The sequence below is a fragment of the Dreissena polymorpha genome, chromosome 2, assembly GCF_020536995.1.
Source record: "Dreissena polymorpha isolate Duluth1 chromosome 2, UMN_Dpol_1.0, whole genome shotgun sequence".
Taxonomy (NCBI): domain Eukaryota; kingdom Metazoa; phylum Mollusca; class Bivalvia; order Myida; family Dreissenidae; genus Dreissena; species Dreissena polymorpha.
Genome location: NC_068356.1, coordinates 124,377,307 through 124,512,296, shown reverse-complemented (window position 1 = coordinate 124,512,296; position 134,990 = coordinate 124,377,307). Strand labels below are relative to the sequence as shown.

The 134,990-nt window shown below is 35.8% G+C and overlaps 3 protein-coding genes and 1 long non-coding RNA gene across 52 annotated transcripts in view; 2 read left to right on the top strand and 2 right to left on the bottom strand.

Moving 5' to 3' along the window:
• Nucleotides 1–8,009, top strand: part of LOC127868868 (uncharacterized) — a 9,298-nt gene extending 1,289 nt beyond the window's left edge. Inside the window, exons 3-4 of the long non-coding RNA XR_008044281.1 lie at nt 2,386–2,497; nt 3,875–8,009. This is a non-coding gene — a long non-coding RNA (uncharacterized LOC127868868). The remainder of the gene's footprint in view (nt 1–2,385; nt 2,498–3,874) is intronic.
• Nucleotides 8,010–10,890: 2,881 nt separating this feature from the next.
• On the bottom strand, nt 10,891–20,604 carry LOC127868854 (peptidase inhibitor 15-A-like). The gene is made up of 6 exons (XM_052411003.1): nt 20,574–20,604; nt 19,733–19,909; nt 17,973–18,194; nt 13,586–13,704; nt 12,371–12,462; nt 10,891–11,208 (listed from the first exon to the last, which is right to left on the bottom strand). The coding sequence occupies exons 2-6, from the start codon at nt 19,889–19,891 to the stop codon at nt 11,114–11,116; spliced, it is 687 nt and encodes a 228-aa protein (XP_052266963.1). The 5' UTR covers nt 19,892–19,909; nt 20,574–20,604; the 3' UTR covers nt 10,891–11,113.
• A 5,924-nt stretch (nt 20,605–26,528) lies between these two features.
• On the bottom strand, nt 26,529–90,577 carry LOC127868847 (alpha-N-acetylglucosaminidase-like). 49 transcript variants are annotated; one of them, XM_052410963.1, is made up of 26 exons: nt 90,045–90,198; nt 86,067–86,135; nt 85,588–85,739; nt 84,745–84,929; nt 80,372–80,519; nt 79,605–79,675; nt 75,316–75,477; nt 72,396–72,461; nt 68,687–68,750; nt 65,348–65,418; nt 51,705–51,779; nt 51,109–51,187; nt 50,257–50,406; nt 49,796–49,938; nt 48,192–48,264; nt 46,071–46,181; nt 43,300–43,392; nt 36,858–36,943; nt 36,224–36,328; nt 35,169–35,352; nt 33,768–33,811; nt 32,628–33,120; nt 32,310–32,569; nt 32,194–32,251; nt 29,248–32,077; nt 26,529–28,779 (listed from the first exon to the last, which is right to left on the bottom strand). In XM_052410963.1, exons 1-22 carry the CDS (start codon nt 90,073–90,075, stop codon nt 33,030–33,032), a joined length of 2,253 nt encoding a protein of 750 aa, XP_052266923.1. In that variant the 5' UTR covers nt 90,076–90,198; the 3' UTR covers nt 26,529–28,779; nt 29,248–32,077; nt 32,194–32,251; nt 32,310–32,569; nt 32,628–33,029. The 49 variants fall into 49 exon arrangements, with proteins under 49 accessions (XP_052266923.1, XP_052266903.1, XP_052266908.1 ...); XM_052410943.1 differs by having other exon boundaries at nt 29,248–32,396; nt 32,454–32,511; nt 32,570–33,120; XM_052410948.1 differs by having other exon boundaries at nt 29,248–32,338; nt 32,454–32,511; nt 32,570–33,120.
• A 266-nt stretch (nt 90,578–90,843) lies between these two features.
• On the top strand, nt 90,844–97,912 carry LOC127868855 (uncharacterized). The gene is made up of 7 exons (XM_052411004.1): nt 90,844–90,977; nt 93,598–93,844; nt 94,819–94,949; nt 95,545–95,642; nt 95,967–96,106; nt 96,746–96,914; nt 97,184–97,912. The coding sequence occupies exons 2-7, from the start codon at nt 93,731–93,733 to the stop codon at nt 97,198–97,200; spliced, it is 669 nt and encodes a 222-aa protein (XP_052266964.1). The 5' UTR covers nt 90,844–90,977; nt 93,598–93,730; the 3' UTR covers nt 97,201–97,912.
• Nucleotides 97,913–134,990: the final 37,078 nt, after the last annotated feature.

Sequence of the window (134,990 nt, the reverse complement as noted above, 5' to 3'; positions counted from 1 at the left end):
GACACCACATTCATGTATTGCTCACTATTCATGATATTTATCATCATGATTAATAGAGTCGTCAGAATAATAACAATTGCGTTGACTAAAATCAATAGGGAATAATAATTTGTTTATGTAAATTATTAGTTGTAATTCGCCAGTGACCATATCAAATAATGACGCAGTTTGCCAAATGTTGAACCCGGCATAGTTGGTGCTCTCTTTAAAACTTGGAACCTTACCGATAATTTTCACTGGTTTGAACCTCATGAAAGTTAAAAACGAAAACATTTATACGCTAATCTGTGAATAACCACAAAAAAATCCTTCATGCACTTATACCAGCTTACACTACTACTAATCTACGGTTGTGTAAGTACATATATAAATATCAAATCACATTTATAATCTCGCGAAATGTACACTTGTATCGGCTGAAGAGCTTAGTCCATGGGCACTCAAACAATACCATTAATACTTTAAAGCTGAACCCCCTTTTCACAGAGCACGGCCCATTTAGTTCAGGCTCCGGATTCCTTCGAGAAGAAAAGAGCAGCGACGTAGTGCGAATTACGGTAGAATAGAGGGGACATTCACTTCTCTTTTTTAAATTGCTCTCCTCTTTTTTCTATCTTGTGGCCACGAGTTAGCTATGTCGTGGCCAAGAGATAGAAAAAAAGAGGAGTGCAAAACTAAATAAAAGCGGCGTACAATTAAAAAAAGAGCGGTGCATTAAACTAAGGCAGAGTGCATTAAACAAAATGCTACTACTACTACTACTACTACTACTACTACTACTACTACTACTACTACTATTACTACTACTACTACTACTACTACTACTACTACTACTACTACTACTACTACTATTACTACTACTACTACTACTACTATACTACTACTACTACTACTACTACTACTACTACTACTACTACTACTACTACTACTACTACTACTACTATTACTACTACTACTACTACTACTACTACTACTACTATTACTTTTTTGTAGTAGTAGAAGTAGTAGTAGTAGTAGTAGTAGTAGTAGCAGTAGTGAATGTCACCTCTATGCCACCGTAGCGAATTGATAGAATGCCGTCATTGTCGCATTTACCAATACATAAATTGCTTTGCGTGGATAATCTTCTGGCTGTTATTTGGTCAGCAGAGTAAGCACAGTTTATTATATGCAAATGCTATGAAATTTTGACGCATGTACAGGCACACCATCGGATCAATAGGTTTGGTAAATGCTACAGAAAATTGTTGTGAACAATGCGGTAGCAAACTTTTTATCATTATTGCAAACTTACGAACACGACAAACGCATATAAATAAATGAAAAAATTTATTGAAGAAAAAGCGTAGTGAATGTTTACTATAGTTAAAACTATGTATATTAAAACACAAGTTGTTTTCAAATGATTCAATTAACGTTGTTATTCTTTACGCAAGGATAGAGGCGAGTGTGTATACAGCATTAAAATGTTGAAATCAGCACACTGCTAGACGACCATATGAGCCGCGCTCTTTGAAAATGGGGTTTAATGCATGTACGTAAAATGTCGTCCCAGATAAGCCTGTGAAGTCCTCACAGGCTTATCAGGGAGAAACTTTCCGCTACTATGGTATTTTTCGTTAACAGAAAGTCTTTTCTTAGAAAAAATCCTGTTTATGCGGAAAGTGTCGTCATTGATTAGCCTGTGCGGACTGCAAAGGCTAATCAGGGACGACACTTTGCGCACATGCGCTAAACCCCCTTTTTCACAGAGCACGGACCAATTTTTATTAAAAGTCTTTGAAGTATCATGTTTTATGGATGCATAAAAATGAGTAATTTTGACTGGAATTTGCATATATAATAATAAATTATTGTGCTAATATATTACACAACGGTCAAACTGATTTAACAGTGGGTAGTATTACAGGGTGCAGAATCAACGGGGTTACACACCGGCTGGAGTGAGTGTTAACACGCCGTAAATAACTTTTTTTTTTGCAAATAACTCAAGTTTTGAAATACATTTGCTTAATCTTCAGTGCATAAAGACAGTTTTTCTTGCAGTTAATGCCGATATTTTAAGGTATCAGAATAAATGTCACGTTGTGTAAAGCATAACCGTGTACAAGGAATGCAGTAATGCATTTTTTAACAAGGACACGTGCTTATTTAGTAAAATAATTGTGATGCATTTCACATTGCCATACGCAGCATACAAATATGCATTGCATGCACTAATTAAAAGTCTCATCAAAACATGTGCTTAAACGTAATTTGAAAATAGCACCAATTACCTGCGTGTTTACACCCATTTACGTTTTATTGGAAACACCACAAAGTCACGTGATCCTGCACACTGGTTATATATCAAACGTTTAAATGGTTTTGATTACACTTCTTAAGTTCCCCAGCCAAGACACGGCCCTGAGGACAAATCTTTTCCGACCTGGTTGATAGGAGTCATCATTCTGTCATGTCTGGGAATGATCGTTGTTGTGGCCACCATTACACAGAGGTAGGCTGGTACTCAATGTGTGAGCCTCGTTCTGGGAAAACTGGGTTGTAAGCATGTGCGTAAAGAGTTGTCCCTTATTACTCTGTACAGTCCGCACAGGCTAATAAAGGACGACACTTTCCGCGTGTATTGTCTTTTCTTCGTTTATAGGAAGTCTCTTCTAATCAAAATTACAGTTTAGGCGGAAACTATCGTCCCTGGTTAGCCTGTGTGGACTGCTTAGGCTAATTTACGGTGACTTTTTACGCACATGCATTACAGCCAGATTTTCAAGAACAAGATTCATTTAAGTAACTACGAGGGATGATCAAGAAATAACAGGTATGCCACCGCATACACATTTTCGTGTTGTTGTTTTTTTCATTTAAAAGATTTGTATTTGACCTAAAGGGACATCTTCCTGCTAACAACAGTGATAGTTTAAACGAATAATATGAACGGGCTAACACAAACAATTGCGGTTAACAAAGAAATGTACGCTCATTATTGCAATGACAATGCTTTTGATATCTATAAAACAAGGTTTCGCATAAATTTTCGATATTGTTTTCACCAAATAAAATATTGTCGTTGCGCAAAGTAGTGTTTTGTCAGAATTGAATCGCTGGTCTAATTGTTGGCATGACCTGACGTCATCGTATTTAAATAGTAGCGTTCTCACTATCTTCGATTAGTTTGCAATTTTGAAAGATTGAAATACTCGTTTTTCTGTAAAACATAATCAAGACTGAGATTATTATTCGATTCCCTTTGCTGATTTGTTATCGAATTGACGGAAATACAGCCAACCTCCCGAGAAAAAAACACGTGTCAAAATTGTGCGAAAGTATAATAGATAACTCACTGTTTAAAGCTAGAAAACAGCGTTGTTTTAAATTTGAAATATTAATGCCGTAAATTCAACATACTAATGTTTATATTAAACTATTCCAACGAAGTTAAAATAAGTAAATTCGTTTGAAAAGGGATATAGCATTTGTGCGGCATACAAAGTTTATTATAGGTGTATATAAACATGTAAGATTTCATGTTGACATGTTAATAAAATAATGTTTCCATTTTACTTCATGAGCAGTTTTGCATGAAGGTGATATTCGCAAAAAAAATAAATCTAAAAAAAGACCAATAGGCTATAGTTCATATTTGAATACGTTTATGCTTTCCCTCATCGATCGATGTATTTCTGATCAAATTAAATGATTCAGTTAATTGGGATATACACGTCATCATTCAGCTGTTAGTAATTCCAAAAAATATCCGGGAAAAACACACACCGAAATGATTATCAGTTGCATTTAACGCGTATTCCGGTGCATATATTTCTTGATTTTGTCCGCATATTTGGAGGTTTATTGCTAAAGAGTTTATGTTTTTCAGGGTGATTCGTCGAAGAAATAACCGAATGGAACAATATAGGCTGGGGAGTTAGTTAATTACATTTGTACAGCTGTAGTGCATCTCGAGTTTTTACATCCTAGTTGTAGTATATGTATCTGCATTAATGTTGATGACATACATGAACATGCAAAAAGGATGACGTGCTACGAAGGTGTTAACGATATTTTACTAATCGAGTTTGCTGTTTGAGGTATCAACCTCTAGTGTGATGCTTCTTAACACGGTGACAACCAACGATACAGATACAAGTTATCGCGACACCATGTCATATTAGCGTAAATTCTATACACACCAAAGGAAAATCCGCAAATATTTTATATCGAGTAAAAAGGGTTCGTTGTATAACGATTATTGTTTAAGCCGGTGGAACATCTTTCTTTTAATTTGTCCGACAAATACTGTGACACGGTAACATAAGGCACCAGTAGCGAATACCTTTTCTCATATTTGAATTTAAATGCATTTTGTATTGATATCATCAAAATGAATGCTACATGTACATAATATATGCAAATCATGCGCTCGCTGTACTACGGTAATAATGTTACACAGGATTGCTCGTGTTTAAAAAATGTTAAAACGTAATAGACTTGTACATGTGCTTCAGTGAACTATAGCTAGCCACACTGTACTTTTAATGTGTTTAGCCGAAGAACATACAAGGATATACCAAACGAGTCCATAGACATTTGCAAAAGAATAAGGCAGCTGATCGCAAGAGCATTGGATTAATGCACAAACAATTAATTGCCAAGCTTCGAAATTGCAAATGTCGTTATAAACGGACAGAAGAGGTGGAAGAAAGGTTAAGAAAATCTTGTTGAAGAAGCTATACATGCATATGAATGGAACCTACTGCAATGCATAACGACAGATGTTTACGAAGTTATGCAGTTGAAACAAAGCTGACGGTTGCTTTATGTCGCAACCTCCGCGCAGAGATTAAACGGTAACCAGCATAGCTGAATTGTATGGGCGTGCAAGGAAAGACATATCTGCGTGCGGATTGTTAATGTGGCCGATCAAAATATGGCTTTTGCGACAATAATTTGTGTAAATGGCAAAGAAGTGCTACAAGATAAATAATGTTTGTGTAAAACAGCGAGAAACACTAAAGCAAGTGTAAGAAACAAACTTAACATTCTTTGGAATTATTTGATTTAGAAACAATTGCCATGGGGAAGCAATTTAAACCACACACGTCTGAGCTCTTTGGCTAAACAGAAAAAAAAAACAAATATGTACAATTTTAGACATCCCGCTTAACTTCGAATGACAGGAACAAAATCGTACCGAACAGTATTGATACATATTGTTATAAATATTTGTTCCAAACGTAATTGCAATGCGATTTTTGTGCTCAACAAATCTAACGCAAATAAACAACTCAGTAGTGACTCAGTACCAGGAACTGAGGGGCGACGGATTTTGGAGTCCTATATAATTTCCAAGTACAAACGCACGGCAAAGACAGAGATATACGAGATCATCCAATGTATCGATTATGTGCCATACGATACGAATAAATATTGCTGATAGGAATAGGAACTGCGTAGTGTTGGCGGACTGATGGCTTTCCTAGATATCATAATGTATGTGCTTCTTGCAATACTAGTTCGGACAATAAACATTTGAGTCGTGTTCTGAGAAAACTGTGCATAATGCATGTGCGTAAAGTGTCGTCCCAGATAAGCCTGTGCAGTCTGCACAGGCTAATCAGGGACGACACTTTCCGCCTAAATTGGAATTTTGCTAAGAAGAGACTTGTGGTCTGACAAATTAGACTTTTCATAACGCAAAAAACAAACATTGATTTAATGCTGGGTAAAATGTTTAAGGTTTAATATAACGCCATAGCTAGAGATTAACAAAGATTAATTAGAAGTCAGCAAAAAATATTTCAGATGGAATATTTATACTTCGATCGTTTTCACAAAAACCTGAAGTACTCAACGAAGTCAGTTTATCGATGAAATTAGTCTTGTTTTAATGGGATTGAAATTAATAAGTGCAAGCCACTCAAAAAATCTTAATTTATGAAAATTTCATACAATTTTAAAATAAATATCACTATATTTATAATATGTATATAATAGTCGAGCTCACCGTTAGAAATTTAGGTACTTACATGCCATTTATGAAATAATTATGGCTGAGGTATTATGTTAATACATGCTGAACAATATAATAAAGATTTAACTAAACCTATTCATGTTGAGACTATGATATATATATAATTAAACTATACGTAAATGACAAAAATTGTTACTTAAACTAAACGGCAATAAAGCATGCATAATGATGTTGAATGTATACATTCGTACGATCATCTGTTCATACAGTTATCTTAGTGTGCTCGTATGTGTAAGTCAACTTAAAACATGCATTTGTTATCGTTATATATTTTCAAGTTGTTATTAATAATATGCTTTCTTTCTACTGTTGTTTTGGTCTCGTTATCCAAACGTGTAAAACAGTTTGAGTCTTTCATTTGTTGTTATCGTTGCAGTATTATTTCTCGTATTTGATCATTCCGTGTAGATGACTGTACAATTTTATTCAATTGTTTAAGTCGGTATTCTGTGTATTTATATAGCATAACAATATTGCAATACTTTTACAGTTGCTTTTTTCAACCATCATTTCCTTTTATAGGAAAATTTCCATTTTCTGTTTTAGTAAATTATGTTGAACTCTGCTGACATGTTGCCTTTGGTATGTCAGGTATAATTATAATGCAGACAATATTACTTATTATAGCGTATGGATACTCGCTCTATAAGCGAAGTTATTTTAGTTTCTTTCGCTCGATATCCGTACATCCATACCCCGACATTCCTGTTCTTCAATGTAATCGACCAATAAAAAAGCTTCTTTGTTTCTAGTTACTTTACGGAATAAAATCAACATTTGCTTCAGTTTTAAGTTATGTATGTGAATTCAAGGCTTATAAATTACTGCCTTATGTTAGAGTACATGTTATTTATTATCTAAAATGTGTGCAATATTTCGTCTGACGCCAACGCAGTTAAGTATACGTCTTTTTCTTTTTAAGAATTTACGCTTTTTTTATGTGTATGAAATAGTTGACATTAAATCCATGCTTTAATTCGGAAATGTGAAATAAGTGTATTAAATCCTGACTAAAAATCCGCAGTGCTTACCCATGTGTGTTCTTTACAAGAAACTAACATTCTATTACAATGTCACTATTCCCTATTCAAAATTAGTGCGTCTTATCATAGACAATAGCCGTATAACGACTTATGAAGAAACGTGCACTTTCATAGCAATAAAAAACGTAATTAAGGCATTCTGACAGCCCAAGAGTAATTGTATTAAAGGGATTTCTTCACTGATGGACACAACAGTTTTGTTTGGTTACATATTTACAAGCGATTAAACCACTGCACGCCAGTGGGCGATATAACACTAAGGAAAGATACATATAGTGAAAATGCTTGTTCGTTTCAGAGCAATTATCATTTGATTTTCATACAATTATAAATCATTGAAAACAATTAAATAAATTTGAGTTTTTTTTTAAATTATTACAACAAAATGCATGATGCAAATTGACAGTCCGGATATCCGACTTCATGAAACAGCATTTCCATGTTGGTCCGAAGGACGCCCGTTCGAATCCCCGTTTGGCTAACCTTTGTCTCTCTTATATAGATCTTTATTGATATACTTCAGAAACCCGTTATGGTTTTAATCTACAAATTAATATTTTTTTGATCTGTCAGCACATTTCCTTTAAGCGTGTATTCGAAACTACGATCTTAAAAGCATGCTCATAATCTTTAAGACCAATGTCCCAAATATTTTTTTTAAATTGAATTTTGCTTAATTTATTTTAACACAAAAGAAACCACGTTGATATCGGTTAAATACAATTTCTGTATGCACATTAACCTGTCCAGTAAATCAAGTAAGTTAATTGTGTTTGTTCAAAACCATCAACGTCGATGTTTAATATTCCAGATGCAATTTGTGAATTTATTTATTCTTATTAAAACCATGTCTTGCCTACACAGGGGATTTCATGAAACTTAAATGTCTAGAGTTTCATAAGAACTGATATTATATAAGAATAAATAGTAGTATCTTTGTTTGGCTTAATTTACACAACTACAAATGGAAGCTGTCATGTTTTCTGTTTACGGTATTGCTGTAATCGACCGTTAGAGCAACCCTCATATCATCTTATATATGGACCGTGCTCTGGGATAAGGGGGTTAAATGCATGTGCGTAAAGTGTCGTCTCAGAATAGCCTGTGTATTCTGCACAGGCTAATCAGGGACGTCACTTTCCGCCTGTACTGGAATTTGGAAGAAACTTTCTTGAAGCGAAAATTATCATGAAAGCGGAAAGTGTCGTCCCTGATAAGCCTGTGCGGAATGCACAGGCTGATCTTGGACGACACTTTACGCACAAGTGTTTAACCCCATTTTCTCAGAGTGCGACTTTCCTATGACTTTTGAAACATTGTCTGAAGAAATCTCAGAAAGGCATTGTTGTTCCTACAAATGTTGTTCACATTAGCTCACCTGACCATTGATACCAGAAAATCATCATGCTTAGTTTGTATACAATTTAAAATAACAAATGTATTCGAGTCAAACGTCCATTCTTGTACATAAAACTTGTACAAATATTGGAAACACTGTTGTATTCCGTGCTACTGTACATGCATTTATACCCCCTCAAGGAAGAAGTTGGTGTTAAACTGGCATGATCATTGGCGTCTTTCTGTTAGTGGACACAAACTTCTCAGACTATGAACTCCTACGTTTTTCAAAAGCACATTTGAAACCTGTATGCATAATGCAAAATGTTACGAAGTTGTGAATGTTTGAGTTGTATTGTTCTAACTTAAATAATGCTGAAGTTTCGACCATTTGCAACATTTTGTAATATGTTTTACAAACTTTTTTTTTCATGTAACAAAAGGGGGCGTTGAGTGATATTTGTCACAACTATGACTTATCGGCATTGATATATCTCAGAACAAAGTCGCAATTTGCACTGATGACGCCAGAAGGTAGCAAGATAGTTATTTAACTTATTGCATATGTAACATTTATAAGTTTCATTTCACTATCTCGTTGTTAGTATGAAACAATTTAAAATGTTACTTTGAAATTATATGTACCCACTGCCAATAGAAGGTATTTACATTTTTCAGATTCAATTACTATTTACTTATTCAGAATTCGTAAACATGGAGATTGCCTAAAATAACCCCATATATAAAGCTAGTATATGTATACAAGGCATAAAACGGTTGCAGATGAAAAAATCTCGGAATTTACCCTGTCGTTAATTTTCGGAATTGTGACAAAAATGTTCTATTGAACAAATAAAAAAAAGCAAAATCTTCCGTTTCTAAATCATTTCCCAGTAAAGTTATGCGTGACTATATATATTTAAAAGCTACTTTTGGATAATGACTGTACGCGTTTAGTAGGTTTAGGTACGTTATCACCACTTTTTCCGTGATGAATAAAGAAGAAATATGTTTCATGAATTTATTTACAACGCTTCACCGTATTGATTTACTGCTATGTAAATTCAGCAAACCGTATCATCGTTCGTATATAAAATATTTTTTTTTAATCAAATTATGCCACGAGCTTTATAAACAGGCATGTTCTTACCTGTACAGTATGTGTACCATTATCGTTAGGACCGTGCTCTGTTTAATGGGGGTTTAATGCATGTGCGTAAAGTGTCGTCCTAGATTCGCATGTGCTGTCCGCACAGACTAATCAGGGACGACACTTTCCACCTTGATTTTTTTTTTGTTAAAATAAAGTATCTTCTTAGTAAAAATGCAGTTTAGACGGAAAGTGTCGTCCCTGATTAGCCTGTGCTTTATGCATTAAACACCATTTTCACGGAGCACATTAAAACGAACTGTATTATCGATGCAAATAAAACGCTGGTCCAGAGAAGCTATTTAATCCTTTAAAACCATACTCGATTTATACTACTTTATAGACATATTTGATTGAAATATTTTGGTATTTGACAACCGAAAAGATCGACGCTACAGCGATGCTAACAAAGTTTGCACGTGCATTCATTCAAAATGGGATAAAGGTCTACAACTCAGGAAACCGATAATTTGATTGTGCCCGGAGTAGTCGCTCTTGATTTTTGTCTTTGCAAACAATTAGCGTGTGTACTGAATATATATATTTATGAAAGTATGAAAATAATATCATCTATTAATGAAGAGCTGCAGTTGTTCGTTGTGTTTGAATTTCCAGTCTTAATTTGGACACGACAATATTAAAAGAATAAATGTAACTAAAATTTTAAAATAAGGATAATCAAACATTTGTCAATATATGTATCACGGAAAAGCGACCTATTGGAAAACCTCATTAACCTGCTGGTAAAAATAAAGATGATCCATTTGTAATCCTTTCAATCACACACCATTTCAACCAATTTTACTTTAAAAATATGCTATTATTGGTTGATATTAAGGATCAGCGTTCTTTGTACAGATGGGTTTTCTAAACTCTTGCGAATTCCGGGATAAATCTACTGTTTTAAGGGAAATACAGACGCTGAATGTAGTTTTTTAATTAAAGAAAATCTTTCAAAAATCAAAGCAACCCTAACAGCAGATTGCAGTAAGTTTATGACGCCCGTTTCTCTATTTAATTTGATATAGTTTGGTGCAACGTCTATACTGGATCGTATCATTATTAGTTCAAGTCTGTTATTGAACTAACCAAAATGATATTCGGGTATGCTCAAGTATTGGTATTATGACATAGTATAAATACACATTTGTATCGCTTTTGATTTGTACGTACTTTTCAGTCCCGTAAAGTGTTGAACTGTAAACAGCATTCAATCTATGTAGTGCTATAGCAAACCAGGTATATGAAGTTTTCGTTAAACGGCGATTTTGAACAGAGCTGTGTAGTTCTTATTCAGGCAGGTATCGAATACAAAAAACAACAATTAAAGCAACTCTTCGACAAATATATTTGTGCAGGTTGAATAATACAGTCTAGTTTAAAGCACACACAAAATCGCACAATAAATCGAGTTTTTACTCTTAAAAATTGAAAACACTTGACAAATGTTACCAACCAAGAACAAGCAACGATTAATCGGAAATTTTCATATTTTGATGCTCGTACTCGAAAAAGACAATTTGCTACACTGTCCGCATTAAGCCAGTTCACGTTTTAAACCCCGTCCGATCTTTCACGAACTATTCCGAGGAACTCCGACTTTGCTGACAGTTTAGCCGAGCGCCTTCGTCGGAATGCAAACGGCATTGCTGTTAAGACATTAAATAATCGAAAGTGTAAATAAAAATAAATATGTAAGCCTATAAAAACACGAGAATTAATTGATAAAAAAGGAGAAAAACGTGAAGTTGTAGATTAACACATATATTAAAAGGTATATTTTCGAAGGTCATTACGAGAACAGTTTGTTTACTGCTGTAATATTGCATTCGATAAAGAGTTCGATCAGTAAATGCTTTAAAGCATTTGTCTGAAATTAAAACCAATCATCTTATATGTTTGCAACAAACTAGCTTTAAATATTGCCAAAACATTGAGTCTATGCAAAGTTCCGAGATACATGATTTGTTTTAGACATTTTTACACAATAAGGCAACGATGATTGTAATTTCTCACGATTATCTCCATTCAAATTAAACGTGTAGCAGCAATGTTAGCAAAACTAAATTGGGATACCTACGAGTACACAGTGCGCATTGATTGCAGCAATACAATCTCGGGATACTAACGAGAACGCAGTCCTCGGTTGAAAGAATTACAATGTCGGAATACTTGCGAGTACACTGTGCTTATCGATGGTAATACAATCTTGTGAAACCTACGAGTACACAGTCATCCTTGATAGCAATACAATATCGCGATACTTACGTACACAGTTCTCGGTTGATAGCAATACAGTCATGCAATACTTACGAGTACACAGTCATCATTGATAGCAATTCAATCTCGCGATACTTACGTACACAGTTCTCGGTTGATAGCAATACAGTCATGTTATACTTACGAGTACGCAGTCATCATTGATAGCAATACACTCTCGCTATTCTTTAAAGTACATATTCCTCGGACACTATACATTCTCGCGACACTAAGGAGTACACAGCAACACAATCTCGGGATACTTTCGAGTACACAAAAATACAATCTCGCGATAACTACGGGTATACAGCAATACAATCTCGCGATACTTACGAGTTTACAGCAATATAAGCTCGCGATACTTACGAGTTTACAGCAATATAATCTCGCGATACTTATGAGTTCACAGCAATACAATCTCGCGATACTTACGAGTTCACAGCAATACAATCTCGCGATACTTACGAGTACACAGTCGCCAGTAGCAATACAATTTCGCGATATGAGTACACATCGCGCAATACTTACAATTACACATCTCGCGATACTTACGAGAGCACAGTCCTCGGACGCAGGCCATGCCACGCTCACAGAGGGAACATCTCGGACCCGGGATGAAGGGTAGTTGGCCGATGATGTTACCGCTGAGAAGCACATAGGTTAAAACTAATAGTTGAGCCTCTTTCTATTTGAACTTGACTTTAATGGTATGTGAGAAAAGTGTCGTCCCTCATTAGCGTGTGCATTCCGCACAGGCAAATAATCGACGACATTTCCCATGGTATTTTTAGTTTAAAAAAACACGAATATTCAGTGAAGCGGAAAGTGTCGATCTCCCAGATCGAGTCTCTAATGCTGGCTGATGTAAGTTTACTAGCGAAACCATGGTGTAGTGGTTACACGTCGGCTAAACAGATCTTGGTTGTTTATCTACTTATGCACTTGAAAATATTCCCCTCGAAATTGTTTCGATGCAAGATGCAGATTTAAAAAAAAATAATTTAATGTGTTGTTATTAGGTATATTATGTCGAAAACAGTTGTTAAAGAATCTTTCCAGGGAAGAAAGCAGACTCGCTCGCTCTTCAGTATATATCTATGCAAGGGAAATTAAACACGCGTCTGCGTTTATGAAGCGTAAGGTAACTTATAAATTACTGGAAATTATTGTGCAAATGTACAATTTAGTTTGTGTTGCTAAAAGAAAACATGTTCATTTAACCCATGTATGCTTAGCGTCTAGAAAAAAGGCCTTGGCAAACAGCGTAGACCCATGATGCGGCGTCTCATAAGGGTCTGCGCTGTTTGCTTAAAGGAATTTCTGTAAGAAGTATTCTAAATATAGAAATATACTAGACATCCCTAATTTTGGAAATAAATTGATGCAATTGAGAAGGATGGGAGAGTCCACTAGGCATAAATGGGTTAAGTATCGAACACAGGTTCGCTTATTATCTTATAAATGTTTCGTACTATACTGGCGTGTTTTAACCTATTTATGCCTTGTGGAAACTACCATCCTTCTAAATTGTATCAATTTATTTCCAAAATTAGGGATGTCTAGTATATTTATTTCTATATTTAGAGTATTTCTTACAGAAATTCCTTTAAGCAAACAAAAGCATGATGCGGCGTCTCATCTGGGTCTACGCTGTTTGCCAAGGATTTTTTTCTAGAACAGAAATTCCTTTGCGCAAACAGCGTAGACCCAGATGAGACGCCGCATCATTCATATGAATCGGAACGATACAAAAATGGCCTCACTTACGGTGGCGAGTAAAAGCAGGCAAAGTACATCGCGTTCCTTTGCATCTGGCTCATGCCTACCAGCAGCAAGGGGCAATAACTCAGCGCGCACCCTACCCGGGTCGTGGTTGCCCAGATCAGCTGAAAGAGTTCCACATGTCTTAACGATGCAAGAAACACGAAGTATAAGTTTGCTTATTACATCCGGCGCGGAAGGACCTCAACATAAAAGGAAAATCATGTGCAACCAAATCTAGCATGATATGCTCTAAGTATGCTTGGGATATATTTATATGTACTTATATTGGATTCAAGGTTTAACAATGAGGGTGTAAACTCGAAGTCCATTTTCTGTTGTATTTAAAGGAAGAGGGCGGAAAGGTATAAGACGCGTTTAAGGGACTTGTTCATAGATTTTGAAATGTCGCGAAGTTCGTTTTCAAATGCCTTAAATGCAGTATAAAACAAGTAATAGATTTAAGAAAGAAAGTTATTGACCTTTGGCTTTAAAAGTGTTTACCTTTTACTATTCGGCCATCTTGACTGCTACAATTTAACCCATTTACGCCTAGCGTCTAGAAAAAAGGCTTTGGCAAACAGCGTAGACCCAGATGAGACGCCGCATCATGCGGCATCTCATCTGGGTCTGCGCTGTTTGCTTAAAGGAATTTCTGAAAGAAATATTCTAAATATAGAAATAAATATACTAGACATTCATAATTTTGGAAATAAATTGATCCAATTTAGAAGGATGGGAGAGTCCACTAGGCTTAAACGGGTTAAGACGCACTTTTTACTTTGTATTAGCAATGCACGTATCGCCACAAAATACAAAGAAGAAAACAACAGAAGCATTCGAAATTATTCAATCGTTTCACGTGTGTAACGCATTATAATTAAAAAAGTGCCCATTGATGATTATTCTAAAACGAAATTTCAATTTCTGTATGAGTCTACGTCATTAGTGATATCTCTCCACATGATGTACTTTCTGTATGAGTCTACGTCATTAGTGATATCTCTCCTCCTGATGTACTTTCTGTATGAGTCTACGTCATTAGTGATATCTCTACCCCTGATGTACTTTCTGTATGAGTCTACGTCATTAGTGATATCTCTTCCCCTGATGTACTTTCTGTATGAGTCTACGTCATTAGTGATATCTCTCCCCCTGATGTACTTTCTGTATGAGTCTACGTCATTAGTGATATCTCTTCCCCTGATGTACTTTCTGTATGAGTCTACGTCATTAGTGATATCTCTCCCCCTGATGTACTTTCTGTATGAGTCTACGTCATTAGTGATATCTCTCCCCCTGATGTACTTTCTGTATGAGTCTACGTCATTAGTGGTATCTCTTCCCCTGATGTACTTTCTGTATGAGTCTACGTCATTAGTGATATCTCTTCCCCTGATGTACTTTCTATATAAGTCTACGTCATTAGTGATATCTCTCCCCCTGATGTACTTTCTGTATGAGTCTACGTCATTAGTGATATCTCTCCCCCTGATGTACTTTCTGTATGAGTCTACGTCATTAGTGATATCTCTTCCCCTGATGTACTTTCTATATAAGTCTACGTCATTAGTGATATCTCTCCCCCTGATGTACTTTCTGTATGAGTCAACGTCATTAGTAATATCTCTCTCCCTGAATTACTTTCTGTATGAGTCTTCGTCATTAGTGATATCTCCTCCCCTGATGTACTTTCTGTATAAGTCTACGTCATTAGTGGTATATCTTCCCCTGATGTACTTTCTGTATAAGTCTACGTCATTAGTGATATCTCTCCACCTGATGTACTTTCTGTATGAGTCTACGTCATTAGTGATATCTCTTCCCCTGATGTACTTTCTGTATAAGTCTACGTCATTAGTGATATCTCTCTCTCTGATATACTTTCTGTATGAGTCTACGTCATTAGTGATATCTCTCTCCCTGAATTACTTTCTGTATGAGTCTACGTCATTAGTGATATCTCTTCCCCTGATGTACTTTCTGTATAAGTCTACGTCATTAGCGATATCTCTCCACCTGATGTACTTTCTGTATGAGTCTACGTCATTAGTGATATCTCTTCCCCTGATGTACTTTCTGTATAAGTCTACGTCATTAGTGATATCTCTCTCCCTGATATACTTTCTGTATGAGTCAACGTCATTAGTGATATCTCTCTCCCTGAATTACTTTCTGTATGAGTCTACGTCATTAGTGATATCTCTTCCCCTGATGTACTTTCTGTTTAAGTCTACGTCATTAGCGATATCTCTCTCTCTGATGTACTTTCTGTATGAGTCTACGTCATTAGTGATATCTCTTCACCTGATGTTCTTTCTGTAAGAGTCTACGTCATTAGTGATATCTCTCCCCCTAATGTACTTTCTGTATGAGTCTACGTCAATAGTGATATCTCTCCTCCTGATGTACTTTCTGTATGAGTCTACGTCATTAGTGATATCTCTTCCCTTGATGTACTTTCTGTATGAGTCTACGTCATTAGTGATATCTCTTCCCCTGATGTACTTTCTGCATGAGTCTACGTCATTAGTGATATCTCTCCCACTAATGTACTTTCTGTATGAGTCTACGTCATAAGTGATATCTCTTCACCTGATGTACTTTCTGTATGAGTCTACGTCATTAGTGATATCTCTTCCCCTGATGTACTTTCTGCATGAGTCTACGTCATTAGTGATATCTCTCCCACTAATGTACTTTCTGTATGAGTCTACGTCATTAGTGATATCTCTCCCACTAATGTACTTTCTGTATGAGTCTACGTCATAAGTGATATCTCTTCCCTTGATGTACTTTCTGTATGAGTCTACGTCATTAGTGATATCTCTTCCCCTGATGTACTTTCTGCATGAGTCTACGTCATTAGTGATATCTCTCCCACTAATGTACTTTCTGTATGAGTCTACGTCATTAGTGATATCTCTCCCACTGATATACTTTCTGAATGAGTCTATGTCATAAGTTATATCTCTTCCCCTGATGTACTTTCTGTATGAGTCTACGTCATTAGTGATATCTCTCCCCCTGATGAACATTCTGTATGAGTCTACGTCATTAGTGATATCTCTCCCCCTGATGTACTTTCTGTATGAGTCTACGTCATTAGTGATATCTCTCCCCCTGATGTACTTTCTGTATGAGTCTACGTCATAAGTGATATCTCTTTCCCTGATGTACTTTCTGTATGAGTCTACGTCATTAGTGATATCTCTTCCCCTGATGTACTTTCTGTATGAGTCTACGTCATTAGGGATATCTCTTCCCCTGATGTACTTTCTGTATGAGTCTACGTCATTAGTGATATCTCTTCCCCTGATGTACTTTCTGTATGAGTCTACGTCATTAGTGAAATCTCTTCCCCTGATGTACTTTCTGTATGAGTCAACGTCATTAGTGATATCTCTACCCCTGATGTACTTTCTGTATGAGTCTACGTCATTAGTGATATCTCTCCCCCTGATGCACTTTCTGTATGAGTCTACGTCATTAGTGATATCTCTTTCCCTGATGTACTTTCTGTATGAGTCTACGTCATTAGTGAAATCTCTCCTCATGATGTACACTGTTCTCTTTTTTTTAATCCTGGACAAAAAGTTGGAAATATGGTAATTTCGACAATCTGTAAACAAGTCCCGCTCTAAAAGATAGTGTGTTTAACAAACACACGTGAAGATGGCGAAGACAAAAGTTCGGTTGGGGGAAAAGGGAAGACTCGAGTTTCGTGCTATATTTTGATTATCGTAGAAGATCTATACCAGTAAAAAACAATCAGCCGTTTTGTACTATAGTTAGGTAAATGATCTACCTTGTCAAGTAAGTTGAACAAGTTATAGGCCAGTCTGGATAAGGAAGTACATAATAACTATTGTGTTTTTATGTTACATTCAACGTGGACATTAGTGCCGTTGATAATTAGCGTTCACAAAGTAGAACATAATGACGTCATAAATAGCATTTAACAGATTGATATATGCTTGACTTTAGCCACTAGTTTAAACACTAAGCTTTCAGCTACATTAATGTCGATATCATAAAAATATGTTTATTGTATTATTTCGCTCATGAAATGTCGAGCGAAAATATCGAATTGAAGGAAACGCATTTATTTATGAGCGATCGTCAACTGAAATCGATAAACTACAACGCGAAAACATCACATAACCTTAGAGCGGTTGCTTTTCAGCTGAAATAGTATACGTTAGCTCATACACATGCGTAGTATAGGGTATAAAAACGTCAATGAATAGATGGTTAGTAAATTCTTCCCTTGTAATACTAAAGTTCATCACTTTAATTTCTTTAGCGCCCGTAGTTGTGTACAGCAGTTCAATATATCAAAACATTAAACACGACTTTAAACAATAATCACATTTTCCGCCGAAATTCGTACCTGGGTATAATGGCAAGCGGCCCCGCATTGTGGACCCCGACCCCAAAGAGGTCTCTCGGCCGCCCAGAGGCCGATGGAGCGCTGCACAACCGTACGTGGCGGAAGTGACGGCCCGGTGCTTGTGAAGTAGGATAGGTTTTCTCCGAAGCCTCGCCGCTGATGTTCGAAGAAACACGTTTCGGTCCACTGCGCTGCTCGGAAAGCGAGGTTGTTGTCCCAAATCTGTTTAGAAGATTATCTAAATCAATGATTAGAATACGAGTTTTTGTACTATAAATATTATATAGATAATGCAAATGTATATCTAGATAATACAATCGTGCGTGCAATTCTGAACTTTTAAAAACTATTTTACTTTAGATTTTTAACTACTGCATAAAAACAGTTTTTATGCGACTTGTGACAATGTAAAAAACATCAGAATTACTTTATTTAATAAGTCTGTGTTATAGGCCAGAAATTCAATGTTTTCAGCCACTTTTATACACGGTTATGCTGCACGCAACGTAAAATGTCTGCACCGATTTCAGTTTAATTTAGGTTAAAAATATTTTATTGTATATACACATTCATTTACTAACAATTGCATATAATAGACAGTTTGAAGTACATGTATACAAATGGATTGGGCCTAGAATTATACCAATATCACCGAAGGGCCCTCCCCATGATGACAGTTTATTGTAAAGGTTAACAAGATGGGTATGCCAAGATACAGGTAATTAGGTAGTCCAATGCTGTGTTTGCAGACTTAATAAGGCAAAGTTTTGGAAGGTAGAAGTAAAATACATCAGCCTAATAAAATAACAAAATTGTTTATACAGAGTAAATGGCTAATAGTAAGTTTCAGTATACTTAATATTGGACGAATGAGACAAAAAGAAAAAAATAGGAACACAATAACAACATAATTATAAACAAAGGTACACATGCTTACAAAAACCGTGACCAGCTCGACCATATTCTTCTTTTCAATTTGATATTGAAAAGCTTAAAGCACCGATTTTAAAGTTAAATAAAGTTATAAACGGTTTGTTTTCATTCTGTAAAGCCCGTGTGTAAACCCCGTTGATCCTGCACCCTGAATATGCAAAATAACTCAAACCAGCCTATTATCAAAGAAAAAAATATAAATATTATAATTGTACTTGTATCTATCCATTACCATGGCACGAAGACCTAATCATATTTAAAATGCGAACACCGACACATTACCAATAACACTCAAATCTTCCGATTTCTAATGCAATCAGTTCTCAACGGTAAAAATAATAAATCACAATAGCAAAAAAACTGGCGAAACATACCAAACGTGCGCAGAGTAGCACATAACCAAAGAATGCAAATCGATTCATAAACAAATTTAAACATTACCAAACTACTTAGCAGTCTTTATCTCCGTCTTGTACGCAGACCTACACATTACCAGAGACTTCAAATTTACACATTACCAGATACTTCAAATTTACACATTACGAGATACTTCAAATTTATAAAATTAACATTACCAGAGACTTCAAATTTACATATTACCAGAGCACTCAAATTTACACATTACCAGAGCACTCAAATTTACACATTACCAGACCACTCAAATTTACACATTACAATAGAACTCAAATTTACACATTACCAGAGCACTCAAATTTACACATTACCAACACACTAAAATCTTCACATAACCGAAGCGCTCAAATTAAAAAATAACCAAAGCACGCATACATTGGCAGAAAAACAAAGTTATGTAAAATGTACTTTACCAAAGCACGCATGTTAGCGGCGGGTTCTTGGCTTCTGTAGAAATTGTGCGCCTGTAGAATAGCCCTCTGGAACGGCCGGATGTCGACTAGTACACATGCGAAACACTGGAGGAGAGCTGCTACAATGTAGCTGCGTAAGAACAGGTCTGCGGTATTCATGGCTTGCTTTTTGAAATTCTGAAAAAGTGGAGGGTAGAGGAATAACATTCTTCCGCAATTAAAGCTAGTATTCTTAAAAAAAGGCGTTACTATTAAATATTACGGAGGATTTTTTTTTCATTTTCAATATTTTTAATGTAAATAATGTTTACATTATTTAAAATGCAGTTAAATAAATCTAAATGACAATAACGATTATAATATGTGTTTATTATTATTGTTATTATTATTGTTTTTATTATTATTATTATTATTATTATTATTATTATTATTATATTAATTATTATTATTATTATTATTATTATTATTGTATATGTATTTTTAATATTATTCTAAACATTTTTATAGAAAAAAATCAGTAGTAGTTTTTTCCTGTTTTGGTAAATCATTCATTAGTGAATAAGTCAATGACAATCTCACGGAAACAAAAATAGTTATGTTTACATGAGGTTAACATGGTATTTCTTATGAATGAAAGTGTATCTTTAGTTACAGTGAGCATGCATTATAATTGTGGTTGGTTTCATGTACGAAAGTTATTGAAAATGGTTTATACAGTATTCTTTACAGTACATGCGTTTTAAGTCAAATAAATAAACAATACTCCAACACACTAAAATCCATAAACAACTGACACCAAATCACATATAAAACGCAAACATTATATATTGAAATAGCTCACAATTATCAGAACCGACTCGAGCACAACAATGTTACCTTAAATATACCACTGTCATTGACGGACCTGCGTTCCTTTTATAATCTCATCTCAGCCCGTCCCTCTATGTCCTCGTAATTTTTCACGAATCGCGATTGTGTTCATGCGCGCGTCTTTTTTGTGACCCGACACTAAAACTTGGTCGGTAGTTCGGGAGTGTTTGCCGATTGTTTTCCTTGTACACGCGTCTTGTTTATTTGTGACCTCGGCGTTGAAAGTGACGTTTCATAATAAAACACCTGATCGATGAAGAAATAAAACGATTCTTAGTAATTGGCCACCGTGAAATTGAAAACAAACTTTGTATATGATAACTTATTTTGCGGTCAATTAATGGTGCCAGTTACAACCCAAGAAAAATGATTAAATCAATCAATGTTTATTTTTATGCGATTGCAACTATTAAAGGGGCCATTTTGGTAAATTGACAAAATTAATCAAAATGTTTCAGATTCGCAATTTTTTTTGTAGTTATGATATATGTGAGGAAACGGTAATTCTGAACATTTACCGTGCTCTAAAATATCCATTATATGCATCTTTTGACGATTTAAAAACCTGGAAAATATACAGCGTAACGATTTAAGAATTTGGAAAGTTATGTTGTTGTCGTTATATTTTGTAACACTACGAGGATTGCTTATATAGAGTATAAAATACATCACTCATTGTATAAGCACGGATGGCCGAGTGGTCTTTGCGTTAGACTTTTACTGCAGGGGTCAGTGATTCGAGCCCAGTTGAGAGTTACTTTTTCCTTTCGTTAATTGTATTCTTCTCGCTGTTTGCCAAGGCCTTTTTTCTAGACGCTAGGCATAAATGGGATAATACATGCCAACATTTGTGAAAAGGTAACTTTAAAATAAAGAGTCCATTCGTCTTCATAGTGATGCACATGCAATAATTACATACATGTGTATGTTTGTATTGTGAATAAATATCCTATTTTTATTTATTATAATGTTTTATGTTTAAATTGAACAGCCGCTTCCTGAAACAATCGCCGAAATATGCCAAAAAGTACACATGTAATCACAAACTTGTCTCATGTTTTGCAATATATTTACACGTGTATTGCAAACATATATATTCCTGTAAAATATATAACTGTTCAAACAATGTAAACATTCCGCATGCATTATGATTGATGTTGACGATCAAGGAAATAATTACGAAACGTTCAAAGCGGAAGGCAGACATATACATAGAGGTTATGTAATGCAAACCATTGCTAATGATGTTATATAATGTACATGCATACATTTTGTGTTTAATTTGCGGTTTGTGATTGGTCACTTGATAGATTTACTGTCTGTTTATATTGCCCTTTAACATTAAAACGTTAATTAAAATGGATATCGTTATAGATTGATATATTCTTTGGTTCGTTGTCATCTGTCAAAGAGAAGTAAATAATGGTTCATCGATCATGTCTAGTTCCCTGACCTCAAAAAACAATCAAATTCTAGCAGTGGGCTTTGTAATTTCCCAAAGTTCGATCAAATACAGAGCACATTTGCGTAATCATTTATCAATTTACAATTTGATCTTCGAAATTAAATTTTTTTCTCAGTGTAAGGGCAATCTAAGGAGTAATACTGTGACTATCTGATCATTTTAATGAGTCGAGCTCTGAGAAAACTTAACTTAATGCATGTGCGTAAAGTGTCGTTCCAGATTAGCATGCGCCGTCCGCACAGGCTAATCAGTGCCGATACTTTCGACTTTGTGTAGTTTTTCGTTTAAACGAAGACTATTCTCAACGAAAATCCAAACTAGGCGAAAAGTGTGATCCCTCATCAGTCTGGGTGGACTTCTCAGGCTTACCTTGGACGACACTTAAAGGATATGCATTAAGCCCGGTTTTCCCAGAATGAGGCTAATATATGTGTCGTGTTCTGTGAAACCTGGTCATAATGCATGTGCGTAAAGTGTCGTCCCAGATTAGCCTGTGTAGTCCACACAGGCTAATCAGGGACGACACTTTCCGCCTAAACTTGATTTTCGGTAAGGAGGGACTTCCTTGAAACTAAAAATACCATTAAAGCGGAAAGTGTCGTCCCTGATTAGCATGTGCAGACTGCACAGGCTAATCTGGGACGACACTTTACGCACATGAATTAAGCCCTGTTTTCTCAGAACACGACACATATGTTCAAACACTCAGACCTTATTTAGTCCCCATTCCAGTTTCACCAGTTGATAGGTTTACCCGCCGTCCGTCATATCTGTCTTTGTGTGTGTCAGTCCGTCTGCAAAACTCGATACGGAGATACCTCCATAACACATGAAGACACTAGAATGAAACTTGGAAGGCTGTACTTGTAGATTAAAGTCAATTTGAAGTTTACGAATGCCGAATTTATGTTCAATTAAAGTTTTTGTATAGCAAACGAAGTCCTGTTTTAATCTTCAATAAAGACATTAAGAGGCAGAACACATTCAAATGTCTTGGCAAGATTCCTTTTTAATTTGAGAAATAATTTATCGAGATAATGATTCTGTGTAGCAAGCATAATCGAGAATCGAGTCTTCACTGCACAAATCTTGAGGATCGGCTTAACAATTTTGAGTTGATCGGGCTAGTAAAATCCCTTCAAAAATGGCAGGCACATTTTGACTTGATAGTAGGTTCACACATGCATAACCAACACATTGGCCAATAGGAGGTAAACTTAGAAGATTTTTCTTTAAACACGGTTAGATCCGATTTCGTTGAATTGCATTTTTTTAAACAAAACAAAAACGAAAATCTCAAGCAGGTATTTTCTAGTAACACTGCTATATTAATGAATTTGTGAATCGTTAAGAAAAAATCAAACGATGCACAAAATAATACTATTTTCATTGACGACTCTGGTGGGATTCAAACTAACGCCTTAAAAAACAGCCTACTTCAAAGGAAATTTTAATTCACGTAAGTGCTATCGATACAAGCATATAGGGTTGCTAATTTCATTCATAACGATTTTACGACTACAACAGATTTTTAAGTGCTCGATAGTCACGTTAATGGTGTCCGATAGAAAAAAGTTCTAACAAGAGCTTGTCACAGCAGTGCCAAATTCTCGCCGAAATGTGTTTGCTTGTATGACAACATTTGTTTTAGAGAGTAGAATAATATTTGTAAAACATGGCAGCTGTGTCCTATATTTATATTTCAAGGAGCAATTAGTTATATAGTGTTGGAAATATGCTGTAGATTTCTAGTTTCAAGTAAATCCCTTCAGTAGATTTAGAGTTATGCTCCCGACAACAATTTACTTTGAAATTAACTAAAGGGAGATAATTAAAAAACTAAAGTAGATATAGTTATGGTTCTTAGTCACTGCACTTTGCCTACTTGCCATCTGTTTATATTCCATGTTTCAAGTAAATCCCTTCAGTAGATTTAGAGTTATGCTCCGGACAACAATTTACTTTGAAATTAACTAAAAGGATATAATTCAAAAACTAAGGTAGATAGGGTTATGGTTCTTAGTCACTGCACTTCGCCTACTTGCCAGTTGTATATATTCCAGGTTTCAAGTAAATCCCTTCAGTAGATTTAGAGTTATGTTCCGGACAAAAATTTACTTTGAAATTAAATAAAGGAAGATAATTCAAAAACTGAGGTAGATAGAGTTATGGTACCTGGTCATTGCACTTCTCCTAGTTGCCATCTGTTTATATTCTAAGTTTAAAGTAAAGCCATTGAATAGATTTGGAGTTATGCTCTGGACAAATTTTCGGACGGACGCACAGACAGGACCAATTACTATATCCCCTCCGATTTTTTTTTCGCGGGGATAAAAAATGAGAAATGGTTGTCAAGCGTAAATTAAAAACAGACATGTGTGCCAAGAAGCCTTTTGATAATACTACTTTGTAAAGATGATGATTCCTGTTGACAGTATAATGCCGAATTAACAGTCAACAAATACTTATGAAGGTAAACAGTACATAAATAGTTTTTTTAAAGAAACCTTATCGACCGAAAACAGAACACCTCCTTGTCATCTGTCATATAATTAATTAGGTCAATATTTATTAATTCAATTCTTTACACACGAGACCGTAAACGTATCAAGACTAATCGACTAAGTAAACAACTAGTCGCCGTGGCGTAGTTGATATGGTGTCCGTCTAGCGACCGAGAGTTCACGAGTGCGATTCCCTGTGAGAGCCTTCTTTCAATCTCCCCAAAAGACATCAAGAACTGGTTCTACCCAGAATACGGACTCGAGAGTTTTTCAATAAGCATTAGGCTTTACATGTAATCGAGCTAAATTATATAGGTTCAAATTTAACTACGTCGACACAAAATGTAGTGTAAAAGAGTACATGCCATCGCATTTGGTTTCAAACATAGCATAATTAACATGTATAACAATGATTGAAATATACGCGTAAGACAGCTGAGAAATACAAACCATTTTTTAGACTGTTAAAAATCATTTTAGTAGAGCACTCTTTAGTGAACAAAGTGTGCCGAGTGAACGTCAAATGCTGTACGACACGTGATGTACATTTACCTGGAGATGTCGTCCATGTACATGAGACGCTTCTTGACAAGTCACATAGGAAAGCAAATATGATGAATTATAAATATATTTGAATGCGTTTATTTCCTTGTTAGGTTGATGCACGCATGTCAAGGTCGTTACACACCCCACCAAAGTAACAGTGTTTCTTTCACAATGCAAGTTTAACAGTTTTGATCTCACGTGGGTGCAAATCGAATGTGATTACAATGTTGAAAAACTAAATGAATTTGCAAGGGGCATTTCCAAAGGGGGTAATCACGTGATAGTAAAGATGGCGACGTCCATGCCGAGACAGTTATTTTTCGCCGTTTCATACCTTTTATAAGACATCAAAATGGCCAATTGATCTTCAAAAAGTTACTGTCGGCATAACGTTCTATTCAAATACTAAATAGCCATCTGATTTTAATTCGTGGTTTCCTTTCCTTTTTAGATGAGTGATTATAACTACTTGTCGATTAACTCTAACAAGTTAATTGGATTGTTCTCATTCTCTTATATCAATCAACATGAAATGAGGACATAGCAAAAAGTAAAGCAGATGCACTTTTATCACTTATCACTGTTGGCTTCAGTGTCTTTTTATATGGCGTGGTTCTTGAACGCATTATCGTATCGTATTCAAATCTATAGTTTAACCCCGTCAAATGTTTTCTGGATAAAAATAAATGATGATCACAAACCCAATCTCTGTACTTTACTTTGGCGATGTAAACAAGACTAGCCCTTATTGATTGAATCATAAAATTGATAGCGTTAACGCGTTATCTACGTCTCTGGTTAAAACAATCTTAATTAAAATGTTCTGTTATGTAAACGGTTTATCATGATTAATTACAATCATTTAAATAGATATGCTCTTCCAGAATGAATTACGGAAAAACAATGGTGATGAAGCAAGTATTTCATGGTTCAACGGTATTCTTTATCAATATTACGTTAATTATTATTCACATGTTGTCCGTATGTCGGCAACTAACGGGAAGTCATTAGAGCACGCTCAACAAAATAAAGAACGGTATTCCAATGTCTACACACGCGTCCATCCTTTGCATTTGTGGACTGCCGATGACTATGACAAATAACTGACATTGTTATTTCCTATGTTGACATCGTTGTATTCTATGGTAAAATTCGCATATCAACATACAAACCCACTCGTACCGTGAAATCTTTGACACAAATTGAGCGCGTTTTGTGGCGCATTGCACGCAGGTCAATAACAAATCATTGACAAGCTCATGCAATGTAATGCATTAATCATCCTCAAACGTATCAGTATTTAACCATCTTAAACTAAATTCGTCACAAAAACAAGCCCGGTCAGCACAACATTGCCTCACAAAGGTAAAATTAAAGTCACGAGGAAATAATACAAGCCACACAAAACAAGAACGGTTTTCATTTGTTTATATAGGTGCATTTTTAATATTGTACAAATATTGCACGTGGAATGTAAAATATATGTCATGAGGCGAGAAGTATGGAAAGATGGATTTCACATCTTGAAGCAACCTACAACGCAGTCTTAGGATGGGAGCCACTTATTTTCGCCATAGATTAAAAAACTTTAAACGAAGCAAACAGGCTCAGACTTAAATGCAACCAAATAGCACTATATTTAAGCAAAAAGTATTCCAATAAAACATATTGTAACCAGGCAGCTTTATAAATCCCCGCTAATGTGTATGCATATAAGTTTCTTTATTAAACAAAAACCACTGCGTATATAAACCATTATTCATAAAACCCACTATTTATGAAACCAACTATTTAGCTTCTAGTGAATGCCCATAATATAATAAGCTCTTCTGCATATAGAAAACCCACTATCTTTTTTTAAAGAAAATATCAAAACCAAAAGTAACAGATAACAAGATGTGTATGTGAAACACTATGTCCCCCACATATATTTGACCTTTGACCTTGAAGGATGACCTTGACCACTCAAAATGTGCAGCTCCATGAGATACACATGCATGTCAAATATAAAATTGCTAGCTTCAATATTGCAGAAGTGACATTACATGAGCAATTTTGACCTATATATTTGACCTTGAAGGATGATCTTGACCTTTCACCACTCAAAATGTGCAGCTCCACGAGATACACATGCATGCCAAATATCAAGTTGCTATCTTCAATATTGCAAAAGTACTCATAAAATGAGCGATTTCGGCCACATATATATGACCTCTGACCTTGAAGGATGACCTTGACCTTAACCTTTCACCACTCAAAATGTGCAGCTCCATGAGATACACATGCATGCCAAATATCAAGTTGCTATCTTGATATTGAAATATTGCAAAAGTGTACATTAAATGAGCGATTTTGACCCATATATTTGACCTTTGACCTTGAAGGATGACCTTGACCTTTCACCACTCAAAATGTGCAGCTCCATGAGATACATATGCATGCCAAATATCAAATTGCTATCTCCAATATTGCAAAAGTTATTGCAAATGTTAAAGTTGGTGCAAACCAACAGACCAACCAACCAACAGACCAACAGACAGGGCAAAAACAATATGTCCCCCAATACTTTAGTGGGGGGCATAAAAATAATGTATGCAAACAACATCAAATATTAACAGCCTTTTTTTAAATCTTATAAATGACTTTTAAAGAAAACAAGGCCATTCAATCCTTTTATCATAAGATATTTATAAAGGTTAAGAATACATTCATACCTCTATATGTATGCTCCCAAAACCTTCCATCATACAAATATATATATATAAACACATTTCAAACAAACATAATAAAGATGAGAATAAAAATTCCTATTAACCACCAATTTCACATAGGTGACTATTGGAAGTGACTGTTCCCTCAAAAGGTATGGAAGTGAGGGACTTTCAAACAACTACAACAGCCAAGGTATTGGTAGCAAATTTTCAAGCAAAAAATAGTTTTGTAAACATTGTGTAAAACTGTTAATTTATTCACATTAAATGTAAAATACAAACCAGAAATAGTGGGTAACATCAAATTTCTGCTTTGCAGCAACAACTGATAAATGTTATTTCATTTGAAACCTGAAACCCTATACCACTAAGAGCATATGTTACCATGTTTCCCACTTATTGAGAAACATTCAAACAAAGCCCCCCCCCCCCCCTTATAATTTGGTACAAATGTTATGTTTGAAAACCTGCTATTATGTACCTATGATGACTCTCAATCTATGTTATGAATGGACACCTGTATCCCTATGATTCCTAAATGATTCACAAAATAAGGTCACATGCCTCCCCCACCCCAGTTAATTGTTTTGTAATATTTAAAGTTGGTCTAATGTACTGATGTGTCCCGTTATTATTTTTGTATCCAATCTGTACATCATTTATTGAATCCCTCATGTGTCCGATTTATTGTTTTGTATCTATGTTTGAAGTTGGTCTGGAGAAGCACTGAGTCCCACTACATGTATTCCCATTTTTTTTTATTCTTGCTATACTTGACCGAATATACTCATCCCCATGTGCCCCTCCCCTAATTATTATACATCCAGCTGATGGCCTGTTTTAGCCCACTCTCCCCCTGTGCGGCCCAGACTGGTAGCTTGCTATGGAAATCTGATTTCATGTCGGGCAGATATTTCTGGTAGAGAGCTGCTGATATTTCCACACTGTCTCCTGGAAAGTAGAGTTACAATGCCTGTACATGTCTTAAATTGTTAAGATTATTAGTTTAAACCTGTTAATTTTAGCTTGAACACATCATATTTTAAGATGACCTTTATATTGTCAAGTAAAACATTCAAGTAAAAGTTTCATCAAGATTGAGTCATAAATGTTGCCTTTAAGGAGGACACAAGGTCGTTTTAAGATTTGATCTTGTGATTTAGTTTCTGGACGCACGTGACCCATATTCAAACTCAGTTTAGATATGGTCTTAGTGAACTTTCTGACTAAGTTTTCACAAGATTGGACGCAGAATGTGACCTTTAGAGTGGTAACAAGCTAAAGGTTTAGGATACACAACACAACACCAGTTGCCAGACATAGGTTGATAACAATAGCTAATCTTGAGAATTTTGTGCTCAGGTGAGCTAAAAAACAATTGTGTTCCATGAACAGATAGACATTGGTTGTTAAGCTCACCAGTTGGATTCACAGGTACTTGAGTAGTGTCTGCGCAGAATGGCTCCTCTATTGTCTCTAGAACAACCTCATTGTATTCTGTCTGGCTGAACTGGGTCCCCTGAAAACAATCATTGCAATCACAAAAAATGAACCTAGACCTGGGAAATCTGGGTTTAATGCATGTGCGTAGAGGGTCATCCCAGATTAGCCTGTGCAGTCTTCACAGGCTAATAAGGGATAACGCTTTCCTCCAAAACTTGATTTTTGTGTTACAAATAGACTTTCTTCAAACGAAAAATACAATAAAAGATGAAAGTGTCCTCCCTGATAAGCTGGTTCAAGCTGTAATTAGGCTAATCTGGAATGAGACTTTACCCACATGCATTAAGGTCAGATATTCCAGAACAAGGGTCAAATATTATAATATAATTGAGTCGCATATTATGTGCATCTATTTAAGGGTAAAAAACTGTTAATAATTATTTTAAAAAATGTATTGATCACTTTTAACAGCAAATATAAAATTATTAAAGCAAGTTAGTATTTCAATTTTTTTAGTACTAAGATCACTTCAAGTAATTATACATCAATAAGCATTACAGGTTCATTATTTAACCCTTTACCCTTTAGATACGTATTTAACCCTTTACCCTTTAGATACGTATTTAACCCTTTACCCTTTAGATACGTATTTAACCCTTTACCCTTTAGATACGTATTTAACCCTTTTCCCTTTAGATACGTATTTAACCCTTTACCCTTTAGATACGTATTTAACCCTTTACCCTTTAGATACGTATTTAACCCTTTACCCTTTAGATACGTATTTAACCCTTTACCCTTTAGATACGTATTTAACCCTTTACCCTTTAGATACGTATTTAACCCTTTACCCTTTAGATACGTATTTAACCCTTTACCCTTTAGATACGTATTTAACCCTTTACCCTTTAGATACGTATTTAACCCTTAACCCTTTAGATACGTATTTAACCCTTTACCCTTTAGATACGTATTTAACCCTTTACCCTTTAGATACGTATTTAACCCTTTACCCTTTAGATACGTATTTTGACGCATTTGTTGTCCTTAAGAAAGCTAAATTTAATTAAAAACCTTTCTAACTAGATTCAAGATTTTAAGACTTTAGTCCAACCTTTAGATACTGATGAGCAGCAAACAGCATAAAACCTGAACAGACTGCAAGTTACAAACACGTCAAAATTCGTTTCTAAGTGGTAACGGGTTAAATACGTATCTGAGTGGTAAAGTATAACGTTAAAGTAATAGGAACATGAGGTTTGGCACAGACAAAACATTAGCCCCTTACCTGATTGATGTTTTCAGTGTAGGAAAATTAATTTATCATGTATTTACCTAGCCTAAGTACTTTTAAGTAATGTCAGCTGCAGATTTTAGTATTTAGTTATTCCTGAAATCACCTCTACATTCCCCATATAGCTCTTTATTCACCTATACTGGTATTGAGTTTCAGCAAAGAGTATTTATTGGTGTTGCAGGACCCAAATTTTTGTTTTTAATTAATTTATCTAACCATAACAACCACAATTTTTGTCTGACAAACAATTGCAATGATCTGTATATTCCCCATATGGCAATCTATTTACATTCTGAGTTTCCTCAATGTAACTAAAGTACAAATTCAGATATAGCTGATGGATCCAGATTTTTTAAACAATGACGGATGAAAAGATGGTTATTTAGACAAATCTGAAACATACTATAATATCCCCCATATGGCTCTCTAACTACATACATAGTTTCATCAACCTGGCTTCACTAATTTTTGTGTTTTTTGTTTTTAGTTTTAAATAATTTCTGAAACCAAATGCAACCATAATATTTGTTGTACAAAAAAGACACTTTGAAATAATGTGCATAGTCAAGATATGGCCCTCTATCCACATACCTAGCTTAAACACTTTTTGAGTTATTGCAGGATCCAGAGTGAGAAGAACTAACTGACAAAGGGACTTCCTCCAATACTTAACTACTACGATCTAGAAAAACTGGTAGCTGATAGACAGTCGATGTGGCATAGTAGATATTGTGTCTGCCTATCGACATTGAGGTCACTGGTTCAGGCTCAATCCCCACTATGGCAGGGTTCTTTAGATCTCCCCCATAGACACCAAGTACTGGTTCTAGTACCAAATGGACTAGAGAGCGTTTGAAATAAGTAGTAAGTACTTTAGATGCAATCAATCTAAAATGAACAGGTTTAAACTAAGCCGATGGTCAGCAAAGAAATACCAGCCCTACTTTATGCATATGCCTAAAGCGTCATTCAAGATTATCCTGTGCAGCCTGCGCAGGCTAATCATGGACAACACTTTCCCTCTGGACTGGATTTTCTGTATATTGACTTCCTTTAACCGAAAAAAATGCAAACAAGCAGACATTCTCATTCAAGATTAGCCCATGCAGGCTGCACAGGCTATTCTATTCTGAGTTTTCTAAGACGGTACCTAATGCAAATTAAACCAGACTCAGAGTTTTTACTCAGAGCAAGGCTAATGTATTAGTTTATAACATTACCTGGATAACATACAGTGCCATAACATTACCTGGATAACACACAGTGCCATAACATTACCTGGATAACACACAGTACCATAACATTACCGGATAACACACAGTGCCATAACATTACCTGGATAACACACAGTGCCATAACATTACCTGGATAACACACAGTGCCATAACATTACCTGGATAACACACAGTGCCATAACATTACCTGGACAACACACAGTGCCATAACATTACCTGGATAACACACAGTACCATAACATTACCTGGATAACACACAGTGCCATAACATTACCTGGACAACACACAGTGCCATAACATTACCTGGATAACACACAGTGCCATAACATTACCTGGACAACACACAGTGCCATAACATTACCTGGATAACACACAGTGCCATAACATTACCTGGATAACACACAGTGCCATAACATTACCTGGATAACACACAGTGCCATAACATTACCTGGATAACATACAGTGCCATAACATTACCTGGATAACACACAGTGCCATAACATTACCTGGATAACACACAGTGCCATAACATTACCTGGATAACATACAGTGCCATAACATTACCTGGATAACACACAGTGCCATAACATTACCTGGATAACACACAGTACCATAACATTACCGGATAACACACAGTGCCATAACATTACCTGGATAACACACAGTGCCATAACATTACCTGGATAACACACAGTGCCATAACATTACCTGGATAACACACAGTGCCATAACATTACCTGGACAACACACAGTGCCATAACATTACCTGGATAACACACAGTACCATAACATTACCTGGATAACACACAGTGCCATAACATTACCTGGATAACACACAGTGCCATAACATTACCTGGATAACACACAGTGCCATAACATTACCTGGACAACACACAGTGCCATAACATTACCTGGATAACACACAGTGCCATAACATTACCTGGATAACACACAGTGCCATAACATTACCTGGATAACACACAGTGCCATAACATTACCTGGATAACATACAGTGCCATAACATTACCTGGATAACACACAGTGCCATAACATTACCTGGATAACACACAGTGCCATAACATTACCTGGATAACATAAAGTTCCATAACATTACCTGAATAACACACAGTGCCATAACATTACCTGAATAACACACAGCCCCATAACATTACCTGGATAACACACAGCCCCATAACATTACCTTGATAACACACAGCGCCATAACATTACCTGGATAACATACAGCGCCATAACATTACCTGGCTAACACACAGCGCCAACATGCCAATAAATTTGCCCCATCTTGGTGCATAATACCTGAAAACATACAAACATATACATGTTCAACTTATACCACCACATAGGGGATGAACTCAATGTTGCAATTTATTCATACAAAATATTTATTTAATTTTAGAAAACAAATGAAAACATGAAACTGGTAATTTTACGAATTAATTTGGGAAAAATATGTACTAAATTTTGACAAAGGAAATGGGGCAAAATTTGTCAAAAACAAGAGATGTGTTTGTCAGAAGCAAAATGCCCCCTTTTGCGCCGCTTTGAAATAAAATTTCAATATATCATTTGGTAGGTTTAGAAATTATCTCCCTTTTAAAGCTTATTCCTTCCGTTGGATTGTATTTTTTTACTTTTGACGTTGAAAGATGACCTTGACCTTTCACCACTCAAAATGTGCAGCTTCACGAGATACACCTGCATGCCAAATATCAAGTTGCTATATTCAATATTGCAATAGTTATCGCAAAACCTTAACCAAGGTTAACGGTTTGGGTCAGAATAACAGACAGACAGATCAAAAACAATATGCCCCCGATCATTCGATCCGGGGGCATAAAAAACAATGAAAACTCATCTATTACCATCAGATAATAAGAAACTAACACGATATTTATCTTCAAAGACAACGATCCATATCTTTTAAATAAACAAAACACAATTACCCAGAAATCAAGCCTGCCCACTGCTTCGCTGCATAGTCTCGAATCTGAAATAAGTGTTAGAATTGATACCCCAGTTGTATGTGTGTGTATTTTTAAGTTCATAAGGTCCTTCCAATGTCCAAGGCTGCATTATGTGAGGACATGGTTCACAGCACAGCAATCCAATCAAGTCACCTACTAGACTCACAAATTTTGAATAATAGCAGCAATTTCCATCTTTGTTTATTTTTACTGAAAACTTTTTGTTGTTGAGTTCTTGTGCTGGATGAGGATGAAGCCAGAGTACCCTTGTCTGGTATGCTGATCACAAACCAAAATCTCACGCGACAGGTTTGGTTGCAAATTGACATTTCTGAAAAAAGAAGTCGTTTAAAAGAAAACGATTAGGTGAGTTTTAAAAAGAACATATTGAGGTAAAGGAAAAAGTGGGAAATGAAGAGGAGAAAAGGATACGAAAATAGGAAAGATGGAAAAAGTCGTAAAAGAGAAGAGTTGTGAAAAGAGAAGGAAACTGTGGAATAACAGGGAGAAGAGATGGAAAAGAGAATGATGCAGGGAAGAAGAGAAGGAAGACGTGGTTAAAACGGCAAAATAAAGAATAACAAACAAATCCGTTGAATTGATATTCCCCGCCAATATGCTTTTGGACACAAAAGTGTTATATTTGACACAAAAAAAGCATTTTTTTAAGATACAAAGGGCCACAACTCCGTTATTAACAGATGGTGTACAATGCCATTTGGTGTGCATCATCCTCTTACCCATATAAATACTCATACCGAGTTTCAATGAAATCCGCCAAAGCACTTTCAAGATATTACTCCGGACACACAAGTGCCGGACGGCCGGACAGACAGACAACGCCAAAACAATATCCCTCCGCCTATGGCAGGGGATAACAAGCAAATTCGTTGAATTGATATCCCCTGCCAATATGCTTCTGGACACAAAATTGTTATATTTGGCACTTAGCTAAAAATGCATTTTTTTAAGATACAAAGGGCATAACTCCATTATTAACAGATGGTGTACAATTCCATTTGGCGTGCATCATCCTTTGATCTATATATATACTCATACCAAGTTTCAATGAAATCTGTCAAAGCAGTTCCAAAATACGGCTCGGGACACAAAAATGCCAGGACGGAAAGACGGAAGGACAACGCCAAAACAATATCCCTCCGCCTATGGCGGGGGATAATGAAAAAAGGAGAGGGCAGAATTGGGAACAAACAAGAAAAAAAGATGGGAAATGAGGAGAAAAGCAGTGTGGAGAAAAGAGAAGGATGGAAATAGATGGAAGAGGTGAAAAAAAGGAAGGGAAGGAACAAGTGGAAAAATTGTTTAAGTCATATAAAAGAGTGGAAGCAATTCAATATATTAAATCATTCAGTATTGTACCTCTCCGGTTGGCCCCCACAGTGTGACCTGGTTCCTGGCGTTGTACTCCATCAAGTCAGCTTCACTCGCTGTCACGCCCCACGAGCGTGCGTCACGGATCCATGGACCCAGAAGGAAGTGAGGATCAGACCCCAGCAGCAGCTCTAGGTCAGACAGTATGTTCATCATGGCACCACCCGCTTTACTGTAGTGTCAATAGTGGGAAGTATTGGACATATAAAAATGCACTAGATGCTGCATCCTTTGAAATCAATAACAGTGCTCAAGCTAGGAATTGAGAAGGACAGTCTGCTTATTTGTCAAAATCACGCTTGTTCAGTTTCTCCCTGAAGAATATTTGCAATATAGCATTTGCTTCATATGTATACACTTCATTTTATATGTATTTTCATTTAAAACATGTTTCTATTATTCATAAAACAATTTTCACATCGAAAATTTATGTTTAATAGAAACATCAATTAAAATGTCATGTATGATAATGGATTTGCCCACTTTACTGAAGTGTCAGGAGTTGGAAGATCTCAGAAAGGCCTGTTGATTCGCTTGATTTTTAAAAAATAAAACAAATGCCAGAATATTGAAGGGTTATTTTGATTTGAATCTATATAATTTAGACTTATTAAATCAAAAGCTTTATTGAGGCTTATTCAAATCCTCTTGAGTCTATTTCCTGGGTAGCACCAGTACTCAGTGTTTTAGGGGATCATAAAAAGATTAAACGTCAGGATTAAACCCAAGACCTTCTGGCCACTAGGCAGATACCATATCATAAGCCACAAATATCTAAAGATCTATAAATAGCTAAGGCTATGATATTGCTTATTTCTCAGAGCAGTCTGGTTGCAGTACAAAGCCACTATGATAACATTGTCCAACTATTTTTGTTAAGGATATATTAAAGAGCTCTAATAGATTTTTTAAATATATAAACTGCACCAGATGCTGACATTATCTGAAAATAATTATGAACACAAAAGTTGTAAAGAGCTAGGCTCCTCATTTAGGGATTATTATTACGTAAATTTATTGCATGTTATCAAACAAGATCTTACTCGAGTGCATCTATGCTCTGGTTCTGATAAGCAGCCAGTATTGCAGTATAATACTGGATGGACAACATCTGAAGCGAGTTGCGACCAATGTCTACCAGATCATACCTGTCAATAGACAACATGACAAAGTCCATGGAGTACAGATGCCCTAAAATTTTACGATTGTCTCAAATTTCATTTACGTCAAAAACAAGCTGTTTAGGCCAAATTTGACTTTAGATCCCTGAACTTGACCTTTAATACATGGGACGTTCATTCTCCTCATGGTGGTACTTAAAAATAACACATAATGAATGAAAGTTACAGGCAGGACAAGCTGTTTTATGGCCTTATTTGACCTTCGAAAGCTTAGTGTAACCTTGACCTTTGAGATAGGGAGAGGTGTTTCACTAAACATGCTGGCCTATGATGGTTTGCACTTGTGTCAAGTCATTAAAATATGCCAATATATGGTAAAGTTATGGGTGAAACTGGGTTTTTTCTAATATTCATAATTGAATTTGATAGTTTTATAACAGTTTAAATTTGAGTTTGTTTTACTTGGTTAGGTGTTAAAAGTTGAAATGAATAATCACAAATCTGGTTACTATGTCATAACATTAGTGTTGTAGCTTCCATACAATAGGTCTCTTACCTGAACAAAGAGTTATTGCTGAATTTAGGAGCTGCATTGAGCATGTGCTTCCACGCCATGTAGAGAAGCTTTGTATCATACCACACCTGAACAGAGAAGTACATCCATGTGTGCCTCCTTCTGGGAAAACTGGGCTTAATGCATTTGTGTTAACTGTAATCCCAGTTTAGCCTGTGCAGTCCAGTCTGGGCGGAAAGTAAAGTCCCTTATTAGCATGTGTGGGCTGCACATGCATTAAGCCCAATTTCCCCATATCTAGGCACATGTATACATATTAGAAAAAAAGTTTTATGTACTTAAAACTGCAATGAACATGGTACATTTTATAGATTTTTATTAAATTTAAGAATATCAAGCTTAAAAACAAGAGGGCCTGAAATGCCCAAAGTCGCTCACCTGAGAGAAAAAGAACTGACCTGTTCTGTGCAGCCCAAGATGTCATTAGAACAAAATGTTCTTACCAACTTTCATGACTAGTGAACACCCTGGCAGCCACGTTTTTTAACAGACCAGAACCATTTTTATATACATCCAAGATATCATTTAAACAAATATTCTGACAAAGTTTCATGAAGATTCATGAAGCAATATAAGGAAAAATGACCCACCCCCTGGTGGCCATGTTTTTCAAGCAACTGGAACTATTTTCAAACTTGTCCAAGATATCATTGGGACAAATCTTCTGACAAAGTTTCATGATCGGAAAATTAATATGGCTTCTAGAGTGTTCACAAGGTTTTACTATAGCTATATTAGGAAAAATGTCAAGCCCCCTTGGCGGCCATGTTTTTCCACCAACCAGAACCATTCTCGAACTCATTCAACATATCATTGGTACAAATCTTGTGACCAAGTTTCATGATGATTGGACAATAAAATTTAATGTGGCCTCTAGAGTGTTAATAAGGTTTTACTAATGCAATATATATAGCCATATTATGAAAAATGCCCCACCCCCTGGTGGCCATGTTTTTAAAGCAACTGAAACCATTTTCAAACTCATCCAAGATATCATTGGGACAAATCTTCTGACCAAGTTTCATGAAGATCAGAAATTAAAAGTGTTAACAAGGTTTTACTAAAGCCATATAAGGAAAAATGCCCCGTCCCCTGGCAGCAATGTTTTTCAACCAACCGGCATCATTGTTTAACTCGTCCAAGATATTATTGGGATGAATCTTCTGACCAAGTTTCATAAAGATCAGACAATAAATGTGGTCTCTACAGTGTTAACAAAATTTTACTATAGCGATATAAGGAAAAATGCCCTGCCCCCTGGTGGCCATGTTTTTAAAGCAACCAAAACCATTTTCGAACTCATCCAAAATATCATTGGGACAAATTTTCTGACCAAGTTTCATGAATATCGGACAAACAATGTGGCCTCTAGAGTGTTAACAAGATTTACTATAGCCATATATAGCCATTTAAGGAAAAATGCCCCGCCTCTTGGCAGCCATGTTTTTCAAGCAAACGAATCCATTTTCGAATTCATCCAAGATATCATTGAGACCAATCTTCTAACCGAATTTCATGAAGATTGGACAATAAATGTGGCCTCTAGAGAGTTAACAAGACAAATGTTGACGCCTCACAACGCACGACGGACAAAAGGCGATCACAAAAGTTCACTATGAGCAAATTGTGCTCAGGTGAGCTAAAAATTGTGTGGTAAATGCAAACTCTGATATCATTATCTCTAATTGTCACATGAACATATACATGAAAACAAACATACTTTGAGTGCATGAGAGTTTAGTCACAAAGGAGTGGAGATGGGCTCAAAACTATAGCATGTTTAACAATTAAGGTGGACACAATATTGTTGCTATAACATTGAGGTATTTGGTTGTAAGAGTGGCTAGGGGGTAATTTAAACTATTGGTTTCCTGCTCTTAAATTTGAAACAAGAGATATCCACTCTTTCCACAATCCCAAGATACTTGGTATCTATGTATGATTTGGCACTACAATAGCTCAAATAATTTTTAAGAGGATTTTATTTCTGTTTTTAGTAACAGTGACCTCACACACTTCAAAACCAATTTAACAATCAGTCTAAATAAAAGATATTTATGTAGGAAATTTCCGTATTATTGGTTTCTTAAGTAATTGGGCAGAAGCTTTTATACATTTTTTATTTAAAATCGTAGATATCAAAAAGTGACGCAACTTTAAAATGGACAAGATGTTCAATAAACGTATATGCTCCTACTGTAAGCCTTGTCAGTATTAATTCAAAGGCCCATTAATAAATCACAGTCCAAAAAAATGTTCCATATCAAGGTTAAATTGAGGTCAAGTGATATGGGTATGTTCAGAGTGTTCAATTATAACATCCATACAAGGTATCAAAGCTTTTAGAGCATGCCTTATTCTACAAAACACATCATTTTGGAATCAACAAGATTTAAGTCCAAAAATAGGTAAAATGTTAAGGTCAAAATGAGGTCAGATGATGTGGGCGTGTTGATTAATTTCAAAGACAGCATCCACTCAAGTTCAGCAACAAAAATTGGTACAAAGCATAATTGATCTTATATAAAATGTGTCTTTTTGTGTGCTTTTAGTTTGAACAGAAGAACAAATAATCATGCCAATCACATGCCTTTCGGCATTTGTAGATGCTGGGGGTCAGTAAATTATTAAATAGCAAGAACTCCAGATAGTCAAGTTCTGAGTAATAGATTTTGTTCACAACATTTGTAAATAGATCAATTTGTCTATAACGTTTTAATTCAATGTTTTGCTCCATGAAAAACAATGTTTGACAAATAAACAGCAAAAAGAGGAGTTAAATTCACAAACTTCACATACAAACATACACATTGACAAGTCACAAGTGCAATGCTTAATGCCTCTCACTTTGTGATGAGATATCAATGTTGGGCCGATAAAATGACAGACAATCAGCTTATTTGCCCCCTGGGTGAAAAAAGGTACCATGTGACATTGAAATTGGAAGGCACATGATACCTTTATGCACCAACTGGCAATATTGTATTTCATTTGTTTAGTGTAAATTTAAGCCCGCATTTATATTTTAATGTTTTATATAACATGCATATTTCTTGATTCTGGAACAATTTATAAAAAATATTTTAAACACATTTAATTCCCATAACAAAATAGTTTGAAAAAAAAACAACCCTTAAAAACTGTTTGTACAGTGCCAAAGCAAACAGCAGAAAATGCTTTGTATAGCATAGAGGCAAAAAACTTGTGGCTTTAAAGATCTGTCAATAATGAAACAACAAGAGGGCCTGAAAGGCCCAAAGTCGCTCACCTGAGATAACAAGATATTATTGGGACAAATCTTCTGACCAAGTTTCACGAAGATCGGAAAATAAATGTGGCCTCTAGAGTGTTAACAAGGTTTTACTATAGCCATATAAAAAAACTGCCCCGCCCCCTGGCAGCCATGTTTTTCAAGCAAACAAAATTATTTTTGAACTCATCCAAGATATCATTGAGACCAAACTTCTGACCAAATTGTGTAAAGATTGGACAATAAATGTGGCCTCTAGAGTGTTAACAAGGATTTAATATAGCCATATATAGCCATATAAGGAAAAATGCCCCGCCCCTGGTGGCCATGTTTTTAAAGCAACCAAAACCATTTTCGAACTCAGGCAACTCCAAACGATTTTGATGCTGAATACGAATGCTAGTGTTTTGTAACCCTTTTATTCGATAACTGCAGACGTTAAAAATTCGATCGAGATGATCAGTATATGTTTTGCTGTCGTGACCTTTTTAACAAATTGCTGTGAAAAGTAGCTGCAGCCAATCATTACAAATATAAACATATCTTCTTTGTTCTGTGACTAATTTAAATGTGTTTGTTTACGTTTGAACATGCAACTATCAGCAGATACCGTTGAAGCGTTTTCAATTTCAAACATCGGGAAACATGACGTAAGATTTAAAAAAATACTTTTTCTTCATTAAATGGGCATATGAACAGTATTCAAGTGAACGAAAAATAAACATAAAATCATTAAATGCTGGTTCTAAAAGTTTCGCAGGGACAATGTTTTATATCTTTTTAAATACATGGTTGACAGAACATGTTTAACAGCTAGGTCCGTGTATTTCAGAAAAATCAAATAAGTTCTTTGTAATGTATAAATTTATTTAAGAAAAAATACAATACTGTACTAGCCATCGATATGCCCCTTTTTAAATAAGGTAGCGACAATGGATTATATGCATGGCCTTTGTCCGACTGTCTGTTATTATCATTTTGATGATTGTCCCTCTTCAAGTGCTATTGCAACATGGTATACCTTATTAAAGCTTGCAACATGGTATACCTTTTCACAGCTTTCACTGTTTAAAACTTCAAACAAATATAAGCAGCAGTAGGTAGATATGTGTCCCTCACTTCGATGATATGGTTTCACGTATATTTCGTGGTCAAAGGTCATATGCAACTTACTCCTATAAATATGAGGTCGATATATTTTCTTTATACAAGATTTGATTTGAATGTAAAATATAGCTGTTTAAACCTGTATCTCTTGATAATGCAACATTTTTTCATTGAAATGTGATTTTTTTTTTACTCTTCGCTCGCTCGAGAATTTTCCTGTTTTCAAAAAAAAGTTTGTTTTTTTTTCGCTCGCCTCTTCAACTTTTTTTCAAAAAAATCCGTAGACCAACTGATCAATTTGGAGTGGCCTCATCCAAGATATCAATGGGACAAATCCTCTGACCAAGTTTCATGATGATCGGAAAATAAATGTGACCTCTAGAGTGTTAACAAGGTTTTACTATAGCCTTATAAGGAAAATAGCCCCGCCCCTGTGGTGGCCATGTTTTTCAACCAACCGGCATCATTTTTGAACTCGTCCAAGATATTATTGAGATGAATCTTCTGACCGAGTTTCATGAAGATCGGACTATAAATATTGCCTCTAGAGTGTTAACAAGATTTTACTATAGCCTTATATAGCCATATAAGGAAAAATGCCCCACCCCTTGGCGGCCATGTTTTTCAAGCAAAGGTTACCATTTTTTAACTCATCAAAGTATCAGTGGGACAAATATTCTGACCAAGTTTCAAGAAGATTGGAAAATAAATGTGGCCTCTAGAGTGTTAACAAGGTTTTACTATAGCCATATAAGGAAAAATGCCCCGCCCCCTGGCGGCCATGTTTTTCAACCAACCGGCATCATTTTCGAACTCATCCAAGATATTATTGGGATGAATCTTCTGACCAAGTTTCATGAAGATCAGACAATAAATGTGGCCTAACAAGGTTTAAGTGTTAACAAGATTTTACTATAGCCATATAGCCATTTAAGGAAAAATGCCCCGCCCCTTGGCAGCCATGTTTTTCAAGCAAACGTACCCATTTTCAAACTCATTCATGATATCATTGAAACCAATCTTCTGACCAAATTTCATGAAGATTGGACAATAAATGTGGCCTCTAGAGAGTGAACAAGGCAAATGTTGACGTCGCACAACGGACAACAGACGACGGACAACGTACAACGGACGATGGACAAAAGGCGTTCACAAAAGCTCACCATGAGCACAACGTATAATATCATACAAAGAGCAGTTTAGTATATAAGAAAAAATACCTGAACATTATGTCGAGCCAACAATAAGTGCTATCAAATAAAGGAACTAAGTTAAGGCCTTTAATGTGCTGTGAAGAACAGCAAACAAGGTAAAGCATACATATGCTGTCGAGCAAAGCAACAAAATTATAACCTCAAAAGGGCTGTTAGACAAATAAGCAGTGATAAGGTTGTTAAAGTGCTGTGAAATAGAATTGAAAACCAACAGCTTTAAATATGAGCAAGTTTAACAAGAAGCAAAATATAAAAAATAATTAATTGAACAAGTGGCAAAGATAAGATTGAAAAGATGGTGTCAAGCAAACAAGAAATGACAAGGATTCAAAATGATTTCAAACAAGGTAGCTAAGGTAAGGTTTAACGAATTTATGTCAAGAAAACTTAAGGCAATCACATGTGTTGGAAAGCAAATAAACAATAGAATGATTGAAATTGTGCAAAGACCAATTATTACTGTTTCTACCCAGGAAAAGACTCAAGATTATTTAGATACAGAGCAAAAGAGAGTGGTATTTTGGTCTTTGTAAGGATTCCTCGCCTCATAATTCAACATTCACTACTTGAAAGAAATTAAGCCTAGCTCTGAGAAAATGGGGCTCAATGCATGTATGTGAAGTGTTGTCTCAGATTAGCCTGTGTAGTCTGTAGTCAGGACTTTCCACTTTAATGGGGAATTTGTTTAAAGGAAGTCACTTCCCAGCAAAAATTATGTTTATGCAGACAAGTGTTGTCCCTGATAAGCCTGTGCCGACTGCACAGACTAATTAGGGACAACACTTAACGCCCACTAATTAAACCCCATTTTTTCCGAGGGAGACTTAATTACAAAGCGTTATCTGGGTCTTACATCAGGAAGGTGCTGCTTGAGACTGGGCCGGGATGTAGGTATCACCCCCCTACTGTGGTCACGTAGGCCATCCTTGTTGTTTAGGGCACTTGACTGGACCAAAATAGTGGCATTCATGTGTATTATAGGCAAGCCTGATTTAGTATGAGCCCTGCTGCTCTTGGAAAACTTGGCTTAATGCATGTGCATAAAAAGTTGGTCTAGATTTGCCCGTCAGCACAGGCTAAACATGGACAACACTTTTGGCTTCTTTTTTTTTGTTAAAAAAGAAGATTCTTCGTAATGAAGATCTAATCTAAGCAAAAAGAGTGGTCCCTAATAAGCCTGTCCATATTGCACAGGCTAATCTGGTACAACATTTAATGCACAAACTTAAAGCCCAGTTATTTAAAAGCAATCATAAAATTGTTGAGTATGTTATGAAGTTGTAATGAAACAGCACATCACAGCAGTGAAAATAGTATCAGGCGGTATGTATTAGATGCTTAACTTTGGGATGAATAGCTCAGAAAGATATAGAAACACAAAGCAAATCTACGTGAAATATAAATGACCCTGAGATACGTTTGCAGATCTTTATTGATTTAAATCCACTCCAACAGCACAACAAATGGGATTGGGTTGGAACCACCTGGAAAAAAAGTTGGTTTCTTCTTCTTTTCACTAAACACTAATTTGAACAACAATCTATTACAGAATCTGGCCCTCTATAATCAACCTTGCAGGAAGGAATTTGACGAATGGTCGTATGCGTGCATATACACACACAGCATGCACAGAGGAAATGATGCCTTACATTTCTACATCACTATGCCTTTTGGTCTAGGATTATAAAGAATACCACTAATAACATTATTTTCCTTTTGAGGCAAATAGTGAGACAGTATGGCTGTATACAAACAGAATGAATCGTGCAAGTGGGTTAAAGAGAGAAGCGTTCTGTTGTGATAGATCAGTTGTACACTTCACCAAAGCTGATTATGTATGGGAAAAAACGTATACAATGACCATATGTTTCACAAAATATATTTTCCACACATGTGAGAACAAGGATCTCTTTTTGTTCATTGTGCGAAAACTGAAGTTGTATTCAGCACACATCATATTCTTTTTCTTAAAATTGTCTGTTAAGTTAGTGATGAACTACAGCATTGTATGGTTTTATGATGTTTAAATGGACGGATCAAAAATTTGAAAGATGTATTTCACTCTTAAGGTAGCGCACCTCTAATGGGCACATATCCAAATATAATTTAATTAATTATTTTCCTAATCAGCATCATTTCACTGAACTACATGCAAATTTGTAGGTAGGCTTTCCATGCTTTAAAAAAATATATACCTATTTTTTCAAAACCACCCTCACGCTCGGCTTTTGTCCAGTTTATTTTCACCCCTGGGGTATATAAAAGTTCCATTATTCATTCAAATTTCCAAATATGGGCATGCAGTTGGTGTGTACAGATGCAGTAAAGGTGTTTAAAGTTTAAACAAGATGAAATAAGTATTATATTACAGACATTTATTTTTTACAAATTTTAATCTATGGAATAGCGCCATGAAATGTAAGTGATTTCAGCCAAGTAAAAATTGGGTCGGTTAAAAACAAAGTGTCATAAAATTCAAAATAGTATCATTCAATTTATATTTTAAACTTAGGTTTTATAGAAACACTATATTCAGCAAAAATACCAAAATAATAGACAGATTTACTGTTTACTTTTTGAAATAAAAATAAAAATGCAACATGCATAATTCGTATTTTCAGCAGTAAATTAATCAATTTAGCAATAACGTTGTTTTAATTTTAAAATTGAAGGATGTGCATACAATTTTCAACATATTTATCAATAAACATAGGTTATGTGCTATATTAAATCAAATTACGTTAGAAAAGAAATAAAACGCGTCGCAGAAAGTATGCGATGTCGGCAGGAATCGAACCTGCGCGGGAAGATCCCAAAAGATTTCAAGTCCATCGCCTTAACCACACGGCCACGACAACTTCACATCAGTGCAATCTTAAATTAGATATCCATAAGTAAACAGGTAAAAAGGCTCGCTCGATCTTTGAAGAAATCGCGAAATCGTATTTTTCAGATGATAATTGGATCAAAGTCAATATTTATAGTGAAAATAATGTATTCTAAATGAATGAGTTAAACATATATCAAAATTCAAGTTTGAAAAAAATAAAATGCATCTCTCGGAAATAAGCGATGATTGAAGATCGGCAATGATCGTAAAATAAATCGCGGGAAATCATTAGAGGTGCGCTACCTTAAACAGTAAAGAATTAAACAGTGAAAATATCACTACTTTGGATTAGAATGACATCATGACATAATTTCTGCGGCATAATTCTTCTGTTTAGCACATGTTTTTAATATAAACATAAATGAGTGATGGACAATAATATTATAGCAAGAACATTGTAAATTTCACTTAATCATTGATTTTCATCTACTAGTGACAATATTTAATTCTTTGATAACTTATGAATTAAAATTGATTATAAACTGAAACCAACAGGTCTACTATATTTTCTTATCTTTTCCTCACACACCCTGTACCATATAGGTAAACCACAATGACATTAAAAACGGGAAAATACGATCCTTATTTACATTGTGAAATCAACCAGCAGAAAATATACATTGTGAAAAAACACATAGAAAAATATACATTGTGAAAAATAACACAGAAAAATAAACATTGCAAGAAATAACACCAAAAAATATATTTTGTGAAAACGACCAATGCTATCTTACAGGCGGGTATCTGGCAGGCAACTGAGGTCTAAGTGTGGGCACAGAGGTGGCTGAGCCCCGGAGTTGTGCTAGACCCATTGTAGACCTCACACTTCCTCTATAGACGGTTTGCTACAACAACTGGCAAGCATTAGCATTGTAAAATAATAGTTATCTCCTTACCGGGTAAATTAATCTTTATTTCATTGAACAATTCAAAAATTCATTCCAACTGTAAATAAATTGTTTTGTTTTTTTAAATATCTTTATTAAGTATGCAATGTTTTTACATGATTACTATCCATCGCGTAGAATTTAACTCGGAACTCTAAGGAAACTGATAGTTTTAGTTTAAAGCTTGACTGCATCAAAAGCCTCAGGCTCTCAAGTCCGTTTCCTGGGCCTAGAACCAGTACTTGATTTCTTTGGGGAAGAAAGAACGCTCCAACCGTGGTGATTACCTCAAGGTTGCTAGGCAGACACCATATCCATTACATCACAGGGCGACCTTTAAGGAAACTGTTACACGGATAAATGATGAAATAACAAGAGCTGTTTGTAAAACATGCATGCCCCCCATATGGGCTGTCAGTTGTAGTGGCAGCCATTGTCAGTATACATTTTTTGTCACTGTGACCTTGACCTTTGACCTAGTGACCTGAAAATCAATAGGGGTCATCTGCCAGTCATGATCAATGTACCTATGAAGTTTCAAGATCCTAGGCCTAATTATTCTTGAGTTATCATCAGGAAACCATTTTACTGTTTTGAGTCACTGTGACCTTGACCTTTCACCTAGTGACCTGAAAATTGATATAGGGGTCATTTGCCAGTCATGATCAATGTACCTATGAAGTTTCATGATCCTAGGCCTAAGCATTCTTGAGTTATCATCCGGAAACCATTTTACTATTTGGAGTCATTGTGACCTTGACCTTTGACCTAGTGACCTGAAAATCAATAGGGGTCATCTGCCAGTCATGATCAATGTACCTATGATGTTTCATGATCCTAGGCCTAAGGGTTCTTGAGTTATCATCCGGAAACCATCTGGTGGACAGACTGACCGACGGACTGACATGTACAAAACAGTATACCCCCTCTTCTTCGAAGGGGGGCATAAAATATGAGCCAACAAAAACAGTTCAGGAAAACAGTGCTTTATGCATGTGCCTTAAATATCATCCCAGAGCAGTATGTGCAGTTTGCATAGGCTTATCAGGGACAACATTTTCTACCTAGACTGAATTTTCCTTAAGACGAAACTACCTTTCATTTAAAAAATTCCATACAAGCACATAGTGTTGTTCCTAAATTAACTGTGGAGAGACTGCACAGGTTAATCTAGGCCGACACTTTAAAAACATGCATAAAGCCCAGTATTCACAGAGCATGGCTATATAAAATGAATAGACGAATTTGACAACCTCAGAATTCTCGTAATTTGTTATGGAATTTTCTAAATATACATGACATTTATGTCCCACTGAAAGATAATGTTATGCACATATACAATAGGAAATTTCCACACTTTTTTCAGTTTTCGGAACACTGTAAATACAAATTCATCCCAAAGTTAAGCATGTAAAACATTCATATTGATACTAAAAACATTTTTAACAGTACTTGTTTAATTGTCTGGTTTTTATTCCAAACAGTGAAACTAACATACAACATATAACTTTATGTTGAATCTAATTGAATTAAATAATAACAAGAAACAAACATAAATATGATGTTCTCTGAAACTTGTAATCAAAATATTTGAGACGCATTATTCATTTGTAATTACCTCCCTTAGACTGTAGTATAATCAAAGTGTAAAACTCTTACAAATGAGCCTTATTCTGGGAAAACAGAGGCTTAATTCATGTGCAGTCTGCGCAGGCTTATCAGTGATGACACTTTTTGCTTTAATGTTATTTTTCTTTTCAAGGAGGTTCCTTTTTAAACAAAAATCCAGTCTAGGCTGAAAGTGTCATCCCTCTTAAGCCTGTACGGACTGCAAAGGGTAACCTGGGACAACACTTGACACTAAACACTTAACACACATGTATTAAGTACTGTTTTCCCAGAGCGAGGCTAAAATAAATGCAAAACTTAATAAACTGCAACAAAAGGAGCTTAAACTTTGTTGTTTACCCTCAACAGCTGCCATGCCTGGTCTGCGTCGCTATGGTAACCTCCGTACCTCTGAACAGTGTAATTGGTGAACCTTAAAACAATTTATTTGTGTCTCTATTTAATATGTGAAGATAATGATTGGTCATTTCACAAGCGAGATTTGAAAAACATGTATGCACTTAAAAGACTATTGTACCTATTTACTTCCGTACCTACTTACAGTGTTATTTGTAAACCTAAAAAGCAATGAGCATTTCTATCAAATATGTGGAAATGATTGTTCATGAAACAAGAGATGTTTGTAAAGCATGTGTCTTCTTAAATAGACTGTTGAGCCAATTTAATTTAATGTTATAAGCCCCTGAGTGCTTGATGTGTAATCTGCTGTCCTCAAAATAGATAAATGTCTTCTATCCTCCAAAGTAAACATCAACCAATTTTGTAATGTTCGCAGGTAAAAGTGTTTTGTAGCTATTATGTGAAAAAGAATGGTCTAAAGACCAACTGACGATGGACAGCTGCAAAGCAAAATACCCGCACTTCTTTAATGAAAATATTTTTTCTCTACAGCTTTTCTCCCCCTACCTCTAGTTTAAGAAGGGGAGTTGTCAGTAAACAGCAAAAGTCTGAGCACTTTGCACTGGTAAACTAGGTTACTAAGTAAAAATTTTAGTAGGCTAACTGACCATCATGATATTATTACAGAAATATTGTTAAAACAATTAAATAAAAATAAAACAAGATGTGTAAGTGAAACACTATGTCCCCCACATATATTTGACCTTTGACCTTGAAGGATGACCTTGACCTTTCACTATTCAAATGTGCAGCTCCATGAGATACAAATGCATGCCAAATATCCAGTTGCTATCTTCAATATTGAACAACTTATGGCCATTGTTAAAGTTTGATGCAAACAAACCAACAAACAGACAGGGCAAAAACAATATGTCCCCCAGTAAAGACTGGGGGACATAAAAAATAAATAAAAACATACATATGATACTCTAAAACAACCCATGCGAAAGACATCTGACCTCAGACATTTCCGATAAAATTTGCTGAGGTCAGGAAGTATTCCCTTAAATGGCGGTCCTTAAGTCTGACAGAAAAACTAACAAAAATGTGTCAAACTTTGTTTTGGTTGAAAATGCAAACACAACTAGGAATGTGTAAAAAAAAATACAGACTGGTTTATTTCTATTTTACTTTTATAGATCAATAGGATAAAATAAATTGGTTTTGCCAACCAGTCAAACTTGCTATCTGTTCTAATCATGTAATAAACTCAAAGAGTAATTCTTATCAAATGTATTTTGTCTTGTTTGGATGAAGGTCTGGAAAATTCTGGGGAGGTCTATTTCATTTTAAGTTATCATAACTTATGTTCTGTAAGATTTTTTGGATTATTGGATGCTACCCTAGCTGATAATAAAGTTCCTCTTTTTTTTACTATGAATAGGGTGTGAGGTTATAAACAGATATTTAATGTGAGACAATGTTATCAATATTTAGTTAAGGATCTAAATATATTTGAAATGAAGGTAATGCAACATGTATTCATAAATACAACACAATGTTTAAGGTCACTTTTACACACAAATAAAGCAATCAATATTTACCACTCTGTAAGATTGCGAGGGGACTTTGCATAAGCATTCTCGTTCATGAACTCATAGATGGCCTCATTCTGGAAAATTCCCTCGGGCGTCAGTCCAATGCCAACCATGGTGCTGCCAGTAAACTGTCTACCTTTGAATGGGCCCTGAAAACAAATATATACAAAATTATATATATACAAATATGAGGTTCGCTATTGAAATCATATGCATTTAAACAGATTTTTCAAACACCAATATCTGTGATAAATTTGATTGTAATTTCAAAATTCGCACTTCTTAGTTAACCTATTGCTGCGGCAATATACTGAAATCCTTGTTTTATTTTCATTAGAAAATCTGTTTTTACTTGTTACCATAGTTTGAATTTGAATACTCTGTGTTCAAGGAATGTAATGAAACTCTTTTTAAATCAATAAACAATAACAAATTATTTCTTAATTGTATATATAATACAATAGTACATTGTTTATTGCATCTATGTTTCCAAACAGCTCCATAGTGCCTCCAAAATTGTGCAGCATACACCAGATAAAGGGCTGACCATAAAAGGACTGGGTCCTCACGTATATTGGGCTGCCCTCGGCTATCAGGTCCAACACTATCATCTTGCCCTTATTTAAAAAAAAGATGGATGACATCATGAGATCAAATTTAAAATCAAATTAAATCAATACTAAAGAAATTTTTATTGTATTGATGAATATCAGCACTAAATGGATGTTATTATAATTATGTCGCAAAAATACAAATCATGTAGAAATGTTGTTGAAAAATATGTTGCAATTAAATAGTCTAGTTTTAGAAATTTTGTCAAAAAATAGGCATCTCTTGAGCAATTGTTAACTTTTAATTTGTTTCAACAATTAAATTATGGATTTACTGAATTGAAAGCCTTGGGCTTATAGGAAACCTTTGAGTCTGTTTCCTGGGCAAAACCAGTACTCCTGAGTGAGGATTAACCTGCGACATCATGTCTGAAAGGTGCATAACCCATAAATACATCAATGATAAATGGTATAAACCTGGTTCTGGGAAAACTGGACTTAATGCAAGTGTGTAAAGTGTCATCAAAGATTAGCCTGTGCAGTCTGCAGTCAGGATGACACTTTCCGCTTTATGTAAATTTTCGTTTAAAGGAGGTGTCTTCCAAACGAAAATCGAGTGGATTCAGAAAGGGTTTTCTTAATAAGCCTGTGCCATCTGCATGACATTTTTCTGGGATGACACTTTACCCACATGCTTAAGGCCCAGTTTTTCAAGATCGAGGTATAAATATATTGTTTATAGACAACATAAGCTTAAGTTCTACTTACAATAGGCACTGATGTAAGATAGGCCTTCGTTGGTTCAGGAGTCCAGAACGGACTCTGAAATAGCCAGCCCTGCATCAGCCTGCACAAATATACAGTATTGTTGGTTTCAATATATCATTTCATTGAGTTCATTACTTTTGATAAGAGAAATACATATTTCACAAGCCTTTTCAGTTTCATACATTTTGAAAGGGATTTCCTGAAGAATTAAGCTGGAAAAATAAGATGATTATACTTACGAATTTATCCAAACATCACTTTTCTAGATACTAATTTTGTCATTTGATAAATAACAGCTCTTTCCAGAAAGTGTTCTCAGAGATGTGTTTGCAAATGGATATTTATGTTTCTCATTTAACCCTGTCCAGCTCAGAACTAAAGTGAAATTGCTGTGTGCAACCAGCATAAAACCAGATTAGCCTGTGAGTAACTCGCAGGTTGTTTAGGTTTTATGCTGTTTGCTGCGTATCATGATGTTTGGGTTTGGAAATGATGCCTTAATTTGAATCAAGAAATAAAGGTCTTGAATTAAATTTGTTTTCATAATGGACTACAAAAGCATCAAAATGTGTATCTGAGTGGTAAAGGGTCTATACCATATAGCTTGTGGGTCAGCCGTTGCCATGGCATTATACACTGCACTGCCTGCAGTCTTCAAGTAAGAGGGGGAGCTGAAACAAACACAACTAGAAAGTATATTTTAAGAGATAAGTGCATACTATAGGAGGCTAAATCTGGTAAAACTGGACTTAATGCGTGTGAGTAAAGTGTTGTCCCAGATTAGCCTGGAAGAGACCTCAGTCAAACAAAAAAAACCATAAAACTGGAAAGTTTTAACATCGAACGAGGGGTTCGACAAGGATGTCCACTCTCATCATCGCTGTTTATTATCTGCATCGAGTATCTATCACATCACATCCAATCAAATAAACACATAAAAGGCATATCACTAGAACCTGACGAAGAAATCAAACAGTCCCTATTTGCTGACGATGCAACTTATTTTTTAAACGACAATTACGATTCTTTCCATAACCTAATAGAATCGCTAACCCTTTACGGAATGACATCGGGTCTGAAACTAAACAAAAGTAAATGTACTGTGCTACGAGTAGGTAAATTAAAACAAAATAATGTCCAATATAAAAAAGAAATGAAATTTAATTGGACATCCGATGAAGCCACAACGTTAGGAATTACTTTCACAAATAATGAAAAAGATACAGTTCTTAAAAACATACTACCTAAATTACAGAATTTTAAAAACTGCTTAAAATCATGGCATCACCGTAAACTTACACTTATCGGAAAAAACACAGTATTGAAAACGTTTGCACTTCCTAAATTAATTTATGTATTAACAGTCCTCCCAAATCCACCAAATGATATTATTAACGATATAAAATCAGCAATATTTAATTTCATATGGGACGGTAAGCCTGATAAAATAAAACGAACTCAGTTAATTCAATCTGTAGAAAATGGAGGTATCCAATTAACGAACATTGACTCATTCTTGAATGCAATCAAATGCAGCTGGGTTAAAAGATACCTAGATAATGCCAATACAAGTAAATGGAAATTATTCTATCAGAAAATTCTAAAAAAATATGGTGACTCCTTACTCTTTGAATGTAACATCAGCAATACTATCTTACATGAAATTGCAAACGAAAACATATTTCTGTCTGATGTTCTATCAGCATGGAGTGATGTCACTCAAAACCTAGAAACCCAAACAAGCAGTAAAACTATTCTATGGAACAATAAAGACATAACTTCAAACAATAAGACGTTTTTCTATAAAGATTGGTTTGAACGAAGCATTAAATATGTCGACCAATTATATGACTACAGAATTAAGGATTTCTACTCTTTTAACGATATATGCTACATATACGGAATACCTTCAAATAATTTTCTGAAGTACTACACATTAATCAAAAGCATACCCATACATATTAAATCTGAAATCAATACAAATAATACACCATGTACTCAAACAACATTCGTAGAAAATATACTTGGAAGAAAAAACAAAACAAATAAAATATTTTACACACTACAAATTAAAAACCCTACAGAAAACTCAAAAACCCAAATTAAATGGCAAGTCCTTTTCGGAGTACATGAACTTAATTGGAAACACATATTTACCATGCCATATAAAGCAACTATTGAAAGCACTCTGAGAAATTTTCAATATAAATACATCCATAGAATTATAGCTACAAATAAATATCTCTTTAAATGCAAATTATCTAACTCAAATCTGTGTGACTTCTGCAGTGAAAACATCGAAACTATAGAACACCTGTTTTGGGAGTGCAAACACATCCAGCCTATTTGGAATCAATTAACATCTTTTCTTGAACAACAGCAACTAAACGTTAAACTATCTTTCTTAAATGTAAGTTTCGGAATATACTCATTGAAATCAAAAGATTGTAATAATATTGTGAATTTTATTCTTATAATGATGAAATTGTTCATCTTTCACATGAAGTTCAAAAAACAAGTACCAAATTTTAATTGTTTTATCCATAGTCTTAAACTTAAAGTCCAGATTGAGAAAGAAATAGCCCTCAGTAATGACACATTACAAAACTTTGAACAAAAATGGAATCGGATTAAATTCTCATGATGTTTGTCCACGTATATACATTTCACTCTAATGTAAGTTTATCTTTCTAAAATATTTTTGTATGTTTTTTTTTTCAATCTTATAAGATCATTTTGAATATACAACGAAACACACAAGTCCAGTATGCTTTCTTCCGACTTTATACAACTCATCATTTTTCATAACAATTCTTCTATATTTTTTTTTCTTTTCTCTTTAAAAAAAAATACATATTAGCATATCTTGTATAACATGTCTGAACTTTATTGCTTTGTACAATCACTATGTTGTATATATTCATGTATACATTGTATGTATTATATTGAATAAAAAAAAAAAAAAAAATAAAACTGGAAAGTGTTGTCCCTCACTTTCATATTCAGACTGGAAAGTGTTGTCCCTCACTATCATATGAAACTGGAAAGTGTTGTCCCGTCACTATCATATGCAGACTGGAAAGTGTTGTCCCTCACTATCATATGCAGACTGGAAAGTGTTGTCCCTCACTATCATATGCAGACTGGAAAGTGTTGTCCCTCACTATCATATGAAACTGGAAAGTGTTGTCCCTCACTATCATATGCAGACTGGAAAGTGTTTTCCCTCACTATCATATGCAGACTGGAAAGTGTTGTCCCTCACTATCATATGAAACTGGAAAGTGTTGTCCCTCACTATCATATGCAGACTGAAAAGTGTTGTCCCTCACTATCCTATGCAGACTGGAAAGTGTTGTCCCTCACTATCATATGCAGACTGAAGTGTTGTCCCTCACTATCCTATGCAGACTGGAAAGTGTTGTCCCTCACTATCCTATGCAGACTGGAAAGTGTTGTCCCTCACTATACTATTCAGACTGCACTGGCTAATCTGGAGCAACGCTTTATGCACATTCTTTAAGCCAAGTTTTCTCAGAACAAGGCTCTATTGTACTTGATAGAGAAATGTCATTTAGATAAATTTGTATAACCCTAAAACATTGAGTTGACAATTTAAGTGAATGAACCAGTCATTGGAAAAATACTTTCATGAGCTGGGTAAGTCGCACTTATCATAACAGTTAATATATTGAATATGACAAGTTCTCAGTTACCTTCAGTATAATAGTCAGGTTTTGGTTATATGTATATTTAATAATGTCATCACCTTCTGTTTATTGTACAAAATGGAATGGTTATTGCCATTTCAATACTAAACTAGAGCTTTGTCACAGGCATGACAAATACCCCCACATGCCGCATTGACACATAATATTGTGCATGCCGTCTTCACAAAAAAAGCGGACACCATGCTCAATTTTTAAAACGCACTAAGTGACCCCGTGACCTAGTTTTTTACCCAGAAAGGCCCATGTTCTAACTTGGCCTTAAGATCATCTCCATAAAACTTCTGACCAAGTTTGGTGAAGATCGGATGTAAACTACTTGAATTAGAGAGCGGACACCATGCTGAATGTTAAATAACACACTAAGTGACCCCGTGACCTAGTTTTAGGCCCCGAATGGCCCATGTTCAAACTTGTCCTAGAGATCATTTAGATAAAACTTGTGACCAAGTTTCGTGAGGTTTGGATGAAAACTACTTGAATTAGAGAGCGGACAACATGGTGAGGTTTAAAACGCACTAAGATACCCCCTGACCTAGTTTTTTACCCGGTATGACCCATATTCAAACTTGAACTAGACATCATCTAGATACAACTTCTGACCAAGTTTGGTGAAGATTGGATGAAAACTACTTGAATTAGAGAGCGGACAACATTGTGATGTTTAAAACGCACTAAGTGACCCTGTGACCTTGTTTTTGACCCGGCATGACCCATATTCAAACTTGCCCTAGACATTATCAAGATACAACTTCTGACCAATTTTGGTGAAGATTGGATGAAAACTACTTGAATTAGAGAGCAGACAACATGCTGAATGTTCAAAACGCACTTAGTGACCCCATGACCTAGTTTTTGACCTGGCAAGGCCCATGTTCGAACTTGGCCTAGACATCATCTAGATACAACTTCTGACCAGGTTTGGTGAAGATCGGATGAAAACTACTTGAATTAGAGAGCAGACAACATGCTGAATGTTCAAAACGCACTAAGTGACCCCATGACCTAGTTTTTGACCTGGCAAGGCCCATGTTCGAACTTGGCCTGGACATCATTTAGATACACATTCTGACCAAGTTTGGTGAAGATCGGATGAAAACTACTTGAATTAGAGAGCGGACACTTAATACAGACCAACAGACATACAGACTGACCGACAAGTTCACTCCTTTATACCCCCCCTAAACTTGGTTTGTGGGGGTATAATAAGGTATATACAGAGATTGTTGGAAAATCAGGCTACACAGCCCACTTTCTTGTACCCCCAATTTTCTAAAGTGGTTTTTGCTATGTTTCAAACATTCCGTTACTTATAACTAGTTAAGTCAGGAAATTTATAAATAGGTTATAATGCCCAACTTACAGTAAGTGAACGTAATTTGTTTATGTATAACACTTCTTCACTCTAACAAATGACTCATAGGAATAAGATAATAAACAATGTTTTTGTCGTGCAGTGAATCTATTACCATAGCAACAGATTTATTCAAATGATACCATTGTTTTGTTTATACATTTTGAACACACCCTTGCAAAAAGTTAACCCACTTTCATACCAAAACACACTTAAACCAACATAAAACTGTGTTTTTTCTAAGTTTTTCTGAGCGGAAGTTGGTTTTTGCTAATAAAAGCGAGTTTTATGTGAGCTAAACTGTGCTTAACTGAGTTTAAAGTTGTTTTTTTAAAGTAGATGTGTGTTAAAGCGAGTTTTTTTGCTGTAAGAAGTTGGTTTTTTATGTGTCAAAAGTGAGTCTTTTTATTTATGAGTTGGTTTATGTGTGTTTAAGTGTGTCTTTTTGTTTTTAAAGAGAGTCTTTTACAACAGAAGTGGGTCTTTTTATAAACAGAAGTGGGTTTAAGCGAGTTTAAGTTGGTCTTTTTATAAATAATTTGAAAGCCGCAACAAGGTTAAAAGACTCACTTTAACACACTTTTCAATAAGTTGGTCTTTTGTTTATTAACATAACTCAACAATAAAACAATAATTCTTCAACTAGGTCTTTGTTTCATGTTTATAGCCATATATTATCAAGGTGAATTGTTAAGGGGCTTTTTTACAGCTTGTTTGCCATTGCACCTTTTGTACATTTGTGGGTTCCCTATAATTTTAAGGAAATATTGGATAAAAATTGCTCTTTCAGAACATCACAGGTTCACAGATACTGTAAAAATGTTAAAATGTTCAAACTTAGTTTTATACCTGAATATGAAATTGTTTGTCTTTCACTTTGAATCAATACATAAATATTAAATATATTATAAGAACAATCACACATCTATAAAAATGTGAATACTTCCATTTAATTCATGTTCTTTGGAGAATTCAATAGACTAACAGTGTGTTTTTTTATTCATTTTTTTTGAGGGGGAGGGTGACACTGTTTCTATAATAAATAAAACTAGTTTCAGTGTGAAAGTGTTGATTAATATATGGAAACTTATGTTGGCTTGCCAGCATCAATTATATCTCATCAACATAAAAACAATAACTATTTTAACTTTCTTATACTGATATTTAACCCCAATACAATAAATGTCTACCACATTGACCTTTAACATACAATTTAAAAGGCAATAAAAATAAATAATATTTATAATATTATTATTTGCTAACACCATTCAGCATGTTATATTGAAATATTCACAATTGAATATAATATGCTAAGGGTGCTGTGTATTATTCAATAAATACATATATGTTGGTGTTGAAATCAGTAGATATTTCTCAGATTTAGTAATTGGCTGACACACATAAGAGATTAGCCCCCCCCCCCCAATTAAATCATAAACATTAATTCTTATCACAGTATCAGTGCTCCATCTATAGGCCTAACAAAGGGGTGTTGATAGACTTTTGATTGGCTGAGCCACCATCTATTTGAAAACAAGCGACTTTGATTGGCTGGAGACAGGAAATTATGTTTTGAAAACAAAGGGGGTTTTCATCAACTGGCTTTGAGCTTTAAGGTATAATTGAGTAACATTAAGACTTATAATTCTAGTTTAAAATGTCTTGAATAACTTTCAGCATGAAGTATTGTGTGGTGAAAACAATGTGTATTTACTACAATGTGTAAATCAACAATAAGTTTGTTGCAAAGGAGATTCAAAGTGGATGGTTAAAGTGATATGGTCTCATGGTTTACTAACGACTCGCCCCCTTAACGACTCGCCCCATAACGACTCGCCCCACTTTTTATAACGACTCGCCCCACTTTTATAACGACTCGCCCCACATAGATAACGACTCGCCCCATCATTACTTATATGGTAGGATTTTTATTTAATTTCGATTTTATTGTGTTTTAAGTCGGTAAAAACTGGTGGGGTATTGAAAAAATATCTTAAGATTTGGCAAATTAGAAGTTTGATGAAATTTGTTAAACAATCACCTTTTTCAGGAACTTTCAACAGAAACTGGAATACTGTATCGCATCCTGCATGATATGTTCAAGATTTCTACACCTGGAATTTTATCAACTCTTGCAATTAATATTATGCGTTACCACAGTAACATAACTATGTTTTTACGTATATAATATATAACGACTCGTCCCATCATTTTTATTGTTACATTTTTAGCATCTATGTTAAATGTAAACAGTACAGATGAATAGAAAGAGAAATATATAAGAAAAACTTTTTTTGTGTTGATGGTTTATTAGATACTTATGTACTTATATACAACAACAACAACAACTTATAAAAAAAAGAAAGTTACGCAGTGTGTATAATAATATCAATACATTGATATAATAAGAAAAATTTACAAAAAGACAGTAATACATCAGTACCGGGTAATCAATATAATTATATCTTAATATTATCAACATTGAATTTATGAAAATGAATTTTTTCAAACGTTTTATTCATAACAAATTTAAACACTATTTACACAAACAACAACAACTATTTGCACAGGTCCGTACATGGCTGAACACAAGTCCAGCAGCTGCGCTGCAAATACAGAGTGCAAAGCGCAGGCATGGTGTTAGTCGAATTATCAATTTAAAATAATGGTATACTATAATCATGTATACATCTTTAAATACTAAACTCCGCAGTGGCACGTATTACTCAATTAAAGTTATAACCATTTAAGTAATTAAATAAATCGTGGAATTAATTGATTTATCACAAATGGTTTCTTGTTTATTTGAAACCATTGCAAATTTTCCGCGGTAATTGTTCACACCTACAAATTAAAAGAACCGCCATTTAATTAGCGTTAAATGTTAATTTAAAACCATTGAAAACTTTCCGCGCTAATTGTTCACACCAACATTTAAAAGAAACGCCATTTGATTAGCATTTTAAAGTAAAGTTTGTGTGAAAAACACAAAAGGACTGATACGCATTTTTATAGTATGAAAAAAGATTTTTAAAACGTGTGTTGTGTATTCAGATCAACAGGTTATAAATAGGTAGATTTAAGATTATAATGGTAATTTTAAAATTATAAATAAAAAATTATCTTACAGATGAATTGTGTCCGTAAAATTTCTGCAAAAAATAAATTTCGGCAAAGACCTTTTTTCATTTTTCTTACCTTTCAATACCCGTATATATGAAAATATCTTTACCACGAAGCAAGGTATTCACGCTTTCGCGATTATGACACATGTATTGTTGATTGTCATCATCCGCCCGCGGTAATGTACCTGTCAATTATGTTGTTAATTCATCGGTCTCTTTATAACGATAATCCCTAAATTCTTGAGTAATTTAACCTGGGAATCTTTAATTGTCGATATGATCTTAGCCTTTGCTTCTTTTTATAAATATAAAGGAAAGTATAACATGAGACAAATGTACCGATACCCAATAGTCTTGCCTTATGGTAATATTGTCACTGAACAAAGATGTAAAAAAATCATAAAATAAAAATTATTACTTTTCAGAATATGCCTGCAATAGACGTCATTTAGGTCAGGTATATGGCAAAAAACCGCTGAACGATGGTTATCAAACAATGCCGAACCTTAAATTCATATTATGAATTGATTTCATTTATATTACCGTATATATTATAACATTTTATTTTGATAGGGCGAGTCGTTATATATGTGGGGCGAGTCGTTATACATGTGGGGCGAGTCGTTATAAAAAGTGGGGCGAGTCGTTATGGGGCGAGTCGTTAAGGGGGCGAGTCGTTACATTACCGGTCTCATAATTCATCAACTGCCTGTTATCTTGGAATACTGAAGAACAGTTGTTTTAGGTTTGTATCTTCATTTTTACATCACTTTTTTATTTAGTTTTATATTGAATTAATTATGATCATTATCATATTTATGTATTGTCACTGGGAAATGTAAATGGATAAGTATAAATGTAATGCAATTATAAGGAAAAACAACACCATTTGAATAATTATGGCTGTATTTTATGATTATTGTCATCTTAAATGTTATTTATACCTATATCTGGTCATTAATGAACAGATTTCTTTCCCACATATTCAATGAAAACTTTTATATTTTAAATTTGAAGGTTAAACTCGCAAGGTGAAATTTACATTTATTGGAAGATTCTTTGGATAGAATATTCCTGCCAAAAGACAGCAGAAGGGGGACTAACTGATGTATGGATTTTGACACCAGATTTTACCCTGCACGAGCAGGCCAACTTGAGGAGATCAGGAGTGGGAAAACCGAGCCCTGTCCTTGACCAAGAAAAGTTGGATTTGTTGAGAGGTAAAACTATACAGGTTTTAGCATTTGAAAGGCGTCACACTTCCGACCAGTCCACACAGCCAAATGAGACCACATAAATTGGTACATTTTCAAACAGTATTTTCTACCACACGTAATTTCTTTTAATTATTTATGACAAGCGTTAAGTCACATGTGATCACAGGATTTAAATTGCAAAAATAAACAAACAAAAACAACAAGCAAACAAACTTGTTTTGATTTAAATTAATAATATTTATAGTAACAAGATATACCATAACAGCAATATTTATCACTTACATTATAAAATATCTTTCAGGACCTGATCTCAAATGAGATCATGCACAAGACGCACCTCGCAAAGGCCATGACAGTATAGTTTTCAGACCTGATCAGCTGGTGACTGCTCTATGAAGTGTTGTTCAACCTATCCTAAGGGGGAGATTCGAGAGGGTCTCCTGATTGCTGAACACTACGCCATGGTTGGTATGATTCTTTTTTTTAGGGAAAAAGGGGATTTAAATATATAGGTGTTCTACTGCCTCCATATTCATTTTGAAACAAACAGAATGCAATTAATTCAAATTTGACTCCAGCACATAATCTGTCTTGCGTTAATTTAATACTACTGCTCAAATTTAAGAGTTACTAAAAATTGTGTTTGTGTATAAAAAAGTTTTGAGAATTTAACACATAGGCAGACAAAAATAACCTCAGTATAAAGTTAACGATCAAGCTCTCATTTTGAACGATATAAAAAATTCAAGCAACAGTAATTTGCCTCCTTGTTTCAAAAACCTCTTTTGAAATCCTTCTAATGTAGATGATGTTAAAATGGGATATCTGAACTGATGATATTGATGTAAAAGTTTATTCCACCAAAATCAAGTTATTCAGATCAGACTTGATTTGGGTGGAAGAAATTCTACGTTTTTTTAATAATGTAATGTACAGTAAAATCCTGCATTGAGTGTTCATATACATTTCAGATGTCATCTCCAAAAAGTTTGCCCTGCCCATATCAACAGTGGAAAAGAACATGAGATGGGCCTTGAGGAGGCTTCGTGTCATGTACTGCGGGGAGAATATATAAACTGTGTAGTGCTGAGCAATATGTTCCTTTGTTCATAGGTGTAAATATGTGTAAAGGGCTATTTCAGGAAAAGATAGGATGAAGGATTCCTTAAAGGCGTCATTTTATTAATCCTGTACCACCAATACAGTTAAAAACAATTATTATTATTTTATCCTCTGTATCACCCCTCACTAACTGAAACTGTATATATCATGATTCATACCTTTCCTCCCATTTTTACCTGTGGTAGCCCTAAGAGGAGAATGTTAATTATTTTAATTTATTATGTTAAATGTGCTCGCATATTGTGATAATGTATCTTGGGTAGATGTTTTCCTGGTTTTGTTAAAAATGCACTGTAAAAATGTTCACATTATTTGTTTTTTTAATATAAACATATTTTTTTGCAAATTGTGTGTGTCTTTTCTTTTTAATCACATGGGGCTTGTAATGATCTGTTGTGATTTTATCTCAAATACCCTTTTTACCATAAAGGTGTAAATATATTTTTTTACAAAGGTTACAGGTCAGACAAGCAAAATTTTATGATCCCTTAAGCAAACAAAAGACTCACAAAAACCAACTTAAACACACTTTTGTAGACAGAAGTGTGTTTAAGTTGGTTTTTTGTGAGTTTTGGTATGTTGGTTTTTTGTGAGTTTTGGTATGTTGGTTTTTTATGAGTTTTGGTATGTTGGTTTTTTGTGGGTTTTGGTATGTTGGTTTTTTGTGAGTTTTGGTATGTTGGTTTTTGTGAGTCTTTGTAACACACAAAAAACCAACATACCGAAACTCACAAAAAACCAACTTACCAAAACTCACAAAAAAACAACTTACCAAAACTTCACATATGTGTAACAAGTGAGTTTTTTCTGTGTTTAACTCAGTTTTAACCAAGTTGGTAAAAATACCCACTTTAAACACAGAAAAAACCAACTTACCAAAACCCACAAAAAACCAACATACCGAAACTCACAAAAAACCAACATACCAAAACTCACAAAAAACCAACTTACCAAAACCCACATATGTGTAACAAGTGAGTTTTTTCTGTGTTTAACTCAGTTTTAACCCAGTTGGTAAAAATACCCACTTTAAACACAGAAAAAACCAACTTACCAAAACTCACAAAAAACCAACATACCGAAACTCACAAAAGCCAACATACCAAAACTCACAAAAAACCAACTTACCAAAACCCACATATGTGTAACAAGTGAGTTTTGTCTGTGTTTAACTCAGTTTTAACCAAGTTGGTAAAAATACCCACTTTAAACACAGAAAAAACCAACTTACCAAAACTCACAAAAATCAACATACCAAAACCCACTAAAAACCAACTGCCAATACCGCTTGGTTTAACACGGATAAAACCCGTGTTAAACTCGAGTTTTACACACTTATTTGGGAAGGGCCATATTCACTCAAAACATTCACATCAATATATTTGTCAGTTTAGACAAAAATTGTATAAAAATATAAATAAATATGATTTTGCTTCTATCATACTCTAGCTTTTTTAAGAAAAATTATGGAAACAGAGCAAATCAATGAATCCAAAATTTAAACACTTGAATGTAACATGAGCATCGTGGTTGGAGATACTGTGAAACCATTTATTTTCGACAGCACAAAATTTCGTCATTTTTATAAAAATGAGGATTTCGTCAGCACTTAAATTCGCCGATTTCTGATTTTGAATTTAAAAAAAATGCGTCAGTCAATATCCGATTTGTGTGTAATACATATTCGCGATCAATCGCAGTTGCGAAAAATCGTGGTACGAATGCGGGAACACACTTGAGAATCACTGCAGGAGGTGGGGCCTGTTTGTCACATGCCAATTAACTAGTCTTTTGTTATCAAGGGGCAGTAATGGACCCTCTTAATGTATGCCATTCACACGTTCATTGTTATGATTAGCGGACAAGTGGGATCGAATAACCGTTAACGAGTGTTTGTAACAACGAAGCCAATTGCCAATTAGTCTTATTCTATAATTATAATTGCCATACTGATAACAATCGTACCTTTTTGTCAATACCGTTTTAAAACTGTTTGTGTTATACGAAAGAGGTTCCAGTTTGTTAAGTGTTTTTTTTAAATAAAATGCTTTTTTATTCTAATATCAACATTAAAATTATAAACTCTATATGTGTGTTTGTTCTTAAAAAGTAAACTACCGGTATATAAATCAATAATGTCAATAATTAAAATATAAATATATTGATACATATAAAATAGTAATAAGTGTGGTTAAACGCAAAGAATCAAACAACAAACAGCAATTAAAATATTCTTTATTAATTTGTGATAAATACGCATGTTAATCACACATCGTCATCTTTTCATTTGGTTTATTGTCTTTCATCGGCATTCGCTGCGTGATGGTTAATATGCAACACCCCTGAAAAACACAATGCACCTAATGGGTAATAAAGTTAAAAACAATTAGCGCTAATTCATTACCATTATACATAAACGAAGTCAACGCATTCGATACAGCTGTACTGCACACGCGTTTTAAAGAAGTGTAACGTGTCAGTTAAGTACCTTGTGTAATCTACATCCCTTTGTGTAAAAAACGGATTAATCTTGAAACAGCAGTGAATGTGTGCATGGATTATGTTGGAATTTAATGCCTCATGTTTATGGTAAAGTTTTAAAATATTGTTCAACTTAGTGTTTGTTTTTGTTCAAACATAGAGCATGATTGTTCGTTAGGATCTTAAATTCGCCAATCGGTCGACTGACGAAATTTATGAAAATTAATGCCTGAAGATTAATAATGGTTTCACAGTAGATGCCCCCCCCCCCACCAGATTTTTTGCAACAAAACTGACTATAAGAGTTAATCTTATCATATTTGTGTGACTAAGCCACTTATATAAGTTTTTAGTTGACACAGAATTATGCAGTCAATTAGGAAGTATCAAGCAAATCGGTGAAACAGTTGATGAGTTATTAATTGGAAACCATTTCACAAGTATTGTGACAGTGACCTTGACCTTTGACCTAGTGACCCCAATTTCTATAGGGGGTCATCTACTGTCCAAGGCCTATGCACATGGGAAGTATTAAGCCAATCGGTGTATCAGTTGACAAGTTATTGATCGGAAACTATTTCACACTTAATGTGACAATGACCTTGACCTTTAACCTTGTTACCCCATTGTCAATAGGGGCCATATACTGTCTAAGGCAAAAGCACATGGGAAGTTTCAAGCCAATCAGTCCCAAGTTTGTGTTCACAAGTTATTGATCCGAAACAAACTGGTCTACTGACAGACAGACATCTAGCAAAAACAATATACCCCCTCTTCTTTGAAGTGGGGCATAAACATTCAGATTTTAACTTGTACTATGTTTTAAAACAAGAGCAACGCATAACAGATGCCACGCTTGGCTACAGGTGCAGTTTTAAATAAATGAATTTTTTATATTTTTTTTAGAGGTCACAGTGACCTTGACCTTTGACCTAGTGACCCCAAAATGGGTGTGGCGTATAGAACTCATCAAAGTGCATCTACATATGAAGTTTCAAAGGTGTATGTGGAAGTATTTTGATTTTAGAGCCAATGTTCAAAACCGTAACAAAGGCGGCGGACGTCAAACGGCGGACGACGAGCTGGCTATGACAATACCTCAGGTTTTCTCCAAAAACGCCGAGCTAAAAATGTTAATAATTATTAAGTGATTTTTTTTTGCATTTCAACTGATTTCTGCAGCCCATGGCACACAGTAATTTCCATCCATACCTTGACTTTGGGTCCATCTCATTAAAGGAATCAGCATTGTAAATGTGATCAGTTCCAAACTCATCCTGCATCTGTAAATGATACATGCTGTGTTCCAGAATCCTTCTATAAATATGGAGCATATTTGGCAGTCCTTTTCGACAATTAATAGAAAATAGTTTGAAACACTAAGTTCAATATTTGAGATTAACCTTAAAAAGAAATTGGTCACAGTTTGGCAACGTGTTAATTTTGAAAACAAGACCTGTTTAAGGATGCCAGCAAGCTCAACTTTTATTGTTCTTGTCATAAATTCTGGCTTTCCTTTTCTTAACCTAACATTTGATATTGTATGTAAGTAATCTGGGCTATAAGTTATTTAGTATTTTTTCCATGTGCTAAATATTCTATGAGACATATAGTCCTTGATTTTGATCAGAAACTTTTTCTTTATTTACTTTCAGTGACCTTAGTGTAGTTCCCGAGTCTGTTTCCTGGGACTAGAACCAGAACTTTGTGTCTATGGGGGAAATCTACAGAACGCTCCCACAGAAGGGATCCAACCCATGACCTCCGGATCGCTACAAGAGCTTAAACATGTCTTGAGATGTTGAGATATTAAGCACAAACTATCTGTATCTATTCTATAATCACGACCTTGAACTTGATCACACAAATTTCTTGTGAAATGCATGGGCAGTAAAAATATATGTATATTTTTTTCAATACAAACATCACCAAAAATTCTTCAATACATGCAAACGTTTTTGACAGTGACATGAACATTGATCTCACACATCCCTAATGACATTCCTTGCTAGATTTGGATAAATAACATTAGCTCAATTTGTTAGTGCAATATTGAGCAGAAACCATTTGTCTACAATTTAGTAATCGCCTTCTGTGATCTCAAATGAAGATTCGAAGGAATGCATCGATTTATGCAGTTGCATGACGAAAGCTCAATTCGTTTTGGGGGTTACACAGCAGAATCTTTCTTCTATTTTAAGTACAAATGACATTAACCTTGACCTCATGAATGCCACATGCAACCCTGTCAGGACTGGGCATAAGGTACTTATATTTTAGAATATTTTAATTACATTAGCTCAATCTGTTCTTGAGTCATTGAGCAGTAACATTTTTGAACATTTTTTTATATGGGCTGCGCTCTGTGAAAAGGGGGTTTAATGCATGTTTGTGAAGTGTCGTCCCAGATTAGCCTGTGCAGTCTGCACAGGCTTATCATGGACAACACTTTCCGCCTAAACTGGATTTTTTCTAAGAAGAGACTTTCTGTAAACAAAAAATACCATAAAAGCGGATAGTGTTGTCCCTGAAAGGCCTGTGCGGAGTTAACCCCCTTTTCACAGAGCACGGCTCATATATTAACTGCTGAAGACCTTAAACTTGTTCCGAAACAGCCAATGCTAGGTCTAAATTTTATGAGGCATTAATTTCTTAAGTTTATTTTATGCTGGTTTATAGAGAAATGTCAGTGAATTTAAACTGATAATTCACTGTTTCAAACAGTGGAAAAAAAACAGTGATAATTATTTATAATGTGAAATGATGTCGTTTTAATGACGGTTCAACATTGTTATTTGATAACTCGTGAATTAAAATCGACATTCCATAAAATCCAACAAATATCCTTTACTTAATAACAATACCTCAATTTGGTATCCATAAATTAAGTGGCTTTGATTTTACTAGTTTAAGTAACAGTGACCATGACCTTAAACCCATCCATCCCATACAACATATGAAGTGGGGAATGGGTCTTAATACACGGTATCTACAGCTGAGGTTCAATGGAAATATCAACATTTGACAATCTGTAAACTGTTTCTATAGCTAATATGTAAATTTTCAATGTGTAAATAGGCCTTAATAATGATCATTTCAGGCTAGAGAAGCACTAGAGTCATTCTGACCTAGCCGCAAACAAAATAACTACCTCTTAGGAAGTAGATAGATTTAATTTCTGAAATATAATGTATTAAATAATTAAATAAGAAAGCCAAGCTGCAATGTTGGGCCAATGTCATATAGTTACCTAAGTGATTAAACGCTCAACAATTGCTTTTGGCAAATATAAATGTTAACACACCTTGATTTATTATTAGCAAATTTTGAGAAGCTTTAAATGAATTGATTTCTGAAAAGCAAACCATGCATACATATGGTGTGAATCATCAAAGTGAAAACAGATAATTTAAGTAATAGCTTTCCTGTACACATACACTGGAAAATTCAATTTGATTTGATCATATGTTAAGCCTTGAAATCAAGACTGTCCAAATTTAAGCATAATAAAATATATTGCATGGCTAAGTCAATCAAAATGCATTTATAAACAAACAAATTTGTTGCATTGATATCCCCCACCAAATAAATTTTGTATATCGATGGTTGCAAAGCCCTTGATACAATGTATACAGTATAATCATAAAAATAATTAAATGTAGGGTAATTGTTTTGATGAATTGCAAATCTCCTCGTTGATATCTTATACACCCCTGAAGTTTCATGTTAAAATTTTGTGGCGTATCTGAGCTATAACCCTGAAAGTTACATGTATATCATACACAAACAAGAAAGGACAAGAACTCTTAGTTAAGAAAGTGTAAAGTTATGGTTTTTGTGGTATTCACATTGATTTCTACACACCCATGAAGATTCATGTTGAAATTTTGTATCATTCTTAAATACAGCCCTGAAAAGTTTCATCATACAAAACAAAAAAACAAAGGGCAATAACTGTTATTTAAGAAAGTGAAGGGTTATGGTTCTTAAGCATTGCACTTCTTCTCATCAATACCTATACACTCATGAAGTTTTATGTTGAAGTCTTGCAAAGTATCTGAGATATAGCACTGAAATGTTACATTAAATAAAAACACTAAGGGCAATAAGTCTTATTAAAGAAAGAGTAGGGTTAGGGTTCTTGTGCATGGCACTTCTTGGCATTGATATCTATACACCCATGAAGTTTCATGTTGAAATGTTGTATCATTCTAAAATATAGCCCTGACAGGTTCCATCAAACAACACAACAGACGGCAATAATTGTTATTTAAGAAAGTGAAGGGTTATGGTTCTTAAGCATTGCACTTCTCCATATAAATATCAATACACCCATGAAGTTGCATGTTGAAGTCTTGCATGGTGTCAGAGATATAGCCCTGAAAAGTTACCCAAAACAAATTAAAACTAAGGCAATACCTCTTATTAACGAAAGTGTAGGGTTATGGTTCTTGTGCATGGCACTTTTCCGCATTGATATCTATACACATATGAAGCGTCTGAGCCCTAAAACGTTTTGTGACAAATGGATGAAAAGACTGACAGACTTACAGTTTGTATGAACGTTGAGCCAATCTTGTTGAACATAGGATCTTCAAAATCCAACAGGTATGTACTGCAACATAAAAGTGTAGTATTGGTCATTGACATTTGTAGATCATGGTGGGGCGCGGATATGGTGTGAGTCCAGGGATCAAGACAGCCTCTTTCTGAGAAAACTGGGCTTAATTCTAGTGTGTTAAGTGTCATCTCAGGTTAGCCTGTGCAGTTGGCACAGGCTTATCATGAATAACACTTACCACCTACACTGGATCTTAAAAGAGACTTTCATGAATATTTTTTTCCCATAAAAGCGGAAAGTGTTGTCAATTATAAGCCTTTGCAGACTACACAGGCAAATTGGGGAAGACACTTTACAAACATGCCTTAAGCCCTGTTTTCCAAGAATGAGTCTCCAGAGGTCCCAGGTGTGATACCCATATTTGGAGCAATCTTAAGATTTGAAATGAGCCGTGCTCTGTGTAAAGGGGATTTAATGCTGGTGCATAGAGTGCTGTCCCAGATTACCATGTGCAGTCAGCCCAGGCTAATCCGGGACAACACTTTCCGCTTTTATGATATTTTTGATTGGGAATCCCTTCTCAGCAAATTTACTGCATTTTTGCAGACTGCACAGGCTAATCTGGGACGACACTTACGCACAAGCATTAAACCCCCTCTTCACAGAGCACGGCTCAAATTTATAAACCTAGTGCAGGTTCCACCCAGAACATGGACTACCAATCAGCCCTAAGTTGCATTTGAAAGCAATATAAAAGGGCAAATTTACCACTGGAAATGTAGAGGATATTTGTTGTATTTGGTAGAAAATCTATTTTAAGTCACTAGTGATTAAAGAAAACAAGACTATTGCCAAGCAATATATGTCCCCTATCGGCTCCACCATTGTCAGATTTTTATATATATATATATATATATATGCCATAGCAACCAGAATTCTTGACGTAGGAACAAAATGAATAGACGTGCATAATCTCCATATTGCCATCTGACCATGTTTCAAGTTTTATGAAAAAATATGAAGAACTTTTAAAGTTATCGCAGGATCTAGAAAAGTGTGACAGACAGACTCACAGACGCACAGAGCGCAAACCATATGTCCCCTACGGTGAAACTGGTAGGGGACAATAATATTTTCACAAAGTGACACGGCCAAGAGTAATTTTTTTTCTATGATCACAAGTGACTTAAAATGATATTCCACCAAATCCTATTTTCTTTTTACTTTATGCTTACAAATAAATATTTGTGTATATTTGCTGAAAAAATGACGTTGTAACGTAATGAAAACGATGTCATTTCACAGCATAACAGTGGAAATAAACGATAATTTTCGCTGTTAATTTTCACTCTTTGAAACAGTGAATTATCAGTTTTAATTCACTGATATTTTCTATCAAATCTATAAACCACTGGAATTCATACAATAAAGTACCATAATGCTCCTCATAAGCATTTCATGAAAGATGACTCTTATAAATATCAGACACAACTAAAATTGTGTCTTTAGCAGTAATGTAGTTTGAAGCACAGTACTGCAAAGACATATGACTAGCGTCATGCAAAAATGGGTCTTATGTCATATGCGGCCAAAATAAATCCAGATCAGCCAGCGCAGTCTGGCCATAAGCTTCTCTGTTAGCTACAAAGTCAAGTAAGGCGATGTGGTCCTATCAACGGACAGGGTAGCTCCTGACCAGAGTGCCTGAATATGCTAACTGGAGCTACGCTGGTCACATGCGGCATTAGACCCATTTTTGCATGACATGACTCATGCAATATTGTGAAAAGGTGAATGTAACAAATATGAAATACAAGAAAGACAATATCAGAGTTTGCAGTTTGAAATAGTACACATACAATAACGAAGAAGAACTCAAACACTTTTGAAAATATTGCTGTGAATGTGGAAAAACTGCATTCAGCACAAATGCCTTTAAAGGGAGATTATACCATTTTTTCAAATATTTATGAATTTATATAAATGTGTAAAAAACTTATCATACATATATTTCAATATAAATTAAATAAAAGTTAAGAAGAACATGTGTCGAAAAATGCAAAATAAGCAAGATAGTTAATTCTGAAATCGAAAATGTCTGTACAGTCGAATTCCCCAGCATGTATACTATCATGCATGTACGATGTGAATCTAAATAAAGTTTTAGTACTGATCATTTTAATTTCCTGCAACCATATTTATTCATCCGACACACAAACACTTACTCCGATCCTAATAAAAAGACGAGTGCTTCGGTTATTGTAGGAAAATATGTATGAAATATCTTCGTCAAAATCGGCTTGGGGCGCTTATTTGTCTTTGCTGCATTTTATGAAATTTGTCTTCAATGTATAATTTTTATACCACAGGTAGGGTGGCATATAGCAGTTGAATTGTCTGTGAGTCCATATGTCTGTCTGCCTGTCAGTCTGTGTGTGCGTCCGAAAACTTTAACATTGGCCATATTTTTTGCAATATTGAAGATATATAGCAACTTGATATTTGGCATGCATGTGTATCTCATGGAGCTGCACAATTTGATTGGTGAAAAGTCAAGGTCATCCTTCAAGGTCAAAGGTTAAATTTTTTTAATTAATTCAAAGCGACGCAGTTGTGGGCATAGTGTTTCTGACAAACACATCTCTTGTTCTTGCCTATTTTGTGTTATTGTAACATATTTTAATCAGTATATTACAATTTAACACATACAAAAATCTTATAATCCTTTTTAATGTTCTAAAAAAAAAGCATGTTCAGACTACAAAGGCTGATAAACAATAAAAACTTCAATATACAGGTGCATTATGTTAAGAAGTAGTTTCTTGAAACATAAACTACCATACAAGTGGAAAGTGTCAACCTTGTTTTCCAACAATCCTAATAACAGACATAATTGACTCCACACATCCCCTTATTTTGAAGAAAGGAATAATGAAACTGGTACACAAGCTAAAGGTTGCATGCTCTATTACAAATGATCAACGACTCAATCTTGCCAAATGGCACAAAACAATTCAGATCACACTTAATGTAAGAGTTCAATCATAAAATCATGGTGACCCTAAACTATGGATATGTCTAGTACATGTCTAGAACATGACTAGAACATGACTTGAACATGACTAGAACATGACTTGAAAATGACTAGAACATGTCAAGAACAAGAACATGGCTTATATCCCTGAAGTGCTTTGTGAGTTAAGTCCAAGGGCAAATAACTCCGGAATGTGAGTATCATTTAATTTTATCATGTCAATCGCTTAAAAGGCAGTAGTTAGCTTAAACAAATTTTGACATTTTACTTGGACTGACCAAATGACAACAGGCTTGTACTGACACATATATATCCTCTAATTTGTGGGGTATAAATATTATCAGACCCCTTGACTACACAATTCCCCAATTGTAAACTTTAGACTCAACAAAAGTATTTGATGTAAATATGACTGTTAAAATAATAAAAATAAAGATTTCAGTGCAAAATTATATTTTTCCTCTAGAATATTACATACATACGAAGAAAAATACATACATACATTTAAAACTTTTCATAAAGTATAAAGTATTTCATAAACAATAGCTGTTATAATTTAACTTCAACTTCTTTTATCTAGATACTTACAATTAAGACTGAAAACTCCAGGTGTCAGGTTGCTGAATAAAATTAATCAAATGTCTAATTCTTTATGTTAGACTTACCAGCAATAAGAGCTATTAAACCCTCCCCAATCCGACAGTCGACTAACGCTTGCGTTTGGGTACAACCTTAGAACAGAAAGGTGTGAAATATAATGTTATATGAGCATGTTCAAACAAAGCTTAATTATGAGTACTTACCAGCAATAAGTGCTATCGAAACCATTCCAATCAGAAAGTTGACTCACGCTTGCATTAGGGTACAGCCTTAGAACAAAAAGGTGTGAAATCTAAGATTATATGTACACTTACAAACAAAGGTTTGATATGAGTACTTAGTGTAACTTGTCTAATACTTAACACTTGCGATTTACCAATATGATGCCTCATGTGTACTAAGACAAAAGCATCCTTTCAAGTTACTATTACATGTTAGAAAAGGGCAAAAAAGACACAAGCAGAACAGGCCACCAAGGTCCTTGTATCAATAAAGTGACCAAATAGTCACAGGCTCAGGCAATTATCATCCTCAACTTAAATGGCAAAATGCCTAGGATTCAAACCTAAAGAACATATTTTTATACACAAAAAAAAAAAGTTAAGGTAGTGTTTAGGTAACACATTGTTTCATAACTCATGACAATATTACAATTTTAAAATCAAATGAAAATGTTGTCTAATAATACACGTTTTTACAAAACCGCTAACATTGCAAATTTGTTATTGTGTTGAAAAGAGGAATAATGTAACTACAGAAATTAAGATTATATCACCATGTCCACACTTGAGACATACTTTGTGAAAACCAGATTAGCCTGTGGAGTCCGCACAAGTTAATCTGGGACAAAAGTTCTCGCTCAGGCTTGAATTTCATCATAAAAATATAAAGTGTTGTCCTTCATCAGCCTTTAAAAACTGCACAGGCCAATCTGGGACAACCCTTTAATAGTTCATGCTTTCAGCCTGTTTTCAAAAAGCGCTGATCAATAAAAGGCTAGTTACATAATTTTCTATAGAATACATGACAAAACAAACAACATACAATATACACAAACATTATTACAACTTGAGTCACTGCCTAAGAGAAATTATACAGTCGAAACTGACCTAACGGTCACATGAATTTACCGGTCACCTGCAGACAACGGTCAGTCTGGAAATCCCCCGACGAAAAACACTCTATATTACACCTGAATTTAACGGCCACCTGTCCATATCGGCCAACGGCCACTATATTCAACTCCGAAATTCATGTTTGAACTGAAATCAACAGTAACGCGTCAGGCGTCTCGAGTCGTGAAAATTAAAAACACTGCACATCATTTGTTCGTCTATTTTGCGATTAAAGCGTTTGATAGCGGTAATTGCCTTTGATATTATAAAAGCGGCCCGCTGCGAGTAAACAAATAATATTAAGGTGTTGAGAAGGTGTGTTTTCCGGGATTTATTGTGGGGGCTTCTTCAACAGAAAATATGTTAGAGTTTTTGACACGTTTAAAGTAATAATCGCTCATTAAATGACCGCTAATAAGTACATTGTACTTACAACATTGAAAATAACATTTTCGGATCATTCTTCAAAAGAGCTTTCTAGCGTTCACAACACTTTTAAAAGCAATCGGAATAATAAATCACGGAATAACGAGTGGTTAACGTAAGTTCATCACATTAGAGGAGCAAGTCAAGTGTTTGAAACTGTTTAAATCTCGAAAGAGTTCGCGTGTAATAGCAAGTGAGCTCTGTGTTGGACGTACGCAAGTGCAGAGTGTGCTTAAGCGTAAGCGAGAAATTATGGAGGAGTATGAATCGAATGCAAATGTGAGTTTGAAGCGTTGTATTTTGTATGAGGTTGTTGAATTAAAATGTTTTTTGTGTGATGTTTGCGTACGAATAAATTTTAACAAACTTTTTGCGTCTTTTTCTTTGAATTAGAACGGTACAATATCCCCGTACTATCGGTCTTTGAAAGCGAATCCGCTTTTTAGACTGGGTGGGGTAACAACGTAGCAATACTACCAACTGACAAACCATCTTAAAATTGTGATCCGAATTCAACGGTCACCTGTGGACAACGGTCACTTTGGTCATTTCCCTTGACTGACCGCTGAATTCAGGTTTGACTGTAATTTCTATCTCCTAACTGATGATGATGGACAACGGTCACTTTTGTCATTTTCCTTGACTGACCGCTGAATTCAGGTTTGACTGTAATTTCTATCTCCTAACTGATGATGATCTATCTCCTAACTGATGATGATCTATCTCCTAACTGATGATGATCTATCTCCTAACTGATGATGATCTATCTCCTAACTGATGATGATCTATCTCCTAACTGATGATGATCTATCTCCTAACTGATGATGATCTATCTCCTAACTGATGATGATCTATCTCCTAACTGATGATGATCTATCTCCTAACTGATGATGATCTATCTCCTAACTGATGATGATCTATCTCCTAACTGATGATGATCTATCTCCTAACTGATGATGATCTATCTCCTAACTGATGATGATCTATCTCCTAACTGATGATGATCTATCTCCTAACTGATGATGATCTATCTCCTAACTGATGATGATCTATCTCCTAACTGATGATGATCTATCTCCTAACTGATGATGATCTATCTCCTAACTGATGATGATCTATCTCCTAACTGATGATGATCTATCTCCTAACTGATGATGATCTATCTCCTAACTGATGATGATCTATCTCCTAACTGATGATGATCTATCTCCTAACTGATGATGATCTATCTCCTAACTGATGATGATCTATCTCCTAACTGATGATGATCTATCTCCTAACTGATGATGATTTGGGCCACAAGTCAGAAGTAAAATATTGAAAATTAAAATAATTTAAAAATAAATGAAACTTTTTGTCTGAAAAAACAAACAATAAAAATTGAATAATAAACAATAATATTGGAAGTCTGTTAATTGCATACAGATTACATACACTCCCCTACCTGGTGAAGTTTTCAGGCACAAGTCCAGAGAACCCTGGTAAGACTGGTATCATACCGAGGTCCCTCATACGTGCCAGTATCTGGTGCTGCAAGGCAAGCTGGTTGTCTATCCAGGACTGGGGCAGGGGCCCTCCCCAACCATGCATGTTACCCATCCGGGACCTGAAATATGGGAACCAAAAAATTAACTTTAGCTTTGCACAGTCTCATCTGGGATAACACTTTATGCACATGCATTAAACCAGGTTTTCCCAGCGCAAGACCCTCCCCAACCATGCATTACCCATCTGTGACCTCAAATACACAAGCCAAAATGAGTTCTGTGTTTGGAAAATGGGGTTCAATTCATGTGCGTAAAGTGTCGTTCCAGATAAGCGCGTGCAGTCCACACAGGCTAATCAGGGATGACACATTCCATCTTATCTGGATTTTCAATGAGTGCAGACTGCACTGGCTAACCTGAAATGACACTTAATGCATATGAATTAAACCCTGCTTTCCCAATCAGGACTTAAATGTACAAAAAATTGTAACAACTGGAAAAACAAGCATGGTATGCAACGTTTAATGACTGCATAAGCAGTTCATAACAAAACAAGAAAGAATCATGACATAGCTAAACAAGAGCACCGCCTTGCGGGTGCAGACCGCTCATCTATTTTCTTTTTAAAGGTGAAGGGACTCTCAATTTCAATCACAAAGGAGGGAGGGGTGGAGTGAAGAGGGGTGTATAGTGTGGGGGTGTGGACATTTATTACATTATCTTCAAAAATTGCGGATAAAAAAATGCAAAAAAAAAATTCCAGGAGGGGGGGGGGGGGGGGGGGAAGGATTCTTGGGTGCTACGGTATTTCAAAAAATAAATAAATAAATAAATATTTGTGTTTTTTAACCGTTTCAAAAAAAATAATTTGGGGGGGGGGTGGGGTGGGGGGGGTATAGTGTGAGGGTGTGGTGGTCATTTGTGAAATGATCTTAAAAAAAAAAAAAAAAAAAAAATAGGGGGGGGGGGTTCGGGGGGGGGGGGGAGGGGGGGATGGTTTGGGTGGAGTCTGTTGTGGTATGTCAGGTAAGAGTAGTTTTGTCAAAGTATCAATCAAACCTATTCATAAATAAAGAAGTTATGGCAATTTTAGCAAAATTTAATCATTTGACCTTGAGAGTCAAGGTCATTCAAAGGTCAAGGTAAAATTCAACTTGCCAGGTACAGTAACCTCATGATAGCATGAAAGTATTTGAAGTTTGAAAGCAATAGCCTTGATACTTTAGAAGTAAAGTGGATCGAAACACAAAATTTAACCATATATTCAAAGTTACTAAGTCAAAAAAGGGCCATAATTCCGTAAAAATGACAACCAGAGTTATGCAACTTGTCCTTTTACTGTACCTGTAACTAGGCGTAAAACTTAGTATAGTGTAACCTGTACATAAAGGTTGCGGTTAATTATGTTTTGGTTTGTCCCAAGCGGAAGTCATTCGCTTGTCAATTTTTTCATAGAACGTATTTGGAGAAAGAAACAGAAATCCAGTTAGTTTTATATATTTCATTAGGAATCAGTAAATGATAAGTAAGTCATAACATTAAGAGGTATTACTGCTTTTGTATTTGTGTTTATCATCCCTGATTCTTTCTTCTATTCTTTTATTTCTCTACTCAAACTATCGGGCTATCGGTAAAAATACGTTGTTATGAATTATCACTTTCACTTTGCAATAATTAATATTTCAGCTTGCAGAACTAACCCCACCAGCCATATATAGGAACAGCAGGTCCTGAATAGCACATATTCAGTGAGTAAACTGTGTTTAGTTAGTCATTTGTATGTATTTGTTCATGTTGTATGTTTGTATCATTGTATGATGCAATATGTGTAGGAAGTTATATCTGTGCAAGATGATGTATTGTTTTAACTTGTTTTAATATTAATTATAGTGCTTTGATTCTGCAAGATGATGTATTGTTTTAACTTGTTTTAATATTAATTATAGTGCTTTGATTCTTGTGTGTATGCGTATTGTCATATACTCTTGAGGGGAACCACACATGTTTTAATAAATGTATGTTGTGTTGTATATTTTCAGGACGTCATCTTCTACTTCTGACTTCCTATAAACAAGGCTTAAGCTATATGAATATTGATTGTATTCAGGGAATAAAGTATATTGTAACTTGCTTGTTACGAGTACAAGTTATTAGAAATACCCCGCGTGACAGGAGGTTACATACCCTTATGATAGTTTGCCAGTGTTCCAAGTATGAAAGCCATATCTATGATACTTTAGGGGTAAAGTGGACCAAAACACAAAACTTAACCAAATTTTCAATTTTCTAAGTACAAAGGGCCCATAATTCCGTCCAAATGCCAGTCAGAGTTACATAACTTTGCCTGCACAGTCCCCTTATGATAGTTAATAAGTGTTGCAAGTATGAAAGCAATAGCTTTGATACTGTAGGAATAAAGTGGACCTAAACACAAAACATAACCAAATTTTCAATTTTCTAAGTACAAAGGGCCCATAATTCCGTCCAAATGCCAGTCAGAGTTACATAACTTTGCCTGCACAGTCCCCTTATGATAGTTAGTAAGTGTTGCAAGTATGAAAGCAATAGCTTTGATACTTAAGGAATAAAATGGACCTAAACACAAAACTTAACTAAAATTTTCAATTTTCTAAGTATAAAAAGGGCACATAATTATGTCAAAATGCACGCCAGAGTTATCTTACTTTGCCTGCCCAGTCCCCTCATGATAGTAAGTAAGTGTACCACGTTTGAATGCAATAGCATTGATACTTTCTGAGAAAAGTGGACCTAAACGCAAAACTTGACCGGACGCCGACGCCAACGCCGACGCCGACTCCAACGCCAAGGTGATGACAATAGCTCATAATTTTTTTTCAAAAAATAGATGAGCTTATAAATGACGCTGCACACTTCACGAAAATAGCAGACAACAAGTATACTGTAAACGTATAAAAATTTGTCGGTATGAAATTTCGTGGTTTAATAAAAAACAACTAATTCGTTGACACGTAATTTCGTGGATTTCAAATTTTGGGGGAAGATTGACAGTCATAATAATTAAACTTTTCTTAAAACAACCAGAGTAATAACGAAGAATAATCTGCTAATGTGTGTTGACAGCAAGGCTTATGATTAATGTGCACTGAAGCATGAAAGTATTGCCGATATTTGGCGATAAGAGCGAATAAGCGGCCATCTTGTGGGTCCCTGCTCGCTAATTGCCATCAATGTTGTTTTGACAATATTTGCAATTCTTTGCTCAATCGGTCCCCTAGTAATAACAATTGAGTAATAAGGTCCCAAAAATACAGGTGTGAACAGTTATGTCACTTTTAACTTTAATTGGCACTAATTGACATGTGATAAATCTGCAAACTGTTAATTTGACGACGTCACGTAAAAGAGAACAATCGTTGATGTACAGTTTAAATTCCGTGCTTGATTTAAAAAGTATTATTACCCAAACACTTATTAAGAAAACAACATATTGTATTACCTAGCATATCTCAATCAAATATCTCAGATAACCGAAAACAATAGAGAATGTCGGCAATGACATTCAGATAGGACCGATTTCTGATTAAAAATGTAAAATAATCGTTGGTACTTGAATTCGTGGTTCAGCAGAACAACGAAATCCACGAAAATTCATACCACACGAAATTAAATGGTTTTACAGTATTTAGGAAAGTGTTCATTCCTCCGCAGTGCTTGTTAAATGGTATATTTCTTTTCATTTAAATAGCAACCATTACTATAAGTGCTTTAAAAATTCGCAAATAAGATGCACATTCTCTCTTGTATAAAAAAGAATTTTTTATTTTTTTTTACAGTTTAACTGAGACATGCATGATGATCCAGTGCAATAATTAAATAATACAGACTAATTAAAAAACAATTTCCATCTGTGGAAGCTTAAATACAATTACACATACACACATAAAGCCATAATGAAAAAAATGGCTGAAGATGCTTAAAGTATCATATTTGATACCGAGGCAGTGCATTTGCTTTTATTGATATTATTATTCTGTTTTATTATTCTGAAAAGACCCATATAATTTATCTTAATTATCTTAAGGTAGCATATGCCTACCTGAGTTTCCATCAAGCCCAGTTTGTTTTAGACAAAAGACATTGAACCTACTTTCAAATCAGCGACATAAAATACAATGGTAAAAACATTCAATGGCTTTCAAAGATCGTTTGTGCTACCTTGTCAGATATTTTTTAAAGTTCTAAAGTTCTGATATAGCATGCTTACCATGCCAGGAAGGCCGGACCTCCCCAGTGCATCTTCAAGTCATCAGCAGTAAATCCCAGCTTCATGTATGTCTGTTGAGAGTAGGAATAGAAGTGAGTTATATATACTGCCCTAGACCTGTCAATATCAAATGCAACTTTTAGTCTCAATACTATAAACACAATAATTTGATACAGTGTTCAAAAACACAAGGGCTGAAGACCTGCATGGATGATTTTTGAGCTAGGCAAAGCTATTGCACTGGTTTACCATTTGAAACATGGGCAAAGCTATTGCTCTAGGTTACCTTCTTAAACATGGTCAAAGCTTTTGCGCTAGTTTACGTTCTGAAATATGGGCAAAGCTATTGCCCTGGTCTCCCTTCTGAACAAGGGCAAATCTATTGCACTGGTTTACCATTTGAAACATGGGAAAAGCTATTGCTCTATTGAACCTTCTGAATCACAGGCAAAGCTATTGCGCTAGTGAACTTTCCGAAAATTAGGCACAGCTATTGCACTCGTTTACCTTCTGAAACATGGGCAAAGCTATTGCTCTAGTTTTACTTTCTGAAACATGGGCAAAGCTATTGGGCTAGTCTAAATTCTTAAACATGGGCAAAGATATTGCATGAGTTAACCTTCAGAAACAAGGGCATAGCTATTGCTGTAGTGAATCTTTTCAATCACAGGCAAAGCTATTGATCTAGTTTACCTTCTAAAACATGGGCATAGCTATTGCGCTACTTAACCTTCTAAACCATCGGCAAAGCTATAGTCCTAGTTTACCTTCTGAAACACTGCCTCCTGTCCAGTGAAGGCCAATGGTAAATTGATGCCATTCATTGCCATCCAGTCGATATGTTGCTCCCATTGAGACCAGTCCCACCATGCCATGGAGTAGCTGACAGTACACACATTCTGGTAGTACCGAAACCTGCAAAACATGTTACCAGAAACCTGCAAAACTTGTTAGCTTTTAATACCAGAACCTGCATAACATGTTACTTAGTATCTTTTAGAACCTGAGCCTGTGAAACATGTGATTGGAGTTAAGCTAAGAGTTGAAGAGTAGCTTATAGATAGTAAGCAGCTAGGACTGCACACATTTTGGTAGTATCAGAACCTGCAAAACAGGTTATTGGAGTGTATTGGACATTCTAGTAGTATAAAAACCTGCAAAACATATTATTGGGGTGTATTATACATTCTGGTAGTAAAGAACCTGCAAAACAGGTTATTGGAGTGTATTAGACATTATTGTAGTAACCTGCAAAACAGATCATTGGAGTGTATTATACATTCTGGTAGCATAAGAACCTGCAAGACAGGTTATTGGAGTGTATTAGCAAGTCTGGTAGCATAAAAACCTGCAAAACAGGTTATTGGAGTGTATTAGACATTCTGGTAGTATAAGAACCTGCAAAACAGGTTATTGGAGTGTATTAGACATTCTGGTAGTATAAGAACCTGCAAAAAAGGTTATTGGAGTGCATTAGACATTCTGGTAGTATCAGAACCGGCAAAGCAGGTTATTGGAGTGCATTAGACATTCTGGTAGTATCAGAACCTGCAAAACAGGTTATTCGAGAGTATCTGACAATACACACATGCTGATGGTACCAACATCTACAAAAACATAAATTGGGAGATAAGCACACACTCTGTGAAAACTGGAACCTTCAAAATATGTTATTGGTGAGTAGCACACATTCTGGTAGTATGAGAACCTTCAAATTTTAGAGTAGTAAACATTCTGTTAGTACCTAAATCTGCAAAACATGTTATTGGAGAGAAAATGTTTTTGTAGTACCAGAACATGCAAAACATGTTTTTGGGAAGAAGCACACATTCTGGTAATACCGGAACCTGCAAAAAATGTTATTGGAGAGTAGCACAAAATATTAAAGTACCCGACCCTGCAAAACATGTCTTTGGAGAGTAGTACAAGACCCTACAAAGCATGTCATTGGAGAGTAGTACCCGACCCTGCAAAACATGTCATTGGAGAGTTGTATTAGACCCTGCAAAACATGTCATTGGAGAGTAGTAACAGACCCAACGAAGCATGTCATTGGAGAGTAGTACCAGACCCTGCAAAAGATGTCATTGGAGAGTAGTACCAGACCCTACAAAGCATGTCATTGGAGAGTAGTACCCAACCCTGTAAAACATGTCATTGGAGAGTAGTACCAGACCCTGCAAAACATGTCATTGGAGAGTAGTACCAGACCCTGCAAAACATGTTATTGGAGAGTAGTACCAGACCCTGCAAAACATGTCATTTTTGAGTAGTACCAGACCCTGCAAAACATGTCATTGGAGAGTAGTACCAGACCCTGCAAAACATGTCAATAGAGAGTAGTACCCGACCCTGCAAAACATGTCTTTGGAGAGAAGTACTAGACCCTGCAAAAAATGTCATTGGAGAGAAGTACCCGACCCTGCAATACATGTCATTGGAGAATAGTACCAGACCCTGCAAAACATGTCATTGGAGAGTAGAACCAGACCCTGCAAAACATGTCATTGGAGAGTAGAACCAGACCCTGCAAAACATGTCATTGGAGAGTATTACCAGACCCTACAAAATATGTCATTGAAGAGTAGTACCAGACCCTGCAAAACATGTCATTGGAGAGTAGTACCAGACCCTGCAAAACATGTCATTGGAGAGTAGTACCAGACCCTGCAAAACATGTCATTGGAGAGTAGTACCAGACCCTGCAAAACATGTCATTGGAGAGAAGTACTAGACCATGCAAAACATGTCATTGGAGAGTAGTATCAGACCCTGCAAAAGATGTCATAATTGGAGAGTAGAACCAGACTCAGCAAAACATGTCATTGAATAGTAGTACTAGACCCTGCAAAACATGTCATTGGAGAGTTGTACCAGACCTGCAAATCATGTCATTGAAGAATAGTACTAGACCCTGTAAATCATTTTATTGGATATTAGTACCAAACCCTGCAAAACATGTCATTGGAGAGTAGTACCAGACCCTGCAAAACATGTCTTTGGAGAACAGTATCAGACCCTGCAAAACATGTCATTGGAGAGTAGCAGCAGACCCTGCAAAACATGTCATTGGAGAGTAGTACCAGACCCTGCAAAACATGTCATTGGAGAGTAGTACCAGACCATGCAGAACATGTCATTTGAGAGTAATACAAGACCATGTAAAACATGTCATTGGAGAGTAGTACTAGACCCTGCAAAACATGTCATTGGAGAGTAGTACCAGACCCTGCAAAACATGTCATTGGAGAGTAGTACAAGACCCTGCAAAACATGTCATTGGAGAGTAGTACCAGACCCTGCAAAACATGTCATTGGAGAGTTGTACCAGACCCTGCAAAACATGTCATTGGAGAGTAGTACTAGACCCTGCAAAACATGTCATAGGAGAGTAGTACTAGACCCAGCAAAACATGTCATTGGAGAGTAGTACCAGACCCTGCAAAACATGTCATAGAAGAGTAGTACCAGACCCTTCAAAAGATGTCATTGGAGAGTAGTTACAGACCCTGCAAAACATGTCATTGGTGAGTTGTACGAGACACTGCAAAACATGTCATTGGAGAGTAGTACTAGACCATGCAAAACATGTCATTGGAGAGTAGTACCAGACCCTGCAAAATATGTCATTAGAGAGTAGTACCAGACCATGCAAAACATGTCATTGTAGAGTAGTTCCAGACCATGCAAAACATGTCATTGAAGAGTAGTACTAGACCCTGCAAAACATGTCATTGGAGAGTAGTACTAGACCCTGCAAAACATGTCATTGGAGAGTAGTACTAGACCCTGCAAAACATGTCATTGGAGAGTAGTACTAGACCCTGCAAAACATGTCATTGGAGAGTAGTACTAGACTCTGCAAAACATGTCATTGTTGAGTAGTATATACCCTGCAAAATATGTCATTGGAGAGTAGTACTAGACCCAGCAAAACATGTCATTGGAGAGTAGTACCAGACCCTGCAAAACATGTAATTGGAGAGTAGAACCAAACCCTGCAAAACATGTCATTGAAGGGTAGTGCCAGACCCTGCAAAACATGTCATTGAAGAGTAGTACCAGACCCTGCAAAACATGTCATTGGAGAGTAGTACCAGACCCTGCAAAACATGTAGTTAAAGAGTAGTACCAGACCCTGCAAAACATGTCATTGAAGAGCAGTTTCGATTACTCACATTCTGGTTGCACTTGAACCTCAAAAACGTTTTATGGAAAAGCAGCCGACATTCTGGTTATAATAGAACATATAAAACATGTGATTTAAAAAGAGCTATGAATGCACATATTCTGGCAGTACAGTAACCTGCAAAACATGTTCATGAAGGGTGGAAGACGTTTTAATATTAGCAGAACACAACACATGATTGCACAGAAGCAGTTTCAACATACTGGTAGTAACAGATTTTGCAAAATTTGTGATACAATATTAGGAGACTCTGGTTTTACCTGGAAATGTGCAAAAATTGTGTAATACTAAAATTTTTAAAATATGTCATGGCTTGTATGTCTTTAGTCATTAGGGCACATGTGAGGAACATAATGCCTTGTTCTAAGAAAACTGGGATTATTAAATGTCCATGTCATCCACGATAAGACTCTGGATACTTTCTGCTTTTATGAAAATTTTCATTTAAAGAAGGTCTCTGATAAACAAAGATCTAGTGTAGAAAGAACAGGACCTGGCTGTCCCTGATTTGCCTGTAGGGAATGCACAGGCTTATCTGGGATGACACTTTACTCACATGCATTAAACCCAGATTTCCCAAAACAAGGCTCATATGAGGCACATGTATGGAACAAATTCAGTGTTTTTTTCCTTCTTTATAAAGTACTGGAAAACAGCACTTTTCAACTGCAAAAAAAAACGAAAAATTTCCCAACTGCTGCTATAACTTTTTATAATAATATTTTTTTAATTTTGATATTTTTTGCATTTTTTTTCAATAAAATGCAACAAATTGTTTATCTCTCTAGCAACAAATAAAATACACCAATTTCCTAATCTGAAAAATTTCACTACGCAAACTTTCCCAACTTCAGGCTTTTTTTGCTTTTATTTTTTCCAACTTGGCTGGTACCGGTACTTTTCACAATTAATTAATGGGGAAAAAAATTGCTAATATTTTAGCTATCTCACCTGTCATTTGCCATAATGGTAATGCCTGGCTGGGCGATGGCTGGCAGTGGTGATGGAATGTTCAACTGTTGTCCAGCCCACGTAAACTGACGCCCACAGTGCACTTTCAGGTAATAGTAGAAACCCATTGCAGCTGCTACACCTGTTGTTGCAGTTATGAACACTGTGTTGCCATCGGAAATAATCTGGAAGGGGACACAGTGTGACTTTGATTTTTTCGATGAATTTCATTTTGAACATTCTAACCCGTAGATATACCCCAATAATAATTTTCTTTGACTTTGCTGCTATATAGGCTCGTGCCTTTCAAAAATCTGGCATGGTTTACATATGAACCTCCGAAAGCCTATAACCATTCACCTTTTCATGAATTAAAAAAAATTAATTATATTATAATATTACATAAATGTTTTAGATCAATTTTGGCATTTTCCTGAGGTGCATTTTTAATAAATGAAGTTCAGAAAATACAGAGCAGACATTTATACCAAGTAAAGATGTGCGCTCTTTCTTGTTTAAAATGTAGTTCTGGTATTCAGAGTAAAATTAACATAACCCATTTATTTTCTTTATAAGAAATTGCGCAAATAAACTCTTATTAATGTAAATGGCTCTTGCTGAGAAATCAGTTCAGATAGACTCAAAATTTAACAAGAAATTAAGCAATTAAACCTTTCCCAATCAAAATCAAAGTGCAAATAATTATATGCAACCCGCATAAAACCAGAATAACCTGCCAGGAACAAACAGGCTGTTCAGGTTTATGCTGTTTGCTGCTCATCAGTAGCATAGGGTTTGAAAATAAGCCTTTAAAACCAGAATCTATTAAGAAAGGACAATTACATTGAATGAATCCAGTACTTTTGCACCAGTGACAGTCACGTTGAAATGTGATGCAAGGTCCACCCCTAAGACCCGTCCAATCAGCTGCTGAGCAGCCAATGATTGGTCAGCAATACTGGATGACGGTCGTAAGTGATTCAATGTGGGAAAATCTGAAATACAGTTCTCGGTGCATATTTAAGTGAATATTTTTAAGTGGATATAAGACTTCAACATAATTTGTAATAATGCATTCTGACTCTTTTAACTTGCAATTCCTATAAAATACTATGTTTCAAATTGTATTTGTACTTTTCAAACCTGAAGAATATAAAATTCAGTTTTCTAAGTTAGTTGTATTTTCACATTTTGTTAATATTTTTTCAATATTTCAATGTAAATTATTTCATGTAAGCAAGGAAGCATTCAAGAGTTGATGGAAAAACTACTGTATCCCCTAAGAACTTCTTTATCAGAAACAACAGCTCTCAATCCTTTACCTTTCATGGCTGAAACGTGGCCCACCACCACAAGGCATACTGCTATCATCCATGACTTCATTTCTGAAACTGCAAACAGAAAGAATTTCATAGCATGAGAGTTATAACATTTTATTAAAACCAATTGAACAAGAGATGTATTTGTCAGAAACACAATGCCCCCTATTGCGGTTTTGAAGCCATTTATTTGACCTTTGACCTTAAAGGATGACCTTGACCTTTCACCACTCAACATGTGCAGCTCCATGGGATACACATGCATGCCAAATATCAAGTTGCTATCTTCAATAATGCAAAAGTTATTGCAAAACTTTAACCAAGGTTAAAGTTTTGGGACACACACAATTAATGAATAAATGAATGACAGACAGACAGACAGGCCAAAAACAATATGCCCCCAATCTTTTGATCCGGGGGCAAAAGGTAAGCATTAATTGTCACAAACACAGATTTGTCATCAATGTTCAAGGGCAAAAACTTAGGAATTGGTACATCACTGGGGGTGACAGAGATGAGCACATCTGCCAATTATGGTGATGACATATTTTAAGTTTTAATCCAATTGTTTGAAAAATTTGGAAATAGATTGTGCAATTAATTTTAATTAAACCGTTTTCTGTGATATTGGTTTTTATTTTAGCTGCCCAAATTATTTTTTGCTGATGGTGTGTGAATATGGGTTAAGTGAAATTTCATAACATGACATCTCTTTTAATACTATTACCAATACTGAATAAGGACCGAATCATATTTAAATTGATAACAATCTGAATTAAAGGAGAGGCAAGAACAACTGGAAGAAATCTGTCTGTTTTATAATGGCTAACCAGCGCAGGCTAACCAGGGATGACACTTTCAGCCTTAACTGGATTTTTGCTATTCTATGACTTTATTGAAACGAAAAATATCATTAACGCAGAAAGTGTCATCCCTGATTAGCCTGTGTGGACTGCACAGTCTATTCTGGGACAACACTTTATGCACATGCATTAAACTCCTTTTTCACAGAGCACAGCCTTAATATGATTTGGTAGTTAAATATATTTTAAGTCATAGGAACAAAATATGTCATTTGATGCATTATTGATCATTGATGATGTAGTGAATTCATGTTGGATACTATTACATGGGACGCAAAGCCCATAGCTGTCTGTTAAGTCAAGAACCAATCAACTGTCAAGTCACAGTAAATGTTATGTGCACATGTGCAATACAGATTCTAAAGAGCAGACTGTAAACCAGTGTATAGCCCAGTGTGCATTCGTCATCAGCAATTGAGTACGTTCAGCATGTTGGCATGTGTATTCTCCGGAACAGATTTAGATGCTGACTAAACTATTTATTGTATGATGTTTTTTTAGTAAACATCATTCGTCTGCTGTTTCTATAATTTTTTATTTAAAAACCTATTTCCATATTCATCTGAACAATATTGTTATGTTTTTAAATTGTGACTGATAATGAAGCCCTATAAATCTGCATCCAGTTGACATTGACATATGCTTATACGATATTGTGCATTATAAAAAGATATTATATATCTAATGCACCCCTATCGATCTGCATTGAATGAACACATAGAGAGTGCTTATAAGGGCTGTATTGCATTAAATGTGATATGAACACAGAATCATCTATGTCTAAACACGCTGAGAAGGTTCTTAAATGGGTTTAATTTTGACAAAAAACTAATGCCTTATCAATCTGCATGTGTTCCAACAGCCTTGACAGTATGTTTTTTTTTTATTCCGCAGCTTAGATTTACATGTGCTTATTAGCTCTTAATTGCATGAAATAAGTTATGTACCCCATGTCAATCTTCGTCAAGTTAACACTTATCCAATCTGTATTGTATAAGATACGCAGTGAACTCTAGTCATCTGCGTCCAAAAAGTTTGAACAGGTTCCCGCCCCACACGTCCGACAACCTTCACATTGCATTTCTCAGGTTGTTATATTGGTTTGATTGCGAAAGAGAACTATGACTACGAATTGAAGTTTAATTAAAACATGCGTTTCGACAACCTTCGCAGATCATATCTTAGTTTCTATATAGTGTGAATAGACTGAAAAATAATAAAGCCTATTAATTAAGCAAAATGGTGTTATTATATTTGCTTATACTACTTTCCGCCTAAGATGCTTATGATCCAAAAGGTTGCACGTTCTATAGTGACAGCATTCATTTTGTTTTTAAAAGAATTAAACGTCATTGCGAGAATGTTTGCCTGTTTGGCATTGCGAATGACGTCTTATAGCGGGTTGCTGGCCTCTCTGTCTTCTTTATGAAGTTGAACTCCTTCCCTTTGGTTTTGCTTTTTTTTCCTTTAAAAGAAGTGCAATTTATACACGATGAAACGTACCGTGAGAGCATTTACATTATGCTATTAAGTGATTGTTGATGACTTGCATTTGTATGCACTTTGTTTTTGGCTTGATGAGCGTGAGTACAATGTTGTAATTAATAAACCCTGATATAACACTATAGCTCCATTAATATTAATGCTACATAACTTCTATACTGTAATATAGACCGTATAAGCACATGAGATTGTTAGTTGGTCGCTGTTTTTTAGGGGTCCTTCATTTATAAAACCCGATTTATCAGCACGATGTGATCGTTTTCTAGACGCATACAAATAGGGGTTCATTTGTTCCCTAACGCTATTAAATCCGTATACGAACATGAGAATATTCTATGGCCACATTACATAGAAGGTTTTTAGTTAGTTTTTGCAATTGATACCGTATAAACAACCTCAATAAGTTCACTCGATCCACAGTGATTGGGTTACATTAGCTCAGAATGCAATTAAGACCATATAATGGCATGTGAATGTTAACTGGGCGCAGATGAATAGGGATCCATAACAAATCAAACCCGACTTCAACCGTATAAGCACGATGTGGACGTTGTTTGGATGCTTTTGTTTGTTGTTGTTTGTTTGTTTGTTGAGGGGGAGGGGGCTTATATTAGTTCTACAATGATAAAAAATTGTACGAACACGCGGAGATTCAATTGATGTACATAAATAGAAGTAACTTAGTTTTTTGATGTAATTAATGGCATTTAAGCACACTCAATGTGTTGACATTACACAGATTGATAGGGTTCTATTAGCTCTATAATGCACGTATGACCGTATGTGAATGTTAACTGAGTGCAGATTACAGTTACTCATTATTATTCAACCCAAATATAACCGTTTATGCAGGATGTGAAAAACAATGTCTGGACGCAGATTAATTTGCGCTTATTAGTTCCCAAACGCTACAACACCCGTTTATAGGGGTCCTTCATTCAGCGATTTTCCTCAGTACCGGTTAACGGCACTTTCCCAATTACGAAAAAAATACAAATTTCCCAATTGCTGTCCTTAAATTCCCAATTAAAGGTAAAGGCTTTTTAAAAGCAACATTTAGTTAGTTTCCCTTTGCAGTTCTATAGCTTAAACCTAGGTTTATATAATATTGACAGCTTGAAAACACTTGGTTATCAATTTTAAAGTATTTGGGAGCAAAAAATCAAATACACCAATTTTCCAATTTGAGGTTTTCACGACTCGATTTTTCCCAATTTTGAGGTTTTCACGACTCGATTTTTCCCAATAGGACTGGTACGGGTACTTTTCCCAATTGGACAAAGAAAATCGTTGAGATTGTACGTAAATTGAAGTCCACAAGTTATCCCATGCATTAATAGCGTTATATATAAGCTTTCTCAATTTGTTGACTCAGATTGATAGGGTTCAGCTAAAGGCTAATGGAGGTATAGGCGCATGTCAATGTTAACTGTACCAATAACTTATAAACCCCAAGTTAAACATAAGCACGATGCGAACGTTATCTGGATGCAGATTTTTAGGTGCTCATTACTCATTGCTCATAACAACGCGATAACACCCGTATAAAAACTTGCAAAGAGACGCCGAGACTAAGAGATGCAGGTAAATAGAAGTAACATGATCTGCACTATACATCTGTATTCAGAACTCCATCTGGTGTGCATGTCTGCATCTAACGCATCAAATTGTTGTAGTTGCAATAATCCAACTCCCAGCTATTGACCCTCCGGGTCAAGAAGAACTACAAATTGTTGATACAGACGAATAGGGCTCCATAACATTCATAATCCTTTCTAATAGAGCCGCAAAATAAACACCTCGCACTGTTCATTACGTAGTTCACAATCTGCACTATAAATCTGTATTACAAATTCAATCTGTTGTGCAAGTCTGCACATAACACTAACCTCAAGTCACATGAGTAACCTTATTCAAATCACCAAAACGACATTTTTAAAATAAAACAGCAAAGCTTTTCATTCAATAACATTCGTCAAACTCATCATGTCTACAGTAATTGATGCAAATATCACATAAATACTTTGTGACATACCTTATTCTACCTTTATTTCACCATAAATTTATATATTTTTCCCAGGGTTGTTTTGTTTCATTGATGTACGTGTTTACTTACGCACCGCTTCTTACGGCTGCACTACACTGAATTCGTTTTTTATTTTAGATGTCGGTACCTTGCCTAAAACATAGCGACAGCATGACATGTAAAGAAAAACAAAGCCTGTTTGATTCGGAGTTTACTGCAGAATGAACAACAGATGAACAAAAAAATATTGATTGAACTAACGAACAACAGACGAGTTTCACATCCCCATTTTTAGCGATTTCTCTACATAATATTATGAAATCCTCTTACTACCATAGTACATATTTTGATAAAAAGCAGGGACCTGTTTGTAAACAGGAACAGCAGAAGGATATTGACAACCTGGAAAAAGACATGACCCATTCATGAGCTTGAATGCAGTGATATCTCATCACAAAAGACGGCTAAGCTCACATACCGGCTTCCGATGGTCAATGTATGGAATCCTTTGACCACATTTCTGTGAGTACAACCGCTAGTATCACACATAATTTGATATTTATATATTTCAGCGACCTCCTGATTCGCTCGACTGATTCTAAAAATTGCATTTAAAAGGTCAGAATCTCATGCTTGTAAGGTCAGGGCTCTACTACACGGCTGCGGTTTGGGACACTCATTTCATGTAAGTCATTCTCACCATTGAACAATTCCCGACATTAGCGGCTCGATAGTCCTGCTCGATGGCAATACGGCGCGCTTATTCGTACAGTTGATCACAATTTTAGAGACGCGGGGTGGTATCCCCTCAAGCAGTGCAAACATGAAAGGAAACTCACTGGGTTACTCAAATCCAGGCAGGGCCTGAAATCCAACTAATGGATGCTCCGGATGATTTGTCCAGGTATGGGTTAATTGTGTACAAACGAATAATTATTCAAGGGGCAATAAATCTCTGAAAAATATAACTGAATCGTAACGGCATGGCAATGTACGTTCATCCTGCAAGGATACTGCATATACAATTTCACCAACATTCAAAATATATGTTTGATCATAAGGCAATATTTATATTCAGACTTTTTTTTGCCGTGGAACAACCTTAGAGTACACGCATGTTCACCTTATAAGGTTGATGCATATACGTGTTCGGATCATTAGTGTTAAAAACGCGGAGAGGAAATTATTATTTGAAGGGCAATAATTCGTTTGAATAATAAATAAAGGAGAACGACCTGACAAAATTAACTTATTTTACTTTCAACAATATTCAAATGGCGACAAATCCCCGATGATGATTTGTCAGGAAATACGTGACAATGATGCGCCATGATGCGCATGTCCACCGTATATTGAAACTTCAAGTTTCGTCAAATCTTGATCATTGCTCTCTGAGATTTCGCGCGGAAACGGAAAGTGTGACGGACAAAAGACGAAAACACGGACATCGATTCCAAGACGTAAATCATGAAGTTTCAGCCATAGGCAAACTTACTTTCATCAAAAGTAAAACGTACAAAGCGTAACATGGGTTAGAGTATAAGTGTTTTTGTATGGAACGCCAAAATTGCCTTTTGTTAAGAGAAAAGGATAATTTATGTTTAGGTAGTTGACATTTTATTGTGTCAAGTTGAGATTATATGGGATTAAGTTTGCATTTTGTTTTAAGTTTGTATCAGTTTCCCTCATCAAAATACAGTGTTTGCGTTCCGTATTCTTGCGCGCTAGCGCTCAGTCCTGTTTTCAGATTGTTATCATCATCTAGAGTGAGTACATCATGATGACCAGAGCTGATCGACCTGACCACGAGATATTTAGTCACAATATATATATGGACACTAGTGTAAAGTGGATTTTGTATGCATTTGCCCATACATATTTACATTTTGCTGCACGAAATATTCACCAATTAGAACACAAGTGTGGTGTAATTTGGCAAAACACAACATGTATACATACGCGCTGTTTATTTTAAAACCAAGGTTAATGTTTCCGAGTGAAACGGGGATATATGTTTCAACCGCGAATGTCGATCAGTTTTCAAGCAGGAAACTATCGCTAATATTGTTAACCATCGCAAAGGTGCGCGCGCAAAACGTTTACATAGGCGGACCCGGTGGGCGCGGCGTAAAAGTTAAGTCAATTCATTGATGTTTCACACTTAACTAGATCTAAAGCACCTATTTAAACTTATCAAAGCCTTCAAAATCACTAAAATCGCTTCGCCCCCCCCCCCCCCTGGATTACAAAACTACAAATTATGCACTTTTTTGGCATTATAAGAAGGTACTTTGATGAAAGTATATAAGGCGTGACATGCACTGGTCGCGTATAGAAGGCGTTACAAATACTTCTTTTTCGAACGGTAACATGCCCCGCCTCCAAACATAGAAATAGGAATGATAGTAAACTTTATCGTCAAAATCGGAATAAGACGCAGGGTAAAATGTAAGTCATAGTATACTTAGACTCTCATTTTGTTTAACATTCTGAATTATTTTTTCTATTAGTTCATTTTCACAGTAGAATTATTAAGCTATTACAAACTATCAATAGTTAAGAACAATAAGTTCATCTATTATATTAAGCAATTGTTGGCATCGATTAAAACTATTATTAAAAACTTTTAAATACAGCAACATGAGTTTACTTTATAAATTGATGATCGTTAAGCTAAGCTATAGAGCGCAATTCCAAGTGACAGTTCTAAACATTGAACTGACAGAATGAGAGTCGACGATAATGCGTCATGTGCTTGTTAATTGGTTTTGCGTAATATTATGTTTAGATGACTCCCTATTGCAAATCAACTCATGCTGGATTCTATTGATGGCTTGATTTTTTGGCCATTTTTGATTAGCCCATTTCCACTTAGATAGGTATTTTGACGCATGTGTAGTCCTTTAGACAGTTAAACTTAATTTAAGACCTTTCTCTCTAGATTCAAGTTTTAAAGGCTTCATTTCCAACCCTTTGATACTGATAAGCAGCAAACAGCATACAACTTTAACAGACTGCGAGTTACTCGAAGGCTGTCCTGATTTAATGCTGTTTTCACATAGTCATTTTTGCCTTTGCTTCTGAGTGGGAAAGGGTCAAATGGAAAGATGCTCACGAACATCTGATAATTGTTTATCAACAGGATGTGGCTACTCTTGTTCGCGGCAATGACGTTGACCTGCGCACACTTGTATACTGATTTTTCGCGGGGTAAATTACTGAACATGCCCGAAGCGGCGTCTCCTAATGGTTAATTGCGAGGCGAATCAAACTGGATGCGGAATAGGCGTCTGGGCGGACCAAACAACAATTTGATGCCCAATGGCAAGCTCGGAATCCCGACCCCGACCAGAGACTGCGTGTTGTCGTGGAATGACTTCCTCACTCATGTACGTATGCTTTGCATTTAATATTGTCATTTATCACATGCCATAACCTGTTTCCCATGTAATATAAACATTACGAATATTTTAATCTTACACATGTGTGTAATATACTTTTTAAGCGTTTCATTGGTTTATTTTGTTCGATTGACCAGTCGCATTTTGTAATTTTTGCTGAAATTACGTTGCAACGTCAAATGACGTCACGAAATGTAAAACAACATTCGGGATTTATCATTATGTTTGCGTAAATATTTATTTCATTTGCTTATTTAAAAGCATGTGATAAAAAGATCTGACACTCGTTGTCATTTCATACCTTAATTTATTAAACTCGTCCAGGAAATTCGTTATAAAGGCTCGCCTACTATCACAATTCCTGAACACGTTTAATAAAATATGGTATGATATGACAACTCGTGCCAGATCCTATATTTACACAGATGCAAATTTACCCGCATCATTCTGCGTTAGCAAGACTGGAGCCACGCTGACCGCATATTCCATACGGCCAATTTTCGCATGACGCGACTGATATGAGCCGTGTTCTGAGAAAACTGGGCTTAATGCATGTGCGTAAAGTGTCATTCCAGATTAACATGTGCAGTAAGCACAGGCTAATCAGGGACGACACTTTCCGCCTAAACTTGATTTTCGGTAAGGAGTGACTTCCTTGAAACTAGAAAATACCATTGAGGAAAGTGTCGTCCCTGATTGCGGACTGAACAGGGCTAATTTGGGACGACACTGTACGCACATGCATTTTGCCCAATTTTCACAGAACAAGTGATCGAGCATTTTTGTTATTTTAACTTAGCTGAAACCAACATCTTTCAACAGTTAATTTGTAATTCTTGGTCTGTTGCTACTGATAAGTGACTTTTTATATCAATATTGTACGTATATCGAATTCTCTTCTGCCATGAAATGTGCTTGTTATTTTACCCTTTTTTCTATCAAAGTTTGTGTTTGCTCATCAGGTAGTGGGGAAGACGTACATCGCCATATACGGTATCAAGAATCACGAGGAATTATTTGAACAGAAATCATTCAAGTTCAAAGTTCGGTGGACATTCAATGGAACATTCGTAAACCGTGCGGGAAGTTACTGGTATGTAGAATCTCCTGAGTTATACCGTCATGGTAAATTTCTCAGTATTGTTTTTGCTTTGCCAAAAGATGGCAAATACTTATGTAATTTCTTTCCTTTCAGATGGCAACGACTTTTTCCGTAGTTTAACTTCTCAATCTGTATCATAAACTGATAATGTTCGTTTGCGTTCACAGTCCTCACAATCAGACACTAGTACATAATTGTAGGAGGTTCTTATATTTGGGCCGTGCTCTGTGAAATGCATGTGCGTAAAGCGTCGTCCCAGATTAGCCTGTGAAGTCCGCACAGGCTTATCAGGGACGACACTTTCGGCCGAAACTGGATTTTTGCTAAGAAGAGACTTTCTTTAAACAGAAAATATCATAAAAGCAGAAAGTGACGTCACTGATTAGCCTGTGCGGACTGCACAGGCTAATCTTGGACGACACTTTACATACATTCATTGAACCCCCTTTTCACCGAGCATGGCCAATTTGTATTTTACGAAGATGTCATGTAAACCTTATGCACATTTGAGTGGCGTGAGTGATAATAAAGTTTGTGCAAATCGCGAATTTTAAGTTGATCCGTTCACGTACATGTATATTTTCAGGGACGTTACTAAACAGCCGGCCCCTGCATGCGACTTCTTCAACGGCAACTTCCAGAGAGTCGACTCGACCACCGCCAGCTGGCGTGCTTTGGAAACAGGTTTTATTTGTTTACTCCATAATTGATCCGTTCAAACATAGACTTACCAGATTTGTGCTGCACCATTTTCTCGTTTGTTGGTTGTAGCATGTCTTAATAAATGTCTCTTCAAGCACTCGTAATAGGCGATGCGACGACCAAAGTAACCAGACCAAGATCATTTTCAAATATCCCCAAATGTATGACATAACGCCAAACGGTATTCAACAAAATGTTGACAAACCGTACAGTTTAACCTTATTCCAAACAGTTATTGGTACCTGTAATGACGATATATCAGTTTTCTTCTTAAACCAAAATATCGTAACATTTATATGCTTTCAGGAACGTTCTTGACTGCCAACAGGAGGGACTATCTGATCAGTGACAATCCGAGCGAGTACCTTATTTTCCACATATGCTATGACCCCTCACAAAACGTGGCCAACAAATGCCCAGTTTCAGGGACCTTGCTGGTCGTCAGGGTAGGTGGACGCACACTCACTTTCACTTGCTGGTCGTCAGGTTAGGTGGACGCACACTCACTTTCACTTGCTGGTCGTCAGGGTAGGTGGACGCACAATCACTTTCAGCTTCTTTATTTGAGTCGCGTTCTGAGAAAACTGGGCATAATGCATGTGCGTAAAGTGTAGTGTCAGATTAGCCTAATCAGGGACGACACTTTCCGCTTTTATGACATTTTTCGTTTGAATGAAGTCTCTTCTTAGCAAAAATACAATTAAGGCAGGAAGTGTCGTCCCTGATTAGCCTGTGCGGACTGCACAGGTTAATCTGGGACGACACTTTGCGCACATGCATTATGCCCAGTTTTCTCAGAACTAGAATCATTAATGTTGTTTTCATGAGTCTGCCTCCAAGGACCAATGAAAGTGGAAAGCAGTTATAAAGATTTGTATTTGTAGCGCAGATGACCCTGTGAGAATTTGAACATGCATTGTACAAATAATTGTAATAAGAAATGCTGTTATTTGTAATAACTATTTAACAAATCGCAATTGGACTTTTTAAATATAAATAATATTAACGGAAATTGTTCACATGTGTTATGTTGTAATGAATATGACTATAAAAACAAATTAGAAAACGAATGATCTTTTTAACAGGACCGACGTCCCAACGTGGACGTGAATCCCGTCGACGGCATTCCCGACGGTGACCTTGAACTGACGAACACCGACTGGGCCAGTATTGACCGAAAGTCGAGGTCCTGTATCGGTGAAAGTCTTGTCAACACTGACGCCCTGGGTTTGGAGTGGTTCTGGAAAGGACCGGGTATGGCTTTTTGCAGTCCGATGCATGGTGTCTTCAAATGACATCAATATTTCATACTTGTGTTTGCATTCATCGTGACATAATACTTTTTAATGTGTAACAATCTAACATGAAATGTTAACAATATAACTTTTGGCGAAATCTGAAAGAAATAAGAACACATTTACTTTTGAAATCTAGAAATTTGAATAAAGGATACACTTTTTAGAAGATACTATAATTAAATATTATTCCAAAAAGATGTTTGAATGCGACAATTTCTTTTACAGAATGCCGTGCGCCATAAAAGAGCCCAACGATAATTGTTCCGAATCGCATCTCTGCCTGTTGACTACCCACTTTAAATCGCTGACAACAACATCTTTTGCGTATACTGACAAACAGTTCTCAAATAAAACCATATTCACGTTTCTATGTGTCGTTCGTCTATCACTTGTCTACAAAATAATGTAAAATCCGCGATGACCGTTGTATGCAGTGAAGTAATTTTTATTTAAAATTTTCGCTTGAACATCTATCTAAATGAGAGTATTTTATAATGAAACTGTTAAATCGTGATAGTAATTCGATAAAAGAAACTTTAAGAAAGCATTTGCATCGATTGAATGAAACATTTAATAAACGCACATTCTTGTTGTTTACTTTTTCTACAAAACCTTTCGTGTAAGAATGTTTCTGTTTTTGCAAGTTTATATTTATTGGACACACGTAACTGGCAATTGTTTTGATATAATGAATGTAGTATGTGAGCATACATAACTGGCAGTTGTTTTGATATAATGAATGTAGTATGTGAGCATACATAACTGGCAGTTGTTTTGATATAATGAACGTAGTATGTGAACATACATAACTGGCAGTTGTTTTGATAAAAATGAATTGTATTTGAGCATACATAACTGGTAGTTGTTTTGATATAATGAATGTAGTATATGAACATACACAACTGGCAGTTGTTTTGATATAATGAATGTAGTATGTGAACATACACAACTGGCAGTTGTTTTGATGTAATGAATGTAGAATGTGAACATACATAACTGGCAGTTGTTTTGATGTAATGAATGTAGTATGTGAGCATACATAACTGGCAGTTGTTTTGATGTAATGAATGTAGTATGTGAGCATACATAACTGGCAGTTGTTTTGATATAATGAATGTAGTATGTGAACATACATAACATCAGTTGTTTTGATATAATGAATGTAGTATGTGAGCATACATAACTGGCAGTTGTTTTGATATAATGAATGTAGTATGTTAACAAACATAGCTGGCAGTTGCTTTGATATAATGAATGTAGTATGTGAGCATACATAACTGGCAGTTGTTTTATAATGGATGTAGTATGTGAGCATACATAACATAAGTTGTTTTGATATAATGAATGTAGTATGTGAGCAAACATAACATCAGTTGTTTTGATATAATGAATGTAGTATGTGAACATACATAACATCAGTTGTTTTGATATAATGAATGTAGAATGTGAACATACATTACTGGCAGTTGTTTTGATATAATGAATGTAGAATGTGAACATACACAACTGGCAGTTGTTTTGATATAATGAATGTAGTATGTGAGCATACATAACTGGCAGTTGTTTTGATATAATGAATGTAGTATGTGAACATACATAACTGGCAGTTGTTTTGATATAATGAATGTAGAATGTGAACATACATAACTGGCAGTTGTTTTGATATAATGAATGTAGTATGTGAACACACACAACTGGCAGTTGTTTTGAAATAATGAATGTAGAATGTGAACATACACAACTGGCAGTTGTTTTGATATAATGAATGTAAAATGTGAACATACACAACTGGCAGTTGTTTTGATATAATGAATGTAGTATATGAACATACACAACTGGCAGTTGTTTTGATATAATGAATGTAGTATGTGAACATACATAACTGGCAGTTGTTTTGATGTAATGAATGTAGAATGTGAACATACATAACTGGCAGTTGTTTTGATAAAATGAATGTAGTATGTGAACATACATAATTGGTAGTTGTTTTGATATAATGCATATAGTATGTGAGCATACATAACTGGCAGTTGTTTTGATATAATGAATGTAGAATGTGAACATACATTACTGGCAGTTGTTTTGATATAATGAATGTAGAATGTGAACATAAATAACTGGCAGTTGTTTTGATAAAAATGAATGTAATCTGTAGCTTTATTTTTAAATCCGACCAACAATTCATGCCATGAATATTTTGAAAATTAAATTTTAATTACACATTTTATTTTTAAAAAGTAAAATCTTGAAAGGCATCTAAGGACATTCAATTTTCACCAACCACGGACATCCACGTTTGTCATGATGCCATGTGATTTGTAGATCGTCAGGTATCATTTAATTGTTTTTAAGATGTTTAAACTTGTATAATCACTGCTTATTTAAATTTCCAATATTTCTATTTTATTATTTATTTTTTCAGAAATTATATATTATGAATCTTTTAACGCGTTATGTCTCTGCATTTTGAATTGTCCATATTGAAGTTTCAAATTGAGACTGAATTGTACATATAATTAGTACCAAAGATTCAAAGTGTAAGGTTTATTTTTTGTAGAAAGCATCTTCTTTAGCGTAACCATGCCTTTTCAAGTCCTGCGTGATTCATTGAATTAAAAAAACCGGAACTATACATGCTTCAGACATCCACATATTAAATGCATGTTAAGAAACATACTTTATACGAAGGAAGATATACATAAATGCGTAAACGTGAAGCCAAATATGTATACCTTAGGGTATGTTGTTCGTAATTGATTGAACAAAAACCAATAGAACACCGGAAACACCATCCACACAAATGTTAGTCAGTCCATTAGCGTCACGTGTCTAAATTATTGGAGAAAAAAAACAACAACACATCATACGATCGGAAGTTGTTGCAAATAATGTCGAAATAACAACATTCACCGAGCCAATCCTTGATGACGAATATATGTATTAATGAAGAAATGTCTGTGCGAAAAACATATTGTTCTTTAATCAAGTGTTTTGCTAAAGGCACTGTTATTTTGTTTTAGTGTATCGTGTTTCAAAATCAGATAATTAATTTTGCAATTTGTTAGAAACGATTTTTAAACAGAGTGTCATCCACAATGACAATGGTATCTGATTCCTTGTTCACATTCGCATATTTTAGAAATTATAAATTAAAATTCTTAATTGTTTCGTCTAAATGGCTTGTGTTTAAGGGTTACATACTGCTCTGGTCGTTTCTATGATAAATATATCGCTACATGGTTATTCACAGTTCAGTTTTGTTTAAATTTCGCATTGCTTGGATTTTCATCAGCATCCACATCAAAAGTAATTAAAACATATCAAAGTACTTTCTGACATAATAATGGACGCTTCAACAACTAACCCAATACATGAATAATACAGGTACACAATCACATCTTGAAATCACTTTGAACGGTCTAATTACTTAAAAATAACACTTTGTAATATTCGTAATATTCCATTGTTTTAGCAATAAAGGAACTTTAATTTATTCATTTCCACTGTTATGTAAATATGTTTTTGTTGTTGTTGTTTTTCAATTAAAAAACTTTCGGTGAGACTACAATGGACAATATTCTTCCATGGCATGCGGCACAAGCCGGAATGAACGCAAATGTTTATTATTAAAGATAATATACATGGGATAATGATATATTGCCGTTTTGTGTCATAAGCAAACAAATTAACCCTGTATGAGTATTAATGCCAATTTTAATGAGTCCATATCAACTCAATTGTTTACTGAACAAACATGCACACAATTATAAGACTTATCGCGTCTATTAAATGAAATGAATATATTAATTGGACTTTCATGACGCTGACGTGTTCGGACAATGTTAATTTAATGATGTTAAAACTACAGTTTCAATATAAAGAAATACAAGGGCTACAAGGCCATTTAGTGAACGTGAAAATATAGCAATACACTGTCAAACCAATGGACAGACATTAAACTACATATCTACATAACATATTTGATTTAAATATTTGTTCACTTATTTAGACATCTCTTATATCATTACATTTACAAACAGTTTTAATCTACCTTATTCATGTTACAAAGACCTTTTAATGCCAAATTTCGTGAACATTCTAAAGCAAATTTCTGATTAGATAGTGCTTAAACATGCCAAGAGCGGAAACAAGGTTCGCTTCATTTTTTACCATCAAATGTATCAACACTTATGTAAACCCAATACGTTTAATCCAAAGACATTCTCAATACTTTCTAATTTAACATGGTTAAGGACGGGGGGAAATCAAGACATTTTTATAAAGACCTAGATGATAATTGGAATTTTTTTTCTCATTATTTAAGCATTTATGTATAAATATTGGAGCGATATTTCAGTAAAATAATATCAAACCTCAAAATTTCGTATAGCTCTACGTTTCATTTTAATAATTAAATATTATTTTTTTGCAAAAAATGTTTCAAATATCTATGCTTCCATTCATGGCTTTCAAAAATTCATAGAAGGAGTTTTATTATCAAATAGTTTTCACTGTATTTCTTAAACATGACAAGAAAACCAAAACCGATAATTTAACCAATCCTACACACGTCAATTTTTCTAATAATTTCATTGGCCACGCAAGATTTATTGACATGATCAATTGATTGGCTTTTCTCAATCCGATAAACAGTGCCCGGGACGCCGGAAACATACATGACGGTTATAATTTATCCAAAAAGGATAGGCTTCCGATTTGAGTATTTTAAGAGCCAGTTACATCAAGTCTTGCATTTGAACATAAGACTTGGAAAGTGAGTATACATCGTGTTCTTACGTTGCTTACTATATGAAAGAATCAATTAGATTTGATTGATATCATAATAGTAATTTAGTATATATTTATATACAACTCACTGAAAGGAAGCGATTTCAAATTTCGATAATTTATGTTGGTAATTTATAATAACTTAACTTATAGTTATATCCTTCTTAATATATATTATGCACTTGATCTGAAACGTATGGTGTATCTATGAGGAGTTATACTTGTGATATCAACTGGATTTTGTATATACGTGTATAATTATTTTATGCAATATTTTGTTCCATAGCAATCGATTAAATACAAACATGAAAATATTCGTGATGGGAGCGCTGTGCGTGTTGAGCGTGATTGCCATGGTATCCGCCACGGCACTGTACGGGGGATATCCGACCTATGGTGGTGCTGTTGGATACGGTAACTATGGATTCGGTGGTATAGGAGGCGGCATGGGAGGCGGCGGAAATGGCGGATTCGGGGGTATCTTCGGCATCCTTATTTTCTGTAAGTGCTTTTATTGTTTCTTTATTTTGCAATGTTGTATAGACTTGTTGTGTGTTGCTGCGTCTTTACAGATATATAACGTCTCTCTAGTTTCATTTTTTAAGATCTCACATTAGGTGGGTTTAACAAAGTTGCAGTTACAAAGCTGTGTTTCTCATATTCATGAACTTTTATTCTAGTTTTGCATTATACAAACATTATAACATTTCCAAAGCGCTATTTTAATATGCTTAATACTTTGCAAATTTCATTTATGGAAAACTGTTAGTTTTTCATCATGAATTCTTAACAGTATGCCATCGTTTTTACCAAGTTTACGAGTTTTATTTTGTCTTGCAGTATTTGTATTTATCATCATAATCAACGTTTTGTTCGGTGGCGCTGGTATCGGAGGTGGCATTGGAAAAAATAACAACAACAACAACAATTACTAGACAGTGGTAACTGTTTGTAAAACGTTATTTATGCAATATGTCAGTCATAGTGAATATTTTAAAGTCACGTCGTTAAATCACAATCATTGCCAAAGAACATGTAAATGATGATGCGAATATAGCTTGTGAGTTGATCGTAGTAAAACGCACATCTAGAGTTGTCATTAATATGCAATCATTGGCTTGAACCATGCCGAATAAATATTTTCATGCGCTGCTTACAGATATGCTATCTATGTTATTTTGTTAAATTTATTTGCCCTTATACACGCTATCGATATTATTTTGTTGTTGTTGAAGTTTTTTCTGCTTTCATCTTTGTAAAAACAGAATAATTTTATTTTGCAGATTTACTAGCATCGTGTAAACCGAGCGACATTATTTCAAGAAGAAAGAACAAAGTACTGTGAAAACATGTAATACTATGTATTATGACAAACAATAGCACCCTACAGTATGTTTTGTGTTGTTTATTGGTTTCATTTTCAATCAGAGAAGAAGCAGATTAAACAAAATAAATATAGTTATTCAAGTAATCGAATAAAGCAACGTGACTTTTTAGAACGCTAAACAGATTGGACTGCCCAATGTTATTCACATTGAATCATGCACATCTACCGGCATCAGCAATTCTCTCAATCGAGCAACGGTACACAAAGTTGAAGTAAAATATCACACTCAATGTATTAATACTGATACAGGTATAACAAGTTTGATTGCATCGGAAGCCTGAGGCTTTTTGAGAATCTCCAAAGACCGCTTCCGAGATAGCACCGATACTTTTCTTTGGTAGAGAAGTAAAGAATGCCCCCATATTCAGTGCGCCATATCCAGAAGGCGGACACCGTATTCAGTCCGCCCCAACGACATAGATTCGGATTGTATTCGCTTTGAAATCTAATGTTTTGTAAACACTATGCATATTGTACAACTGTGTAGAATACGGCTTTCAATAGCATATAAAACATTGTAAAAATAATAACAATTATTGGACGTCATTTTTGTAATTTAAGCAGTTGTAAAACATGAAAAGGGAAGACAACAAAGTCGGACATGTTTACGTATACATTGGATGGCGCACTTGTAGAAATTATCGAAACTTTGTGATTTCGAAAAATATATTATTTATACACACAGATAATACAATATGCATTTTGTATATTTTATTATGTCCTATCGTTAATAAGCAAAAATGTTATGGGAAAAAAGATTCATTGAATGAAACACAATTTTAATATATTCTTTCGAAACACATGTGGTCCTTAAAAGGACAATGGTCTTAACGTTTCTTTTTGAAGTCGTCTGATGGATCACTAACCAGATAAGGAGCGTCCAAGACGTTCGAATTCCGCTGCCGTCTGCGTCCTCGTACTACATGTCCCGGATGCCTTTGATGAATGTTAAGCGCATGCGCATTGCCTGCGAATGTCATGCTGAGCTGGTACTCAGTCTTTCGATGGACAAGACCATCTGGTAACATGGAAAGTTCCTTTCTCTTGAAGCCATGTAAAGTCGTCTCGAGACACAAGTGCATGCGTGATTCCATGCGTAAATGGACAGTTGTCAGTTATGATCTTGATCTATATCCTTATATAAACTCCCATTTAATTATGTTGTAACAATCCGGAATATTATTATTGTTAAAGCCGAAACCAACGATATAGTCTTCAAAGTACATAACAAACCGAATATAAATAGTAAAAATTAAACAAAAGAAAAAACACAAACATATTAAATGTAAACACAAAATTGAAATTGACTATTTTGTTTAGTTTTTATAAGTTTTTAGTTTAGTTTTATAGTGAATCGCCTTTAACATTACTATGTCTGTAAGTATACATCGTTGGGTTTCAACAGCATCTCGCACTAGGGTCACAACTACATGGGTTAACAAAAGAAAATATTAACGTGTTTATTTATAAAAGTTCCATTCCTCGCGATAACGGGTCAGCTAGTTCAGCCATAAGAGACAACAAATTGACAAACCTAACTCTCAATTGTTATCCTATATACCGGGTGATCAGCAGGAATGTAATCGGTAAATTTGAATTTAAATGTCTACTAGGCTGCAAATCTGACATATCATAGTTAGCAGTTATAATAAGCCGTATGAGGGACTCGAACTTTTTCATGTTGATCGGAAGGCGAACAAAAATACCATCCGGTGATTAAACGAGACTGGACGATGTGAACGAGCCAAACATTTCACCATCAGGCGGTGTAAAAAGACACATTTGACTTGCAACAGAAAACCAGATACAGAGGAAGCCACGCGGGCGGAGACGTTGGGCAAGAAGACACAGGGTGACGCACCTGCAGAAAATATCGAACTTCTTTAGAGAATCTTCCTCTCTCTGGGTAAACTGGGCCTAATGCATGTACGCAAAGTATCGTCCCAGATAAGCTCGTACAGTCCGCAGCGTTTTATCAGGGACGACTCTTTACGCTATCATGGTATTTTTCGTTCAAATGGAGTCTTTTCTAAACAAAACTTCAGTACCGGTGGAAAGTGTCGTCCCTGATAAGTCTGTGCGGACTGCATAGTCAAGTCCGGGACGATGCGTTACGCACATGCATTAAGCCCCGTTGTCTCAGAGAGAGGTTCATATACACCAATGCATATACAACGAATTATACAAGAGATTGCCATACAATCTTGTCCCCAACCGGTGAAACTCCACCATTGTCGGTAATTATTTTTTTAATTTGCTGTCATAGCAACCAGAATTCTTGACGTAGGAACGAAATTAAATGACGTGCATACTCTGCATACTCTCCATATTGCCATCTATCCATGTTTCAAGTTTCATTAAAAAATATGAAGAACTTTTAAAGTTATCACAGGATCCAGAAAAGTGTGACGGACTGACAGACTGACTGACACACGGAGCGCAAACCATAAGTCCCCTCCGGTTTCACCGGTAGGGGACAAAAAAACTTCTCAAGTACCATGTGGAATCTTTAGTATCATTATTAAAAAATTAATTTGTTCTTAAAACTCACTGTAAGCAAATTGTTTTAAGCCAACAACTGGATCTGTAAATATGTCACTTTAAAATATTAATATTATATGTAGGCAAATATACGATTTTGAGTCACATACTTTTCGACTTAAATTTAACACGTTTACATTGAATTTAACTTCTTGAATGACATTGAAATGTGTTCGCACTGAAAGGTGAATGCAATAAAAGTTTGTTAAATATTTAAATACATTCGACTACGAGTGCTTAAAACAAAGATGGAAATTTGGTATGACATTAGTCTTAAAAAAATAATCATGAATTAATTTGTTAATTAATTAATAGGACAAACTATTTCATATTTACGCCTAGACTGGATTTTCGCTAAAAAACGAACAATACAATACAAGCGGACATGGTCGTCCCTAATTATCCTGTTCGGACGGCACTTTACAATACGCAATAACCACGTTTCCCAGAGCGAATCTCACTATTATTACCTGTTGTAACGATGCATATGTAGTCGTAACAAAACTCACTCCTAAATCGTGAAAACAGTAAATGCCGTCTGCTTTGAAGTGTATCGACCCCAGGCGGTGAGAAGTATATATATTATGTAAGCTACTGATACATGTAGACATAATTATGTATTATTTTCTAACTAAGCAATTGATGAAATAGCCATACATTCCAATTCCATTTACTTTGAGGAGTAGATATCAACATCATTTATTTGTTTTCATATTAAATAAAAAGATAAATTCGTGTACTTATACTCGCTGCACATGAAAATGTAGATTTTTAGGTTGTGTGGTATACTAAGCAGGTTTTCTACAGTGTGTAATGCCAAAACACATGACACAATTTTATTTTCTGGCATAACTGGTCTTTTTTGTTTACACTCATATGTAAGATAGAAATAATGAAATCATTAGAAACTCGTTTTCTGCATGCTGCAAGCAAAGTTCTTTGTTTTTGAGGAAGAACACATTGTAAAATGTTAAAACAAGAACAGACTGTTCGTGAATATTTGATTTTGGCCGTGCTCTGTAAAAGGGATTTAATAAATGTGCGTAAAGTGCCCTCCCGGAAGAAAATTTATTCTTTTATATATATATATATATATATATATATATATATATATATACTGACATGTATATTTTAAATGTATATATATATATATATATATATATATGTATATATATATATATCTATCTCTATAGAGAGAGACGCGCGCGCGCGAGCGCGCGCGCGCGCGCGCCGCGCCGCGCGGCGCGCGCGCGCGCGCGCGCGCGCGCGCGCGCCGCGCGCTCGTCGCGCGCCCCGCCCGCGCGCGCGCGCGCGCGCGAGCGCGAAGCGCGAGAGCGCGCGCGAGCCGCGCGAGCAGAGAGAGACCAGAGGAGAGATAGAGGAGAGAGAGAGAGAGAGAGAGATATCTAGTATATAGTATCTTCTCGAGTACTTTTATGTCGCGTAGATATGTTTGGTGGCTATAAATGCATATATATATATATATACATTTAAAATATACATGTCAGTTACAAAACCGAAAGTTAATCGCTCGTCTGCTAACAATTGATCTTGGCGATTTGTTGATCAACTCGGTTGAAAATAACATTGTAAAATTTGAAGAAACCAGCAAATCAGAGACAGAGGTACATGAACAGGACAATGAAAGTGTCGCAAAGGAGACTGAATGTAATTATTAACCTCAGCAAAAAAAGATTCAAGTTTCTGACAGAGCCGGATATTGATAGCTTAGAGACAAAGCACCAGCCTACAGCTACTAAGAAAAATACACAATGGGGCATTAATTTGTTTCAAGGTATGATATAACAAGTTTTGATAATTTAAAAATAAAAATCACACTAACCCGAAACTGTCCGTGCAATATAAATCCGTTTTACAAAGGAATTTGATGATAATAATTATGTACCAATATAATTTTCAAAATGTCTTCTAAATAGTTTTACAAGAAGACAAGTCAACATCATACAAGTGCATACAGTACCTTTTAAAGTCCTTATTATAAATTACAGCTATAAAAATATTTTTTTTTACAGAATATTCATAAAAACGAGGTTTTTGATATAAGAACTCATCTAATAAGTTGTTTAAAATTTATAAATTTGTTTCTGAAAACAAAATACCGTTCTTTAGATAGCATCAATTTGCCCCTTTTATCTGACAGTAATTGGTTCAGAGCATTAAAAAAATCCCACAATTCAAAGATACAAAATAACTTTTAAAACCTTTCGGTAATTCAACCACAGTGTGTATTTAAAAGAAATAATTTCCTAATTTTTACATAAAATAAATACTTTTATAGTATCTTTTTTTTCAAAACTGGCATCAGGAGGTATATGGTGGGAACTTAGATTTCGAGACATTGGGAAAGGAAGATTTGGCTGAAAAACTGCGCAAGATTTATTGCGAGGCCACGTCTAAACCCAACGAAAAAAAGAGAGCAGTCACTGCCAGAGCACCACAGAAATGAATACCACAGGAACACATTGGCCAATACCAGGGGCACCATTAACAGGTATATTAAGGATATCTGCAGAAACTTTGATATAGATCGAGATATTGAGTTTGTACGGAGCAACCGCACTCTTGATGGGCTTCTCAAAAGCAGGACAGAAGCTGGGCTGTCAAGGCCTACACAGCATAAAGAAATCATGACAAAAGACCTGGAGAAAACAGCAACCTATCTTCAGAAGTATGAAAACTCTCCAGTTATACTATGAGAAGCAGCATGGTACGTGATTGCAGTGCCTTTTGTTACTAGGGGCATGGCATTTCACCATCAACTGAGGAAAAATAGACTTGACTTCAAAGGGGATTCAGACTCGCAGTATATACATGTAGTCTTTAACCAAGAAATCAAACAGAAAAACCACCAAGGGGGAGCAAGCTCAACGAATCTCATGTCTAAAAAGCGAATCTATGCAACAGGCGAATATTTGTGTCCAGTAAAGATTATGAAATTATTTGTTGAAAAACAAAGTCCTAATGCAACCATGCTCTTCAATCCAAATTGGCAACAACGCCATTCTTCACTCAGAATCATCAAATAAATGGTACACAGAGAAGCCTTTAGCAAAACGGTCTTTTGAAAAGTTTATGAAGAATATCAGCACCAGTGCCAAGCTCTCCCTACGTTACACTGGAACTGCTTGAGAGCAAAAGCGATCCAAGCCATGAATGATGCTGGCCATGAAGCTCGTCATATCATGTTCATGAGTGGTCACCGAAACGAGGCCTCCATTCGTTCAAACAACCGTGGCTGCAATATAACACAGAACAAGAGCTGTGTTCGTGAAACACAATACCCCCTTCTGCGCCGCTTTGAAGCCATATCTTTTACCTTTACCTTGAAGAATGAGCTTGACCTTTCACCGCTCAAAATGTTCAGCTCCGTGAGATACGCATGAATGCCAAATATGGAGTTGCTAGCTTCAATATGCACAATTTGACCTTTAACGTTGACATTCAAGGATGACCTTGACCTTTCACTACTCAAAATGTGCAGTTCAATTAGATACGCATGCATGCCAAATATCGAGTTTCTATCTTTAATATTGCAAAATTTGACCTTTGCCATTGACCTTTAAGGATGACCGTGACCTTTCAACACTCAAAATGTGCAGCTCCATGAGATACACATGCATCACAAATATCAAATTGCTATCTTCAATATTGCAAAATTTTGACCTTTGACCTTGACAGATGACCTTGACTTTGACCTTTCACCACTCAAAATTTGCAGCTCCATGTGATACGTATGCATGCCAAATATCGAGTTGATATCTTCAATATTGCAAAATTTGACCTTTGACCTTGAAGGATAACCTTGACCTTTTACCACTCAAAATTTGCAGCTCCATGAGATACGCCTGTATGCTAAATATTGAGTAACTATCTTCAATATTGCAAAATTTGACCTTTGACCTTGACCTTGAAGGATTACCTTGACCTTTCACCACTCATAATGTGCGGCTCCATGAGGTACACATGCATGCTAAATATAAAGTTACTATCTTCAATATTGCAAAATTCGACCTTTCACCTTGAAGGATGACCTTGACTTTAACCTTTCACCACTCAAAATGTGCAGCTCCATGAGATACACATGCATGCCAAATATCAAGTCGCTATCTTCAATATTGCAAAAGTAATGGGCAATGTTAAAGTTTTCGGACGGACGGACGGACTGACTGACCAAAAGATAGACGGACAGATCAAAAACTATATGCCACCCTTCAGGGGCATAAAAAGGTTATGGCGAAAGTTAAAGTTTACGGACCGACGGACAGATGCCATATATTTGACCATTGACAAATAAGGATGACCTTGACCTTTCACCTTTCAAAATGTGCAGCTCCATGAGATACACATGTATGCCAAATATCAAGCTGCTATCTTTAATATTGAAAAAGTGAAGGCCAATGTTAAAGTTTTCGGAAGGACGGATAGAGGCCATATATCTGACATTTGACATTGAAGGATGACCTTGACCTTCACCTTTCACCACTCAAAATGTTCAGTTCCATGAGATACACATGCATGCCAACTATCAAGTTGCTATCTTAAATATTGAACAAAAGTTATGGCCAATGTTAATGTTTTCGGAATAACGGGCAGACGCCATATATCTAATATTTGACATTGAAGGATGACCTTGACCTTTACCTTTCACCACTCAAAATGTGCATCTCCATGAGATGCACATGTATGCCAAATATCAAGTTGCTATGTTCAATATTGAAAAAGTTATGGCCATTTAAGTGACTGACGGACAGTTCAACTGCTATATACCACCCTACCGGGGGCATAAAAAGTCGATGAGCAACACCCTGTCAGTTCTAACAGAACCTACATGTAAATCCGCAAAACAGCTCGTCAAGTGTCAATCAGCCACATCTTCGATCGAGCAAACCGTGAGACCAGTCCTAGAAATGCACATACCGGACTTGCACATTTGAACGGGGATGAAATGTCTGCAAATTCTCATCTAGTGCAAAGCAATGAACAAAATATTGCAGCATGGAGCTCTTTAGGGGCGCTTTATTGAGCAATTGCACTATTAACATTACAAAGCTACATTAGAATAAACACAATATGTTTTCCCTAGAAAATGTTGACTATCTAGCAGTTGAATATCAAAAAAATCAGTTCTAAGACGAATTTCAAGTTGAACAATTTAGGTTTTTGAACTTGACAGTTGCTTGTAAGTTAAAAGTTGAATAAACTTGTTCCTAGCAAGTTAAACATTGAATAAAGTTGTTTAATTGTTTCAACATTTAAAATGTTTCCTTAAACTTGTTTCATGTGTTGAATACAGTACAACTGTAATAAATTGCAGATGAAATGATTAACTTCCTTGGCTTGAGTTACTTTTTATCAACGCTTCAATTGTCATTTTTATTCGCGAATACACAATGATTGGATTATGCTTTATTATGTAAAATATCAACCTTAAAATACTTGAACAGAAATAAAACAAGAGCACCGCCTTGCGGGTGCAGACCGCTCATCTATTTTCTTTTTAAAGGTGAAGGGACTCTCATTTTCAATCACAAAGGAGGGAGGGGTGGAGTGAAGAGCGGTGCATTGTGTGGGGGTGTGGACATTTATTACATTTTCTTCCAAAAATGCGAAAAAAAGGAAAAAAAAATCGGGGGGGGGGTGGGGGGGGGGGGTGGGGGGGGATTCTTGGGTGCGATGGTTGGACGGTTTTCAAACATAAAATAATAAAAATAAATATTTGTGTTTTTTAACCGTTTCATAAAAAAAAATGGGGGGGGGCGAGGGTGGGGGGGTATAGTGTGAGGGTGTGGTGGTAATTTGTGAGATGATCTTAAAAAAAAAAATAGGGGGGGGGGATTCGGGTGGGGGGAGGGGGGGAGGGGGGTGGGGGGGATTCTTGGGTGCGATGGTTGGACGGTATTTCAAACATAAAATAATCAAAATAAATAGTTTTGTTTTTTAACCGTTTTAAAAAAAAAATTGGGGAGGGGGGTGGGGTGGGGGGGGTATAGTGTGAGGGTGTAGTGGTCATTTGTGAGATGATCTTAAAAAAAAAAAAAAAAAAAAAAAAAAAAAAAATAGGGGGGGGGGGGTTGTGGGGGGGGGGGGCACGGGCGATGGTTTGGGTGGAGTCTATTGTGGTATGTCAGGTAAGAGTAGTTTTGTCAAAGTATCAATCAAATCTAATCATAAATAAAGAAGTTATGGCAATTTTAGAGAAATTTAATAATTTGACCTTGAGAGTCAAGGTCATTCAAAGGTCAAGGTAAAATTCAACTTGCCAGGTACAGTAACCTCATGATAGCATGAAAGTATTTGAAGTTTGAAAGCAATAGCCTTGATACTTAAGAAGTAAAGTGGATCGAAACACAAAATTTAACCATATATTCAAAGTTACTAAGTCAAAAAAGGGCCATAATTCCGTAAAAATGACATCCAGAGTTATGCAACTTGTCCTTTTACTGTACCCTTATGATAGTTTGCGAGTGTTCCAAGTATGATAGCAATATCTATGATACTTTAGGGGTAAAGTGGACCAAAACACAAAACTTAACCAAACTTTCAATTTTCTAAGTATAAAGGGCCCATAATTCCGTCCAAATGCCAGTCAGAGTTACATAACTTTGCCTGCACAGTCCCTTACGGTAGTTAGTAAGTGTTGCAAGTATGAAAGCAATAGCTTTGATACTTAAAGAATAAATGGACCTTAACACAAAACTTAACCAAAATTTTCAATTTTCTAAGTATAAAAAGGGCACATAATTCTGTCAAAATGCACGCCAGAGTTATCTAACTTTGCGTGCCCAGTCCCCTCATGATAGTAAGTAAGTGTACCAAGTTTGAATGCAATAGCATTGATACTTTCTGAAAAAAGTGGACCTAAACGCAAAACTTAACCAAAATTTTCAATTTTCTAAGTATAAAAAGGGCACATAATTCAGTCAAAATGCACGCCAGAGTTATCTAACTTTGCCTGCCCAGTCCCCTCATGATAGTAAGTAAGTGTACCAAGTTTGAATGCAATAGCATTGATACTTTCTGAGAAAAGTGGACCTAAACGCAAAACTTAACCGGACGCCGACGCCGACGCCGACGCAGACGCCGACGCCGACGCCAAGGTGATGACAATAGCTCATAATTTTTTTTCAAAAAATAGATGAGCTAAAAACTATAGGTTTTCCTAGTTTTACCTCTGGAAAAGAAAAATCCGTATATAAGTACATTATTATAAGTATTTAAAATTAACCCAGAACACACTCTCTTCCCACACAATTTCTCAAGCTGATGTCAAGTGACCGTGACATTCTTGTCGCGTGTTTGCTGCTCGACTATTATTAAAAGAAAAAATAATCTATGAAATCGTTGTATACCATTTTATCTGTGTAACTAACTAAATTAAAAATAACCTTTTTTCTATAGACAACTCGATGTTATACGTTCAAAAAAACATTCAAATAGTAAAACTTAAGAAATGCTTTTCTTCGCGCAGGAATACTGAATATTACAACTTTAAGGGGTGGGTGGTAGCTGTTCTAGAAACTAAGATTACACCACATGTTGCCTCCCTTAAAGCATACATTCCGAGTTGTGTTTATGCTCGGATATATTTTTGTTGTTTCAAATCAAAGGAAAAATATAAATATAAGGATTTATTCTTTATTTCTGGCGTTTATGCAGTATGAACGCTCAGGGCGAGTATTGAAAATTTACCGAGAAGCTCTTCAGGGAATTTTCAAAACTCGCCCTGAGCGTTTATACTGCATAAATGCCCGAAAAATAATACTCAATCCTTATTTATATGCCACATTGAATTAAGTCTAATCTCTTAAAAATTGTATTATATTTACACGCACTCTTAATTTTCTGTAGAAAAAATGAACGAGTTCATTTTGCATAACCCGTAGGCGGGCGATACCGCCTTCGAAGGCAGAGCTTCTAACATGGTTTCAAAACGCTGACGCGTAGGTATACAATGACCAGTACCGTGACCGCACTCCTTTTGTAAATATAGTAACAAACATGAATAAACATTACCCGTTTGTTTACTTTTGTTTCTTTGATGTTTAATTTAAAACAAAAGCAAAATGGAAAGATGACATATTTAAAGTTTCAATCTAATCGCTTGAGACATTAGGAAATAAAGTATGCAATATATTTTAATTAAACACTTTTCGGTGTTTTTTTTATATTTTTTTAGCTGCCCAAATTATTTTATGCTGATAGTGTACGTGTGAATATGGATGAAGTGCATTTTCTAAAAATCTGTTCTCGCACAATTTGAATGAAAGGAGAGGGAAGAAAAAAATGGAAGAAATCTGTCTGTGTTATAATAGGACCATTTTGGAACATGATTTACCCCAAACTCAGATGTAATTTGTTTATGCTGAGCTATTTTTACATGGCAGTAAATCAACATCCACTTAACAGTAAAATTTCATTTGAATTTACTTTTTTCAATTAAACTTGATAATAGCAAAAGCAAAATGCTAATAAGAACTCATTTATCTGTACTAGTTGAATCCTTTTGCAAAGAAAAATACCGTTTCATTTTTTAAAATATTGTTATTACTACGTTTTACGACATGAAACTGCAATGGAATGAAGTTGAAGTAATTCTTTTTCAGATTTCATTAAATTTCTCGATGTTTTGATGAAGCTAGAGTTGAATTTTCTGATGTACAATAAATTACGCCATAAGTGAAAGATAGAAATTTTTCCAGATAATATACTGTAGTAGGACTGGTTGCCTCCCTTTATTCAAGTTATTGCCCTTTAAATGTTCACTACCTTTATACATGTATGTATTTTCCTTAAGTTAATCAGTTAAAATATTTATAATAATATGTTTGTTCAATTGAGCATCAGTCACTTGTATATTTTGTATTATCATGATATAATATATGTCTTTTACAAAATTGATTACTTGTACAAGAGACGAAATGTACTAGTCAGTGACATTAAGATAAAGATAAGACGACGAAATAAAGATAATGTCCGGTAAGAACTGCTGTCTGACAAATACACTGTAACCAGTATGTCTTGGCTTGTAGTGCGAAATGCTTGTAATTTGGAGTCAAGCTCCTGGGTGCAATCCTTAATAAGGATAAGGATAATGTCTGGTATGTTGATAACAGGTTCATAACAATTTGGGGTAAACATAAGAGACAACAGTTAAATTTACTCAGTTTATTAGTTCTTGGTAAGAATTGATCCTTTAAAACCTTTTTAGGTGTTAGATTAAAATAATGTAGGAGCCCTTGCGATACCAATATGCTTTGATCCATTTTTTATGTTCTAAATGAAGTAAATATAAAATTATTTGCTTTCAAAAGTTCTATGTTTGGAAAATAAGTCTAATATATGCATCACATAAATAATTGCAGCAATATGACGATTTTTCATTTAATTTCAATGGAAAATTATTACATATAAAAGCAGAGGATTCGAACATTTCAAACATAAATATTATAAAATGATATTTATGTAGCAAAATGAAAACAAATGAGACATGCTCTGTGAAAAAAGTGGTTTAATGCATGAGCATAAAGTTTAGTCCCAAATTATATTTGGGCCGTGCTCTGTGAAAAACAGGCTAACAAGGGACGACACTTTCCACCTAAACTAGATTTGTGCTCAGAAAAGACTATCTTGAAATGAAAAATATTATAAAAGCGGAAAGTGTCATTCCTGATTAGCCTGTATGGACTACACAGGCTAATCTGGGATGACACTTAATGCACATTCATTAAACCCCTTTTTCACACGCTATAATTTGGTACAGTCAAGTTACCATTATCGGATCAGTAGAGTAATAAAGTTAATCTGGTGAAAAGCAATACATGCTTTGAGACTTCTTTTACACCAGTTTTATTAAATATTACCTTTGCTTACTGTTTCAGCGCATAGTCTTATTTTTAAGCGCGTGCAAAATGTATTTGTGATGCCTTTTTTTGCCTCAAAATTCATGCATTTACAGTTGTGATCAAACCATTCAGGAGGGCATCTAACACGCTATTAGAACTGTTAAAACATGAACTGTAATATTTACAATGATCAAGTAATATTGCTTGTTATTAATTATATTCATTTTTTTGTTATCAATTATTTTCTATCTGTTATCTTGTGTCTACACTTTATGCATGACGTTCTTGTGTAAATTATCTGTAAACAAATCCTAAATAGATCGAAAAGATGTGGGAATCTTATAAACCATGTAAATTGTTTGAATCATATCTAATCATCGATATTGAACATGGAACATAAATAAAACATTAAGATTGAAATCATTTACTGAAAGAATCAACAAGATTTGCATATATTTTAATATAATATATCATCAATACGCATATTATCACGATTGATCCCTTATTTTCCTAATTCTTCATTTCATTTAAGGTGTTGCAAAATCTTTAACACGAATAAAAACTGAAATGTACTTTTACAGGCAGAAAGATTACAAATGGCCTTTAAATTAAAGGGGCCTTTTCACAGATTTTGGCATATTTTGAAGTTTGTCATTAAATGCTTTATATTGATAAATGTAAACATTGGATCTTAAAAGCTCAAGTAAAAATCAAGAATAAAATTAAAAAAAGGAAAAAAAAGTAGCCGGTACCAGGGCTCGAACCAGTGACGCCCCGGAGTCCTGGAGTAAGTATGAAGTAAAAACGCATCAGCCCTCTCGGCTATTCCGCCGCGGATGCACAATTTTAGTATTTTATACCTTATATAAGCAATCTTCGTAGTTTCGTAAATTTAAACGACAACAACAGAACTCCCCAAATTATTCAATCGTTTCGCGTTGCAACGCTTTATAATTTTTAGGTTTTCAAATCGTCAAAAGATACATATAATGGCTATATTGGACTATGGTAAATGTTCAGTAATACTGTTTCCTCACAAATATCATAACTAAAACGAAAATTTGCGAATCTGAAACAACTTTTTTCATTTTTGTCAATTTACCAAACCGTGAAAAGATCCCTTTAATGCTTAAACTTCTTACTTTCCAATAGAGTTATAGCACGTGACCTCAAATTATGTTCCACCTCGATTTGGAAACGAGACGGAAGTCAACAAAGTCGAATATACATGTCAGCAAAACATACCGAAATGTTTTACTAAGAGTAGCTCCGATTACCACTCAATCAATGTGTTTGAAAGAACAGGCCTTGAAGATGCTGTGTGCAAAAAATCATATAAAAATGTCAACTATTTATCGCGATATGCAGTCTTGAACATCAAAGCATTCCGCTTTAGGTAATGATCCGATAATGGTAACTTGACTGTAGTTAAATATATTTAGAGTGAATCCGGGTCGTTGCAACCTTATACCTTTTCGCCCGTGAGTTGATTCACCCTAAAACCCGTTCGCCCTACAGGTTTTTTTATATCTGATTTTGGGTAAAGGGCTTGACCTTTTTTGAGGGGAAAAATATCGTCCGCAACGCCGGATTTTGGGGAAAGCAATAGCGAGAAACGCCGGATTTTGAGGAAAATAAGGAAAGTCTTAAATAATCAATTTAACATATTTTACTGTTTTTTTTTAAAAACAAATTCAAGACAACAGATAATTTAAGTATGCAATATTTTTCTATTTTCTACTCTGGATCAGGTTAACTTATATATTTAAAGGTTTAAACAAATATTTATTTTTTTTAACCGGGGGGGGGGGGGGAGAATATGAAATCTAGGGAAACATTTACCTGCTGAGGGGAAAACAATCCGAGGGGAAAGGGCCGTTTTTCGGCGGGTCACAAAGAAAAAAACACCTGCCCTAGGTCGTTTTGCCCTAATTCCTGGGTCGTTTCGCCCTAGTTTTTATGTATGCAGCAGTTCAAAAGGATTTATCTTTAGAATGTCACAAAGCTGAATTCATACTTCCTTTTGAACTTTAACAACGATGTTTGGGGATAAGCGGATAATAAGAAGTACATATCTGGCAAACTTCTGTATTGTTTCCTTCAATGTTTACCATATAATTTACACACAACGATATGTCTAATATTCTATATAGTTCAGGGTAAACAAGTCAACGATACATAACATAACATAAAATAACATAACATTTATTCGGTATTAAATAGCATAATGCAAATTTATAGCCTATACACAGTATGTGTTTGAGATAACAAAGACATGGTACATGTATTTGAGAAGTACAACACAAAATAATGTATACAAATAGTGGGTAAAAAAAAAAAGAAACAAGAGCACCGCGTTGCGGGTGCAGAACGCTCATCTATTTTTCTTTTTAAAGGTGTAGGGACCTATCTCAATTTCAATCACAAAGGACGGAGGGATGGAGTGGAGCGGGGTGTATAGTGTGGGGGTGTGGTCATTTATTACATTATCTTCCAAAAATGCAAAAAAAATGCAAAAACAATTTATTTATTTTTTGGCGTGGGAGGGGGGGGGATTCTTGGGTGGGATGGTTGGATGGTATTTCAAAAATAAAATAATAAAAATAAATATTTGTGTTTTTTAACCATGTTTGGAAAAAAGAGATGTGTTTGTCAGAAACACAATGCCCCCTATTGCGCCGCTTTGAAAAAAACATTTTTTTTTTACCTTTGACCTTGAAGGATGACCTTGACCTTGAACTTCTACCACTCAAAATGTTCAGCTTTATGAGAACGCCGCTTTGAAATACATTTTTTTGACCTTTGACCTTGAAGGATGACCTTGACCTTGAATGATGACCTTGACCTTCCACCACTCAAAATGTGCAGCTTCAGGATAACGCTGCTTTGAATATTTTTTTTGACCTTTGACCTTGAAGGATGACCTTGACCTTGAAGAATGATCTTGACCTTGAACTTCCACCACTCAAAATGTGCAGCTTCATGAGAACACCGCTTTGATATTGTTTAATATTTTTTTGACCTTTGACCTTGAAGGATGACTATGACCTTGAAGGATGACCTTGAACTTGAACTTCCACTACTCAAAGTGTGCAGCTTCATGAGAACGCCGCTTTGATTTTTATTTATTTTTTTACCTTGAAGGATGACCTTAACCCTGAACTTCCACCACTCAAAATGTGCAGCTTCATGATAACGCCGCTTTGATTGATTTTTTTACCTTTGACCTTGAAGGATGACCTTGACCTTGAAGGATGACCTTAACCTTGAACTTCCACCACTCAAAATGTGCAGCTCCATGATAACGCCGTTTTGAAAAATTATTTTTTTGACCTTTGACCTTGAAGGATGACCTTGACCTTGAAGAATAACCTTGACCTTGAACTTCCACCACTCAAAATGTGCAGCTTCATGATAACGCCGCTTTGAAAAAAAAGACCTTTGACCTTGAAGGATGACCTTGACCTTGAATGATGACCTTTACCTTGAACTTCCACAACTCAAAATGTGCAGCTTCATGAGAACGCCGCTTTGAATTTTTTAATATTTTTTTTTACCTTGAAGGATGACCTTGACCTTGAAGGATGACCTTGACCTTGAACTTCCACCACTCAAAATGTGCAGCTTCATGAGATACACATGCATGCCAAATATTAAGTTGCTATCTTCAATATTAAAAGTTATGACCAATGTTAGAGTTTTCGGACGGACAGACGCCATATATTTGACATTTGACCTTGAAGGATGACCTTCACCTTCACCTTTCACCACTCAAAATGTTCAGCATATCAAGTTGCTATCTTCAAAAGTGAAAAAGTTATGGCCAATGTTAAATTTTTTTTCGGACGGACGGACGGACGGACATACTGACGGACAGTTCAACTGCTATATGCCACCCTACCGGATGTCAAAAGTAAAAAAAAAGCGATAATTCCGTAAAAATGACAACCAGAGTTATGCAACTTGTCCTTTACTGTCCCCTTATGATAGTTTGCGAGTGTTCTAAGTATGAAAGCAATATCTAAGATACTTTAGGGGTAAACCGGACCAAAACACAAAACTTAACCAAATTTTCAAGTATAAAGGGCCCATAATTCCGTCAAAATGCCGGTCAGAGTTACATAACTTTGCCTGCACAGTCCCCTTACGATAGTTAGTAAGTGTTGCAAGTACCTTGACCTTGAAGGATGACCTTGACCTTGAACTTCCACAACTCAAAATGTGCAGCTTCATGAGAACGCCGCTTTGAATTTTTTAATAATTTTGTTTGACCTTGAAGGATGACCTTGACCTTGAAGGATGACCTTGACCTTGAACTTCCACCACTCAAAATGTGCAGCTTCATGAGATACACATGCATGCCAAATATCAAGTTGCTATTTTCAATATTAAAAGTTATGGCCAATGTTAGAGTTTTCGGACGGACAGACGCCATATATTTGACATTGGACCTTGAATGATGACCTTCACCTTCACCTTTCACCACTCAAAATGTTCAGCATATCAAGTTGCTATCTTCAAAAGTGAAAAAGTTATGGCCAATGTTAAAGTTTTTTTCGGACGGACTGACATACTGACGGACAGTTCAACTGCTATATGCCACCCTACCGGGTGTCAAAAGTAAAAAAAGAGCGATAATTCCGTAAAAATGACAACCAGAGTTATGCAACTTGTCCTTTACTGCCCCCTTATGATAGTTTGCGAGTGTTCCAAGTATGAAAGCAATAACTTAGATACTTTAGGGGTAAAGTGGACCAAAACACAAAACTTAACCAAATTTTCAAGTATAAAGGGCCCATAATTCCGTCAAAATGCCGGTCAGAGTTACATAACTTTGCCTGCACAGTCCCCTTACGATAGTTAGTAAGTGTTGCAAGTACGAAAGCAATAGCTTTGATACTTTAGAAAAAAAGTGGACCTAAACACAAAACTTAATTAAATTTTCAATTTTCTAAGTATAAAAAGGGCACATAATTCTGTCAAAATGCCAGTCAGAGTTACATTACTTTGCCTGCACAGTCCCCTTATGATAGATAGTAAGTGTTGCAAGTATGAAAGCAATAGCTTTGATACGTAAGGAATAAATGGACCTAAACGCAAAACTTAACCGGACGCCGACGCCGACGCAGACGCCGACGCCAAGGTGATGACAATAGCTCATAATTTTTTTTTTCAAAAAATAGATGAGCTCAAAAAGAAACAAGAGCACCGCCTTGCGGGTGCAGACCGCTCATCTATTTTCTTTTTAAAGGTGAAGGGACTCTCATTTTCAATCACAAAGGAGGGAGGGGTGGAGTGAAGAGGGGTGTATAGTGTGGGGTTGTGGACATTTATTACATTATCTTTCAAAAAAGCGAAAAAAAAAAGAAAAAAAAAAATCGGGGGCGGGGGGGGGGGGGGGGTGGGGGGTGGGGGATGGGGGTGGGGGGAAGGGCGATGGGGGGGGGGGATTTTTTGGGTGCGATGGTTGGACGGTATTTCAAACATAACCGTTTAAAAAAAAATTGGGGGGGGGGGTGGGGTATAGTGTGAGGGTGTGGTGGTAATTTGTGAGATGATCTTAAAAAAAAAAAAAAAATTAAAAAAAAAAATTGGGGGGGATGGGGTGGGGGGTGGGGTGGGGGGGGTGGGGTGGGGGGTGGGGTGGGGGTATAGTGTGAGGGTGTGGTGGTCATTTGTGAGATGATCTTAAAAAAAAAATAGGAGAGGGGGAGAGGGGAGGTGGGGGGAGGGGGGGAGGGGGGGGGGGAGGGCACGGGGGACGGTTTGGGTGGAGTCTATTGTGGTTTGTCAGGTAAGAGTAGTTTCGTCAAAGTATCAATCAAATCTATTCATAAATAAAGAAGTTATGGCAATTTTAGCAAAATTTAATAATTTGACCTTGAGAGTCAAGGTCATTCAAAGGTCAAGGTAAAATTCAACTTGCCAGGTACAGTAACCTCATGATAGCATGAAAGTATTTGAAGTTTGAAAGCAATAGCCTTGATACTTAAGAAGTAAAGTGGATTGAAACACAAAATTTAACCATATATTAAAAGTTACTAAGTCAAAAAAGGGCCATAATTCCGTAACAATGACAACCAGAGTTATGCAACTTGTCCTTTTACTGTACCCTTTTGATAGTTTTTGAGTGTTCCAAGTATGAAAGCAATATCTATGATACTTTAGGGGTAAAGTGGACCAAAACATAAATCTTAACCAAATTTTCAATTTTCTAAGTATAAAGGGCCCATAATTCCGTCCAAATGCCAGTCAGAGTTACATAACTTTGCCTGCACGGTCCCCTTATGATAGTTAATAAGTGTTGCAAGTATGAAAGCAATAGCTTTGATACTGTAGGAATAAAGTGGACCTAAACACAAAACTTAATCAAATTTTCAATTTTCTAAGTATAAAAAGGGCACATAATTCTGTCAAAATGCCAGTCAGAGTTACATTACTTTGCCTGCACAGTCCCCTTATGAAAGTTAGTAAGTGTTGCAAGTATGAAAGCAATAGCTTTGATGCTTAAGGAATAAAATGGACCTAAACACAAAACTTAACCAAAATTTTCAATTTTCTAAGTATAAAAAGGGCACATAATTCTGTCAAAATGCATGCCAGAGTTATCTAACTTTGCCTGCCCAGTCCCCTCATGATAGTAAGTAAGTGTTACAAGTTTGAATGCAATAGCATTGATACTCACTGAGAAAAGTGGACCTAAACGCAAAACTTAACCAAAATTTTCAATTTTCTAAGTATAAAAAGGGCACATAATTCTGTCAAAATGCACGCCAGAGTTATCTAACTTTGTCTGCCCAGTCCCCTCATGATAGTAAGTAAGTGTACCAAGTTTGAATGCAATAGCATTGATACTTTCTGAGAAAAGTGGACCTAAACGCAAAACTTAACCGGACGCCAACGCCAACGCCGACGCCGACGCCAAGGTGATGACAATAGCTTATTTTTTTTTTTTCAAAAAATAGATGAGCTAAAAAGGCATGTCAAAATCATTCAAAGAATAGAATCAATAAGTCATTTACATAATGAATGTAAAATGTCGGTGGTGAATTTCGTTTACAAAAAAAAAAGTTCTCATTGTTTAAATTATTGAATATATTTTCAATGCTAGATACAATTAAAAATATAAAAATTGTTCAATTACGCAGACTTAGTTAAGTAACATTATTACGTAATGCTTATGTTAAAATTACAAACCATAATGAGTCGATTTATTTTGCATTAAACATATGTTTGCTGTCTCTCTATGTAAATTGAAGATTCTAATTGATAATGATGACAAAACAATTACCTTTAGAATATTCTAATTGATAATGATAACAATACAATTACCTTTAGAATATTCTAATTGATAATGATAACAATACAATTACCTTTAGAATATTCTAATTGATAATGATAACAATACAATTACCTTTAGAATATTCTAATTGATAATGATAACAATACAATTACATTTTCAAGTTTTGAAAATCATACAAAGAAGTGATCTTCTTCATTACAAAAAGTCAACATAATATAAAATAATCGCACAAGTTGATCACTTTTACTCTATCCAATACAGTCATTCGATCACCTTAATATTTTTAACAGCAGGCAAAAGGAAATAATAATCATAGTTAATACGATTCACTTATTTTTGTATTTTTTAATAGAAATACAAAAATGAAGGCGTAAACAACATATATTATATACTACGTTACATTTGACCTTAATTTGAGGGCAAAATAAACATATTTTGATAGGTTATTTAGTTCCTTTGTTGATTTTGATGACATTAGAATTTCGAATTGGTTCAATGTTGGCCAATGACGAAAGTATGGTTTTAGGTATTGTTGTCTAATTTCTTTATATAGGGGGGATACTAATAAAAAGTGAAATTCGCTTTCTGTAGCATTCATATTGCAGTAAATACACTTCCTATTTTCTTGTGGTATGTTTTCATGACGAACTTTCTCTATGGCTAGATTATGTGCAGAGATTCTGAATTGCGTAAGTTATGTTCTAAATTTATTGTTATTATTACATTTTAAATATTTTTCCGTTTCAAAGTCATATTTGAAATATCGGTATGCAGCCAGTCTATTTGAGTTGTTTATATTCAAGAACCAAATCTGTTTATATATATCCTAAATTTGATTTGTTATTATTTTTAGATCGTACTTGATACATACAAAACAAACAAAATCACTATTAATGTCTCTTTCACATGTGTGGTCGGTATGTTTCACAGGTTATATATCTGCTGTGTAAGAGGTGTGAAAGTTGTTATATACAACATAGTTTAATTAATTATTCAATTAAAGATAATTGGTATGCTAATTAATCGCTTTAATTGTAGTTCAAAACAACCCACTTGTAAGGGCGAAACGACCCAGGGCGAAACGACTCAATGTATTGAACTTAGGGAAAACAGGTTTTAGGGCGAAACGACCTGAGAACATTTAGAGTCAAAAGGAACAACAAATGTCCTTTGATGCATAATTGATCATTGATCATCTGGAAAATTCTGTATTCAATTAAAGATAATTGGTATGTTAATTAATCGCTTTTAGGGCTGCAACGAATCCAAAAAAATTGTTCGGATCCGAATCCGAATCCAAATAAGGTTTCTTCGAATTTTTTTCGGATCCGGATCCCTCACATAAGACTAACAGAAAATAAGAAATTCTGTCCAAATTAAAGAAATCAATGTTTTAGACGTATAATTTGACTAAAAAACATTTAACATTTATTAACAAAAAAACTAAATTCTCGTTCAACATTGTAGCAATGTCCAAGTCCAAAATTTATTGCATAAACATTATACAATGTCAAAGCACAACAAATAATATCGACATGGAGAAGTACACAGTCAACAGAACATACAACAGAGTATTTAGCATCCCAGTGCTAACTATAGACAATAGTAAAACATTACACATATAGTAGTCGTTAATGAAAAGTGACATGAGTTTATAATAGTACAATGTATATAAAGAGTAAATTATTAAGTGTCTATTCTTAATTTCTCGGCATTATATATAAATTTGGCAATATTATATAAGCTGTTTCTGCATGTTGATTTAAGAAGGAATTCGAATTTATTTAGGGTAGGCCAGTGACAGTAATAAGGTTTAAAATATTTCCTTCTGAGCTCCTTATACATTGGGCAAACAAGTAAAAAATGGTATTCTGTTTCAATTTGGTTCATGTTACAGGATCTGCAGGTTCTTTCATTCAGGGGCATATTAGTGTATCTACCAGTTTCAATAGCAAGTTTGTGTGAGGATGTTCTAAACCTTGCAAGAGCAAATCTGTATTTCTTTTCATGAAGTTTTTGCAAATATGGCTCTAATTTGAGTTCTTGTTTAACGAGAGAATATGTTTTAAGTTTAGATGATGAGTTTACGTCGAAATGCCAGGTTTGATGATAACTATCTATAATTCGTCTTTTAACAATTTCCAGAGTGGTTAAATCTAAATTTTCTGTATTCCAAATTTCCCCAAAACCGTTTGTTTCGAGGCATTCCCTAATATTTGATACCCAATTGTTTTTGTCGTGAATTCTGTTTCTTAGCGTATCTCTCTTTAGCATGTTATACACTTTTTTTACGATATGATCGTTATGTAAATTAATCAATGTGTACCAGTATTTCAGCGCATTAATTTGGCGACATACATGGAAAGGGATCCTACCGAGTTCTCCGTACAGTGCGGATGAGTTTGTAGATTTTTTAACTCCAAGAAGTGATCTCAAAAATTTAGTATGGATTAATTCAATTTCTTTTGCTTGATGGAAGCCCCATATCTCAGAGCAAAAATTTAGGATTGGGGTAACAAGGGAGTTAAATAATTTTATTCTTTGCTGGGTTGGTAAATCAATTGCTTCAAATATCTGAAATAATTTACTTAATGAAAACGATGCGTGTTGTGCGATCAATTTTTGGGATCTGTAGAAGTTACCATTTTTGAACAAATTTATACCAAGGTATTTGAACGAACTTACAGTTTCGACTAAGGTATTGTATATATATAACTCAAATGTTGTTGCCCTTCCTCTTTCAAATACCATAGCTTTGGTTTTTGAGACATTAATTTTCAGCCCCCATGTGTTGCAATAATTTTCTACATCTTTTAACATAATTCTTAGTGTTTCTGGTGATTTGGCGAACAATACCATATCATCTGCATATAATAAAAGAAATAATTTCAGAGTATCAATACATACAATTCCTGGGAGGTTATTATGGAAAACATTATTTATAATATCATTTATAAAAAACATGGCTAACAGTGGAGAGCTGGGGTCTCCCTGTTTGACACCGATTGAACAGTCAAAAAATGCAGAAAGTGAATTTTTATAACGTACACATGATTTTACACAGTTGTACATAGCTTTTAATGCGTTCACAAAGTGACCGCTTACATTTTCTGTTAAAAGCTTTTGCCATAGCATGTTATGATCAATACGGTCAAAAAATTGTTGGTAATCTACAAATACACAATACAATTTTTCTTTTTCGCTAAGAACTTTTGTAATAATTGAATGTAACATGAATATACAATCAGAAATTGATTTTCCTTTTTGAAATCCAAATTGATTAGGTATTAATGTATCATGTTGTGTGGACCAGTTTTTTAATCGATTCAAGAGTATTTGAGAGTATATTTTTCCAAGTATGTTAATTAATGTGATACCTCTGTAATTTTTGGGGTCATTTGCATCACCTTTCTTAAAAATAGGTGTAATGATTCCTTTACCCCATGACTCTGGATACTCGTGAGTAAAGAATATACGGTTGTATAACGTTTTTAGAAACGGGATTATAATATCAATACTTGATTTAAACATTTCTGCTGTAAGTTCATCTATACCAGGACTCTTATTGTTGTTTTGAGCGTTTACCGCAGAACGTATTTCTAACTCGGATATTTCTACGTCCAATAAATTATCAAATATATCGTTTATATTTATAATCTGATATTCACGATTGTTATCGGATGGTAAAAGCTCACCGAGCATTTCCCTAAAGTGATTATAAAGATCGTCGGTTGTAAGCGAATCAGCCGAATCAACCTTTTTTGTTGAACAATTTCTAATTGATTTCCAGAAGGAGCGCGGATTAGTTTTGGCGAGATTGTTAATGTTGAAACCTTCTTTTTTCTTAAATGTAGCGCGAACTTTTCTTTTTGTTTTATTGTATTTTGACCTCGCAAGTACTAAATTTTTTCTATTTTCTATCGTTTTATCCCTGCAGTAAATATTGCGCAGCCTTTTAAAATTATTTCTTTCATCATAACATTCCTTATTGAACCATTTTTGCTTTTTTGGTTTCGCTGTGCTAGAATTCGCAGAACAAAACGAAACCTTAACACTTATTCACTTAATAGTTTGCTCGTTAACATACACTTTTCACTGTTTATGCAGTTTGATGTTTGTTTTCCCAAAATTAACATATCAACATTGTCCGGGTCCAGGCAAGCCCTTTGAGCACTGACGAGGTCTCCTGCTGTGGAGTAGATTCTCTCACTGGGAATTGAGGTTCCTTGCATCACAAGATAGCATTTTAACTTAGTATGTGACGAAAGATGCTTTCAAGACAATACATGATGAAGGCACACAATTTGACAGGTCGCGAAATTATGCAAAATTTACCTGAATAACTTTCCAGCCACACTGCATACACTACCGTTGTTTTAAATACAACTCAGAAAGACAATAAGGATTGAAAACTTACTTATTGCCATTAGGAATTGCATTTGTCATGTGTAAATCCTCCATGATTTTGAATTAGTTTTGCTTTACGGAATGTCCAATGACACTCTTAGGCAATAAAAGCCGAAGGATCTCGAATGATCTGCTATTTGACTGTCACACATATGTGTATCAGAGTTTATTTACAGGTCCTACCGGCCTCTTTACGAGTTCTTTGAGGTCCGACCTGCCCCTGTGACCTTTCAGGGGAGAAAGAATAATTTTGAGCCAAAGTAGGTCAAATTTACCCCGGCTGCCCGGGTATTCGCCTAAGATATAATTTAGATCCAAAAAGACCAGTGCACGGTGGCCAATGAGACCTTAATGTGCACTGGTAGACAAAAGACAATCTCAAAGACAAAATTCTGTCTGGACGCAGCTCCCAATGGTCTGCAGCTCGCCGCTCTGCCTTTATGGCCACGCTCGAAGTCACCGGTGACTGTCACACATCAATAAATATCGACTATTATACGTATCTTTCATCTTTTAAAATTTAAACAGAACCAATCTGCATAAAAACAATACTCGTGAAAACAGCGCTAGGTTACATACAACTATGAAAATAAATATTCGGAGCCGAAATGTCCAGGGGTGGATCCGTACCCGCGAATCTAAAGTTGGATCCGATATCCTCGGATATTTCGGGTACCCGTTGCAGCCCTAATCGCTTTATTGTAGTTCAAAATAAAATAAGGGCGAAAACCCACTTGTAAGGGCGAAACGACTCAGGTATTGAACCTAGGGCAAACAGGTTTTAGGGCGAAACGACATGAGACCATTTAGAGTCAAAAGGAACAACAAATGTCCTTTGATGCATAATTGATCATTGATCATCTGGTAAATTCGTGTTTAATACGATTACACGAGACGCAAAGTCTATAGCTGTCCGTTAAAAACCAATCGACTGTCAAGTCACATGGGTAAGCAAAACGACCTATTTAAATTAAAAAAACAAAGCTTTGCATGCCATGACATTCGTCAATCTAATTATATCTGCAGTAATTGATGCAAATATGACATAAATACTCGGTGACATACCTTATTATACCTTTATTTCACCATAAATTTATATATTTATCCCAGGTTTTTGATGTTTCCTTGATGTATACTTGTTTACTTACGCACCGCCTTTTTACGGCTGCACTACACTGATTATTATTATTATTTTGTTAAATCTTCGGTACCATGCCTAAACATAAAGACATGATTGAAGATTGAACATCAGATTAACAATTTACTTTAATACAAACGATTGAATGAACTTACGAACAGTAGACGAGTTTCACAGACCCATTTTTAGCGATTTATCTACATAATATTATGAAATCCTCTTAAAACCATATTGTACATATTTCCATTAAAAGGAACATCAGGAGGATATTGACAACCTGGGAAAGACATGACCCATTCATGAGCTTCCATGCAGTGCTATCTCACTACAGAGAGCAACTGAGATCTTCCGTTGGTCAAGGTATCAAAAAAGTATCGGCGATGTTATCTCCCCCTGTCCTATCCCGACTGCTATATTAAAATATTCGGAGTATGTGTTGCAATGTCTAACACAACATTTGACTGATTTGTACATACTGCGTATAATGCGCAACATTTTGCCGTCCACATTCGACTTATTTAGCTTTAGCCATAATGCTTTTAAATATATGGAATCAAAGCAACGTTTCATATCAATAAAACAACAATACAATCGTCTATTCATAGTAACATTTTTTTTTTCAATAATTGAATGGAGTATGAAAACTGCATCTATAGTTGACCTGCCTTTTCTAAACCCGAACTGCACGTCAGAGATAACATCATTGTTTTCACACCATGTCGATATTCGCTGATTGAGTATACATGTAAACAATTGTGCCAAGTTTCTTAATAAGGTGATGTCTCTACAATTACTAGGATCGGATTTATCACCCATCTTATGTATAGGGATTATAATCCCTTCAGTCTAATGTGAAAATACTGAGCTCAGGCCGGGGGTTGAACCCACGACCTCCAGAGTGGTAGTCAGACACTTTAACCACGTCGCTAAAGAGCTAGCCCAACAGCAAGGTTGTTGGAAGTGACCTTATTTCACTACACTCCTCCCCCTTTTAATGTTTCAATGCACAGACACGCCCGCTACAGCATGTCTTACATCCGCATTGCCCTCCCAGAAACCATTAAACAGCTCAGACCCATTTCCACATTCACGGTTCTTTTTTTTTTGCCTCGTCGCCATTAATGTGAAAATACTGAGCTCAGGCCGGGGATTGATCCCACGACATCCAGAGTGGTAGTCAGACACTTTAACCACGTCGCTAATGAGCTAGCCCAACAGCAAGGCTGTTGGAAGTGACCTTACTGTTACTACACTCCTCCCCCTTTTAATGTTTCAAGGCCCAGAAACGCCCGCTACAGCATGTCTTGCATCCGCATGGCCCTCCCACTTTTCTCCTTTTTTCCATGCATTTTTTATGCAAGTTCATGTGCTGTGTTACATAAATGAACTTAAGATATAAAACGCTGTTTAACAGTTTTTCAGTTAGTTAAGATTTGCAAGAAATAAATTCCACGATTAAAAACGTACATCAAGCATACGCATGATTAAAACCTTAACTAGAAAACACATAAAAACATCAATTCTCTCAAAAGAGTTGTTTAACATTTAAATTTACAACAAATTAAACAGAAAAAACTATTGTACCCATCCCCACCCTTTACCAATTGAAGCGGTACAACATCTGGTAGTTTGCCACTCTGACCTCAGCATATCACTCGCGCTCCTACCCCCATTTCTGAGACATGTCCCTAATTTTCACCGCTGGGACCGCTCCCAACGGCGAGAACTAGACGGTCGCCACCCCTGAGAACCACGCCTTAAAGGTCTTCGTCCTTCATCCTTCCGGCTTTCGACCGGGGCAACTCTGTATCCGGATGCGCCACCCCTTCGGCAGCCACCGGCGGCGACTTCGTATCCGGTCGCACACTTCCGGCGGTCTTCCAATGAGACGTCATAACCAGACGCCCTGCACCGACGGTCTGTCGCGGTGATACAACAACCGGACGCTTTCCCCCGGCTGTCTTCTGCGGTGACGCCAACCGGATCTGCATGTCTGGCGGTCGGGGTGGCCCTATCTCCAGACTGGACCGCCACCCGCTGCACGCGAAATTCATCATCGCATCCGCAATCCCCATTGTCTCCTTCCGTGCTCTCACCAATGACCATCCCAGGATCACGGACGACATCTGGCACTGTTGGCAGCACCAACGGAACTGCATCGTGCACGTCCATGGTATGCTGTGGGCCTCCCCTCTCGTGGTTCAAAACCTGTCCATCAAAAATAATGGTGGCCCCTGCCATATTAATGATGGCCCTGCCCGGATTTATCAAAATGTCGAAACCAAGTAGCATATCGACATCTGTCGGAGCTACATGCAAATGCTCCCGATATTAGCAGTTACCAATCTTTAAGTCAACTGGGCCTGGGACAAAACTCGGCATTGAGGCGTGCCTTCCTGTCATCAACAGCTTGACATCACGCAGCCTGGGAGGTGGCTGCTTCATGGCCTCATAGATCCGATCAGAGATAATACTGATCTCTGCTGCCGAATCAACCACGGCGTCAACCACGATATCGTCCACTTGCACCTTCATGCAGAACTGGGAAACCGATCCTAGCTGGTATTCATTAAAAACTTCCGGTTGACCCGACTGCTTGGCCGTCACAGCTACCGCTACGGGCGCTTTCTCCTCATGGATGGGCAAGGACATGGCATGGAAATGTCTCCAGTTGGAACCATATCTGCCTCGATATGATCCCTCAGGGCGGACATTTAAATTTTGGTATCTACTACGGTACCCGTTGTTTCGCCAGTTCCCCCCGGCACTCCCATCGTAAGCATTTGGGCCGGATCTCTTTCGTAGGCATGTTGGTTCCGATGCCCACGTGGACCGCCGCCACCCGCACCCTCGGGATACCTTTCCCGGCGTTGGTCGTTGTACCACCGGTTCCGGGTGCCTCCTTGATAGGGATCCTCGGCCGCACACTCGTCATAGCATCCCTCGTCTTCGTCGGAGGGCTGGAGGGCACAAGGGCTGGACAACATTTCCACAGCACCCTGCAATTGACAAACCACCTGGCTAAACTTTTCAACCGCCGACCCACTACCACCTCTGGAATTGGTTCCTCGCCAACCGCGTGAACCCATCTCAAGTCCTCCTGCTCACCCATTTGGATAGGGGCACATGCAAATTGAATATGATTAAAGATTTTAATGTTTTCAATGGCCTCTCCTATCGACTTTGGTTGCTGCATGCTCACCTGCCGGCCTGTTTTACTGTCCTGTAGTCCATGGCAAAACTTTGCCACTGCCTGCTTGGTGGCGTATACTTGGGGCAGACTTCGAAGTGCCTAAGTGGCTAGCGTGAGTACGCGATCCGACCAATCTTCTAGAGGCTCACCTACAGTCTGAAAAACTGCATGGAAACGCCCCTGCGCAGTAGCAGGGAGCTCTTTGGAGTCAAAAGGCTCCTCCCAACGATGCAGTAGCTCCTTATAGGGGACCGTTTCCCTCCCTTCAGTTAGTACTGCATAAAAATCTTCAGCTTTACCCATCAAACACCAAGCCAAACCGTCGGCGCTCTCATCGTCTGACCATTTGTGCAATTTGGCATAGCGCTCAAACTTGCCCCGGAAAACTGGCCAATTGCTACGACCATCAAACTGTAAGTTTTTAGGTATTTTGGTTATCACATCCCGATTACTCGGAGTAGCAGGATTTTGTGTAGTTGCAAGCGGGAGTGCAACAGCAAAGTTCGGTATTACAGGCTGGTTGATGAGCGTCTGGGTAGCCGGCTGATTAGGTATTACCGGTTGGTTGATGGGTACCAACGTAGCAGACTGATTTGGTATGCTAAGTTGGTTAACGGGCGCCAGGTTAGCAGGATGATTGTCTATGCTTGGTTGGTTGATGGGCGCTAACGTAGCAGGCTGATTGTGCATGCTAGGTTGGTTAATAGGCGCCATCGTTGCAGGCTGATTGTGTATGATGGCTTATCGGTACCTGGGGTTTTGTAAACAGGGGCATTGGTTCCCTCATTCTAACCTGAAGCTCCTCCCAGCAAGCCGTGATATCCGCCTCCAAATCGGATATCTGGGAAGCAAGCTCGGCCTTTACCCGATCCTGAACATCGGGCGCCTTCTTTTGGACAGGCATACTTACCCCTCACCTTTCGTGTGAGTCAACTGATTTACCTAATAACAACCGCCCCATCCCTTCATCATGGATTTCATCCCCTTCCCCAAAGGCCTCAGCAAACAACATTGGGTTAGGACGGAAGTCCAACAACCGCATATCAAGAGGCCGCCGAATAATTATTCCCAAGGAGTTTGGGGACAGTTTCCCAGCAATTTCCCTAAGATGTACAATTGCCTTACCCATTTTTGCCCCCACCCCCGGAATGGATGTTAACACATTGGGAGGGGCAAAATTTACTCGTATTAATTGTGGCCCCGGTGAGCGACTCTTGCTGCCCACGCAACTCATCTTTACCACTTTATTTAATTAAAATTAAAAAACACTTAAAAAAATAACATTCGAATCAGCGTAGTACTGGACGACAATAAACATAAAATTGCTCACTAATAAAAGATAAATAAAATCGCTACCGCTGTTGTTCCTATAAATAATCAATAAAAACTGCAAATAAAATACACGTCGCTTTAACTTGACTTAAAGCACCAATTTCCCGGGACCCAGTTTACATTCGCAATAACACTGCTATAAAAAGAATTGCCAAGGACAAAACTCGTGCCCGTAAACTTCTATTTCCTCGGACTTTAGTTACCGGTACATCAGCAATTTACATTGCTATATACAGCAGTCAACCAAACACGTTTTTCATGAACTGCTGCGCACAGAATTTGCGCCAACTAATCACGGGAAAATTTCTTATAAAAAACACGTGGCCGTCCGTTTATTACACAAGCAATGAACCTGTTACAAACAGCATTGGACAATCACGTTTTTTAACAAATATTTCGCCAACTGATAACACGGCCGGCGAATGCGAACAATGAAAAAAAAAATTGATGCCGTCTGTTATTTACACACGTCTAAAAATAGACGAACACTGCGTTCAACTTTCTAGAAATAACGTTTTAAAACAAACAATACACTTTAAATTAAATTCGATGCGACGGTCCAAACTAAATTTCACGATGCCGATTGATTTGCAACAAAGTTATATATAGAACTAACCTAACCGTTAAACACAATTACACAAACACCACCCGTACTACCATTGTAGTGTTTTTACTGGTTAGCTATTCGTGGGTTTCGTCTACAACAACAGCAATCACTAGCAACGACACTAAAAATAATACTCACATGGGCATCGACTGGAATCCACGTCAGGACTGCACCAATCGTCCTCGTCGTCTTCGAGGGAACTCGTCGGCTTCACGCGTCGGCTCGTCGGGTACCCTCGTTGGCTCGTCCGGTACACTCGTCGGCTACGGCTCGTCCACGTCACGGAATGGCACTTTACTTCTGGGAATGGCCTTCCATGGAAATACGTGTCATTGACACAATCACAGGCAAACACTTATAACTCACAGACTCATATACAAAGTCACAGACTCACTTATATCTTCTGGAAATGGCCCTCCAAGGAAATACGTATTGAAACACGCAGTCACCGGCTTACACACACAATACATGTACCATAAAATACAATATTAAACAATATAATAGAATATAACCTATACACAGGCTCACAATTTCACACATCATACTCACATAGGGACAAAGACACATAAACACATCTACTCACCTCAACGTCCGGTGCACAAGAGACCGTACTATCTCGTGCTGCCCAGCATGCACTATACCGATTTGTCGCTGGTTCCCAATCACGAGATATGTGCGCGTTTCGTAGGCCGGCACAACAAGTCCAAGCTAACGGAGATTTACCTGTTTTTAAAATTATGTTAAAAATCGTTTTTATATAACCAGCCAAAATATCGCAGGCTTCTATAAAATATTCGTTTAGCAATTTATCTAAACCAGGCGATTTACATTTCTTTAAGAGGGCAATAGCTTTAATTACTTCATTATATGTTATTTGATTATCAAGATCACCTAACACATTTTCAAAATTTTCGAAGTCATGGTTCGAATTAAAATCTTCTGCATTAGCGTTAAAAGTAAGAGTTTCGTCCGAAAACATTTGCTAAAAATGATTTTAAAGTAATTAAGCGACGTATTACTATTGTAGCTAGTTGTATTCTGCGACCTAAAGTACCTCCAAAATTCCTTAAGTTGTTTCCGTTTAAGGTCTTCGAATTGTTAACAGCGTTTAAGATTGTATGCGTTTATTTTTTGAAATCATTTTAAAATTACCCTTTAATTGACACATTTTAACTCTATCTGTATCGATATGCGAGTTACTATATATATGCAATGCATCTTTATACAACTGTTTCGCTTCACTGCATTCTTGGTCAAACCATTTATCGCTATCCGATATAGTTTGTCGTTCAAATTGTGGATATTTTTTAACGCGTTTGATAAATAATGGGTCTGCCACATCTCTTATAATATTTGTGAAGTTTTTAACTATTATGTCAATATTTGCGTTATTTTGATCTACGTGACTATGAATTAAATTGTTTAAATCCGTTGCCCTGTTTATTAAACCATGCTGTTTTTTATCATTCCTCC

Excerpts from the sequence above, each read along its gene's own strand:
- LOC127868847 (XM_052410940.1), bottom strand. The coding sequence starts at position 90,075 with ATGCACACCAGATGGAGTTCTGAATACAGAT. Across the intron at positions 51,780-65,347 it reads GAGATGGACCCAAAGTCAAG|CTCCCCCTCTTACTTGAAGA; the intron begins GTATGGATGGAA and ends TGTTTGTTTCAG. Across the intron at positions 48,265-49,795 it reads CCTCGCAATCTTACAGAGTG|GTTCACCAATTACACTGTTC; the intron begins GTAAATATTGAT and ends AATTGTTTTAAG.
- LOC127868855 (XM_052411004.1), top strand. The coding sequence starts at position 93,731 with ATGCGGAATAGGCGTCTGGGCGGACCAAACAACAATTTGATGCCCAAT. Across the intron at positions 93,845-94,818 it reads GGAATGACTTCCTCACTCAT|GTAGTGGGGAAGACGTACAT; the intron begins GTACGTATGCTT and ends TTTGCTCATCAG. Across the intron at positions 94,950-95,544 it reads AACCGTGCGGGAAGTTACTG|GGACGTTACTAAACAGCCGG; the intron begins GTATGTAGAATC and ends GTATATTTTCAG.
- LOC127868854 (XM_052411003.1), bottom strand. The coding sequence starts at position 19,891 with ATGAATACCGCAGACCTGTTCTTACGCAGCTACATTGTAGCAGCTCTC. Across the intron at positions 18,195-19,732 it reads CCGCTAACATGCGTGCTTTG|ATTTGGGACAACAACCTCGC; the intron begins GTAAAGTACATT and ends TCTTCTAAACAG. Across the intron at positions 12,463-13,585 it reads GCCTGCTTTTACTCGCCACC|CGGTAACATCATCGGCCAAC; the intron begins GTAAGTGAGGCC and ends TGTGCTTCTCAG.